At 42.7% G+C, this 110,905-nt stretch overlaps 1 protein-coding gene across 3 annotated transcripts; it reads right to left on the reverse strand.

Moving 5' to 3' along the window:
- Positions 1-7,015: 7,015 nt before the first annotated feature.
- Positions 7,016-106,083, reverse strand: PIK3AP1 (phosphoinositide-3-kinase adaptor protein 1). 3 transcript variants are annotated; one of them, XM_061634636.1, is made up of 17 exons: positions 105,685-106,083; positions 98,107-98,511; positions 64,123-64,274; positions 60,162-60,306; positions 55,792-55,934; positions 54,308-54,437; positions 50,778-50,974; positions 49,384-49,573; positions 30,652-30,732; positions 27,758-27,940; positions 23,890-23,955; positions 19,636-19,841; positions 17,688-17,760; positions 14,016-14,162; positions 12,629-12,699; positions 10,993-11,108; positions 7,016-7,667 (listed from the first exon to the last, which is right to left on the reverse strand). In XM_061634636.1, exons 1-17 carry the CDS (start codon positions 105,704-105,706, stop codon positions 7,598-7,600), a joined length of 2,397 nt encoding a protein of 798 aa, XP_061490620.1. In that variant the 5' UTR covers positions 105,707-106,083; the 3' UTR covers positions 7,016-7,597. The 3 variants fall into 3 exon arrangements, with proteins under 3 accessions (XP_061490620.1, XP_061490619.1, XP_061490621.1); XM_061634635.1 differs by having other exon boundaries at positions 98,107-98,514; positions 105,685-106,082; XM_061634637.1 differs by lacking the exon at positions 98,107-98,511 and having other exon boundaries at positions 105,685-106,074.
- Positions 106,084-110,905: the final 4,822 nt, after the last annotated feature.

The following is a 110,905-nucleotide window of genomic DNA, read 5'->3' on the forward strand; positions in this document are numbered from 1 at the left end:
ATCCTGTTCTTACAGTGGTCAACGAGATGTCCGTGGATCCCATGGAAGCAGAACCTGAGTGCAAAAAGCATTTCTTCCCTCCTTTGGTTTCCACCAACTAGTATTAAAAAGCATAATGCCTCCTACTATAGAGGCAAAGCATAGCCATCATGGCTAGCAGCCATCGATATCCTCCATCCATTTGTCAATCTTTAGTGGCCATCATTGCCTCCTCTGAGAGCAAGTTCCATAGTTTAACTATGTGCTTCATGAAGAAGTGCTTTCTTTTGGTTATCCTGAATCTTCCAGCGTTCAGTTTCATTAGATGTGCATGAGTTCTAGTGTTATGAATGGAGAAAAACTTGTCTCTATCCACTTTCCATGCCATAAATAATTGTATATATTTCTATTATGTCATCTCTTGCTCACCTTTTCTCTAAACTAAAAAGTCTTTTGTTATAGAGGTGTTGCTCCAGCCTCATTTTGGTTGCTCTTTTCTGAACCTTTTCCAGCTCTACAATATCCTTTTTGAGGTGAGATGACCAGAACTGTACACAGTATTCCAAATGTGGTCACACCATATATTTGTATAAAGGCATAATATCAGCATTTCTATTTCAGTTGCTTTCCTAATGATCCCTAACATGGAATTTGCCTTTTTCACAGCTGCCACAGACTGGGTCAACATCTTCATCAAGCTATCCACCACAACCCCAAAGTCTCATTCCATTCTACACTAGGATATGGCTGCTGCTACCCACCATTAACATTGTGTTTTAAGAGCCTGATCCTATGCAGTCAAGTGTGCCTAAGCACATCTGTTTCCAGAGAGTTCCATAATGCCTAACTCTGCATAAGATCAGGTTGTAGATCATGATGGGGAGCATAGGCAGCCGAGGCTCCTTCAAACCTTTCCCTTGTAGTTCTGTTGTCTGCTCTCCTTCATCCACTGGAGTCTGGCTTGCCACAGCAGGTGAGGGAGAGAGCCAGATAACCAAATTGCAGAGAGATGGTCCAGAGGAGCCTCAGCTACGTTTTCTCCCACTTCAACTGTGGCAGGATAAAAGGTGCTGATCCTAGACATCAGATGGGGAAGGCTAAGTTTGGATTTGTTTGAGGAAACACTTTTAGACAGAGGCACCTCCAGGCAATACTGTGTCCTGACTTCTGGATTTCTTCTGTGTCCAGACTACCTCTCCCACCATGCTCTGGGTGAAGATCTCTTGAAGCTACTAACTCTGTCTCTTTGCTAGAGCTGACACTGTATGCTTCTTCCACCTGGCTTACCTCCTCTCACCTCTGTATTTCTGAGAAACACCCAATCAGAAAGCCTTTCCTTGTTGTCTCAACAGGCACCTCACTCACTAATACTGCTGATCATACAGTATTATACAGATCATACAGCAAGCCAATCAATCAGTGACTGGAGCAATATTCTAACACTTCGGAAAGGCAAGGATGACCCATATGCCATCAGAGTATCCCCAGACAGGTGAATCCTGAATAGCTTTGCCCTGGAAGAAATTCCACATCAATAAAATGTGTGGTTGAAGGATGGGTGAACCGAACAGTGTTCAGGCCAGGTAAATATTCTGGGAGACATCCTTTTATTTATATTGGGAGACAGTGGGAGAGTGGTTTCCTGCTTGCCTTCTGACCCTTTACGTTCGTGTTCTGGCCTCTTCTCCCCCTCACTTTTGTGCGTTATTCCTATGCTCAAGGCCAGCACATGGCTAAAATTAACCCTGCCTCCTCCTCTTCAGGCAGTATCTCTGCCCACAGCTATCTAGTACTGTTAGTGACGTTAGATCTGGGCAGACAGTTGCAGGCAAGGGTAGGACCTGCATCTTTTTGCCTCACAGGTTCCCAGGTGGTGGCACTTAAACTCAGTTGTACCAGGCATCCCACTCACCTTTTATCCCCTCCTCCTGCTGTACCTTCAAGGCACACTGATATTGCCATGCACATCTCCTCTTGCTCATATCACTTGTTCCCGTGCCCTCAGAGTTGAGGGAGATGCCCAAATGGAAACCATGGTTTGGAGTTCCAATTCACCTCTGCTGGTTCTGGTGGCAGTTCTTCTAGCACCAGTACTTGGGAGTGGAAGGCTGATGTTCTCCTAATCCCATGCCTGTCATAGAGTGGTCTGGAGTTGTGACCTAGAATGAGTTAGCGGGCTAATAACAGCATGGTGAGGAACTGTTTAAGGTGCCAGTTCCTCTTATCTTCACACTGTATCCATGCACATGTGTATAACAGTCTTTCTATCAGGCGATAGGTAAGGGAGAAAGAGAAATATGGGACTGGGGGCCTCTCCATCAGACCAGTGATTTTTGAATCCTCCTCTCCTTGAAATCTTCTCATTCCAGCTGGTCCTTACAAGAACTTTGTAATGAAGAAATACTGCCTAAGTTTACCTTTTCAGCTTCTCACAATCTTTTTGTGTTGAAACTTTTAGCTTGTAAGTTAAAGGGCAGAGCCTGTCTTACTCTTTTGGTTTGAAGAGTGAGATAAAAATGCTTTAAATAAATAAAGAACAGGGAGAGGAAACATGTCGCCCTCCTGATGATGATGTAACAGAACTCCCACCATCTCTGGCCCTGGCTGGAGTTGATGGACATTGGAATCCAACATCTGGAGGTCTGTAGATTCCCCATCTCTGGTATAGGATTTCAGCTTGTCTCTTCCCCAATGCTAAAAGCACAATAAACTTTGCAGATGGTGCTATACTGCACTTCAGAAGTGTGAGGATATGCCTACAGGTGAGATCCAAGTCATACTCTGAATATACCCATTTAAATCAATTAAGTCCACTGATTTCATTGGACCTGCCCTGAGTATGACTTAGATGAATGCCACCCAAAAATTAAGCAGTTGCTTTTTCAGAGCTTTATCTCTGTAATAAAATGCCAAAGATGTGAACTTTGATCCAGCCAGGTATTTTCACATTTGTATAATGCAAAGTGACTGAAGTTGTATGATGTACTATACTTTAGATTCTCAAGGAATGTGATTGAAAGTCAAACAGCATGTCACTTTAACTGGAACACTCAAAACGCAAGACAGGCTCAATTCATTGCCTTAAGCCAAAGGATTATTAAAAGATGTCCTTGGTGAGAGGTTTAAAATGTCTGGATATTTTGTCAATAACGGAAACCTATTGCTTTGAAAAGTCATAAGAAATAAGAAAGTGGCGAAAGACGTGCTGTGTGGCTGATCAGGCACGAGTAAAACATAACCATGCTTACTGTGTGGTGGTGAGGGCGGCGAAGAAGGCCCACTTCTCTGCCTCCTTCGCATCCTCAAGTAGCCATTCAGTGGAGCTTTTCCATATTGTCACAAGTCTGTTGACATCAACTCCAGGAAATGGAGCTTTAGACCCTTTGGAGGCCCACTGTGAATTGTTTGCAAGGCACTTTGAGGGTAAAGTTGCTCACCTCCGTAGCAGTCTTGATGCTCCATTTACATCTATTGTAGTCCCCAATGAGGTGTCCAGTGCAACGTCTGCTACAACTTCTTGGGAATGGTTTCAGTTGTTGCGGCCTGATGACGTAGACAAGGTGCTTGCAATGATGCAGCCAGCAACGTGTCCTCTCAACCCTTGCCCTTCCTGGCTTATTAAAGCTGCCAAGGGGGTTTGACTGAGTAGATCCAGGCAATGCATCATCGCGGGAGGGAATGGTTCCAGTCACCCTGAAAGAGGCGGTGATCTGGTCACTCCTGAAAAAGCCTACCCAGGACCCATTGGTCTGCAACAATTACCAACCGGTTGCAAATACCTCCTTCTTAGGGAAGGTGATTGAGAGGGTTGTGGCGCCGTGATTGCAAGTACTCTTGGATGATACAGATTATCTTGACCCATTCCAGTCTGGGTTCAGGCCTGGTTATGGGACTGAATCAGCCTTGGTCACCCCAATGGATGACCTTTATCGGGAGAAGGACAGGGGTAGTGTGACCCTGTTACTCTTACTTGATCTCTCAGCAGCTTTTGATACCATTGACCATTGTATCCTTCTGGGCCAACTTGGTGAGATGGGTATTGGAGGCACTGTTTTAGAGTGGTTCAGATCCTATCTTTTTGGTGCCTGTTGAAGACCTTCCTCTTTCAACAAACCTTTTAAGTTGAGGCCTTAGCCCAGACTGCGTCTGTGTTGGAATGGCTTTTTAATATGTTTTTAAACTTTCTTTAAAAAAAACCCAATATGTTTTTAATTTTTTAAGATTTCTTGAAAGCTTTTAAAAATGTTTTTAAAGATGTTTTGTTTTAATGTATTTTAAAGTCTGTTTTTATGATGTTTAAAAGTGTTTTTAGTGCGTTGGTTTGCCTCCCTGGGCTCCTGCTGGGAGGAACGGTGGGATATAAATCAAATAATAAATAATAAATAAATAAGAAGAGCTTGCTGAGTCAGGCCAGTGTCCCATCTAGTCCAACATCCAGTTCTCACAGTTGCCAGCCAGATGCCCATGGGAACCCACAAGCAGGAGTGCAACAGCACCTTCCTCTTCTGCATTTCCCAGTTACTGGTGTTTGGAAGCATACTGCCCCTGACTATGGAGGCAGAGCATAGCAGTATTCAGCAGACCATGCCTTAGCTGCAGAGGAGGAATAGACTACAGGTGGTGGTTTTAAGATGCTGCCTATGGAACTCGTTACATACAGGCTTCACACAGCAAATATGATGCCTCTTTAACCCTTTGACCCCCCTGCTGCAGTCATGATGCAGGCACCTGCAATTTGCACAAGGGGAATCTCTCATTCTTTGCAGTGGTAGAGCTTTCCCCCCACACATATTGCAGCTGTGGAAACCCAAACTAGACAGGACTGCAGTAGGAAGCAAAGGGTTAAAGATCTCCATTTTGGGGTCTCAACTAGGAACCCCACACTGACTTTTTCTGCAGTAAAAATCCTGTATTCGTGGGGAAACCGTGTGATTAACATGTAGTTTGACACTCATTTTGTTCCAAATACTAGAAGCGGCTGCGGCTGCTGCAGCACTGGATAATGTTGAAACAGAACTGGAGTTTTTATAGGGGGGGGAAATCTGTAACCCAGATACTGCCATGAGTTTGGGAGTGGGTCTGAATGACGTCACAGGGGCCACATTCACACCAGATATTTATTCCACTTTAAATGCTCATGGCTTCCTTCCCCCAAAGAATCCTGGGAAGTGTGGTTTGTGAAGAGGGCTGAGAGTTGTTAGGAGGCTCCTATTTTCCTCAGAGCGCTACAACTCCCTGAGTGGTTTAACAGTCAGTCCCTCTTCCCAGGGGACTCTGGGAATTGTAGTTCTGTGAGGGGATTAGGAGTCTCCTAACAATGCTCAGCATCCTTGACAAACTACACTTCCCAAGATTCTTTGGGGGAAGTCATGACTGTTTAAAGTGGAATAATAGTGGAATAAATGTACAATGTGAATGCAGCCAGGATCTGTTCTAACCCAATGACTGACTGTAAAAGATCCAGGATTAGTAAACTGAGAACAAGTTTGATTAACATCTTACCTGGGCATATCCTGGCTTTGGTCACATCTACACCATACATTTAAAGCATATGGTTTCCCCCAAAGAATCCTGGGAACTGTAGTTTGTTAAGGGTGCTCAGAATTATAGCTGTGAAGAGTAAACTACAGTTCCCATGATTTTTTTGGGAAAGCCATATGCTTCAAATGTAGGGAGTGACTGTGACCTTAGCTGATGGGTATCATCAGCATAGCTGCTACCTTTGTGAATGGGGCAACATCCTTTTGTCCTCTGCTTAGTTACAGAGAGAGGGCAAGCTAAGCTTGCAATTTTGGATTCAAGATTGAGTTGGAAAAATCCTATGGTGGTGGTTACCCCCTAGAACCTAATGGGGAAACAGTATCTGCTGGAGTGTTAATGTGAACCTTCACATATGTATAAACAAAATGTTATATCATAAAAATTCGATTAGGCTCCAGTGACCTTCATTCCAAGGAAACTGAGTCCTAGGTAAACACTGCAATCCTGAAACTTCTCACTGCTCAGAAGTGGGGTGTATGTGCTTAACAATACATTTAAAAGCATGCAGGTATTATCTACAAAAATGTCTTAGCCTGTAAAGGGCACTGCTTTTGCACACTGGTTTGAAACCAGCTCCTCTCTTAGGATTCCAGGCATGGTCCCCCAACCTTAAAACAGTAATTCCTCAAACTTTTTCATGTCTGCCCTCTGTCCAAAAGTCACTTTATGCTCACATCCATTCACCATCAACCATGTGTTTGGGTGAGCACAGAGTAATCACACACACAATCATGTGAGTGACACACTACTAAATGCAAGGACCTTTTCTGGATGTGAGGAATTGGGACAATAATACAACACTAACATTAGAAGAGAAGGACATCCATCTCTGCCCCTCTGCTAAAATCAGACTTGAAACAAAGGACAAGCTCTTCCTAGTCTGGGATGATGGGGCATAAACTTCTTCCTATAAATGCAATGGGGTTCTTTTGCTAGGGCCCATTCAGCACCCACCACTCTAACAGCTATACTTCATATCCTCTTCCACTTACATATGTATTTTCCTTCCAGGATATTTGCTCTCAAAGAAATTCCACACACACTTTTTTTTAACTGATCTCAGCAGTTTCCTGTAGGAACATACCCTAGAAGATGGTATCACCTGAGATGGTCACAGGGCTGGCAAAGAATGATATGCCTGCTGCAAAATGCTACTCTTTTCTCATGCTAACTTGATTCTTTTCCTCCCGCTGTCTTTGTGCCTCCCCAGGGGTTTCTACCTACAGTGTAGAATACAGGCCTTACAACCGACTGACTCTCACCTACTTCCCCTTGTCTTCATATGCTCGCTCTAACAAAGAATTCAGACTCTGGTGAACTTTAAGTGATATTCATAAATTATGCAGAACCTGGATTCCTTTACATCTACATCTGCAGTTTACTGGGTGGTATTGGACAGATTACCACAGAAATAATAGATAGCCAAGGCATGGATAAGATTCCACAGAGATCCTGTGTTTGTGACACAGGACTTAAAGTGCAAAACACTGCTAAATGTTTCTGAATTGTTGTATTATCTGAAATGCAGCTTTAGGCATCAATTTAGTAGTCTGACATACAGAACCATCATAACATTAATAACGTTTGGACAGATTTAGAAGAAGTTACTCCAGTGTTTAGTGCACTATGGTCAAGCTCCCCACTGCACCATGGAATCTCCTGTCTGCCTACCTGAAGTACAATGCACATTTGGCTTCATATAGCACAGTTGACTACCTCATTTGCATATAAATAGTGAAAAGGGTCCACTTGTAGTTATTCCGTTTTCAAGTTGAGGGATTGTTGCCTTTGGTCTAATGTACTTCAGGTAGAAGAACCAGACGCTCCCAAAGAAGCTCAGTGTGTACTTTCCTCTGCTGTAATCAGGTTGTTCTGGAAAGCCACTACTATCAGAGGACAGCCAACTTCTTGTTCTTTGCCCCTTGATTTGGTATTCAAAGAAACCTTTGTCAAAGTTATTCATTTGAAGGGGATGAGTGAGGAAAAAACTTATGCTGGATACTTATATTATTACCACCAAAAAGTCAAGAATAAAAACCATGCATTTCCACATTTAAGTATTCATTATCCCAAAGATTTAGCGTGGCATTTCACGACCTCTTGGGGGTACAGGTGGAGGAGGATGGAATTTGTCAGTGCTCAAAGGCCTGCAACAAAACATTTGAAAAGCAGAGAATAAGAAAAGCTTATAATACAATATGTATTGAATTTCAAAAATCAAAAAAATCAATATAAAGTCTTTGTAGTTTTTGTTATGCATCAACTCAAAATTGATGCAGAAAAGCTATTACTGTTAATCTTTCATATATTGTTCTCAATCTACATGGGACTTTAGAGAGCAAGACAGACAAAAGAGACAGGCCCCTGCCCTGAGGTGCTTACAGTGTTGACAATGGGAAATACAACAAAGAGGGGAAGAATCGCAGAGGTAAATATGGGAGAAATATGAGCAAATGCATTTATATATATGTGTAACTTCTTTTCATTTCAAATTCAGATGAAAACTAGAATTAAGCCAAAAGCTTTACAAAAAATATGGTTTAATTATAAAACATATACCTTATTTTGTAGTCAGAATAGCAATGAAAGGGTTAGAAGTACAGAAATAGCACCTGATTATTACCTAACAGCAATTATTTACCAGTTCTTTTTATATATGCGTTAATGTCAGCATGTTACATATTTTTTATTAAAGATACTGAAGAGGTAAAACAATTGGCTTCCATTACCATTTCACAGAAGTCAAACAGCTGTTTATTTCCCTGAAGTTTTGATAGGGTAAATTGGCCAAAGGAAAAGCTAGAGGGTATGTTATGGGTATTTTGGGGCTTCATGTGTGTTCCTGGATCTAGCAGAATCTCCTTGTCCTTAGCGTCAAAACCCTCCATGGCCTTGTCCCCTTTATTTCTCCATTGTTACATTGATGCATTTCTTCCTGTGATCTTTGCTTATCTGGCTATACCACCCTCTGACACGTGATGATCTCCTGATCCCTGAAACAATTCTGCCCTTTTCCATTTTTTCATTTATTTATTTATAAAAATATCTGTAGACCGCTATTTTGTTTAAAACATCAAAGCAGTTTACAACACGGTAAAAAAACAACCACCGTGGAATAAAAACATTAAAAAAACAATAAAAAAACAAAGGTCAACTGTTGGGAAAACGCATCTTCTTAATTGCCTGCATAAGTCTGTGAAACTGAATGGTATTCAGCAGGCACTTAAAAGTTAAAACAGAAGGCCCCTGCTGAATCTGTGTTGGCAGAGCATTCCAGAGAGTTGGGCAGGTGACGCTGAAGACTTGATTTCATGTCAATGTTAAGTGAGCCTCACCAACTCAGGAAATGACCAGAGCCGCTCCTGCAGATGATAGTGATTGACCTGAGATATAAGTCCCTTATGCCTGGAACCACCTCCTATAACACCTTTGTGTGATCATCTCTCTTCCATCCTTCATATCTGTCTTCCAAATCTATCTTTTGTGAGAAGACTTTGGCACAACCTCCTAATTCTAATACTGTATCAGCCTATATTAAGCTTAAGCAGGTATAACTGAAATAATTGCACATTCTCCTGTTTACATCTGCCACCATTCCCCCTCTTTTATTTCCTTGTGCCTGTTTTAGATTGTAAGCCACTCAGGGCAGAGACCTGTTATTTGTAAAGCATCGTCTATACAGATGGCACTAGAAATGATGACTACAATGATATAATAACAACAGCAACCAGGTTCCCCTCTGACGGAGGATCGGAGGGTGGTGACAAGGGAGAGGAACTTTTCCATTGCAGCTCCCCATATGCAGAATACACTCCCCAGTGAGCTCCACCTGGCACCTTTACTGACATATTTTCAGTGCCAGGTAAAGACTTATTTTTCCCCCAGGCATTTGATAGACTAAGATGGTGCTGTTTGTATTAGCGTGCTGCCAAAGCTTTCTGTAGCTGTACGAGGACAGTTTATTTATTTACTTATTATTTGATTTATATCCGGTCCTTCCTCCCAGCAGGAGCCCAGGGTGGCAAACAAAAGCACTATAAACACTTAAAATATAATAAAAACAGACTTTAAAATACATTAAAACAAAACATCTTTAAAAACATTTTTTTAAAAAGCTTTCAAAAGTTTAAAAACATATTAAAAAGCCATTCCAACACAGATGCAGACTGGGACAAATTCTCAACTTAAAAGGCTTGTTGAAAGAGGAAGGTCTTCAACAGGCACCAAAAAGATAACAGAGATGGTACCTATCTAATATTTAAGGGCAGGAAATTCCACAGGGTAGTTGCTGCCACACTAAAGGTCCATTTCCTATCTCAGGTGGAACGGACCTCCTGATAAGATGGAATCTGCAGGAGGCCCTCACCTGCAGAGCGCAGTGATCGGCTGGGTATATAAGGGATAAGACAGTCTTTCAGGTATCCTGGTCCCGAGCTGTATATTTATTTAGTATAGGACTTTGTACACCAAAACTAGAACCTTGAACTTGGCCCGGTAGCAAATGGGCAGCCAGTGCAGTTCTTTCAGCAGTGAGGTGACATGTTGGCGATACCCTGCCCCAGTGAGCAGTTTTGCCGCTGCATTCTGCACCAGCTGCAGTTTCTGGATCAACCTCAAGGGCAGCCCCACATAGAGTGCATTACAGTAATCCAGCCTGGATGTTACCAGTGCATGGCAACAGTGGTCAGACTATCCCGGTCCAGAAATGGCTGCAGCTGTCTTATCAGCCGAAGCTGGTAACAGGCACTCCTAGCCACGGAGGTCACCTGGGCCTCTAGCAACAAAGATGGATCCAGGAGCACCCCCAGACTATGGACCTGCTCTTTCATGGGGAGTACGACCCCATCCCAAGCAGGCAACTGACCAATTATCCAAATTTGGGAACCACCAACCCACAGTGCCTCTGTCTTGCTAGGATTCAGACTGAGTGTACTGGCCCTCATCCAGTCCACCAATGAGTCCAGGCAGCGGTCAAGGGCTTGCACGACCTCTCCTGATTCAGATGTTACAGATAGAGTTGGGTATCATCAGCGTACTGCTGACACCTCACCCCAAATCTCCTGATGACTGTTCCCAAGGGCTTCATACAGATGTTAAACAGCATGGGGGACAAGATGGTACCCTGCGGCACCCAACAGCACAACTGCCAGGGGGCCGAAAGACAGTCACCCAATGCTATTCTCTGAGAGCGACCCTGGAGATAGGATCGGAACCACTTTAAAACAGTACTTCCAATACCCATCTCACCAAGTTGGCCTAGAGGGATACCATGGTCAATGGTATCAAAAGACGCTGAGAGATCAAGTAAGAATAACAGGGTCGCACTCCCCCTGTCCTTCTCCCAGTTGTCATTTTATTATTTTGTTTTATGGTACGATATATTTATTTTGGTTTTTAACAACACTGTTAGTTGCTTGGAGACCTTCAGGTAACACGTGACTAATAAATCTAAATAATAGTAATAATTACCACCTGCTAGCAACTCGTGGAGGTATTCTTGGTGGCCTTCCAAGTGGCATGAAGTGTTGCCTGTCTGCTTGCTTGGTCCCAAAGTTGAAATTTCTCTTCACTTCTGGCATCTCATTATCCTACATAAAGATGTAGATGTGGAAATAAGCGTCACAGCATTCAGTCTACATTTTCTTAGAAACCACATAACCACTTTTTCTAAACCTACAAAAGACTTTTAAAAAACCCTTTGTATTGCCTTGTTAGCATTGTACTAAGTCTGCCTTCAGGTCTTCTGTGTTTGAATGAATCCGTGTGTTATATAGGATCATAGAAAGCTGCCTTATACCTAGTCAAACCATTGGTCCAAGTAGCTGAGTACAGTTGATGCTGACTGGCAGTGGTTTCAGGCAGATGTCTTTCCCAGCCCTACCTGGAGATGATGCTGGGGATTGAACCTGGGACCTTTTGCATGTAAGGCAGATGTTCTACCACTGAGCTAGAGCCCTTCCCCAACTACAGCACTATTATTAGGTAGTTTGGAACTACTGCTTCATCCAACCTCATCTGTTTGATTGAATTTGAATATTTATACCATGCCTTTTGATCAAACGGCCCCCAAAGCAATAATAGATTGCAATCATATAAAACAAAAGAAACAAAAGTGCCACTCCCCCAAACCAGCAGCCCTCAGTCATCTGGTTGATGGCAAAGGCCATAGTGGAGTTCTCTTCAGCTTTGAAGCCCCAGAAATAGAATTATCTTTGAGGCAGCGTAGGGAGTATTGTGGCCCCAGACAAGAATCCTCCTAGAACAGTAGCTCCAAGGAAGAAACGGATCCATGCCCTCATCTTTCCCATATTTATCTGCTGGCACCAGAGCCTTCATTTCCCATTTCCCATGCTATTCTTCCTGAGGGGCAAGGGATTGCAACCTCCCAGTGACCCTTGGTCCCCTGGCCAATGGCAAAGGCCAGAGTGTTCTGTCAGAAAGGTCTTCTTTCTAATTTTCTCTCAAAATCCACAGAAACGACTTTTACAGTCGCCACAGCATCAACCATTCTGCTTGGTACTGCTGCTTCTTGGTACTCTTCCCATTACTACTTGATCAAGGGGAACCTGTGGCCCTCCAGATGTTGCTGAACTCCAGTTCCTATCAGTCCCAGCCAGATTGGCCAATCGTCAAGGACGATGGGAGTTCTAGTCCAACTCCTCATCCCTGCTCTATATTGTCTGCTTGTCTTATATTCTCAGCCCCGCCCCCAGTTCAGAAGCTATAACACCTATACAGAACCATACATCTTTGTTGTCTTAGGCCTCATCTGCACTATACATTTAAAACAGTATCATACCACTTTAAGCAGTTACAGCTTACCACAAAGAATTCTGGGAATTGTAGTTTCTTAAGAGTTCCCTGGGAAGAGGCACCATTTGTTAAAACATTCTGAGAAGTGTAGCTCTGTGAAGGGAATATAGGTCTCCTAACAACTCTCAGCACCTTTCACAAACTACATTTCCCAGGACACTTTAGGGGAAGCCATGTCTGTTTAAAGTGTATAATACTGCTTTAAATGCATAGTGCAGATGGGGTCCAGTGAGGGATGAAGTCAGAGCAGTTGCTCAGGCTTGTTAGAGAGAAATGTTTCAGTGAGAAAAGTTACCTCATTGTCGCCATCCATCCCACTGCTGACACTCAGTATACTTCGTGTACTGGATCGGTTACTTGAACTACCTAATTAGATGAGAAAACAAGCCCAGCTAGGGATGCTCAAGTATTTTATAAACAAGGACCACCCATTCAGTTTTCCTTCTGAAAATATACCTCCCACTCTCATCCTCCAGCCCACCATTCCTCTTATTCCTATAATTATTGATTTAGGGGAAGACGTCCATATAAAGACCTTCCTTTCCAATTCCTTTTTCATTTTGTATCACGTGTCTGTTAGATTGTGAGCCTTATCTTTTAATATATGTCTTAACCTTTTAATATATATATGTATATGTACTTATATAGAAAATTTTAGGTGCTTTATAAATGTGTACCCTACATGTACACCGATCAAAGAGGGAGGGCTTTTTTTCTGCCATTTTCCTCAGGAGTGAGTATGACAGTGTTTCCCCTCAGGAGAGAAACAAGGAGGTATGGAATTCTGTGCCAGAAAATTAAAATCTTGCTATTGGTTGTAACTGTGATGGGAAAAAAAGTGGTAGAGTTTATGTAGGAGGGATGATGATGTAGGCTCCTGATGCATTGTGGGCCGTACAGGCAGGGCTGTGTGAATACTCTGCTCTAAACATGGGGTGGGGGAGAGCAGGAAGCAAAGGGGAAGGATAAAAAGTTTAACATCCAATGCGTTTTGGACCCTCTGACTCTCTCAGATCCTTCATCAGGGAATTTCAAATACAGAAGTTCAATCTTTTGTTATACTGTTTCCAAGTTCCTTCTCTGTACCATACTCCTATCCATATGCTTCCTGCTCCCCCCCCCCTTTACTTGGAGTTTTTTTGCTGCACCAGCTCTAAACATGTAAAATTCTGTGTCAGGGTAATCCAGCTTTAGCCCCAAGAAAAGCTGCTGAATGTCTACATTTATGCAAAACATATCTGTATACATTAAATAATTCCCCTAATTTATTCTGTGTCTGCTAGTAATGAGAGGGGAGGGGATGCAATACCCTTTGGAGGGAAATGGAGGCCTGCCTCCTGACCACTTGAACCCAATTCAGATTCTTCCCTGCTTTCTGAAACATCACCAAGGATTGCCATGTACTTTGGGGCTCATCTTCACAATCTTAACAGCTAAAAATGTGTTTTTATTATTAAAAAAATGGGAGTGAAGATTCTCATGATGCTGTATTCTCTGCCTAATAACAATTGCTGCATTTATAGAACACTGCAGAATACACACAGACTGGGCAATAGATTTCAGCAAGGAATACAGAGCATGGGTTGGGAAGACAACATTTGCTAAATGCCAACTATCCCTAACTATTGGAAATCCAAAGCATCCTCATCCCTTCCTAGATGGATTTCTGGCTACTTGCTTACTTCCAGTGCTTGATGTGCTTTCAGTTTTCCAGTCTCCTCGCTTGATTGGTGGGAAGAGATTTTTCCGGGGACTACTTTCATATATGCTACATTCTGGTTTTGGGGGGGCATTCTGGGAATGCCCAACAGGCACAGAGATTTCCAAATCTAGGAAGAAAAAATTAATTAGTTAGTAGTCATTTACTGGGAATGGCATTTGATTTGTAACCATATGCAAGACAAAACTTTTTTTAAATTGGAAGGTACACCTCACTTCTCATCTAATACATACCTTGGTATCTGCAGCTAAAATTAAGGTTGCCCTGATGGATGACCTTTATCGGGAGAAGGACAGGGAGAGTGCGACCCTGTTATTCTTACTTGATCTCTCAGCAGCTTTTGATACCATTGAACATGGTATTCTTCTGGACCAACTTGGTGAGATGGGTATTGGAGGCACTGTTTTACAGTGGTTCCGATCCTATCTCCAGGGTCGCTCTCAGAGAATAGCATTGGGTGACTGTCTTTTGGGCCCCTGGCAGTTGTGCTATGGGGTGCTGCAGGGTACCATCTTGTCCCCCATGCTGTTTAACAACTATATGAAGCCCTTGGGAGCAGTCATCAGGAGATTTGGGGCGAGGTGTCAGCAGTATGCTGACGATACCCAGTTCTATTTCTCTGTAACATCTCAATCAGGAGAGGTTGTGCAAGCCTTGGACCGTTGCCTGGACTCGGTGGTGGGCTGGATGAGGGCCAATACACTCAGTCTGAATCCTAGCAAGACGGAGACATTGTGGGTTGGTGGTTCCCGAGTTTGGATAATTGGTCAGTTGCCTGTTTTGGATGGGGTCATACTCCCTCTGAAAGAGCAGGTCTGTAGTCTGGGGGTGCTCCTCGATCCATCTTTGTCACTAGAGGCCCAGGTGACCTCCGTGGCTAGGAGTGCCTTTTACCAGCTTCGGCTGGTAAAACAGCTGCGGCCATTTCTGGACCAGGATAGCCTGACCACTGTTGCCATGCGCTGGTAACCTCCAGGTTGGATTACTGTAATGCACTCTATGTGGGGCTGCCCTTGAGGTTGGTCTGGAAGTTGCAGCTGGTGCAAAATGCGGTGGCGAGATTGCTCACTAGGGCAGGGTATTGCCAACATGTCACCCCACTGCTGAAAGAATTGCACTGGTTGCCCATTTGCTACCAGGCTACGTTCAAGGTTCTAGTTTTGGTGTACAAAGCCCTATACTGCTCTGGACCAGGATACCTGAAAGTCTTACCCTTTATATACCCAGTCAATCACTGTGCTCTGCAGGTGAGGGCCTCCTGCAGATACCATCTTATCAGCAGGTTTATTCTGCACAATATAGGAAACAGATCTTTAGTGTGGCAGCACCTACCCTGTGGAATTCCCTCCCCTTGAATATTAGGCAGATGCCATCTCTGCTATCTTTTGAAGATTTTCCTCTTTCAACAAGCCTTTTAAGTTGAGACCTATCCCAGTCTGTATCTGTGTTAGAATTACTTGTTAATATGTTTTTTGTAATAATGTTTTAACCCTTTTTAAAAAGTTTTTTTTTAACTTTTTAAAAATGTTTTTAACGCTGTTTTGTTTTGATGTATTTTATGGTCTGTTTTTATGATGTTTTAAAGTGTTTTTAGCACTTTTGTTTGCCACCCTGGGCTCCTGCCGGGAGGAAGGGTGGCATATAAATCAAATAATAAATAAATAAATAAATAAAATTGTAAGTGGGCAAAGATTTCTGATTCTGCCCCCATACAAAGTACAAATTCTGTGGAAGTATCCTTCAGTAGTACAACTGGAAAAATTGGCATCTAGAGCTTTTGTGGATACAGCACTTTAGTTACAATAGCCACTGCTGCCCCATTGCCCATTCCAAGCCATACTCTTTCCACCTGTGTATTGCTATACATTTCGTACTGATGAGCTACTACACCAGTGAAGCAAAACATAATCTTGACCATAAGATGAAAGCTACTTCCAATTGCTATTTGGGCCGTCTTGATAGGTTTGTGTACAGACAAACCAATATATTTCTGCCCTCCATGTGTCTTGAGTTTGTATGTTGAGTGAGAGTAACTGTATAAGCAAGGTTGTGTTTTGGCTTGAGTCTTCATCATACTCTTCTTATCCATGATTTTGTTTGCATTCCAGGAATTTCACAGAGGTGTATATATCAATTTAGAATTGATGGGGGTTGTTAGCCTAACTAAAAACAGTTATTGAGAAAACTCCTGTCCACCAGTGATGGTGATGGAGGATCCCTCAAGCATCCTGGCCCCAAGCAGTTTAGGCCCTTGAAAGTGATGAAGGAAAAATGGATTTTTATATACTCACACATACAAACTTAGGTTATTATATTAGAAGGTATAGGTTCCTATAATAAAGATCGTAAACAATTAAGCAAAATGGCCTACAGGCCTGTGTATAGAGTAGACCCTAAGATCATTTCATGGGATCCCAGAAATCCTGGCATTAAAAGCAGGCCTGTGTGTGTGTAGGCGCAGAAAAAGCAGGCAATGGTCAGATTCACCTTGCTGTGAACTCCTGTGCTCGTGCCAAGAAACTCGGCCAGTGCATGACTGGCAGATATTAATTAGGTTACTGTTTAAAGCAATGGGCAACTTTGGGCTTTGGCACGCATTCTTGAGATGGCTCGGTGTGTTGTTGTTTTTTACTTTTGATAAGTGGAATGCAGCTTTGCAAGTGGGTACTGTTATTCTTGTTAGGCCTCTGCAGGCCAGTGTTTTGCAGGTAATCCTCTCTTTTACGCTATGTATTTTATAACAGAAAATACAAGAAAATAAGAAAGCCTTATACCAGTGTGGTGTTCATGAACTTCCAGTTACTCTAAGGAAGTCCAAACTTGGCCTTACATCATGATATTACTTAAAGAACATGTTGTAATGTCCTGGGATGTTCCTGGCCAGCTTGGCTGATCAGGAGCCATGATGGAATGGAATGTATGGTACAAACTGGCTTCAAAATGGCCGAAAATCATTAGTAACAAGACAGGAGAATAGTGCTAACCTAGGTCAAATCGACAGTGGAATAGATTAGAGATATCAATCTAAGAAGACAACAAGACAATGGGATGGGAGGTATCTGCAAAATTATGAATATACATGTATTCATTTTAATAAAATTATCTGATTGGTTGGAAATATTGCAAGAGGGAAGAACTGTTATGTTATGTGGGAAGGAACTTATTTGATTGGTAAACTAATGTCACGTGTATTCAATACTGTATAAAAGATCTGTGCAGACTGTGCCTCATTGCAGTCCTCTTCAGACTTTCTGGGAGGCTGACCCTGCATATGCTTGCAAAGAATAAAGGCCTACCTTTTTGCTTTAAGTTTGTGTCATGAATTACTTAAAGGACCCCCAGCAAAGATCCCATAGAGGAGAAAAAGAAATCTCCATCAATTGTTTCATCACTGTTCCCATCTTCAGATTACTGTGGCCTATTTTGCTTTTGCCTAAAAAGTATTTGACTTTACAATCATATTGATTGTGTAGGTTATTGATTGATTGGTACAGAGGTTATGTACCAATTAGGACCAGGTTATTAGAATAGTGAGTACCATAACTCCATTACACTTGGCTACACACCAGAAGGAGTGAGAGGCTTTCAACTGCTGTAGTCTTGAGCATAATCACCAATTAGCCAAGCATTTTACCTGCATGTTTGCCAGCCTTCTGCTTCTCAATTTGCCGTCGAGTGATGCTGTCACGTAATCTTTTCAGGTTTTCCTAGAAATTCAGAGTGATATTTTCAAGGATCTGAACAAACATGTATAACTATCCATAATGGTTTATAAAACTGGCAAGATCTAACTGAATCCAAACTAGACAACTTTTTTTCCCTTTAGAATAGTCACAAAGCAGGATTTAACAAATTATCAGCAACTCCCCTTAAGCTCCAGTCCATGTTCTTTTGATCTTATAGATCGGGGTGGGGAATCTCTAGTCTCTAGGCCAGCCTTTCCCAACCAGTGTGCCTCCAGATGTTGTTGGACCACAACTCCCATCAGCCTCAGCCAGCATTGCCAATGGTCAGGAAAGATGGGAATTGTGGTCCAACAACATCTGGAGGCACACTGGTTGGGAAAGGCTGCTGTAGGCCAATTATGGCCCCCCAGGGGTCAAGTTTGGCCCTTGAGGCCATTTTCCCCAAACTGTGCCTACCTGCCCACCAGATGACATCACAGATGGGCGCCTGATGGGCAAATCAGAGTGCCCCTTCAATCCCTTCCACCCTTCTCCTTCAGACCACAGGGGGGCATTTGAAGGTTTGCTCCAAATCGCCCATCATCTGTGTGTGTGTGTGTGTGTGTGTGTGTGAGTGAGTGAGTGAGTGAGTGAGTGTGTGTGTGTGTGTGTGTGTGTGTGTGAGAGAGAGAGAGAGAGAGAGAGAATGCTCCCATCCTGGGCAGATCAGAGTGTGCCTTCAATCCCCTCTGCATTTGAAAGCCCTGAGGTTGTCTTTGAAGTCCAGAAAATATTAATTTCAAAGAGAAACATCACCTGTTGTCACTATGACATCAGGTGATTGACATGCCCACCTCTGCCCACCTCGCAACTTTGGCCCACCAGAAGATGAAGATCTGGCTCTCCATGGCCCACCCGTTGTAGATCTGGCCCCTGTCCACCTCGTTATAGATCTATTCCCCTGTCCTTGTACTTTTTCATGAGTCCTATGACTCCACAGATATTGAACATGTTTTCCAATTTCAGGAGGGAATCCTAAAAATACTTGTGTAGCTGCTGAAGTCTGCCCAATTTATATCATGTAATCAATAGTTTGTCAGCAATTCGGTATGATTAACTTAGCTTATGTTGTGTACTCTCAGTATTCACTCTTTCCCACCATTTCTGGTTATTCAAAACAATTGCAACATGGACATAGTATTTGTGCTCCTCTGTTAGCCTGTAGCAATTTCCTTTTGTTTGTTTGTTTAAAGGAGACAATCCATCAGAGTGGCTCCAAATACAGGACTATAATTTAGCTATGTGCTGTGGACTTGGTTATACAAAGGGGATGTTAGAAATGGTTATGGATAATAATCTTTTCAAGGGTTTGAAATGCAAACTTCCTCCTCTCAGATAAGGGAGCACAGGTAAGTAAGACCAATGTCCCCTTTGAGCTTGCCCCAACTTGAACTGGGGCACACACTCTGCACCCCACATTTGCCACTGGAGCAGCAGAGGAGAAGTTATGAAGATCTGTCATCCATTTAAGAGGGGAGGGAAATCTACCAGCTGAATTTTACAAGCATTCTTAGCAAACCCTCAAGGTTTTCTAGGTTCCTATGAGGAATGCTTGCAAAACCCAGATTGTTTTTGAGGTGAAGAAGGTTCCCCTACAGAGTGTTGTCATCATCATCTTCTTTTTTAAGACACATTTGGAAATATTGAGGTATCTTAGCTTTGCAGCCCATTCATGCTGAAACCACTGTCCACTTGCATTAAATTTTGAATCTAAATTCTGAATTCTAAAAAGAGAACAACTTGTTACCTTTCCCAGCAATGAAAACAAAAATGATAAATGAAGAATTGTGTGGCATGTAGTAGAGTAGATTTAGTAACTTTACTTTTCCCAAAAAAAGCATATTTTGAATCACACACCTGCTGAAAGCGAAATGATTCTGATCGCCTTTTTTGATTAAGCTGCCACTCCTTGAAACATAGGACAGCTTCATCTACAGTGAGCATCCCCAGTTTTACTTGTTCCTGTAAAGTGATCAGTTGCCTTTGGCCGGGGGTTTTCATCCCAGCAAATGGGTCATATATACTGGTTTGAGGCTGAACCTTTGAACCTCTGTCTGCCGGCTCTAGAAAGGAAACAAAGAAAATACTTCAGCGGGAGGGGGGGATAATTTTTATTTAACACTTCTACACATATAATATGGTTCAGTCACAGGGTTTATTAACCAAAGTTGTCTGTTCTCTAACCCATAGCTTGGAAGAAATTCGTTAGGAAAAATGAATTACTTGTAATTTATTACTTTTTTGAGGAACGAGTGGGTAATTTCTTTACATGTTAGTTGTAATAGAACGAGGAATAATTTATTTACTTTTGAGCTGTAATTGTAATGTTTCCAGCATTACTTTTGGGCATTACTAGGGAGGGGAGCAGGGGAAACTTTCTGCTCCTCTGATTCGTGAATAAAAATCACGTGCTTCTGTGCAGCGTCACTCTTCCCTCATACTCTATGGATGCTTTGGAGACAACGAGGGAGGAGGTGGCGAGCGAGACGGGGATGGAGTGGGGAAAACTTGTTAAAAGATGGACAGTGGTGGTGAAGAACAGCGGGAGAAAAGAACTGGAGGGCAAGGAGGCAACGGCGGAATGGACATGAAGAACTGTGGAGGTGAGAGACAATGACGTGGGGGGGCCCAAAGCTCTGAGTGGTGGCCTCTGCCTCCCTCCCCATCTCCCCTCTCTTACCAGTGGAGAGACAAGAGCCAAAAGCCTTCTCGCAGCCTGCGGCTTCTGGGAGCAAGGGGCAGGCAGATGGTGCAGCCACAAGCAGCCAGGGTCCTAAAGAGCTGCAGCTTTCAGTTTTCTTTCCTGCCCTTCCTTTCTTCCTAACAACCAGGATGCATCTTCATCTTCTGAGGAAGGTATTCCCAGGATGTTCTTTTGTGCAAATTAACCCCCCCCCAATGGCAAATGCAGAGTTCCAAACAGGCACTTGTTAAAAATCATTGTATAGTTAACCTACAGTACAATACAAGTCTAGTCAGAAGTAAGTCTCTTTATGTTTAATGTAACGGAGCTTACTCCCAGGTAAATCAAATTGGCTATAGGATTGCACTAATTAGGCAAGATAAGGACTGGTTGAAGCTTTGAAGCTGTACTAATTTGCGGGGGGGGGGAAGGAATAAAATATGATACTTTATAGTACAAAGATGCATCAATCTGGTTAAGGCAAGTAAAATTTGATGCCTATAATACAAGAACTAACCTGCAATCCAATACATGTCTACTCAGAAGTAAGCTCCATTGAGTTTAATGGGACTTACTCCCAGGCAAGTGTGTATTGGAGTATTGGAGCTTACTTCTGAGTAGACATGTAGTGGATTGCAGACTTAGTTTCCTTTTGCAGCCATTTTAATTCTGCCTTCTGTATCTTCACAACAGCCATGTGAGGTAGGTTAGGCTGAGAGTTAGGGACTGGCCCAAGGCAGTAAAGAAGCAAAAACAATGATGAGTAAAAATTTAAAATGTGAAAATGCTCATGCTCAGAGAAATTTTGTCACTGTTTGCCAAGGCTTTGTGTGTGTGTTTTATGTCTGCTGTCTCATAACTTCTTTTTGCCTGAGAATGTCATATTTCATACTGTTACAGATGTTTTTTTTTTTTTAAAAAGCCCAAATTCTGTGGTTGAGGGTTTTTTTTAGTTCTTTCCATGGTTTAGGGTTGGCACTGCAGGAGATCAGGTTCTTGTGCATTTAACAGCTGTGGAGTGTGGGACAGGTAGAAATTAAATGGAGTAAGCCTTTTCTAGTATGGAAATACAATTATGGGGAAAGCTTCACCTGTTAACGTTTTGTCTGTCAGACATCTTATTACTTGTGTGTGCCCCCCTCCCCAGATTTACTTTTGAATTGTGAATGCCATGACTATTGCCATTCCCTCTCCCTGTTTATCTTTGCAACAACCCTGAGAGGTAACTTAGGCTGAGACAATATATGTACATAAGCAGAAGTTGGTAGTTGCAGTTGGTACAGCATTAATAAAGTATAGCCCCTGAAATGCTAGGATAGCCTGATCACTGTTGTCCACGCACTGGTAACCTCCAGGCTGGATTACTGTAATGCACTCTATGTGGGGCTGCCCTTGAGGTTGGTCCGGAAGTTGCAGCTGGTGCAAAATGCAGCGGCGAGACTGCTCACTAGGGCAGGGTATTGTCAACGTGTCACCTCGCTGCTGAAAGAACTGCACTGGCTGCCCATTTGCTACCGGGCCAAGTTCAAGGTTCTAGTTTTGGTGTACAAAGCCCTATACACTTGGGACCAGGATACCTGAAAGACCGTCTTATATACCCAGTCGATCACAGCGCTCTGCAGGTGAGGGCTTCCTGCAGACACCATCTTATCAGGAGGTTCGTTCTGTACAATATAGGAAATGGACCTTTAGCAGCACCTACCCTGTCGAACGTCCTACCTTTAAATATTGGACAGGTGCCATCTCTGTTATCTTTTTGGCGCCTATTGAAGACCTTCCTCTTTCAACAAGCCTTTTAAGTTGAGACCTATCCCAGTCTGTGTCTGTGTTGGAATTGCTTTTCAATATGTTCTTAAACTTTCTTTTTTAAACTGTTTTTAATCTTAGAAGATGTTTTGAAAGCTTTTTTAAGAAACGTTTTTAAAGATATTTTTGTTTTAATGTGTTTTAAATTTTGTTTTTATGATGTTTAAAGTTTTTAGTACTTTTGTTTGCCACCCTGGGCTCCTGCCCAGAGGAAGGGCAGGATATAAATAAAATAATAAATAAATAAATAAAATTGTCTAATCCTCTTTTTGAGCCATCCAAGTTGGTGCCCATCACTGCTTCTTGTAGCAAATTCCATAGTTTCACTATATACTGTGTAAGACTACATTTTTAATTACAGGAGAAGGGATAACACTTATTCTGGTGGATTACTTTTGATATGTGCATTTTCTGTGTACCTACGTTATGTCTCTTAAGTTCTACTTCTGAAAGTTCAGTCATGCATACATGTCTTCCCAATGAGTTCAATGGGACTTACTCCCAGGTAAGTATGTACAGGTTACCTCTAAGTTATACTGTTGACAAAAAAGAAATGCAAAGGCAACTAGTAAAGTACGAAAGTTTCCATTTTCCTTTGATGATAGGGAATTGCCATATTGATAAAAATGTGTATTAGTTGAAAAGGGTACTGTGGTGTTCTTTGCAGCACAACACAGGCAAGCCTTCAAACGTTGCAACAGAACACCTGTTCAGTACTGGTGGAAATGTAATGTCTGTAAAAAGACATTCCTTCCCTGACGTGCTCTTTGAGCAAAGATGAGACATAACAGAAATGTATTGTAAAAGCCGCATTTCAAGTGTAAAATTTGATTTCGAGTGAAAAAAATATACACGTGTTGGGGTATCACCATTGCTGGGGTGGGGGGTGGTGGATGTGAGATTCTGTTATGCCATTCTGTTAATCTTGTGGATAAAAAAATTATTCTGCTACCCTGTGTGTATTTGTTTATTTTTAATGTTGTTTTAGGGTACTTAGATGTGCAGCAGCCAAGGCCAGCACCTTGTAGGCAACTTCCCCCCCAAGTAACTTAAATGTAATTATAGTGATTACTTTCGAGCAATGGTAAAGTAATTAGTTACTTTCAGAGCAATTGTAATTGTAATGGTAATTTATTACTTGGGGGCATGTAACAGTAATTGTAATTTATTACTTTTTAAAAGTAATCTTCCAAGCTCTGCTCTAACCAAGGATTGGTATGGTGGTGTAGCTCAGACAATGAGCTGGAAGTCCCAGATACAAACCACAGGAAGACCTTTGGTAAGCCATTTTACAGCCTCCACTCTCTTCCTCATAGGAGGATACTAACATGGGCCAACCTTATAGGTTGCTGCATGGACTGCTGAAAATGTACAGTAAGCAGCTAGCATTTAAATAGTACTTTTAGAAAGTATAGTTTAAGGGAACAACCTCAAGCAGTCTGTTGCTTGGGTAATCCAAATGTTTTTGTAATTACCACCCCACTCACTTCTCTTATTTCACCATACCTGTACACACAGTTTATCTATACTTAATATAATAAATGATATTAACCATTAGTGGAAGCCATGCCCAAGAACAAGCCTGTCAGGCAATGGGAAGAGTTGCTGGAACTCTGACTTACCTTTCCTAATATTGCCTGCAGACACATAGAGATTCCCAGGTCTCTCTTGATCTTTTCCTGCAAAAACTAAACACAGACAAGGTATTAATTAAAGGTATGAGACAACCAGGCAGATTCAGAACATTTGTCAGTCCATGCAACCCACTGGAGAACTCCCATTCCAAGCAAAAAAAACCCCTTGAGTTAGCCATGGATCAGTGTAGGGATCAGCAAGCCAGCTTCCTTTGCTCTATGGACCAGAGAGTAAGACAGATGCTCTACTTGTCATTTATTGCCCACACTGACTAAATCAAGAATACTATTGAAGTCTATGAAAATTTAAATGATATAACATATTAAATACTGATATGTTTAAAGGAAAATGAAACTTTGGTGCTAGATCTGGATACCACCTAGGACACCATGCAAAAAATATAGAACTTCTATAATCAGAAAATCTAAATTCAATAACTTCAGATGAGATGTTTATTTCAAACAGCTGTGAGCTATAAGATCTACACAAACTTTTCCTTAGTTTACATAAGATAAAGCACATGTGGGCATCTTCTTGGGAACCAAAGGCACATTAAAAAAATATTCTAGAGAGAGAGCCATTACAGCAAAACAATGGACTCTTGGGGTATCTTAGATACTAACAGATCTTCTGTGGCATAAGCTCTTATCGGCCACAAAAGCTTATGCTACAATAAATTACTAGCCTTAAAGGTAGCCCAAGATTCTTTATTAGAAATATATTGTGATAGAGGGGACTGCAGTTCATTTCCATTCTATATTTGCATATCATTTTCTTAAACTTGAAAAATACCAAAATAAATATTTTCACTAACATTATGCTATAATTCATAATCCCAACCAAAAAAGCATGCCCATGTAGCTACTGTGATTTGCACAACTATGCTGGAATAAAGAAAGCTGCTATGATTGTGCAAAACACAGCAACTGTATGGAGTGGTCATCACACATTTGAGTAGTGCCCAACCATAATTCTCTGGACCTGATACAACATCCCCCCACTCCACCGATCCCTATCCATTTATTGGTATCCTTTAGCTTCCTTTAGTTTGCTCCTGTTTTTGATATCCTGACTTACAATAGCTAGACATGACAGAATGGAATATGTGTAACAATTATACGTATGTACAAGAGCATTTCCAGCACTGTTTCCTATCTGTGGGATCTAGTGTCAGTTCTTCTGTGTGCTCTGGAGACTAGAGCCTCAGTTATCTATTCTGAATCTTGTGAATCTGTCAGCAGTACTGGCTCCCTCCGTCCCTGGGAATTCTGTTCCAATTGTTATCATACTGTCCCTTCCTCTAGCTACCTGTTAGTAGTCATAGCTGTTGCCTCCTCCTGCCTGTGCATAGGAATACTAGCAGGAACTAAGGAACTCTGGGACTTGTGGTTCTTATTTATTTATTTTATTTATTTGTTTCATTTATAGACCGCCCATAGCGAGTGGCTCTCTGGGCGGTGTACAAAAAGGTTAAAATACAAAATATCAACAATAAAATCAGACAACAAACAATAAACACAAGCAGCAACAAAAGAAAAAAATAAAAAATAAAAAATTTAAATTATAACATAAACGCTTAAAATGCCTGGGAGCATAGCCAGGTCTTAACCTGGCGCCGAAAAGATAGAAGCGTAGGCGCCAGGCGTACTTCTTCGGGGAGGCTGTTCCACAGTTCGGGGGCCACTACAGAAAAGGCCCTAGATCGAGTAACTGTCCTCCGGGCTTCTTGATGGGTTGGTACCTGGAGGAGGACCTTAGATGCTGAGCGAAGTGACCGGGTAGGTTCATAGCAGGAGAGGCGTTCCACAAGATATTGCGGTCCCACGCCGTGTAAGGCTTTATAGGTCAAAACCAGCACCTTGAATCTGGCTCGGAAACAAATAGGTAGCCAGTGCAAACGGGCCAGAACAGGTGTTATATGTGCTGACCGGCTGGTCCTCGTCAACAGTCTGGCTGCTGCGTTTTGCACTAGCTGAAGCTTCCAAACTGTCTTCAAGGGCAGCCCTACGTAGAGCGCATTACAGTAATCCAGCCTAGAAGTTACCAGAGCATGAACAACTGAGGCGAGGTCATCCCTGTCCAGATAGGGGCATAGCTGGGCTACCAACCGAAGGTGGTAGAACGCATTCCTTGCCACCAAGGCCACTTGTGCCTCAAGAGACAAGGAAGGATCGAAAAGAACTCCCAGACTACGAACCTGTTCCTTGAGAGAGCAGGTTGCATTGGGAGGGAGGCACAGACTTCTCAGACTACAAGTCCTAGAAGTTCCTGTACAGCCCCCCTCCCAGTGTTCTAAGCATAGACTTGTAATAATTAGACTAATACAGAAGATCAAGTTTTGGTTTCAATACAACTTTTTTCTTTCTCATTGTCAGAGTGAGATGTCACTGTAAAAGGTAATGAAGAAATCAAATGTTTTTAACAGCGGTTGTAACAGGGTAGCAGGCATCCCTCCCAAAACAAAAAGGTAGGAACAAAATGTACACGCCATACATGGGAAGTACATTTCCCCCACCCCTAAGAATCCTGGGAACTGTAGTTTGTTAAGGGTGCTGGGAATTGTAGCTCTGGGAGGATAAACTACTGTTCTCAAGATTCTTAGGACAGGGGGATGTGCTTTAAATGTATGGTATGTGCACTGCCAATATCTCCTGCTCTTTCTAACTTAGGTTGTATTTAATGAGATTTTTTTTTCAGTTATCACATTAAAAAGCACAATACAGTTGTATGAAGGTCAATGGAACACCACACTTCAGAATGAAATTGAACGCTGGGTTGGGTCTAGGAGGGAAATTCAAGGGGCAAATTCAGTGCAATTTGAATAGGCAGGGTGGTCTTCTAGAAACGTTAAAAAAAGTTTCACATGAAATAAGCCAAAATAAACAGAAGAGGAAGTCCCCGTTTTTGCTGCTTGCTGCTTGCCCCTTCTTTGAGGGTGGTGCCCAATCATTGCTATGGAAAAGTCTTGCATTTCTATGGGCAACTCTAACTTCTACCTAGGGGGCATTTTAAAATTTGATTGGAAGGTAATTTTATTTTTAGAATCTTTGTAAGTTGCTCTTATCAGGACTATAAAGCAGGATATACATATTCTGAATTAAAAAATAAAATGGCTTCTCCAGTGAGAGCCCCGAAATGGCTTAAAGAGACAATGAGAAGCTTCTGTTATATCTGTTGCTCTAGAGGAGAGCCTCGGTCAGCACTTCAAATGGTGCTTATCCTGTTCTAATCCTGCTTCTGGTTGGCTCCAGCAAATTCACACCACAAGCTCTAGATACCTCAGATAGATAAAGGGAAATAATTTTACACAACCAAGCAAGCCTAATTTTTTTCCTCATAAAAATGGGTTTGCAGCCTGGGCCATCCCGTCAGGCCCCAAAGTGTACTTATTCATCGCATGCTTGGGCCCTACACATGGAGGTAAACCCAGTTGAGGCCCTGCAAACTCCCAGAAGTGGTTATGCGGTAGTTGTACAGACACTCAGACCCAAAGAGTGGGAACTCACTTCTGTTTCCCCTTTTATTTTCAGTCCTTTGGTGTTTTTAGCAAATATGCCATTGGGACCATGACATTAGATAAAAACTAAAAATTAAAGACAGAATTCTTTGAACTCAATTATAAATATACAAGCTGTGGGTTTTCCTATCCTAGGCTGTATAACCTACAGCAGAGGTGGGGAACCTGTGGCCCTCTTGATGCTGTTCTACAACTTCCACCATCCACAACCATTGGCCATGCTGACTGGGGCTGATGGGAGTTGACATCCAACAACATATGGAGGGACACAGGTTCCCCATCACCTTCCTAAAGGCTTTTGCAAAAGAATAGTCAGATGATTCTGGTTCCTCAGTCACCTTTATAAATGTATGATTCTTTCTCCTGTTGTTTAGTGGATGGATCAGGTCTCGGAACAGGAACAGGTGGCCTGTTCACCATTTCCTGAGGGAAGCTGTCTTGCTCCACAGTGTGGTAAAGTTCTTCATCTTCACAATCGTGGTATATATCCTCTCTCAATTCTGATACATCCACATTAACCCCTAGAAAGCAAAGTCATATTTAGAGGGGGTGGGGGAACTCATGCAGAGCTGAGTAACTGTTTGTATTTCATTTTTATACAACTGGGCATGGGGGATAGCTTTTAAATATTGTATGTTAGCCTGATTATATTTGTTTTCATGGGTGGAGAGTAAAATCAGTGAGATAATATCTAATACTGGACACATTTTAATTTAACATGTTACTACAGCTTTAAAATCGGGGGGGGGAACCATATTTGGTCAAAATGAAGATATTGTGGGCAAAACTGTACATTGGTTCAGGCTTTAGTGAGCCTTCCAAAATGGCTAGGCCTCAATTTGTTTAGAATAAATGCTGAAAATGCTGTGCAAGGAACTAAGGCAAAAGCTGAATGATATAAAGTATCAAAATGCTTGCTTGCTTGGCATATTTTGTCAAGGGAGTCATAAAGGAAATGAGGAGGGGTAAAGAGAGATCTTTGTCTGAAAGGAAGTGAAAAAGTCAACTAGACATTGCATATTTTCTTAGAATTTTAGTTACTTGTTTATGCCAAGTATTGAGAACTCATGCCAAAGTATGAGAATGAGTGACATATTGTTATATGTTATCGTGTGATAATTGTGTAATCATGTAACCTTGAAAAAGTATATAAGCTGGTCTAAAACTCATGTCGGGGGGCTTGTTTTGAGAATTGTATCTCTGGACAACCTCCCAAATAAAGCTATCTGATCAAAGCATCTTGAGAGTATTGGTGGATAGGGCCTCCCAGTAATGAACTAAGCAGGGGTAAGCCCAGTGGGGCTTCTGCGACAATATCCACCACAAAAGGGTATAGAATCAAAGCACTTGTACACTCTGTATGGTATCAGCGATGTGGCTGCTTAATTAGACTTTCAGAAGAGAAGTCTGAGAAGTTCTGGAAGTTGAAAAAAATGTACCTACAAACCATACAGCAATGACACATGCACCATCATTAGTGCATGGTGAGAAGATCCTGTCCCAAACCTGGTGAATGTTATCTGACTACAGTAGTGAGGCCAGCAGTTGTTCTGGGAGGGAATGGCTAAAATGGGCCACCACCACCCCAGGATAGCAGGACAGTTCCAGCAACCTGGTTGTCACCCGTATCCATGTTGCTGCTGGGAGGTGCCATCAGGAGGAGAGCATGCCAGAGAGTGGAGACAGCCAGCTGCAGACCTTCTAGCCCAGTGAGAAGATTCTGCCCCCAAGCCTGAAGACCTGCCCATCTCCATAGATCAGCAAATTAGGCTCTCCTAATGGTCTCTGTGTTGGATAAGATACAAGGTACAGGGCATAGGGAATGGACTTTTAAGTGGTGGCTCCATGTATATGGAACTTCCTCCCCACTGAGGAAATATTACTGAGGTGTATCTTGCCACTTTATTCAATTCTTTTAGATCGGGGTCGCCAACCCGTCACCTGCAGCCGCCAGTGGCACTCCCAGCAGGTAGCCCTAAATCTGATCTTTACCTTGTAGAAAGAAAGTTATAGAGCAAATTGTGCAGGTACCCTTGTAAGTGATTTCTGTGAAATGAGCCAGCCTGGCTGATGTTCCATGTCCGTGTTATTAGCCAATAAGTGAAGTTAGAGCTGTGATTGATGTTGGTTGTTTGGACACCAAACAATAGGAATCCTTAGGGTCCTAAACAGCTGTTGTTTCCCCCTCTCTTTTAGTGCACTTTTGATGCTTCTGTCTTTTATTCTAGTCCTTGGAATCTCCATAGTTTGCCCTTTTCCCCTAGCAACCAGGATGCATGTTTCCTGTGCTAGGTTCGCCTAAGACTACGCAGGACGTAGAAGTTACTTTGCAAAGAGGCTTAAGCATGTCTCCTGCTTTGTAGGAGCTAAAGACCAGGGATTCATGATGAACTCAGTATAGTTCACTTACAGTATAATGGTGTACATGTCTACCCAGAAGTAAGTCTCTTTGTGTTTAATGGGGCTTGTGTTCAGGTAAGTGGGTACAGGATGGTAGCCTAGGCTTTGATTTAGGGTTGGCATTGAGGAAAAGCAGGGTTCTTGTGCCTTTAACAGCTGTATGGCAGGCAGAAATTCAACAGGACAAGCCTTTTCTAGTATGGAAATACAATTATGGAAAAAGTTTCACCATGCCTACTCTAACTTTGTGCTATGTCATGCCCCCATGGCAGCCATTTTGTGACTGGTGCCCCTAGCACTCTCTCAAAATTTGAAATGTGCCCTCTGGTCCAAAAAGGTTGGCAACCCCTGTTTTAGATGATAGCTATAGACCCACCTCTTCCATCAATCTTTTGGAGGTGGTTGGATGAATTTGATTAGTTTCCCACTGTTGTTTTGTTATGTTGCTTTTTTATGTTCTTCTCATTTCAGTTTGGCATGGTTTTTATTAAGTTTTATGTCTGTACAATGCCCTGGGACAGTAAATAAATGCATATAAATAAATAATCTGGTGTTCTGCTTCAGATGACACAATAAGCCAAATTAAGGCTTACTGGGGCCATGCAAATGTGCAGGCTCCTGGAGGGAAACTTGCTTTGCTCCTCCACAGTCTTTTTTAGTCCTGCATCACCCTGAGCTAAGCCAAGGCTTGCCTTAGTGTGTTGTCTCAACCCAGACTCATGTTTAAGCTTTCTCCTCACTAACTACGAGCTGTGGCCAAGAATAAACCTTCACTGCAGCTCGTGGTGAGGACAGAGCTTAACTACAAGCCTTTGTCTTCACATGTGCTCACCTTCTAAGAACTTGCGCATCATATAGGTCTTGGTCGTCTGAGAAAAGGGGTTGCTAGCCTCTGACTGAAGCATTTCTACATCTGGAAAAAAAGAAAAAAAGACACACATAAGTCACTCTATTCTTTTAAAAGCTTCTAAAAGCAACTGAGAGATGACTCCCATTTACAGCTGCCATATGGAGGCTACTGGAAAAGCTTCATGATAGCACTGCCAACTGAGGCTGAAGCAGGTGAAACTAAGTCCACTGCCCATGTGAATGAACCATTCACATGAGGAGTTTCTGTAGTAGCACTGCAGCTCTTGATAGTTGCTGTTTTGGATGGGGGAGGATAGTATTTCCACCTGTAAATAATCAGGTTTGCAATTTATGGGTGCTCCTGCATTCAGCTTTGCACCTGGATGCTCAGGTAGTGGCTGTGATCAAGAGTGCTCTTGCTCAGCTTAAGCTGGTGCACCAGTTGCACTATGCATGTTTCTAAGGTCTGATCTGGCCATGATAGGACACACTTTAGTGACATCCAGATTGGATTACTGCAATGTGCTCTACAGGGAGCTACTTCTGAAACTTCATCTGGTCCAGAATGTGGCAGGAAGGGTGGTAGTCGGCACTTGCCACCCTGGACCGCTTTGGAAGGAAGAGCAGGCTATAAATTTAATAAATAAATAAATATATCAAATTTGCCCATAGGACCTCCATATTATCCCACACTGTAACAGCTGGATTGATTGCTGGTTTGTTTGCAGGCACAATTAAAACTGTGAGTAATCACCTTTAAAACCCTAAATGGCTGGGTCCAGGATATCTCAGGGAACACCTCATCCTGAATCAGCTTGCTCACTCCTTAATTTTTGGTAGAGAGGCCCTTCTCTGCGTCCCACCTTTGATGGAGGTATGAATGGTCAGGATGAGAGAAAGGGCTTTCTCGATGGCTGCACCCAGATTATGGAATGCCTTGCCTCATTAGGTTTATTTGCCGCACTCCTTTGCCACTTTCTGTTGGTTGGTGAAAACTTTATCTCCTGTTCCAGCAGGCTTTTGTCATGCTGGGCAGATGAGGTGTTATATGGTGAATGCTGTTTAAGGCTTTTTATCTGTTGAGCCCGTCTTTATATCATTTTATTATGAAACATGGTACGATGACTGCTGCAAGCCACTCTGAGTAATGCAGACAAATAAATTGTTCAGTGGTAAAATAAGTCAGTCCCTCTTACCTACTAAACAAATGTATGCACAGGCAGTGATCTGAAAATTCAAATGAAGGTGCATTTGCAGCTGAAACCAAATTAGAACATTCTGTATTTTAACTGATGCATAATACCCTGCACATTAGGTATAGCCGGACCCAATTTATTGACTGATCTTTGCACTGCACTTCCTTTCAATCTGAGTGATTTGCCAGCCCAAATAAAGCTATTAATAGACATTGCCTTCGTCCAGATCTTGATCAGGCACAGAACTGTGGGGAGGGAGGTAAGGAGTCTGGGTAAGACATTCATTCTATTTACAGCAGTACATGACAGCCATGACAAACTCCTTAGAAGCCACTCCTTTAAGATTTTAACCTATTTTAATGGATAAGAAGTCTGAATTCAGTTTATTAAGCTCATGTAAATTGGAAGAAATCTGTTCCTGCATAGGAATGGAGTGTTAGACCAAAAGATTTACATGATTTTTGCTGGCGATTCTGAACAATTTGTGGAATACTTAAATTGATCATTACAGATTTGTTGCTGTTAACGTTATAACCAGATTCATTTTCAATATACTCAAGTGCCCTTGAGATGTCAGTGGACTACAACGTTCATCAGCAGCATGGCCAATGGTCAAGGATGATGGGAGTTGTAGTCCAATAACAATGGGAGGACTCCACACTGGCTATCCTTGTTCTAGTTTAGGTTAGTAAGTGGAGCGTATGGAGGGGCAGAGACATCCTCCTGACACTGGTGTCATTGTTGCTTACCCGGATGGGGCTCAGGTGGGGCAGGGCAGTGGTAAATTCAGAGTCAGGTAGGTGCCACCTTGACTTGACTGCCAGGCATCACAGAGAGCTACTTGCTATGGGTGGTTTATAAATGAAACAAATAATATAAATAAATATAAATATGCATCTAACCACATACACTGAAATTGATTCACCAAAAGCTGTGCTCACTTTTGAATCATCCATGAATATATTACGCCTCTGTTCCATATCCCTGCCTAATACCCTTCTGAAGATCAAACCAGAGAGCCTTCTGATTATTGGCAACAACCTTTGTTTTGGGTAAGCTAGTCCCAGTGACTTTGTAAAACCAAGGGGCTCAAATCCCATCATTAACAAGTAGTTTATATACTTTATATTCACTAATAATATGGTGAGTGATGGCAACACCTGCCATCTCCAAAGATGGAGAATTATATTTTTGTATGTTTGTTGGTGTTCTTCTTACTTTGCTTCTTTCCTGTGTTACTAATGTTTCTACAGAGAATCTAAACCAGAAAATTTCCCCCTCCTTATTCATCCTAGAAATCTGTGTCAAATGTATTTTTATTAATTTCAAACCCTTTTTATTGTCATGTGATGGTGAAGACAGCCTTTTGTGCTTTATATTGGAGGTTATGTTCTATTTCTATTTTGGGTGCATTAACAGTTGAATCTGAAACTGCAGTTTAATGTAAAATCAGACTGATTACAATATGCTGCTACTTTAGCAATAATAATAATAATAAATAATAAAATTTTATTTTTGAGTCGCCTATCTGGCCGAATAAACGGCCACTCTAGGCGACGTACAATATCATGATAAAATACAATATAACCAAAAATATAATAATTAAAATTAAACAGCATTAAACAACTCTAAATGACTCTAGTTGTTGGAAAAAAGAGGATGCATGTTTTCAGCCTGCTATGTTTAAACCACTTTATTTAAGGCAAGGTGTTCACGATCAATTAAAAACATAGAGCACATCTAGAATTTTGCTAGAATATATTACACCTTCCACTGTCTTATCTTGTGCAAATTGAGATACTTCTGAGGTCCACTGGAGACTATTTTGAAGAAGTCAGTGCCATTATTCCACAATTATGTTTGGAGTTTTTTTAGTATAAATTTTGCAAAGTGTTGCTGTACTTCACATATTCATAGAAACAAAAGCAAAAGAAAATGATTTACTATAGGAAACTTCACTAAAATTGCAAAGTAAATCAGACATATTTAAAGTGACCATCTCAACTATATCAACTGTCTTAATAATGTTGCTTCCTCCCGGCTAAAACAAGATCAGCACAGGACATATCTTCTTTCTATTATTTGGGCTGATTACAGGTGTTGCCACCACTCACCATATGCTCAGAGGCACATGTTACCAAATTCTTCCAAGCTACGCAGCAAGTGGATTGGACTATGAAAGACCAACCCAAATTGTTTTTGCATTTTGACAACTTTGTAGGGCAGTACAATATCTCAGAGAGGAGTTCAGGTCTCCTGCTCCCCTGGTGCATTCATTATAGCTGCCCAATTTACCTGCTTTTTAAAGTTTGGTAGAAATATCTGTGGGCTATAGGTACATTCTTAAACCGCAAGGTTTTTTGCGTATTAGTGAATTTCCTTGCTTTTTAATCCGGGAGGTAAGAAATGGGATCCTGCGCAAGTTTGCTGAGAATGGATTGATCATTTGCATGCTTATTGAGTTAAGTGGGATTTACACACACACACACACACACACACGGCAATCATGCTTAGGATAGGTGAAACTGACCACAGGGGATGGGGAAGGGAGGAGGGGGAGGAGGGAGGGGTGGAAAGGCAGAGGGGAGGACTGGGATGGGCGCAGGCAGGAGGGGGAGGGGAGAAGGAGGACAGATGCCGTCATTTGCATGTTTGAGTTCAGTGGGATTTACTCCCGTGCAATCATGCTTAGGATAGGTAAAACTGACCGGGGGGGGAGGGACGGAGGGCTGGAGTGGGCAGGGAATGCAGAAGAAGGAAGAGGGGAGGGGAGGAGGCAGGGAAAGGAGAAGGGAAGGAGGGAAAAGGCAGGTCTGATCATTTGGACTGCTGGTTGTCCTATCAGTCAGCCTTCGGATCTCCATGTGCTGTTGTTAAACGCCAGGTCGGTTCACCATAAGATCTCCCTTGTTCATGATTTAATTGTGGAGGAGGCGGCCGACCTGGCGTGCATAACTGAGACCTGGGTGGGCGATCAGGGAGGAGTTGCTCTTTCCCAGCTTTGCCCACCTGGGTATACGGTTCAGCATCATGGTAGAACCGAAGGACAGGGAGGTGGGGTTGCTGTGGTCTATAGGAGTTCTTTCTCACTCACCAAGCACCCTGTCCAGGTGTCGACTGGTTTGGAGTGTCTCCACCTTGTGCTGGGCCAGAGAGACAGACTGGGAATTTTGTTGGTGTACCGCCCACCCTGCTGCACAACAAATTCCCTAACTGAGCTGACAGAGGTAGTCTCGGAGGTATTGCTGCGGTCCCCTAGACTATTGGTACTGGGGGACTTCAACATCCATGCCGAGACTGCTTTATCTGGGGCGGCTCAGGACTTCATGGCCTCCATGACAACCATGGGGCTGTCTCAGGTTGTTACTGGCCCAACGCATGTGTCGGGACATACTCTTGATTTGATCTTCGCTACTGGACATGGAGATGGTGATCTGGTGGTTGGGGGTTTTTCATCTACCCCATTGTCATGGACAGATCACCGCTTGCTGAAGTTTAGGCTCACGGCGACCCTTTCCCTCTGCAAGGGTGGGGGACCTATTAAATTGGTCCGCCCCCGGAGACTAATGGATCCTGAGGGTTTCCAAAGGGCTCTGGGGGATTTCCCGACTGAGAAGACTGGCGCTCCTGTCGAAGCCCTGGTTGGATTGTGGAATACGGAGATGACCCGGGCGGTTGACACAATCGCTCCCATGCGCCCCCTCCTATGTAGAGCTCATACAGCTCCATGGTATACCGTGGAGCTGAGAGTGATGAAGCAAGAGAGGAGGAGGCTTGAGTGCAGATGGAGGCGAACTCCTGACGAATGCAATTATGCCTTGGTGAGTGCCTCTTCTAAGCGGTATGTAGTAGCGGTGAGGGCAGCAAAAAAGAGATATTTTGCTGCCACAATTAAGGCATCTCTCTCCCGCCCGGCGGAGCTCTTTAAAATCGTTCAAGGGCTTTTACATTCTGGCCCTCGGGACATTATAGATTCATCTGTAGCCCGCTGTGATGAGTTCGCGAGGCACTTCCAGGATAAGATCGCATGCATTCGCCGGGACTTAGACTCCAATATTATGGCAGTGGGATCTAATGAAGCATCCAGAACACGGTCTTGTCCTTGTTTATTGGATGAGTTTCAGTCTGTACAGCTTGAGGATGTTGACAAGATCCTTGGACTGGTGCGGGCGACCACATCTGTGCTGGACCCTTGCCCCTCTTGGCTGGTGAAAGCTGGCAGGACCGGAACCGCTGGCTGGGCCAAGGAGATAATAAACGCCTCTCTGAGAGAGGGAGTGGTCCCTGACTGCCTGAAAGAGGCGGTTGTGAGACCGCTCCTGAAGAAACCCTCTTTGGACCCAGATAACCTGAACAACTATAGACCTGTGGCGAATGTTCCGTTCCTGGGCCAGGTGCTAGAACGGGTGGTTGCCGGCCAGCTCCAGGGGCTCTTGGATGACACTGATTATCTTGATCCATTTCAATCCGGTTTCAGGCCCAGTTTTGGCACCGAAACAGCCTTGGTCGCCCTGTATGATGACCTTTGTCGGGAGAGGGACAGGGGGAGTGTGACTCTGTTGATTCTCCTTGATCTCTCAGCTGCTTTTGATACCATCGACCATGGTATCCTTCTGGGAAGACTCACGGAGTTGGGAGTTGGGGGTACTGTTTGGCAGTGGCTCCGCTCCTACTTGGTGGGTCGCCACCAGAAGGTAGTGCTTGGGGAACATTGCTCGATGCCCTGGACTCTCCATTGTGGAGTCCCGCAGGGATCGGTACTGTCCCCCATGCTTTTCAACATCTACATGAAGCCGCTGGGTGCGGTCATCAGGAGTTTTGGGGTGCGTTGCCATCAGTACGCTGATGACACGCAGCTCTATTTCTCCTTTTCATCCTCTTCAGGTGAGGCTGTTAACATGCTAAACCGCTGTCTGGCCGCGATAATGGACTGGATGGGAGCTAACAGACTGAAGCTCAATCCAGACAAGACCGAGACGCTGTTGGTGAGTGCCTTCTCTGCCCAGATGGAGGATGTTCATCCTGTTCTTGATGGGGTTACACTCCCCTTGAGGGAACAGGTGCGTAGCTTGGGGGTTCTTTTTGATCCTTCCTTGTCACTTGAGGCCCAGGTGGCCTCGGTGGCACGGAATGCTTTCTACCATCTTCGCCTGGTAGCCCAGCTACGTCCCTATCTGGACAGTGATGACCTCGCCTCAGTTGTTCATGCTCTGGTAACTTCTAGACTGGACTACTGCAATGCGCTCTACGTTGGGCTGCCCTTGAAGACTGTTCGGAAACTACAACTAGTCCAGAATGCAGCGGCCAGATTGCTGACGCGGACCAGAAGGTCCGCTCATATAACACCTGTTCTGGCCCGTCTGCACTGGCTTCCTGTTTGTTTCCGGGCTAGATTCAAAGTGCTGGTTTTGACCTATAAAGCCCTATACGGCATGGGACCGCAATACCTGGTGGACCGCCTCTCCCAATATGAACCTACCCGGACACTGCGCTCAACATCTAAGGCCCTCGTCCGAGTGCCATCCCATCGAGAAGCTCGGAGGGTGGTGACTAGAAATAGGGCCTTTTCTGTGGTGGCCCCCGAACTGTGGAACAGCCTCCCCGATGTGGTGCGCCTGGCGCCGACGCTACTATCTTTTCGGCGCCAGGTGAAAATCTTTTTATACTCCCAGGCATTTTAAAGTGTGTTTTAATAGCATTTTCATCATTATTTGTATTTTGGATGTTGTTTGGTTCTTTTATTGTTTGTTTGTTTTGTTTTCTTGATTTATTGTATTTATACATTGCTTTTTTTTAATCTTTTTGTACACCGCCCAGAGAGCCTTCGGGCTTAGGGCGGTATATAAATAAAATAAATAAATAAATAAATTCGTATGATTATTGAGTTGAATTGGATTTACTCCTATGCAATCATGATTAGGATAGGTAAAACTGACCAGGCTGGGCCTGCCAACCAAGACGTCTTCTGTATCTTTCACAGTTGGGCAGGGGGGAGAATTCTACCTTGTGGTTTTTCCCATTACAATGTTGCAAGAACACCTGCACTTGGCTGACTTTCTCTTCTCCTAAAGATACAGGATCAGTCTCAGGCCCTGAACCTGGCAACCCTACTTCCCACCCAAATTTAAAACAAAGCTGTCCCTGGCCACATCCACGCCAAGCCTCTATTACACTTTGGACAATCATTATTTATTTATCTATTTATTCAGTGTATTTATATACTGCTCCATAGCAGAAGCTCTCTGGGAGGTTTACAATAACTAAAAACATTAAAAACAAATATACAAATTTAAAAACACATCTTTTAAAAACAATTTAAAAGAATTTATCATGGCTTCTCTCAAAGCCATGGCTCAAAGCCAATCATGGCTTCTCTCAAAGAATCCTGGAAAGTGTAGTTAGTGAAGGGTGCTGAGAGTTGCTAGGAGACGCCCTGTTCCTCTCACAGACCTTCAATCAGAGTGGCTGACTGTTAACCATTCTCTCAGGGGAATAGGAGTCTCCTCTCAGCACCCTTCACAAACTACACTTCCCAGGATTCTTTGAGGGAAGCCATGACGGTCTCAAGTGAAATCAAGTCTGGTGTGGCCCTCTGATTAGCCAAGCCCAGCAGCTGTGAGGCTTTTAGAACACAGTTGGTCCTTACTGAGCATGCCCAGTGTTATAATAGGCTTCCAGCCAAAATTTCTTCCATTAATTAAAAATCAACCAGGCATTTTTTTTAACTTTTAAACTGCGGTAGATGAAGGTCAGAGTATGGGGCAAGGTCAGTATTAGGATTACAGGTACTCTGTGAACATGGCTGATTTTTAATGAATTTCAACAGATTATGAGAACTCTGGCAGAAAAAAGTCCAAAAGGGCTCTGAGGTTTTTCTCTCTCTTTTTAGACTTTGAACTCTTGATTCTCTCTGACTGTTTTGTGTATCGCCATGAAAATTGACAGGGTTGTTAAGCAAGCGTTTCTGAGTAATGTACTAAACCGCTGCCTGGCCGCGATAATGGACTGGATGAGAGCTAACAAACTGAGACTCAATCCTGACAAGACTGAGATGCTGTTGGTGGGAGGGCTCTCTGTCCAGATGGATGATGTCCGACCTGCCCTAGATGGGGTTACACTCCCCCTAAAGGAGCAAGTCCGTAGTTTGGGGGTCTTATTAGATCCGCTCCTGTCAAGTAGCCTCGGTGGCATGGAATGCGTTCTACCAGCTTCGGCTGGTAGCCCAACTACGACCCTATCTGGAGAGGGAGAACCTCGCCACAGTTATCCATGCTCTGGTAACCTCTAGATTGGACTACTGTAATGCACTCTATGTAGGGTTACCTCTGAAGACGGTTCGGAAACTTCAGCTGGTGCAGAACGCTGTGGCCAGAGTCCTTACTGGGACTAAAAAATTTGATCACATAACACCTGTTCTGGCCCAGCTGCACTGGCTACCAATATGTTTCTGGGCCAGATTCAAAGTGTTGGTTCTTACCTATAAAGCCCTTAATGGCATCGGACCGCAATACCTGGCGGAACGCCTCTCCCGCTATGTACCTACCCGGTCGCTGCGCTCGACGTCAAAGGCCCTTCTCCGTGTCCCAACGCATAAGGAGGCACGGAGAATGACAACTAGAGCTAGGGCCTTCTCGGTGGTGGCCCCCGATTTATGGAACGCCCTCCCTGACGAGATACACCTGGCACCTTCTCTGTTATCTTTCCGGCGCCAGGTAAAGACCTACCTCTTTGCCCAGGCATTTTAAAAAAATTAAAATTGAATTTAAATTTGGAAATTTTTAATTATGTTTTATTGTGTACTGTATTGTATTTACATCTGCTTGTATTTTAATCTGTTTTATTATGCTGTACACCGCCCTGGGAGCTTATTGCTATAGGGCGGTCTAAAAATGTAATAAAATAAATAAATAAATAATAAACTATAAGTTTTGTAAGGTTTTGTTTTGAAATGAGCTTATGGGAAGCATCAGAATGGCATGCGGGGGTATTTTCCATTTAACATTGCAGAATGTGAAAAATCCATGCTGGCTATAGTATACAGCCACTCTCGTGGCTGTATAATATTACCATACAGTCATTACTTTGCAATACAATTCTTCACAATACCCTTGCCAGTGAATGTCTAAGCCCCTTGGCCACACAGATGATAGATACATTACTGCTCAGTCAACACCCTGACATAAATCCAGACTAGTCTAGATTGGTGTAATCCTTTATAATCACATTTAACCTCCTTGCCAAGACAACAGTAAAGATTATTGAATACTAGTTGATCAGGGAGAGGGGACTGTAAGATGATGGCAGCGTAAGATCACCACCACTACTTTTTGGAAGGAACATTAAATGAGACTCTGACCATGACCAAAGAATTTTCCCATGTTCCCATAACATTGTTGTATAAGGAAACCAGTCTTAAGAAATACAGTTCTTATAAAGTTCAGCCATAAGCCATTTTATGGAGTTTTGCCCAATTTAACACTTCACTTGTTCATTTACCATATATGTCATCAGGCTATCTTACTATTGTCTATGTTCTCTGGATATTTTAGGAAACTCTAGTTTGTCCGTATGCTGTACATATACATGGCGTTTGTATAAATCTGAGTAATATGCAGCAAATGTCTTATATATCTGTTGAACTGGAAGACAATTGGGAGTTCTGAGTAGCCTTAATCAGCCTATATACTTGAAGCTTTCTCAGTTGCCATGCAAGCAGTCTGCTAGATCTCACATCCTACTAACAATAAATTTGTTTAGTGTACAGTGGTGGTTTTGTCAATAATTCTCAATAATAAAATATCAATAATTTAAGATATGCAGATGATACCATGCTACTAGCAGAAACCAGTAATGATTTGAAACGAATGCTGATGAAAGTTAAACAGGAAAGCACAAAAGCAGGACTACGGCTGAACGTCAAGAAGACTAAAGTAATGACAACAGAAGATTTATGCAACTTTACAGTTGACAATGAGGACATTGAACTTGTCAAGGATTATCAATACCTCGGCACAGTCATTAACCAAAATGGAGACGATAGTCAAGAAATCAGAAGAAGGCTAGGACTGGGGGGGGGGGCAGCTATGAGAGAACTAGAAAAGGTCCTCAAATGCGAACATGTATCACTGAACACTGAAGTCAGGATCATTCAGACCATGGTATTCCTGATCTCTATGTATGGATGTGAAAGTTGGACAGTGAAAAAAGCAGATAAGAGAAAAATCAACTCATTTGAAATGTGGTGTTGGAGGAGAGCTTTGCGCATACCATGGACTGCGAAAAAGACAAATACTTGGGTGAACAAATTAAACCAGAACTGTCACTAGAAGCTAAAATGATGAAACTGAGGTTATCATACTTTGGACACATCATGAGAAGACATGATTCACTAGAAAAGACAATAATGCTGGGAAAAACAGAAGGGAGTAGAAAAAGAGGAAGGCCAAACAAGAGATGGATTGATTCCATAAAGGAAGCCACAGACCCGAACTTACAAGATCTGAACAGGGTGGTTCACGACAGATGCTCTTGGAGATCGCTGATTCATAGGATCGCCATAAGTTGTAATCAACTTGAAGGCACAAAACAGCAACAACAGTGGTTTCGTGCTCCATTAGTTTCTATTAATTATAACTTTTTTCTGGCCTTTGTGAGATGTTAATTTTTTTTATAGCACTTGGTTTTTTATGTGCATGTGAGCTCCAGAATAGCTATTTCTGCAAACAACTCCCTCCTGAATCAATCTCTCCCTCCTTCCTCTCTTCCAATTTTTTTTTAAATGAACCAGACTCTCTCAGCTGTTTTGAAGGCACCCTAAACTTTTAAGTAGACCACATTTAATACCACATTGGCTTGTGGTATTAAAGTTGAATCTTTAAAAAAAAAATGCTGTTCAATTTCCAAGATTTCATATTAGCCTTTCAGTCATGGACTCAGCAACACTCAAACAGTCAGATCATATGTCTGGGAATATAATTGAACCTTGGACATTTGGTATCAGGGAAATGGATGCCAGAATCAGATCACTCCTATGGCAAGTTTTTTGGAAATCACAATAAATGAACAATTACTTGTGTTTTCATAAATGTGTTAATTAAGGCTCTCCAGGTGTCAGTTAAGTCAGTCTGCCGGATACACCTTTTCAGAAACTTCCCTCAGTAGTATCAGGACTGGCCTGAGGCAAAGAACAGGATAGTGTCCTCTCCCCATTCCACATATAGGAAGGAGCCTGTCCCGTTCAGAGTGGGATCCACAAGGCTGAGATGCAGGTGTGACTTCCCGGAAGTGAGTGCTCAGCTGGTGACTGTCTCTGAGAGATCTCTGCCTCAGAGGAAGCTTTTTTCAGGTTAAAAGCCAGTTAAAAGGAAACTTTGACTGGCTTAAATGTTCTCCAAGGTATAGGAGAACCGATCAGATTCTCCACAAGACTTCGTTGAGCTGTCGGCGGCTGGAATTGATCAGGAAATTCCTGAGATAAGAAGGCATGCCGATCGGCTGAAGACGGAGTCAGGACTTCCATGCAAGCTGTACTGGGATAAAGCGAAGCGATTTTTTTCCTTCAAAAAAAAAACGTCCTTAACCAGCGAGCCTACTTCTGTCTAAATCTTATCATTTGGCTTAAATTACTACAATAAAAGGGATTTGTTTACGAATCAGCAACTGAGAAACCTGGGTGAGTCATACTTTTTCTCTTTTAAATATAATTAAGGAAGAAAGAAAATGTAAACAACTTATATATTTTTTTTTACGACAAAAAGCTGGCCTGAATTTGGAGCTTTAAAGTTTAAAAACGGATGAGAGGTAATTATTATTTGATGGAAATATATTTTGGACTATTTTTCTCCTTGGACTATTTTTTTTTGGACGAATCTGCTGTTCATATATGTTACTAATCGCTTGGTGTTGGCTGTATTGGGAACCAGGATTGTTTTGCATTCTTGGACGTAGATAAGAACTGTGTTGTGCTGGCTGGACTATAATAACAGGCCTGGAATATTAACTCTTTTGTTGGTGGAGGAAAAAAAAAAAGAAATAGACTGCCTCTAGGTTTTGGAACAGTGGTTAATATCAGAAATTAAAGGCTTCTTTTGAAAATGACAACTAAAAAAGCAACTAGGGCCCAGGAGCGAAGAGGTTCTATTGACCCACAGGAAGGGGCTATACCCCCAGATATGTTTCAAAAAATAATGGAAGGGATTAATGCTATAAAACAGGAAATGAAAACTGAATTGATAGATATAAAAGACTATATTAAAACACAAGTGGATGAGATTAAAGGGACAATTGGGCAAATAAAGGAGGATGCAAAAAATACTAAAGAAAAGGTACAAATCTTGGAGAATAGAACAGATATATTAAATCTGGAATTAGAAAAAAACTTGGACTATTTGGCTGTGACTGAAATGAGAAATAAAGAGCATTGTTTGAGATTCCGTGCAATCCCTGAGGAAATAGGTGAAGACATCAGAGATAAAATTGTTAATGCTTTAGTAAAATTTCTGGATTTGAATGAAGATCGGATGGAATTTGAAATAGACAAAGTTTATAGAATTAATTCCAGATATGCAACAATGAAAAAAATTCCAAGAGATGTGCTTGTTCATTTTATAAAAAAGACGACCAGAGATATGGTATTACAGCAACACTTTAAAAATACCTTTAAAATTGATGGTAAGGAAATACTGGTGATGAAAGAAATTCCTATTAGACTTCTACGTAAGAGAAAAGAATATGCTTTCCTTACAGAAAAACTTAAGCAATGCAAAATTCAATTTAGATGGGATGTTCCAGAAGGAGTGATCTTTACATTCAGACAACAGAAATATAGATTGAATACTGTTCAAAAAGCAAGGGACTTCTTGAGAAAAGCTTTAAAAGATATGGAAGAAGATAAACTCAAAGATATGGATATAATTCCTGGGAAACAAAGTCAACAAGGATACGCAGAGGAGGGGAAGGAAGATGATGGATTAAAAGGAGCATCAGGCACATTTTAAAATACACGCTTAAAGATGGATTACAAATATCTAACTTGGAATATAAATGGAGCCAACACGGCGCAGAAGAGAAAGAAAGTGTTTCATTATTTGAAAAAATTAAAATTGGATATAATTTGTTTACAAGAAACTCATATTAAGAAGAAAGATTCCAAATATTTGATTTGTAAAAATTTGGGTGAAGAATTTATTTCAGCTGGACCAAAAAAAAAAAAATGGAGTTGTTCTTTACATTAACCCACAATTGCTTCCTAAATTGGTATTACCGGATGATAGTGGTAGATTTGTGGGGGTTGAAATTACTTTACAGGGTACAAACATTTTGATAGTGGGTATTTATGCTCCCAATGAAGATAAAACAAGGTTTTACACAGGACTTATGGAAAAATTGTCAGAGTTTTCATATGATCATTGGTGCGTCATGGGTGATTGGAATGGGGTAATCTCACCAAAAATTGATAGGCTTTCTGAAAAAAATATCAAAGAGACACAGGGTAAATTACCGAAGATTTGCTTTGAACTGATGGAACATTTAGAATTGGTGGATACCTGGAGATATATAAATGATAACGCAAAGGAATTTACTTATTTTTCAGAAAGACACAAAACATTCTCGAGGATTGATATGATTTGGATGTCTAAAATTTTAGCGAAGGATATTTTTAAAATGGATATATTACCAAAAACTTTTTCGGACCACAATCCTGTGATATTAACCTTAAAAAAAAAAATCTTGGATTTAGATGGAGACTAAATGAATCTTTACTTCAGAATGACAAAGTAGTACAAGAATGTAAGAAGAAATTAAAAGAGTTTTTTGAACATAATTTACATAAAGGAACAAGTGAAAACATCGTTTGGGATACAAGTAAGGCATTTATGAGGGGATATTTTATTAAATGTAACTCTGAATTAAAAAAAAAGAAACAACAGAAAATGCAATTAATTTTGGAAGAAATAAAACAAAAAGAGGAAGAATTGAAAAAGAATCCAACTAAAGTTTCTATTGTAAATCAAATTAAAATGTTACAGAAACAAGTGTCAATGTTGACAGTTAGAGAAATTGAAAGGAAACTAAATTTTGCTAAACAAAGGACTTTTGAATTTGCAAATAAACCTGGGAAATGGTTAGCATATAAATTAAGAAAAGAACGTCAAAAAAATATTATTTTAAAGATACAAGAAGGAGATGAGACGCTGACAGATAATGTAAAAATCAAAAAGATTTTTCATCAATATTATTCAACATCGTACAAGTGTCAGGAAATTCCATCTGAAAAAATAGAAGAGTATATATCTAAACAGAATTTGCCTAAAATTACAGATTTTCAGAGACAAGCTATTAATGGCCCTATTACGTCAAGAGAGATATCTGAAGCTATAAACAAAATTAAATTAGGAAAGGTGCCAGGACCAGATGGGTTATCTGCAATGTATTATAAATGTTTGGAGGAAGAACTCTTGCTACCTTTACAGTCTACAATGAATTTTATTCTGCAAGAGGGAAAGATACCGGATAGTTGGAAAAATGCTAATATAACATTAATACCTAAAGAGGAGCAAGATTTAACTAAAACAAAAAATTATCGGCCAATATCTCTATTGAATAATGACTATAAAATTTTTACAATGATCTTGGCAGAAAGATTGAAAATAATATTGCAACAATTTATTCAGGAAGATCAATCAGGGTTTTTACCTAAAAGACAATTACGTGACAACGTCAGGAATGTCTTGAATGTGTTGGAATATTTAGAACAACGAAATGATAAACAAGCAGCTTTGATTTTTTTAGATGCTGAAAAAGCATTTGATAATTTGAATTGGAAATTTATGTTTCAGGTTTTGGAGCAAATGGATTTTGGAGACAATTTTATAAAATGGATTAGATCGATTTATACATCTCAGAAGGCCCAGATAATTGTTAACGGAGATTTAACGGATTCATGTGAAATACAAAAGGGTACAAGACAGGGATGTCCATTATCTCCCCTTTTATTTATTCTGGTCTTAGAAGTGCTGCTTAGGGATATAAGGCAAGATAAAAGGATTTCGGGATTAAAGATAAAAAAAGAAGAATATAAATTGAGAGCATTTGCTGATGATTTGATAATTGTACTAGAAAACCCTTTGGAAGGAATTCATATATTGATGGACAAATTAAAAGAATTTGGACCGTTAGCAGGATTTAAGATCAACAATCAAAAAACAAAGATGTTGGTGAAAAATTTAACTTTAAGGGAACAGAAAGAGTTAATGGACAAGACAGATTTTACAATAGAAAAAAAGTTGAAATATTTGGGTATCATTATGACAAATAAAAACTCAAAGTTGTTTCATAATAATTATGAAAAATTATGGACAGAGATTAAGAAAGACTTGCTAAGATGGGATAAACTACAACTGTCATTAATGGGTAGAATATCTGTGATAAAAATGAATGTATTACCGAGAATGATGTTTTTGTTTCAAACAATACCTGTAATATCCTCTGATTTACCTTTTAAACAATGGCAAAAAGATATCTCTAAATTTGTATGGCAAGGAAAAAAACCAAGAGTTAAATTTAAACTACTACAAGATGCCAAAGAAAGAGGAGGACTGGGATTACCAAATCTGAGACTTTATTTTGCTGCCTGCTGTCTAGTCTGGATAAAGGAATGGATTTTATTGAGGAATAAAAGACTATTGGATTTGGAGGGCCATAATTTGAAGTGGGGATGGCATGGATATCTATGGTATGACAAAGTAAAAGTAAATGTAGACTTTAACAATCATTTTATAAGACGTCCTCTGTTGAAAATATGGAATAGATACAAACCAAGGTTTTATTCGAAAATACCATTATGTGTCTCAAGTCAAGAAGCGTTTTATAGAAGAGAAATGACTGGAAAAGAGAAATGGTTAACTTATCAAGAACTATTAGAAAATGTACATGGAGAATATACAATGAAAGAGAGAGAACAACTGACAAAGGAAGGATATAGTTTTCAATGGTTTGCCTATTTACAATTGTTAGAAAGATATAAAATGGACAAGAAAATGTATGGGTTTGAAATAAGTAAATCTGATTTTGAAATAGGATTGTGTACAAATGATGAAAATATAATTGCGAAAATGTATAAACTCTTATTGAAAATGGATATGGAGGAAGAACAAGTAAAAGAGTGTATGGTAAAGTGGGCAAAAATTTTTGGTCATAACATACAAATGGATCAATGGGAAAATATGTGGAAAAAAGGTTTGAAATTTACACTATGCTATAATCTTAAAGAAAATTTTTATAAAATGATGTACCGTTGGTACATGACTCCAGAAAAGTTGTCAAAAATGTATAGTAATGTTTCTAATGTTTGTTGGAAATGTAAACAAGAAGGATCATTTTATCATATGTGGTGGTTATGTAAAAAGGCAAAATCATTTTGGGCACAGATAGGTAGGAAGATGCAAAAAATTCTAAAGATAAATATTCAGTCAAAACCAGAATTTTTTTTATTGGGTTTTATGGATAAACAAATAGAAAAGAAATATGGAAGAATAATATTATATATGATTACGGCAGCAAGATTATTATATGCACAAAAGTGGAAAATGGAATCAATACCAACAATGGAAGAATGGCTATTGAAATTAATGGATTTAGTAGAAATGGACAAATTGACATGTTTACTTAGAGAAAAATCGACAGATACATTTCTTAAGGAATGGAAGCCTCTCTTGGACTTTTTGTTGAAAGATCAAAATAAAATGATGATACTGGGATTTGACGATTAATTAAGACAGCCTACGGAGAAAAGGGATTCTGTATGTATACATTAAGGGACAGGTTTGATGTATATTATATACTTATAGCTGATCTGCGACAAATCGGAAGTCAACTATTTTATTTTTACTTTTTGTTGATGTATTGCTATGTTTTTTTGACTTTGTTTTGTTTGTCTTTTGAAAAATTTGAATAAAAATTATTAAAAAAAAAAAAAAAAGGCTGAGATGCAGGTGTAATTAATTCTTGTTTTATTAGAGTAATAGATACATCAAAAGCAGTACGTTTCATAGAGACCACTAAACTAACTCACTAGAATTAGCTGCACTCTAGACATGCTCTGCAATGTATAAAGAAAGCTGACTCAGCAGCTCCTCCCCTGGAGCCACAGGTTTAAGTAGGGAAAGTCCTTGATCTTAATCTCTGACTCCTTCTCAAGTCCTGCCTCTGACCCGTCCGTTTCTCATGACGATGAGCGCGGGGTGATGGGGGCGGGCGTCCAATGGCTCGTCCGAAAGGGCCTCGGCAACAGGCTCGATGTCAGGGGGAGGTTGCTCTCCTGGCACTTCCCAAGAACCGCTAGGCAGAGGGGGGGGAGCGCACCCTCCGGAGCAACTTCCAATGGCTCCTCGTCTTGGTCTGGGGTGGGGCACGCTCTTCTTCAGAGAGCGTGCCATCCGTGGGAACTGACCCTGGCTCCAACTCACTCCCACATCCCCTATCCTGCGGAGACTCGACAACTCCTGGATCTACCGCCCCTTCTGACAGCTGGGGACCCTGAAACTCATGCCTTCCCCCTTCCTGGCCCCCGCGGAGGAGCTGAGGCCCAACAGAGCCAATTGGACAAGCAGTTGAATCTTACCTCATCTCTGGCAGGGGTTAGCTTCCTCCACTGCACCTGAGGCTGAAGGCTAGTTTATGAGAGGCATAATAAACTCTGTCTTCCAACAGAAGAGACTGGCTGAGGGACTTAGGAAGAACACCGAGGGGACTGTTGCCATTGTCCCTCAGTGTCTCCCACCTGAGGCACTTGCCTCAATTTGCCTAATAGTAGCACTGGTGTTGAATAACAAGCTTATGTTTTGATGTTCTATCATAGTAGAACTAAAACTATAATAAAGTCCCTTCCTAAACAGCTTCCCCGATCGAAAGGTCTTGAGGTCTTGCAAGATTTTCAACTCTGAGTTTCTTTCCTGGACATTTCCCCCCCTTAATAATGTTATTTGTTATTTAATTTAACCTTTGTAAATTGTATTGCCTTTATTGTTGTATTTTTATATTTGTGTCTATTTTTCTTTGTAAGCCGCCTTGAGAGCCTTTGGCCGAAAGGTGGGGTAGAAGTAAATTTAATAAATAAATAATAAATAAGTTTGAATGTGTTACTAAAATCATAGACACTTCTGTCAGGGCTGGACCATGAGCTGCAGCCTGAGATAAACCAAGAGCTAGGAACCAGAAGCTGTGGGACAAGCCAGTAGTCAGGACTGGGGAAAAAACCAGGACCAAAGGGCAAACCAGGAGGCAGGATCAAAGCACAACCTAGAAGTCAGGACTGAAGAACAGCCAAGGATACAGGAATATGACAAGCTGAGGGAGACCTTGTTAGTCAAGCAAGGCTCAACAACCCCTTGATAGTCTTTTTTGCCCAGAAGGATCAAATGGGGTGGGGAGCATTCTGACTCAGCCCTAGTTTACGCACATTGTCTCTTGTAGTGTAATAGAAATGTGGAATGTAACAGCAGGATGGACGCTATACATACACAAGCCCTCTGTAGCTCCAGAAACCAAGCCAGACATCGATTCGTAGAGCTCCTCGTCACAACCAGGGTTCAGAGAACATTTCATCAACAGGTCAGTGGAGAGATGAGCCATGGACTCGTACACAGAATCATCCTCCTTACCCTGCATCAGCTCCTCCTTTATGTGACTTTTCAGCATATCTGCTGTCTCCTAGAAGGTGAAGAAAGGAAAGCAATGGGCTCCTGAGGCAGTGATGACTGCCTCTGAATCACATACCCGCATAATCAATTCAAAGCATGCTCCTACTACATTTTATCCTTTATGCGCAGAGGTGCTGTTAAACCGTACTTTGGGGCCAAGGTTCAGGGCACCTCACAGCAGAATGAACAGGAGGGCAACCATACAGAGGATACAGATGCTCACACCATTTTGTGAATTCTTTAAAAGGTTAAAGGCACAGCCCATCAAAGTACAGGCATACATCATCTAGCCCATGTTTTAAAAAAACACAAGCAAGATTTCCCCTTCCCTTTGCAAGAATGCACCTCTACACTTAATGGAACTACAGGGGTTTCAAAGCATTATTTTACTATATTTCACTTTCTGCCTTTTCTACCCTTTAGCACTGCTGTGCACATCTGCCCTGATTCGATTAAGCTACAATCCCTTTCTGTGGGTCTCTTTCCCACAGGAAGATTACTCATCCCTTGCTGCCTATTATATGTGGGAAAGGAAAATATCACTAGTGATGCTGGATCAGGTGGGACTTGCTTGGCTATGCCAAGAACAAAATGCAGAGAAGGGGCTGATCACCTGCAAAGGTCTAAACTGTGCATTAACTCTTTAAAATACTGGGCCTCAGAATTCCCAGGAAAGCAGAACAAAAAGGTGTTATCTTCCACCTCTGGCACTGTTCCATAAAGACACTGACCCACCAGTCTCCCATCAACAAACCACAGTGCCCTTGCATGTGCTTTCCCTGTCTACTTGAGGATCTGTCCAACATTGTTCACAGGAGTTATTTCTCTACATGAAAAATGAAGCATTGAAATCCACACCTGATGTCACCAACCCTAATTCTACAGGTAGAATCTAGAATAATTCTGGGTGTGAGTTCTCAGGATCTCTTCTTCACATTATTATTTTACTGTAAGAAAGGAATCATCCAAATGAGCTAGAGACCTTCAGGGAAAATGCATCTTGATCCTCTGGAGACTTGGGGAAAGGGGACACATTCAAATGCTATTAGCATTTTATGAAAGGAATAAGGCTGTAAAAGTGCAGCATTGGCATTTTTGCCCAAGTACTTTCTATGTGAGGCACCATCCTGTGCAGTTAAGCTTCAGGAATCACAATACTGAGGAGTCACCATTACAACATCCTGACAACAGGGAATAGAAGGGAAATATCTTACCACATATTCATCAATGAACTGTCGGAGATCTTTGAAGCCCTCATTCTCTGCAATGTTGTTGGGATAGTAACCATGCTTGTTGGCAACACTGTAGGCCTGAAGGGCTCCAGGGCATGTAAGCAAAAGGGCTGTGAGGTTCTTTAGCCCATATTTTGCAGAAAAGTGCAGCAGAGTTGGCAGTTCTTCATCCCTCTGGCCTAAAAAAAAAAAAGACAATTAAGGTTCCTTTTTTAGCACCAGCTTTGCCAGTGGATGATAAATGCAGTACTGGCAATTCAGTAGCTTTTTACTGTGTGGAAACTGCCGCTGTACAAAAATGTATCCTCCAATTTCTCGAAAGTTTTCTTCCCCTCAAAAGAGGCTTTTATTTTTCTACCTCATTCACAGGATGCATTAGAACAGAGGTGGGGAAACTTCTGGATTGGTGGGCTAGATCTTTATCTCTCCGCCCCTGTGGGACACCCATCTGTAACCATCTGACATCATGATGACTTCAAGTGACTGATAAGTGGGCACCCAACAGTCAAAGTTGACCCATGGGGGTGGGGGGAGGGGTCCCCGCAGAAAATATGCTGGTGAAGCAGAACCCAGCAGAGGGTTCAATCTCTGCAAGGGTCTGAGCAGGATTTAACCCCCCAGTCATTAACTGAAGAGCTGGAGATTATTATCCGGCTGTGTTGGCTGTGTCCTGGTTTCCCTGTGTGGAACTGGTGGGCGCAGCCAATGCAGAATTGAACCTTAGCATTTCCATTGCTGACTTCCTACATGTTGCAAAGGGTTCTGGGCCATTTATTAGAGGGCAGGCACAGTTCACCCAGGTCTCTTTTTGTTTCTCACTAAGAGTGTACTCTAAGGACTTTGCTATATTGTTACTTCTTGGTGCATGTCTAGAAGGAGCCTGACAATGAAAGACTGCAGGTCCATTTATTCTCAGTCGGTGGTATTAGCACCTCTTGGATCTTGCTTTGATGGAAGAACCAGCTCACCAGATTCATTTATCCCAATGTTTTCATTTGACAGTTTCTTTTAGCATAAAATGGCATGGTATCCATTTATTTCCTTTGTGATGCTTCTTCTCAGCAATGTTCTTTATAGCATAAGTCAATTAGGATTGATCATATCACCATGTAACTCGCTGATTAACAAAAGCAGATATTTATCTGCATTAGGGTTGCCAGGTCAGAAGCATCCCAAAACCTGAGATTTTAGGGGCGGGCCCAAGTGATGTCACGGGGTGGGCCCGAGTGACATCACGGGGTGGGCCCGAGTGATGTCATTAAGCATGATACATTAAGCATCAATCACAGTTGCTTGGAGCATACAATTAAAAAAAAATCTGACTGGAAATTAAGCTAGACATCTTAGCTAAAAGATGGAGCCTCGGTAAGGAACATTTAATCTAGCCTACTTGCTTTCGGCAAGAAGGGTTTAAGTGCCTTCAGGCCAGGCCAGTCACCAGAAGGCCACTGTAGGAAGAAAGGAGCCTAGTGTTGTGGAGATGTTAGATGGGAGTATTCGGGAGTAAAGATGGATGCCCTTGAAGGCTGCAATTCTAAACACACGTACTAAGGGACTAAGCCCCCATAGAACTCAACAGGACTTACTTCTGAGTAGATATAGTTTGGACTGTGCTGTTGGTAAAGCTTGACTAGGGATCCTCTGCAAAGACATCCATATCCAAGCAGGGTTGGCAACCCCCTGCCTGGAATGCCCTGCCCAGAATGGCCCTGCCCTTATCTTTTAATGTGGCTGCTCCAAACTTCTTTACAGATTTGACCACTTCAGAAAGAGGTCTGAGAAATGAGTAAGAGTAAGAAGATTATCCTTTCTGTCTGCAAAGATGCCCTCATCCTTCCCCTGCGCCCAGCAGAAGCTCTGGGCCAGGCAGGACGCATTGGCATCTCATAGAGGACACCCTCCCCTTTCATGGGGTGTATGATTTGTCCTGGCCAGAGCAGATGTTGGGGTGGGCACCCCAAATTACTTATTTTTCCTGTATGTTTTTTTCTGCTTTGTTTTTGTATAGATGCCCTCTGCTGTGCCCTGCACCCAACAGAAGCTCTGGGCCAGGCAGGACACAGTGGCATCTCGTAGAGGATACCCTTCCCTTTCCTGGGGTATATGATTTGTGCTGTCCCAGAGCAGACTTTGGGGGGGTACCCCCAGTTACTTATTTTTTTCTATGTGTTTTTGTCCATTTTGATTTTGCATTGATGCACCCGTGCGTGCCCGGTGCCCAGCAAAAGCTCTGGGCTGGACAGGATGCACTGGCATCTCGTAGAGGACACCCTCCCCTTTCCTGGGGTATATGATTTGTCCTGGCCCAGAGCAGATTTTGGGGTGGGCACCCCCAGTTACCTATTTTTTCCTGTATGTTTTGGTCTGCTTTGATTTTGCATAGATGCTCTCCTCCGTGCCCTGCGCCCAGCAGAAGCTCTGGGCCAGGCGGGACACAGTGGCATCTCGTAGAGGACACCCTCCCCTTTCCTGAGGTATATGATTTGTCCTGGCCCAGAGCAGAGTTTGGGGTGGGCACCCCCAGTTACTTATTTTTTATGATTTTATGACATCATTATGTATTTATGATAATATCAGAAACCTGATGATTTTGATTGCATAAATGTATTGTTATTCTTGATGGGGAGAGTCCCCCGATCACAGTGATATATCATACAGGGTACCCCAACATATATTTTGGGGTTCAGAGACACGTTAAGTTTGGTTTGAAGTTGCTGTAGTTGTCAACTCTTCTTTTTTAGTGTTTTGAACTTTCAAGCAAACAAGGTACTGGGAACTAGGAACCAACTTCAGCGTCGTATCAATTAAATAGATTAAACGGTCGTGGGGGGGCGGATGATGTTTTGGTGTATATCTCGGGAACCAGACCACCGAGAAACTTAATTTTTTTTAAATTGAAGCTGAGAGTCCAGAGATTAAGGGGTGCTAGCAGGAGAGCCAGAGGCCCCCCAAAAACCAGAGACTCTGGCTGAAAAACGGAGACCTGGTAACTCTAATCTGCATGCTTCTTTATTTACGTAATTGGAAGTTGATAATACAGTATGCAGTTACATAAGCTTTCTTTTTAGTCGTTGTTGTTTTCTTTGTTGTGGTGTAAAAATTAAAAAATGTGTGAATAAAAATAAAATTACAAAAACGAAAAAGAGCAGCACTGTTTAGGAAAGGCAACAGGGGCTGCAAGACTCCACTGATAGCCCCACTCAGAAATAGTCAATCCACCATACTGTACACTGAGGTAGTTTCAGAGCTGAGCTTCATCCCAAATTAATGTTCAACCCTGCTGGGACTTACCTGTTTCTAGAAGTAGGTACATTGCTCTCTAATGTTTGTGTTTAGCTGAGAACAAGAGGCTTTGACTAGACCCTCAGGCTTGTATTGTGTGGGATGGCCAAGCATGCCAAACTGATATTTCCCCATCTTTTGTTCCTACAATTGTATTGTGCCTTTTCACAGAACCCAACAATTGTCTGATTTCAAGAACATAGGTCTTTTCATACAATCGCCATACTTACTTATAATGTCTTCTTCCTCCAGCTGGTTGATCCCTATGAGATGCAAACCACTTGCAGGGAGGTTCTTTTTCAATGATTCAGTCAGGATTTTGTCTAGAGCTTCTGTGTTGTAAGGTATTATTTTAAACGCCTGAATGCAAGAAGGAACCCATTCATATCAGATTTATTTAAGCCAGACAGTAAATTTTAATATATCAGAAGGAGTTTGTTCATTGCCTTGCCAGCATTCAAATGAGAAAGTTCTTTCCCAGGCACACTTGCTTTAAGCAAGAATGCCACAATATTGATTGTACTGATGTCTATCTAGAGCAGCCTTTGCCAATCTGATGCCCTCCATTGAACGACACCTCTGAGCATGGCCATGCTGGATGAGGCTGATAGCAAATATTACCTTTTTTATATACCAACTTCTCTTATCCATTACCATATTGGAACAGAGAGGCACAGTGACTAAATTTATGTTTGCTCTGTTGTTTGAATTTAGAAAATGTAAATAAGAACTTTTTATACTATGGAGAATAACTTCCATTCAGCAGTTGCTGGGATCAGTGTCGCATGATCTTTTGACAGAGTTCAGGTAACTCCTTTGCTGTCTTTGAGGGTGTCCTGGGGCAACACAGATAATGACACACAGCTGTCTCCAGCTCAAAAACACTTCTTCAAGGAGGGCACACTATGTCTCCTCAGCCAGAAGAAAGACTATTGTCTGCTTCTATGTGAACGTGCAGAATCACTAAAACCTGAACAAACTCCCTTCAGCAACCGCACCCCACTCATTCCAATAATTCTATAATTGTAATCTATAAATCACCTTAAATGATTAGTAAAAAGGTGGCATATAAATGCAGTAAATAAATTATAAATAACATCACCAAAGCAACCACTGTTGGAATCTCTAGCTCACCTCCTCCCCAGAGCTGCTGCTGAGTACCCAGACCTCAGCATGGATTTTGTTGGCCTCTGGACTTCACCCTTCCCACTATCAAGGTGACTAGCCCCCCTTTTTCCTTTTGCCTCTCTGCAGCAATGAGCAACCCCTTCCTTCCATCATTGGGCAATCATCTTCCTCCACTATTTTTCCCAAATAGAAGAGGTGAATGCATAACTTGTGGCACTATGGAGCAAATTATTTAGAGCTGTTACTGTATCAAAAATATCTTCCCAAGTCACCTAGAAGGAAGAATTCCACCTGCCTAAAATAGGGATTCAAATAGGAACTTAAATTTCCATTTGAATTCATAAATATCGCCATTACCAAATCTTACATGAAAAGTGGTATCTCAATTTTTCTTAGACAGCCTCTCCAAATCCATTTTTCTACTGTCACCCTGGATTTTATCACAAAAAGCCTGTCTATCAGCCACAGCCTTGCATCTATCATGAATATGATAATTATGTTAATATGCAGTTAACTATCCTTTGGAAGTTGCTCACTGATTCAAGTTCTCTCCTTTGCCCCATCAGAAGCTACTTTAATATGTTACCTGACACATGAATTCCACTGGATTTGCTGCAGTAGCCAGCAAGTTGCTGATTTCTTCCATGTCAGTGTAATAGCAGATGTTTGCTTCAGCTATCATTAAATCTCCAGAAAACAATCGCAGACATACAGTTCCAGGTAATAAATCTGGAAAACAAGACAAAGATTAATGAGCAACAGGCAATGCACAAAATAAAATTCACTATGCTAGAAGCAGCAATAAACATTTTCAATATATGCGTGTGTGAATGTCTGTAATGTAGGATGATACTTCTTTAAAGCCAGATGTAGCCAAATGTGCAGACCCTGAACAGCTGCAGCCAGACAATGCTTAATTCAGACCCCTGGATTACTGTTGAGAATGAAGCAATAGCTTACTTTCCCCCCCTTAGATTCTTACCTGACATTTTCAGTTAACCTCTGACAGAACATAGAAAGGTGCCTTATACTGTATCAGACCTTGTGACAGTGGCTGTACAGGGTTTCAGGTAGGGGTCTCTCCCAGCCCTTCCTGGAGAAGCCATTAATTTAACATGGGACCTTTTGCATGCAAGCACGTGCTCTGCCACAGAGCTAGGGCCCTTTCCCTAAGAGATTACGTGGATTATAACAATATTAATATTTGGTCACTCTGACAGCTCTCTGCAAGATCAAACTAAGCTCAATCCAGATAAGGGTTCCTCCGCACTGGTGTTTTATTGTGGGTACATTTTGCAGCATGCTTCTAACGTAATCATAGTGCGTTAGTGGTAGATTTATTCTGCATTGTTCTGCAATGGTTCCCTGGTGCTACCACATTATTGCTGTCCAAGGGGGCTACAGCACAACAAAAGCAGGACAAATATAAACCAGAATATCTACAGTATAAAAAGTTACAGGTTTTTAGCGGTAAGGTACCAGATATGTACTGATTAGAAGTGAAGCAGTGTCACCATCCCAAAACTTTTGCAGGCACAAACAGTATTGATAGTGGGATTGCATACAACTGCCCAGAGAGCATCAAGAGCACAAATAATCATAATGTGCAATAAAAAGAATGTCTGGAGGGGCCCTAAGAAAGTGTTGATGACAGGGGGAGAAGCAGACAGATCCAGCATTGCTCTGGATTTCTAGGTTGCAGCTGTGGCCTGAAGTGCCTTTTACCATGTTTGGCCAATATGCAGGCTACACATACTGCTGAAAAATAGAGATGCTTAGGTGTATTCAATATTACAGTACTGTAGCATGCTCAGTGTGGCCTTCCACTGAAATAGTTGGGAAACTTAAGCAATTGAAGAACACAGAGGCTCACTTGTTGATAGGTAAAGATTAGTTTCCTCATACTTCCCTAATCTTGAGACAGCAACACAAACCAATTCATTTCCATTTTCAGTGCAAAGTGCTGCTTTTGACCTTTACATCAATCGTCCCCAATGCCCTACAGTAGCTGTCAGCAACTGCTAATCAAGGAAAGCCATCTGCTGACTTTTCAATCTAGGGCAGGGATGGGGAAACCTATGACCCTCCAGATGTTCCTGTACTCCATCTTCCATCAGCCTCAGCCAACATAGTCAACTGCCAGGGAAGATGCAAGTTGCAGACGGTGATGCCCCTGAAAATGTTGAACAGTAATTATGGTAAGTGACGGTTTTGTAAGGTAAATGTGGTAAGTAGAGTGAGTGAGAGAGGGAAGTACATGGGTTGGAATGTTGAGGAATGCTGAGTTGTGATTGGCTGAGCATCTGGGTGATTGAAGGTATAAATGAGAGAATGACAGTTGGAGAGTGGTTGGTTGGTTGTTGTTGGTTCTGGGGGGTGGATTTGTGTTTAGTCAGGCAGGTTTTAGGACTAAGATAAAGAGAAAACTATTATCTGTAACCACATGCATGTTGACTGAATGAGTGATCCACCACCATGCATACAAACAGTTATATAAATAAGCATCAGGATACCATGCCACCCAAAACCAGTGGTGTGGCTGTTTTAGAAGATGTGATATCACTATGCCTCTTTTACATATATCAGAATGTGTGAAAGAAGATAACATACCAAGAAAAACCGACAGACTTCAGCCGAATAAGTGATTATGTAAATCTAAACTTGTCCATGTGATGCCCCTGTATTTATAATACTGTAAATATGGTAAGTGCGGGTTTATTAGAGTATATATGGTAAGTAGACTGAGTGAGAGGGGGGAGTACAGGGGCTGGAATGCTGGAGAATGTTGTATTGTGATTGGCTAAGCGTTTGAGTGTCTGAAGGTATAAATGAGAGGATGACAGTTGAGAGAGAGTTCAGTTGGTGGGAGTTCTGAGGGAGGTTAGAGTTGGTTTTGTGGGTTGGATTGGATTAGGAGGGTAGTGAGGCAGGTTATTGACGGCTAGAAACATAAAGAGTAACACAACTTATGAAACCACACGCTTGTTGACTATACCTTTAAGTAATCTTGTGTATATAAATAAATATTTCTTGGTTTACCTAACGCCTGATCCTTGGCTGGGTTTACACAGACCAGAAGAGTGGGCAGGGCATATACCAAGGTTGGGAAACAGTATCAATGGTGGCAGCGGTGAAGAGATAGTGTAACATCATCAGGTATCCAGAGCAACCCAGGGCTGTAATCTTTATAGGCACAAAGATACAGGGGGGTTGTGGCCTGCAAGTGCACCCAGACGCAAAGTAGCAATAAGCCAGGAGGAGACTAAGGCACAGTCTCAAGGCAATATTGTTTTACAGGGAGTGTCTGGTGGTGCTGCCTAGCAGTGGGATCTTGAGAGATCTTTGCTAGAGCCGGTGAGAGAACTATTTAAAGACCAGGACCCTGAGGTGGGACCCTGACAAGGTGGTGACCACAGGTGGGATCCTAGCAGGTGGCGCCTGAGGTGGGATCCTGACAGGAAGGGTTGTGACAGTCCAAAAGAACAAAACTGGAAAGTCAGGATAATCACCCAGGAGCACAATCAGTGCTTCCAACTTGCTTTAGCCATGACAATATGATCAAAGCTGAGCACGTATAAAGAATTTTATTCAGAACTCCTGCCTAAATAGAGCCCTTTAATCACTCCTGAATCTTTGCTGTTTTGGGATGGGATGGGGTGGGGTGGGGTGGGGAAAGCACTAGAATAGTTCAACACTGTAGTGGTCAGGGCTGGCACCAGGTATGCCAGGGCCCTTGGGCACCAGCTTGCCCTGGGCCCCGGTGTGCATACATGCACGCACACGCCCCCCACCTACTTGTCTCTCTTGTCTTTTGCGGCTGTGCACACTGGGCTGCCATTAACCAAGATGGCGGCTGAGGTTTCCCTTAGGGGCTGAAGCCTCTGTCGCAATCTTGGTTGATGGCATGCATGTGTGCTATGCGTGCATCTCTGCCATCAACCAAGATGACAGCAAGCACATCAGCAACTTAGGGAAACCTAGCCCACCATCTTGGCTAATGGCAGCCCTGCGCGCACAGCCCACGCAGCCACAATAGACAGGAGAGACAGGTAGGTGGAGCCAGCAAACACGCGGGCTGCTTGCAAGCTCCTTCCCTGCAATCTGCGGCAGCTGTCCTGCCGCGGATCGCGGATGAGGAGCGCTACTCCTCCCCCATCCTATCAAGGGGCCCTGAGGGGCTCTTGTGGTCCCAGGGGCCGTTGACCAGGGCCCAACCTGGCCACCCTTTAGCACTGGCTGGTAGTGGTCCTCTTTGACAAGTGGTTTCAATGAAACCTGCTGTAGTTTACAGCGACAAACTGTATTATGCATGAAAATGAAACATGGTGCATGCCACAGTCCTAAGCACAATAAACTGCATTAGTGTTTTAAAAGTGAGAGAAATTCCTATATAGAGAAAGACCCTTGTTTTCATTAAGGATTTTCATATCAATACTCTTCAGATTATCATTTGAATAACAATTAGCTTTCATAAAACAACCTTTCCTGTTTGAATACCAAAGATAAGTTCCGTTGTGCTTCTAAAATGATCATGCAGGGAAAATTAACAGCAGCTTTGGACATATGGCAGAATGTGGGGGAAACAGGAAGTGCAAATGAGCTTCTTCTTCCTGTGGCGGCAGCTCTCCCCACATCTGGAGCTCAAGTATCAACCAGCCCATTATGATAAGATATGCAAGCTGCCACTTCAGATGCAATGCAGAAGTACACTAACAGGAAGCATGGTCTAATCAGGCGGCTTTCGCTCAATACGTTCTAACAGTTTTCTATTTGTGGCTTTATGTATACAATTTTAGCTTCCAGTGCTTGCTTTGTGGAGCCTTGAGAAGAAGTGGTAGCTGTTTCACTTTCTGCTTACATGTTGGCTAGTGCTAGTTCACCTTTGAAAGAATTCTGCTCATATTTTTGTGCCACAGAGATGCATTTCAGTACAGGGAGGCCACTTTTTGTACCTACCAGGTGGGCAAACTGAGACTGTATACTCATTCTCTATCCTGGCCGGCGCTCGCACTGACTGGCAGCTGTCAGAGGAAAATTCCACTTCCACTTTTACGTGGCTATCCAGTTTACATTTTAGGATTATGTAAACTATAGTCTTCACCTAGAAGCAGAGGATACATTTTAAAAGCACAGTCATATCCAGGAGCTCTTGAGTACTGTACAGTCACTATTTATTTGTTCAGAGACTTAGCAGTCCCATTCTCCATAAAATGTGTCCAAAGGGCCATGAAATATTAAAAGCATTAAAATATAGACAATTACAAAGACAGGAAAACAGTTAACATCCATCTATAAACAGAATACATCAACAACTTCAACATGTATCATTCTAAAAGCATGTATATATTTATTTGTTTAGCTATACAAGCAATCCTGCTGCAGAGCCAGGAGCATGGGATCTTGAGCAGAATCCTCAGAATTTTCTCTTCCTTATTGCAGAGAGAGAGGGGGAAAAGTGATGCTAGTTTTCTTACTGAACTACAATTGAGAAGGACTGTGTGGAGGTTTGTCCAGTGGGTCTGCAAGCTGAGATTTCCCTTGACATGACTTTGAGCCCCTGCCTGCATTCTCTACCAACGGTCTTTTCAGTGAATTTCAACTCTCCACCCCAGTCCTTCATAAACTATTTTAATACAAAACTCCACATTCACATAGAATCCTACACTGAAATTGGGTTGTATCCAGTGTAAAGGTGGGATCCATTGGCTGGTGCTGGTTCAAAGGAATTCCATTGACCTAACATGCCAGTATAGATGCCAGTTAATGGTCCACTAGCCACGGCTTTTACAGATCCGTTTTTTCCCTTGCAAAAATATTGATATTAATATTGATATTTTGAAAGGAATATAAAAATGATATTAATTTCACTATATTGAAAGAAAATATTGATATTTTAAAGGAAATATCAATAAAATTATCATAATATCAGTGTTTTAGAGGTAGTTTTTTTAAAAAAAATCAATTTCAAAAATAGCCACAGAATATCACTACATAAAAATCCAATCCACAACAATAGAGAATAAGCAAATTAATGGAAAATTCAGCACCAAATCCTAATTGGGCAGAATTCCAGCACATCCTTAATCTAATGTTAGTCATATCCATTCATTTCAATGAGCCTACTCTAATATAACTTAGTTGGATACAACCTTGTATTCCAATTATTCAGAAGACCTGCTGTGCGGGCCAATTTGTCTGATTGACTAATGAAACCAGTCAGATTCCAGGGACCTCTAGATGATTTTTCCATCAGATATGGTTGGCTCCTTTGCTGATGAACCTTACCGGCCTCAGTCACAGATGCTCATAGGTGACCTTCCCAACAATTACTTGGCCCAGACCCAATTAGTTTGCACAGAACTTGAGATGGATGAAGCAACTACAGTGGAACAAGAGAACTATGTAAAATCGGATTGGTTCCAACAAGGAACATATTTTTAAATAGGAGTCTCCCCTCCCTTGAATTTGTTCCATTGTAACTGTTAAATACAGTTGGAAGTATCATCTTGAACTTCACCAACCATATTCCACATTTAAATGACAAGTCTGCACATCACTTAAAAAAAATCTTCACGAACTCAGTGCCCCCCAAATTTTTTGGGCTACAAGTCCCATCAGCCTCAATCAGCACAACTTGCTGATGGATGTTGTAGCTCAAAATATCTGGAGGGCCCCAGGCTGATGAAAGCTGGTTTAAACCACAGCGAAACTTAACAGGAAAAGGCAGTGTTCTGGTGCACACAATGAAAAACACAACTGCTTTGCTTCTGCCACACTGCTGGGAGCTAAGCCATGGTTTAGCTCAATGCTCTGTCCAAAGCTAGACTCATGGTTTGTCTCTCTCTATCCAAGCAAACCATGAGCTATTGACAATATTTGTTGGTTTACTGCTCATGCTCTGCTTGGGGGAAACAAGCCATGAGCCCAGGTTCAGATATTCCGCTCCACCTGCCACTAACTGTCCTGTGGTAAGGATCCTCAGGGATTTTTACTATTTTAGGGCTTATCCAGTGTTAGCCCTACTCAGAGTAGACCTATTGAAATTAGTGGACAGGACTAATGCTGTGGGTACACTAGTCACTTCAAAAGCAGTGAGAATGGTTCTTCTGGCTGAATTTGAAGTGACTCTGCCCTCAGGTAGACACACCTCCCTTTCCTGCTGCTGACTTCAGACTTTTCAGGACCACCTATTACACGCGGACCCCGCTTATACAGCAGGTTCCGTTCCGGACTGCTGCCAAAAAGCGGAACCCATTGAAGATAATGGTGTGCGTTGCACGAAAATGACACAAAAATGGTGCGCTACAAGCAAAAACTGCTGTAAAAGTGGAACAAGCGCCTTAAACCGGGGACTTTCCCTAATTGAAAGTCGCCGCATTAGCAGAACACCAAAAGGCAAAGCTCCGTAAAGCGAGGCCCGCCTGTATTGTGTTTGGAGCAAAGCATTGCGCCAGTCACTGTCTCTGCCTCAGACTACAATAAAATGTTTCCATAGGCCACACCTAAAGGGGCAACAGGTTGATCTACCAATCAGTTGCAAAATTTGTCTGAAGCTGAATTATCTCGAAGCAGCCTTAGGCAACTCCAACCTGCTCTTTAATAGACAAATAATGATACTGTTCCATTGTGTTGTAGTAAGGACTGCTAAGGTAATTAATTATACTAAAGTTCTTTCTCCCCACACACCACGGGCATACCACATTCACACCATATATTTATTCCACTTTGAACAGTCATGGCTTCCTCCAAGGAATCCTGGGAAAAGTAGGTTGTTAAGAGTGCTGAGATCTATCAAGAGATCCCTATTCCCCTCAGAGCTACAATCAGAGGGACTGACTATTAAACCACTCTGGTAATTGTAACTCTGTGTGGGGAATAGGGGCCTCCTAACAACTCTCAGCATCCTTCACAAACTACACTTCCCAGGATTCTTTGTGGGAAGCCATGACTGTTTAAAGTGGAATAACACTGGAATAAACATATAATGAGAATGTGGCTTCAGTCTCTCAATGCATCATCCACACACTCCCATAAGCATTATACCACGTGCAGGATTGTATGCTCTATATACCCCCAAGCAGCCCTCCCACATGGAAAGAACTGGACTGAGTGGACTGTTCCCTAAGAATTATTGTTATGTCACAAGATTTGCCACTCAGGCTTCAGAACAAGAGCAGCATGAGTGACTGTGGCAGTACTCAAAACCAAGTCCTGAAAATCTGCATGGATTTCGGGGTTTCACAAGTGGGTAAGGAAAAACACATGTGCATTAGGCTTGAATCAATGTGTGATGTCCAGCTAGGCTAGGTCAGAACGGACCTATAAGTGATGCCAGACACTGAGATGTGTTCCTCATCCTCTCCCTTAAACACATAGTTCCCATCTGCATTACACATTTAAAGCATTTTTATTCCACTTTAAGCAGTCATGGCTTCCCCCAAAGAATCCTGGAAAGTGTAGTTTGTGGACAGTTGGAAAGAGGGGTTGGATTGTTAAACCACTCAGATAATTGTAGTTCTGTGAGGGTAAGGAGTTTCCTAACAACTTTCAGCACCCTTAAACTATCGTTGCCAGGATTATTTGGGGGAAGCCGTGACTGTTTAAAGTGGTATAATACTGCTTTAAATGTATAGTGCAGATTGGGCCACAGTTACAGAAAAGCGCAATGTGATATCATCACACAAACACAGACAAACACCACCACAGACAATAATATGGAGTGGGGAAAGGAAACTGCCCTAGAGGATGGTGTCGCACCACACACTTCTCTAACTGCACACTATGGGGAGAAGGGGGCAAACATCATTGGACACAAACACAACAAACCTGGGATATGGAAAGCCTTGGCATAGCTTAGCTGCATGCACAACCCCCCATATTTTCATATGACCTTTAAAGGAATGGAGACATACTGTACCCCACAGCGTATGCGATCAGGCTGCACTGTATTTAGGCTTCCTAGTCTGGTTACCAAGGTCCCATGCTGTTGGCTCATTGCAATATTGCATGCATCTTGTAAGTTTCTGTCATCCTCCACTTCTGCATCAGTCACTGAATCGCAACCAGAATCTAAGTGAAGCACAAAGGGTAACGTCATTTCTAAAAGTAGTACAGCAAGAAGTTCATTACTTCACTAAGGAAGTCCCTTAAAAGGAAGTTGAACTGTAAGTGTAAGCTGGTGCTTACAAATGGTGTGCATTCTGCACACATAAGGGATGGTATTACATTGGCCTCAATCATGAATTAGTTGGAATTAAAAGAGCCCAATGGACTCATTTTAGTTGCAGATACTATGTAAGAATTATGTATGGCCTGGTTCGGACCCACTAGCATTACTCACACTCAACTGGAAGAACGACACTTTGGGTTTCAAAATGCCCAATATGCCTATGAGGGATACACGCTTGACTTCATCTGAGGGATTAAAAGAGGTCAAGGAGGAACAGGAAGCTTTGGGTTAGCAGTAGGCACTGGCTCCACCTGCAGAGGCGTCCTGGTTGAACTGTAGAAAAGTGTCGTGATATTTCTGGAAAGGTCTCACAGTATGTTCTGTAATTTAATAATAATAATGTAATAATAAAATACTAATTATATTTAAAATGTTTTGGGGTTATGTCAGAGCTGTGATTGATAAGTGAGTTGTTTGGACACCCTGAGGTCTTAAACAGCTGCTGTTTCTCCCTCCCTTTCCTACTTCTGTCTTTTTTTCCCTAGTCCTTGGAATCTCCATAGTTTGCCCTTCTTTTTTCCCTAGCAACCAGGATACATCTTTCCAATTATGGGTTCACCTGAGATCAAGTAGTACCAAGAAGTTATTTTCTGCAAATGCTACTACACAGTAAGTGTGGGTGAATGTTAAAGAATCCCCCTCCCCAAAAAGGCAAATTCAAAAACTTTGCAAAGAGGCTTAGGCATGTTGAGCTAAAGACCAGGTACTCATTAAGATCTCACTATAGTAAACTTACAGTACAATGGTATACATATCTGCTCAGAAGTAAATCTCTTTATGTTTAATGGAGCTTACTTCCAGGTAAGTGGGTACAGGATGGCAGCCTAGGCTTTAGTTTAGGATTGGCACTGGGGGAAAACAGGGTTCTTGTGCCTTTAACAGCTGTATGTCAGGAAGAAATTCAATAGGTCAAGACTTTTTGAGTATGGAAATACAATTATGAGAAATGTTTCACCATGACTGCTCCAATTTTGTGTTACGCCATGTACCCCATGGCATCCATTTTGTAACTGGTGCCCCTAGCACTCTATTAAAATTTGAAATGCGTCCTCTGGTCCAGAAAGGTTGGCACCCCCTGCTTTTGTATAGCTTCAGGAGAATATATTTAACTCCATTTTATTTTTGTACTAGTTATCCTTTCCCCAGTTATCTTATCTGTATATTTACAAGTATTCACAAGTGCCCCTGAAAAAGGTTTGTTTCCCAAAATGCACTGGACTTACAATAAATGCTAATTTTAACTCTTGGGGTTTCCTCCTTCCCTGTTTTTGCCTGCTAGTCATGCTATCACTATATTTTTGTTGCTCGTTATCAACTCTAATTGACCTTCTGGGGTCCATGGGCACTGACATTTGCCCAACTCTGCTGGATGCTGACACCGTATGTGCCAATGGCTGCCAATTTTATCCACATGAAGGCTTGCAATAAATGCAAGAAGTTGTTCTTATTGTGTTATTGACGTCTCCAAATCCAAGCTCTTGGATATGATCAGGAACAACTGACAAGGTGTAACAACCTTAAGGTTGTATAATATACATGCAGACATGTATAATATGCAGACATGTATATTTATTTATTTATTTTTATTTAATTTAATTTATATACTGCCCTAAGCCCAAGGGCTCTCTGGGCGGTGTACATACAATAAAGCAATCAAAATATATAAATACAATAATACAATAAAATCAAACCAACAAAGGTAAACAAAATAATCAAACAGTAGCAAAATACATCAAATACATATACTAATACGCATTAAAATGCCTGGGAATATAAAAAGGTTTTCACCTGGAGCCAAAAAGATAGCAGCGTCGGCGCCAGGCACACCTCATCAGGCAGACCATTCCACAGTTCGGGAGCCACAACCGAAAAGGCCCTATTTCTAGTCACCACCCTCCGAGCTTCTCAATGGGATGGTACTCGGAGGAGGGCCTTAGATGTTGAGCGCAGTGTACGTTTAGTTTTATATTGGGAGAGGCGCTCCACCAGGTATTGCGGTCCCATGCCGTGTAAGGCTTTATAGGTCAAAACCAGCACTTTGAATTTAGCCCGGAAACAAATAGGAAGCCAGTGCAGACGAGCCAGAGCAGGTGTGATATGAGCGGACCTTCTTGTCCGCGTCAACAATCTGGCTGCTGCATTCTGGACTAACTGTAGTAATATACATGCAGACAACCAGCTCACTGATAACTGTTTAAGACCTTGTCCAATATCAAATACAGTGTGTGGCAGGGGGTCCAGTGTTGATGCAAACCAACCAATGTCCAGAAGGAACAGAGGCAGAGAGCATTTTCAAAGACATGCCAATGATCAGGTTGCAGAGCTGGTAGACAAGTGGGGAGGAAGAGGCAAAGTGAGGGAAGGCAGTTCAGCAGTTGCTCCTGACAAGTTCAGATTGAGAAGTTGTCTTGGATGTTAAGGCTTACTGCAGCAATGGGGAACCTGTGGCCCTGCAGATGTGTTTGGACTCCCATCAATCCCAGCTGGCATGACCCATGATCAGGGACCATGGGAATTGTAGTCTAGGAGGACAACATCTGGAGGGGCACTAAGCTCCCTATCCCTGGTTTATAGGCTCTGGTGAGTCCTGATTAGCATGTCAGTTTAACTGACAATATCCAGTTTGTACAACAACTGGCACTATTTGGGCCAATACTGTAGCCTAGTTGGCATTCTTGCACTATTGCACTTACATTTACAGTGGAGGCAGAGCACCACTAGCACAGGAAGTAAGTGCCAAGTCCTGACCACTTTCTACCCATTCTGAGACCTCTTGGGTTCCTTAGAACTGATCCATATATAGTTCAAGAAGAACCGTTTTCTCTACTTGATTTTGTGTTATTTACACTGTTAACCATGCCTCATAGGGCTGAGCTTCATGTTCTGTACAGAGAACATTTAGTTTGAAATCTCTGCAGTGGGAATGGGGAACAGCAGCCCCTGGCAAATTTTGGGCTGGTGGCGAGTAGCTGAAATACTTCCCTGACACTGCCAGAATTTCTCCTGAGACATTACACAGCATCACTCTGACAGGGGCTTCTGCAGAAAATTATGGTTGCCATTTTTTAATAGAAGCCCCTGTAAAAATGATGCAATAGTATCACATAGTATTGCTTTAGGGAGATTTGGGGGCTGGGAATAGCGACAGGGGTAAAAGCTCCAGGGGCGGTGAGTTTCAGCTCCCACAACTACCATTTCACACCCTGAAAAATCACCTCCCCCCCTTTTATAGCCCATGAATGGAGCAGTGAAATGGAAGGTGGCATTTTGGCTCAGCAATAATTCTGCAGAATAGTGTTTGAGATTTGCTTCTAATGCAACCAAATCTGTAGAGTGAAGTTCATAATCATCAAGTAACACTGCCTATGCAGGTATAGTTGGACCAAATATTGAGTTTTATAACACACACACACTTTTTTTCCTTGGTGTCTTCTTCCTCAAAGAAGATAGATCTGGAAATATCAAGAGAACCAGTTTGAAATAACTTTCACAAACACTTGGGATGAACAGAAAATGAAGTTGGTTGAGATTGTGCTTATAGTTGAAGATGTCCGGAATGACATACATTGTGCATGTGAAAAGAAAACCATCAGTGACAGTATCTGTTTAGTTCATATACCAAAGGTCCTTTGGAAATATATGTTTAGATTTCCCTAACTTGATGGGTATTTTACCATAAAGATGCAACTATAAAAATGGACACATCAACACTGCCATTGTTCTCAGTAGAACTTAACTGTTCCATCTGGACTGTTTGAGAAAGTGTTCTCCTGGGTGATTTGCAAATTTCCGTATGCATATAACCTCCAAATGTAATATGCTGCCAGTAGCCAGAACTGACACATTTTTGCAATAAGCTACTGCAATAATAGTAAGAACAACTGAAAGAGATTACCATGACTTTCACACATTTTCAAATCCCACACAGGTTTTTAATGGCCCAGGCAATGTCATCAGTGCAGACGGAGCAAGATGATAAGAAGCGGAATGCTATGTAGTTTTGCCGATGACTTCCGTGGCTTGCACAACAAAAAATTTTACCTCTAAAACATTTCGGTTAAGGTTATTGCCTTTTAAAATTTCTGCCACAAAAGCCACAAATTCTTACAGCAGGTTATTTTTGTGCTTGCAATCCTCTCCTTATGATTAAGGGGTTTTTTTCACAATGAAGAAAGTTTGTCAAATATGTTTAGATCTTCAATCTGACAGACCAATCCTGAACACGTTTGCTTGTTCTCTGGGCATTCCCACTGACAAGCACCACTTTACTCAACTCTTGCTTTACACAGAGCTTTTCCACTAAATATTTTGACAAATCTTCTGGATCAAATTTTACTTTTGTTGTGAGGCTTAGGAATTTGACAAAGCCGTGACATTTTTTGTATAAATCTACAAGCCTGGCTCTCTATCCATAAGTGTTTAGACTGGATGGAGATGATAGCTTAAATACCAATCCAAAGACAGCGGGTTGTAAACGCAACGATTTGAAGGGTACAGGAGACACTGGGAGAGAGAAAGGGATGCACGGCAAAGCTCACAGTATATTAACGGAGGAATCCAATCAGGACAAAAGAGACTTCTGGTGTCTATATACCAACGTGCGGAGCTTGGGAAACAAGCAAGGGGAGCTTGAAGTCTTAGTGCATCAAGGCAAATATGACTTCATAGGGATAACAGAGAGTTGGTGGGATGACTCCCATGATTGGAATATAGCCATTCAAGGATATTACAGAAAGAATAGAAGCAACAGAAAAGGAGGGGGAGTAGCGTTATACGTCAAAGACAAATACACCTCTATGGAAATCCAAGAGAGCGAACAAAGGGGTCCGGTAGAGACCATTTGGGTAAAAATAAATGGAGAAACAAATAAAACCAACATGGTAATAGGTGTCTACTACAGACCCCCTGGCCAAGAAGAGGTGGTAGACGAGGCCTTTCTCAAATAAATCTCTGAAATCTCAAGGAGGCAAGAAGTAGTAGTGATGGGGGACTTCAACTACCCGGATATCTGCTGGGAGACAAACTCTGCGAAGCACAAAGCCTCCAACAAATTCCTGATGAGCCTTGCTGATAATTTCCTCTTTCAAAAAGTAGAAGAAGGAACAAGGGGATCGGCAATCCTGGACCTGATCTTAACTAACAGGGACGAATTGGTCATGGGAATTAAAGCGGTCGGTACCTTGGGGGAAAGTGACCACGTAATGCTGGAATTCATGATTCTGGGGAAAGCCAAAGAAGAATATAGTCAAACATGGACCTTGGATTTCAGGAAAGCCGATTTTAGCAAGCTCAGGGAAATGATGGGTAGGATCCCGTGACTAGATAGACTAAAGAAAAAAGGAGCCCAAGAAGCGTGGGAGTTCATGAAGAACGTATTACAAAAAGCACAATCGCAAACAATTCCAAAGAGGAAGAAAAGGGAAGACATCGGAAAAAGCCAATGTGGCTACACGGAAGACTGGTGGAGGAGGTAAAAGTAAAAAAGAGCATGTATAAAGAATGGAAGGAAGGACGCATCACCAAGGAAGAGTACCGACGAGCGGCTCGGACTTGCAGGAATAGCGTAAGGAAAGCTAAAACCCAGAATGAGCTGAGGCTGGCGAGGGAAGCGAGGAACAACAAAAAGGGGTTTTTCAGATATGTTCGAAGCAAGAGAAAGACCAAGGAAATGGTGGGACTGCTGCTCAATGACGATGGCAAATTGTTGACAGATAACAAGGAAAAGGCAGAACTGCTCAACACCTATTTTGCCTCCGTTTTCTCCCAAAAAGGGAACAGTGTGCAACCTTGCATCGGTAGCAATTTCAGTAAGGGGTCAGGACTGCAGTTCAAGATTGATAAGGAGATAGTCAGGAAATACCTAGTTAACCTAAATGAGTTCAAATCTCCAGGGCCTGATGAACTGCATCCCAGAGTATTGAAGGAACTTGCGGATGTAGTCTCGGAACCTCTTGCCATCATCTTTGAAAAATCCTGGAGAACGGGAGAGGTGCTGGAGGATTGGAGATGGGCAAACGTCGTCCCGCTCTTTAAAAAGGGTAAAAAAGAAGATCCGGGGAATTACAGGCCGGTCAGTCTGACTTCAATACCGGGAAAGATATTAGAACGTATAATAAAAGAGTCCATTGGCAACTATCTAGATGACAATGCTGTGATTAGTAGGAGCCAGCATGGGTTCGTCAAGAAAAAATCCTGTCAAACTAATCTCATCTCTTTTTTTGATCGGGTCACTAGCCTAGTAGATGGTGGAAATGCTGTAGATGTGATCTATCTAGATTTCAGCAAAGCGTTTGACAAAGTCCCCCATGACCTTTTGATTAGCAAACTCGTCAAATGCGGACTACATAGAAATACTGTCAGGTGGATTCACAACTGGTTGGAAAACCGTACTCAAAGAGTGGTCGTCGGTGGCTCTGCTTCGAACTGGAAGGAGGTTTCGAGTGGAGTGCCACAGGGTTCTGTCCTGGGGCCGATACTCTTCAACATTTTTATCAGTTGACTTAGACGATGGGGTGGAGGGAAGCCTTATGAAGTTTGTGGATGATACGAAACTGGGAGGGATAGCTAACACAATGGAAGACAGGAATAAAATCCAAAGGGACCTGGATAGACTAGAAAATTGGGCTGAAATTAATAAAATGACATTCAATAAAGACAAATGCAGGATTCTGCATTTAGGCCACAAAAACAAAATGCACGGGTACAGGATGGGAAATACCCGGCTTAGCAGTAGTGCGTGTGAGAAGGACCTTGGAATTGTAGTGGATCGCAAATTGAACATGACCCAGCAGTGTGATGCTGCGGCAAAAAAGGCAAACGCGGTTGTGGGATGCATAAACAGAGCTATAGTTTCCAGGTCGAGGGAAGTAATAGTCCCACTATATTCTGCATTAGTCAGGCCTCATCTGGAATACTGCGTTCAGTTCTGGGCGCCTCATTTTAAGAAAGATATAGACAAGTTAGAGCGGGTTCAGAAGAGGGCGACGAGGATGATAGCCGGTATGGAGAACAAGTCTTATGAGGAAAGGTTGAAGGAACTTGGCATGTTCAGTCTGGTGAAGAGAAGGCTGAGGGGTGACATGATTGCACTCTTTAAGTACCTGAAGGGCTGTCACATAGAGGAGGGTACAGATTTGTTCTCTGCTGCCCCAGAGGGTAGGACTAGGTCTAATGGTTTTAAGTTGCAGGAGTGTAGATTCAGATTGGACATTAGAAGGAACTTCTTGACAGTAAGGGCAGTTCGGCAATGGAACCGACTGCCTAGGGAGGTGGTGGGATCCCCTTCGCTGGATGTCTTCAAGCAGAGGCTGGACAGCTATCTGCGGGAGATGATCTAGCTGTGGATTTCCTGCTGTGAGCAGGGGGTTGGACTCGATGGCCTACAAGGCCCCTTCCAACTCTAGGATTCTATGATTCTATGAATGCTAAGCTTAGCATCATATAAATAGGAACTAAGTATGCTTAGGCTTGTAGCTACTTAGATGTACATGCTCAGAAAAGAACCTGTGTGTTACTGCAGCCACACCTCAGCAATAATTCCTTAGCAACTGGAGTGCAAGTGGTAGAAATTTCACTTCCAAGCCAGCCAAAGACATATTAGGGCACACAATGATGACTACCGTGGGGCAGTGAGGGCAGCAAAGAAGTCATACTTTGCTGCATCCATGGTGTCCTCAGGAACTTGGCCTGTAGGGTTGTTCTGTGTGGTTGGGAGATTAGTCAACCTGAATTTGGGAGGGTGGGCCTCTGTAGCACAAGGTGTCTAGCTGTGAAGTGTTTGAGATATACTTTGAATACAAAGTCATTTGACTTTATAGCAACTTAGATGCCACTATTACATCAAATCTGGTTGAGGTGTCCAACGCTACATCTGGCCCAGTGTTATGGGATTCTTTCCAATTCATGTGGCCTCATTATGTTGACAGGATACTTGAAGCAATGCATCTGCCCACATCCCCTCTGGACCCCTGTCCTCACTGACTGGTTGAAGTTAGCCAGAGTGGGGTGGTTGCATTCCTACCAGCACAGTCGAGTTCAGAGTAGCATTCGGGGAATTGTTTTTGGCCCTCTGGCACTTGTGGAGTTCTGCAGGGAACTATTTTGACCCCAACACTATTTATCTACATGAAGCTGTTAGAAGCTGTCATTATGAGTTTTGTAGCATGGTGTCATCAACCATGCTACAAAATTGATGACATGCGGCTCTAGTTCTCTTTAACACCTGAGGCTGTGCAAGCCCTGGAGCAGTGTCTGAATATAGTTGTGGACTGGATGAGAACCAATATACTGAGTTTGAGTCCTGGGAAGACAGAGCTTTGCGGATAGGTGATTCCCATGTCTGGAAGATAGGCTAATTGCCTTTCGGGTATACATTCCCTCTGAAGCCTGGGGTACTCCTGGATACATCTTTGTTATTAGAAGCCTAAGTCACCTCTGTGGCTAGGAGTGCCTTTTACCACTTTTGTCTGGTATGTCAGCTATGGCTGTACCTGGATTGGGATGACCTGGCCACTGTAGTAAAGAGATATATGTGGCCACCATATCACTCTCTTTATACTGCTCTTGTAGACTTTAAAGCAGCCTTTGATTCCATCTCACATCCCTTGGCTCTGGCATAAATTGGCCATCCTGAATATGGACTGTGGACTACTAAGTAGAAATTGTGTAATAATTCTAGTATGCATGTCAGAATAACAGCAGGGAGTTGTCTCTTGAAATCTGTCCCTGCCAACCAAGAAGTACACCAAGCCAAGGGTGCTTATTAGTGCCTCTCCTATTTAGCTTAATGATGTAGTTTCTTCCTTAACAGCAGTGGAGTCCCCCCCCCAATCTGAGAGACAAGAGCATTTCCATCTTATTCTATGCAGATGCTGTCATTCTTCTTTCATATACACAGGTGGGGATGTGTAAACTTCTGGGAGCCCTTGGCATATATTGTGTGAAAGAACTCTTAAATGTTAATTATTCCAAAACTAAAATAATGGTGCTGGTAAGAGAAAGCAGAAGTACTGTTGGCAGCTGGACAATCAGCCACTTGAGTAAGTCACCTCTTATAAATACCTGGGGATGACATTCAAAAACTCTGGCTCTTGGTCCACCCACCCCTACTGCCCTAACAGCTAACGTAACAGGCAATGCCATTTTCTGCTTTGCAGCTGGATCAGGCAGTAGGCTAGTGAAGCCCTTCTTTGAGCTTTACATGACTAAGCTCTTGTCTCAACTGCTGTATGGGGCCACTGTTTGGGCATTCTCATGTTGGCATTAGGCCGTACTGCCTAAGGATATTTTCATCAGGTCTGGAAAGTTACAAGCATGTGTTTTGAGAAGCAGTCTTATCTGCCATGTCTGGCCTGAGAGAGCAGACTTGAAGGTCAGACAGGTTGTCATGGTAATGGGAGATAACAGCTGGGAAAGTTGTAACAGAGTCTATGTGAGTTGTTGTTCTTCTGAATTATGCCTCTGAGCTGAGAGGCTGTGTTTTGTGTTTATCTATGGAGAGAGATGTACCAGAAAGGGGATGACTGAAGAATCTCTACATGTATTTACTCTTAAGCCTATGGCCCTAATGTCTTAATAAAGACTCTTAACATGCTCTGAGGATGTTTCTTGCTCAACTTAACTCCAACATAATGTATGCTGTTTCACACAACAACGCACACAAGCCAACAGTGGTAGCAGAGGATGGTTACGCTCCACAGCGCATTACACCGGAGTAAGTTGCTGGTCTGAAAGGCCGACGGAGTTCCAGAGAGGGCAGCTTGATTGATTGAACCAGACGGAGGTGAGCAACATGGCTGTAAACCTGTCTGGGGGAGGCTTGCCGATGGAACGACTTAATGAGAAGAATTTTGCCAGCTGGAAGCCGAGGATGAGGGCTTTGCTGATAACAGAGGATTTATGGGACGTGATTGAAGAAAAACCCCTGGCGGTATTGACCGCGGCCTGGAAGCGTCGAGACCAGAGGGCGCAGGCGTTTATAATCTTGGCTCTATCGGATTCTCTACTGATGTGTGTGAGAGATGAGCTGTCGGCTAAAAAGATGTGGGACGCGTTGCAGGAATTGTCCCAGGAATGGCAGCGGAGGCAGGAGGCACTGAGAGCCCAGCCGGTGGGAGCTGTCAGAAGCAAGGAGGAGAAATATGCCGAACCGGAGCAGGCTGCCGAAAGCAGACAGGAAAACAAGCGGGAGCAGCAGCGACTGAAGTCTTGTTTTGCCTGTGGGGCCCGTGGGCATCTCCGTAAAGAATGTGCAATCAAGTGAAACTCCAGGGACGGAGGCTTGAAGCAAGGCAGTGTGAACTGTGTTTGTAAACAGAAGTCTAAAGACTTGGAACAAATTAACTTTATTGTCGACAGCGGAGCCAGCCATATATTAATTAAAGACAGGAGTCTGTTTTACACGTCTACAGATGAGCAGGACTTTGTTTTACTTGCTGATGGATCACGGAAATCTGTGCAAGCTAAAGGTCTGATTAAATTTGACAAGCTTGGAATTATGTCAAACTGTTTGTTCATTCCGGATTTGGCTCATAATATTTTATCAGTAGGCAAACTGGTGAGTTGTCAATTTTCAGTCTGGTTTGATAAAGGAAAATGTTGGGTGCAAAGAGGAGAAAATGTTGTCTGTCAGGGTTTCATGACACAAGGGCAGTTTAAAATGACCGTGGGTGTGAAGTGTGCTGATGCCTTGAGTTTAATGGGGCGGAAAGGGAATGACCGCCAGAGCTGTAAGAAGACAGCTGTTAAAAGCACACAGCCACAGTATTCATGTAATGCAGTCAGGCTGATGCCTGAAAGAGTGCATCGCAGCCGAGTTTACAAGCCACAGGGTAAGAGAAGTGGCAAACTGGCACCTAGTCCAGAAACACAGCAGTTAATTCTGAGCAGAAGCATTAAAGTCTCAGAGGAGCCTTGGGCTCAGGGGGAGACGGTCCTTCTTACAGGAACAAATGACACACAAACACGAACACAGTTTGGGACAGATGTTGACATTACAGTGGAGGGTGCGCAAATGCCTCTCAGAGATGCTTTGCATGAGCTCATTTCTGGAAAACGCAGATCAAAGAAATGAAAAGCTGAGGAAATGGAATCTCCAGCGCAGGCTGTGCCAAGCACAAGCACAGATGCAGGGGAGCTGAGCAGTCGTAAGTCAACCTCTGGCATAGTTGTGATGTGGCACGGGTCATGCATTGACTGGAGTAGCAAGAAACAAAATGTGGTTGCAACATCAAGTGCAGAAGCCAAGTATGTGGCCCTATCACAGGCCTGTAATGAGCTACAATGGTTCGCAATGCTCATGCAGGAGATAGGCATTGATATGCAATTTCCGATTACTGTATATGAAGACAGTCAGACCTGCATTAAGATAGCCACATCAGAAGCTCATACCAAGAGAACAAAACATATTAGTGTCAGATACTTTCACGTAAGGGATTGTGTGCAGCAGGGGTTTGTTAACCTAAAATTTTGTGACACTAACAACATGGTGGCTGACATAATGACCAAGCCTTTGTGTGAGGAGAAATTTGGCAAACTGGTGACAAGGCTTGGAATGAACCAAAGTTTGATTGAACAACGTTCAATGTACAGAGAGTTTCTGAAATGTACTGCTATGTACTGAGATGTAAGTTTGAACTGTACTAAACTGATGATGCAATGTACTGAAATGTATTGCAAGATGTATTGTAGAAATGTGTTATTGTTGTAATGGATTTACAGACATGATGAAAAAGGGGGACTGTTGGCATTAGGCCATACTGCCTAAGGATATTTTCATCAGGTCTGGAAAGTTACAAGCATGTGTTTTGAGAAGCAGTCTTATCTGCCATGTCTGGCCTGAGAGAGCAGACTTGAAGGTCAGACAGGTTGTCATGGTAACGGGAGATAACAGCTGGGAAAGTTGTAACAGAGTCTATGTGAGTTGTTGTTCTTCTGAATTATGCCTCTGAGCTGAGAGGCTGTGTTTTGTGTTTATCTATGGAGAGAGATGTACCGGAAGGGGGGTGACTGAAGAATCTCTACATGTATTTACTCTTAAGCCTATGGCCCTAATGTCTTAATAAAGACTCTTAACATGCTCTGAGGATGTTTCTTGCTCAACTTAACTCCAACGTAATGTATGCTGTTTCACACAACAACGCACACAAGCCAACATCTCAGACATTGCAACTTTGGACTCGGAACAACGTAAGTTCGTGACATGAGCTTTGAGTGTTCCCTGATCTACTCCTAAGGCAATTGTATGCTTGGAGGCAGCTTATTGTTCAGTAAAAACTTTACCCCAGAAGCAGGTGTTCATTATTGGCTTAAGATAATATTTCAACAGGCCTCCCCACTTGTCCCATGAGGATACAGGATCAGAGTCATGGGTCATCAACATCTTTCAGATTATTTCTATTTCATTGGCCTATTTGATTGCAAGGGGCTACAGTAGTGCCCGTCTGGAAGTCACAAGGTGTTTAACTGATGTTGACCTCCAGACTGCTTCCACATCAGTGTGCCGAAGTGGTTAGAGTGTTGGACTATGACCTGGGAGACCAGGGTTCAAATTCCCACAAGGCCATGAAGCTCATCGGGTGACCTTGGGCCAGTCACTGCCTCTCAGCCTAATCTACCTCACAGGGTTACTGTGAGGATAAAATGGCAAGGGGGAGAAACATGTACCCCACCTTGAGCTCCTTGGAGGAGAGGTGGGATATAAATACAATAATAGATATACACAAATATATTTAAAAAATGTTGTTCTAACATACTGTACAGCCCCTATATATTCATATGGCAAGGGACTTATAACCAATGATCAATACAAGATGAACAGATGTTGCCCTGTTGGGTGTCAAAAGGTAGAGGCTATGGCTTACTTTCTCCTAGAAAGTTGTTTATACTCAGACTTAAGAATTCAGTAACTTATCCCCGCTCCTACTGGTTTCACAGATAACTTTTTAAATAAAATTGTATTTTTATTTACAGGAACAGATTTCTATGTGACATTGGGTTGCTAAATATGTTAAACTAGTCCTAGAAAGGAGGAAAGCTGCTATTCTTTGTGGTCATAATATATGTTCCCAGAATCATTTTAATTAATCTATTAATTTAAATAATTAATCTCTGTACTATTTCCGTATGGCTATATAACCGATATATGTTTTTAAAATCTCTGTTTTAATCTGTTGTTGCACTTTTCTGTATATGCAAAAAGTCTAGCTGGCCATTGCTCAATAAACTGGACTGAAATCTTTCTCGCCAAGTAACCTTTGTGGTAAGGAGTGCCTTTTACTAGCTTAGTCGGGTATGTCACTTACAATAAAGTATGCAATCCATGCTGTACCTGGATTGGAATGGCCTGGCTACTATATTCCATGTACTGGTAACCTTGAGATTGGATTACTGCAATGTGGTGTATGTGGGGCTGTCCTTACACCTGCTCTAGAAGCTCCAGGAAGTGCAGAATGCAGCAGCTAGACTGCTGATATGGCAGATAGCCGACAGCATGTGACACCTCTGCTAAAACATCTGCACTGATTGCTTACCAGGCCATGTTTAAGATTCTTCTATTAATATACAAAGCCTTGAACAACTTGGGTCCAGGATACCTTAAGGACCGTTTGAGCCTCAGTACCCCAGCTCAGTCACTGGGTTCAACCCCCATGCTTCAGAAGTCCAGCCGGCATCAACTAAAAGTTGCTCCCTTGCTATGGCATACTGTTTCAGCAGAGATTTGGCAGGCATCCTTTCTGCTACCTTTCAGACATCTCTTGAAGGCTTTTTTATGCCAACAGGCCCATTCAGTTGCTAATTTTTTCCCCAAGACGAGCCACTTATTTTTATGGTTGTTTTGTATTGTTTTTATGGATCTTGTGTTTTATTGTAATTGTATGTATTTTTGCACACCGTCTTGATATTTTATGTGACTGGACAGCATATAAATATCTTTATAGATAAAATAACATCTACAAAAATGAACACATCCTGTTTCTGAAAATGTTATTCTAATTTACTATGGCTTGCAAACCTACACTGGGAGCTACAAGAAATAGCATTACACTCATGAAAGATTAGAGCAAGATTCAGCAAGCTTGCCAAGGATGTCAAATTCCCACAAAACAAGTTCATAAGAAAAAGGTAATAGTCTTGTCTGTGCAGGGCTGCCGACAGAGGGCAGCCAGGTCGGGCCCTGGCTGAGGAGCCTCTAAAGGGCCCCTCCTTAGGGTGGGTGGGTAGAGCTCCCATTCAGCGATCTGTGGCAGCTTTGGCTCCCAACCCTGCAGCGGATCGCACAGAGGGAGCTCCCAGGCACTCCCCTACAACCATACAGGCCCACAATGTGCGCCTGCACGCCCTGCCTACCTCTCCTGTTGGGGTGAATACTGGCCATGCTGTGCACATGCCTGCCATCAAACAAGATGGCAGCAGAGGCATCAGCCCCTTAGGGAAGCCTCGCCCACCATGTTGGTTGATGGCAGGCATGCATGCGCAGCACGGCCAGCATTTACCACAGTGGGAGAGGTAGGTGCGGGCAGGTGCTGTGGGCCCAGGGCAAGCGGGTGCCCAAGGGTCCAGTCATGCCTGGCGTGGGTCCTGTGTCTGCGTGCATATGCATTTTAAGCAAGTGAATCGGAATGTGGTTCTTATTCATGTTCAAACATCTGTTGCCAACTAGGAAGCAGAACAGAAAAACTTTTAAGTCTCAATATAAAACTGAGCAGCAAGAACATGATTTCAAGATGCAGCTTACCAGAAAACAAATGAGAAGTGGGATATGGATAATATGTATTGTTAACCATAAGCATAACTAGGGGCATGTTAGGAGCATGGTATCATGTAATGGCTGAGAATGTGACGTGTCAACTGCAAAGTCTCCAATTCAAACCTCACCTTAATTATTAACAGTGCAATCATATACATTACTTGGAAGTATGGCTGCATACATTTAAAGCACGTGACTTCCCCCCCCCCTCAAAGAATCCTGGAAACTGTAGTTTATTAAGAATGCTGAGAATTGTAGGTCCATGAGGAGTAAACTACAGTTCCCAGGATTGTTTGGGGAGAGTCATGTGTTTTAAATGTATGGTGTGTACACAGCCTGAATTAGTTTTATGATTATTTAATTGTTTTATTGTTTCTTTTAAGTATGGCTTGTTTTTATCTACACTGCTTAGAAATTCAAATGATTAACTGGTATATAAATGTTTCAAATAAAGAAAGAAAAAAATAAAATCTCACTGTGGCCAGTGAGGCTTATTCCCTAGCAAATGTGTTTTAAGATTGCATCCTAAGTTGCTGATCCAAGCAAGCCATTCTCTCTCACGCCTGCCTTCTGCAATACGAATATAATATTGACCTACTTTTCTTTTTACTCAGATAATTTATGTAAAGTCCTTTATGCACTCTAAGCGCCTTTTTACTTATTTTCTTACATTTATATTGTGCTTTTCTTCCAGCACCCAAGATGGTGCCATGTGATCATCTATCCTGGCATTGACCAGACCTCCTTAGCATCAGCAAGATGGTGGCCTCATGTGCTGTTTGGCCCACCAACAGAATTTTATAATTAAGTATTATTATTCCAAAGGATTAGTTTTGATATCTGTTGTAGCAATAGCAAAAAAGTACATTTTGGCACTTCAAAGACTTATTGTAACATAAAAACTTTAATGGGCGAGAACTCACTTCCATTAGATACATCTAATTATCTAGTCCACAAAATCTTTCAATAAAAATATTAGCCTTTGAGGTGGTACAAGACACAACCATATTTGTTATTAATTTTGTTATTATTTGCCTGCAGCAGACAGACCCTGCTTGATCTTCATAAATATAATTAGCAACAAAAAAATATATTAAAAGGTTGTAATCTTTCCTCATGTGTTCCCAATTCAGGCTGCTGGTGCAAAACAACAACAACGAACAACGCATATCTCTAAGCAGACGCACCAAGAGAAAGGTACAAGGAAGGTTTTGTTGTTATGTGCCTTCAAGTCAATCACAACTTATGGCGACATCAACCTCCAACAGCATCTGTCGTGAACCACCCTGTTCAGATCTTGTAAATTCATGGCTGTGGCTTCCTTTATGAAGGCCATCAGGCAGTCAGATGAGGAAAGCCCTGGGGTGTGGGCTACACTGGAAGCAGAGGTCTTGATGAAGGGCCATGAGGTCTGTGGCACCAAAAACAGAACACCTCATAAGATTTTGTTAGATACAAGATTTGAGTTATCTTTTGGTGAATGTAACCAGCCAGTTGCAGCACCCCCGAATCCTCTGTGAAGTTCAAAGACTCATTTTTTCTTTGTTCTCCAATGCTGGTGGCCCTGATGCTGTATGGGTCCATTTTTAGTAGTGGTTTCCTCTCAATAGTTAATTCCAATTAAAACAGGCTTAAGATATTGTATACGTGCTTTTATTGTAATATTCATGTGAATTTTTAGATATACTTTATAATTGTTATATTCTTTGTTTTGTATATGATTCACTTTGGTTTCATGTTATGTATATTGTTTAGAGATGTATTGCTCAATTATGTTACTTAAAATGTAGATTGTTTTTCTTATTATTAGCAATAATATTGAATGTAAAACTTATATTGATTTTTGTTGAAATGTAAACCACTTTGAGATTTTTTGAAATATAAAGTGGTATACAAGTTAAATAAATAAATAAATAAATAAATAAATCAAACCATCTCCTCTTTGGCCTTCCTCTTTTTCCACTTCCTCCTGTTTTTCCCAGCAATAGTGTCTTTTCTAGTGAGTCATGTCTTCTCGTTATGTGTCCAAAGTATGATAACCTCAGTTTTGTCATTTTAGCTTCTAATGATAGTTCTGGTTTAATTTGTTCTAACATCCAATAATTTGTCTTTTTTGTAGTCCATGGTATGCACAAAGCTCTCCTCCAACACCACATTTCAAATGAGTTGATTTTTCTCTTATCTGCTTTTTTCACTGTCCAGCTTTCACATCCATACATAGAAATTGGGAATACCATGGTCTGCATGATCCTAACATTAGTGTTCAGTTATACATCTTTGCATTTGAGGACCTTTTCTAGTTCTCTCATAGCGGCCCTCCCCAGTGCTAGCCTTCTTCTGATTTCTTGAATATTCTCTCCATTTTGGTTAATGACTGTGGCAAGGTATTGATCCTTGACAAGTTCAATGTCCTTGTTGTCAACTTTAAAGTTACTTCTGTTGTCATTACTTTAGTCTTTTTGATGTTCAGCTGTAGTCCTGCTTTTGTGCTTTTCTCTTGAACTTTCATCGGCATTCGTTTCAAATCATTACTGGTTTCTGCTAGCAGTATGGTATTGTCTGCATATCTTAAATTACTTATATTTCTCCCTCCAATTTTCACACCTCCATCTTGGTCCAATCCCATGTTCCATATGATATGTTCTGCATATAGATTAAACAAATAGGGTGATAAAATACACCCCTGTCTCACTGGGAACCAATCGGTCTCTCCATATTCTGTCCTTAACAGTAGCCTCTTGTCCAGAGTAAAGGCTGCGCATCAGGACAATCAGATACTGTGGCATCCCCATTTCTTTTAAAGCATTCCATAGTTTCTCATGATATACACAATCAAAGGCTTTGCTATAAAGCACAGGGTGATTTCCTTCTGAAATTCCTTGGTCAGTGCCATTATCCAATGTATGTTTGCGATATGATCTCTGGTGCCTCTTCCTTTTCTGAATCTAGCTTGGATATCTGGCATTTCTTGCTCCATATATGGTAAGAGCCATTGTTGTAGAATCTTGAACATTACTTTACTTGCATGGGATATTAAGGCAATTGTTTGATAATTACTGCATTCCCTGTTGGAATAGGCAAATGTTGCATGGTCACTTTAAGGGATATTTGGGGAATATCCCATGTACCTGTTTTACCATGATGTAACTTCCTAATGGGTGGGGGCTACTTACCTGACTTCCTCCTCCTTTGTCCTGGGGGATTTTTGAATATTCTCCATTGCTGATCTTCCTACCTTTGAGAGAGGCTGCATGGCATGATGCTCTCTTTAAGAGCATCATTACAAACACCAAGATGGACTGAGACTTCTATATTTTCCTTTCTTCTAAGCTAGAGCCTATCTTCTTCTGAACATGTGAAGAGGTTGTGAGTAAACATTCTTTTCTTTTACCTAAAGGATTGTGTCTGTTGTTATTTATATAGAGAAAGGTGGGGCTGGTTTATATTCTCATTCTGCTGCTTGTATTTTTACAACTCTGCTAAGAAATAGGACCAACCAAATTAGTTCCTATTTCTGTGTGTATATTTATAATACCGAACATTCCCTGGGATCTCCTTTCTTTGGAATTGGGATATATATTTAATGCTTCCAGTCTGTGGGCCATTGTTTAGTTTTCCATATTTGTTAACAATTTTTTCTCAAAATTTGGATAATTTCAGTCTCAGTAGCTTGTAGCAACTCTATTGGTATGCCATCTGTTCCTGGTTATTTGTTTCTTCCAAATATTTTAAGAGCAGCTTTTACCTCACATTCTAAAATTTCTGGTTCTACATCATCATACAGTTCCTCCATGAATGAATCTGACATCCTTGTATCTCTTTTATTGCTTCCATCTTCCTTTTATTTCATCTCAGTCAGTCAATGTGTTTCCCTGTTGATTATTCAACATCCCTACCCTTGGTTTAAATTTCCCTTTCATTTCTCTAATCTTTTGGAATAGGGCTCTTGTTCTACCCTTTTTGTTGTCCTCTTCTATTTCTATACAATAACTACTGTAATAGTTCTCTTTGTCCCTACATACTAGTCACTGTATTTTGGCATTTAGGGTTCTGACCGTGTTTCTATCTCCTTTTGCTTTTGCTTTCCTTCTCCCTTTAACCATTTGACGAGTTTCTTCAGTCATCCACTGAGGTCTTTCTCTCTTTTTAACTGGAGGTATTGCCTTTTTGCATTCTTCCCTGATAATGTCTCTGACTTCAATCCATAGTTCTTCTGGGTCTCTATCAACTACGTTTAAAGCCTCAAATCTGTTCCTTATTTGATCTTTATATTCCTCTGGGATGTTATTTAAATTGTATTTTGACATTATGATTGCTTTGCTGTTCTTCTTTAGCTTTACTCTGATTTTCTAGATTACCAGTTCACAATCTGTACCACAGTCTGCTCCTGGTCTTGTTTTCGCAGAAAGTATGGAACTTCTCCATCTCCTGCTACCAATTATATAATAAATTTGATTCCTATATTGACCATTTGGCAGAACTTGGAAGATTACTTTTAAAAAGTAATAAATTACAGTTACAATTACTTGGCAAAAAAAGTAGTAATTACAGTTACAATTGCTCTGAAAGTAACTGATTACTTTTTCTCAGAAGTAATCACTACAATTACATTTCAGTTACTTTTTTTAAAAAATGCCTACAAGGTGCTGGCCTTGGCTGCTTCACATCTAAGTAGCCTAAAACAATGTTAAAACTAAACACACACAGGGGGTAGTAGAAGGGTTCAAATCCCCACATAGCCATGAAGCTCACTGGGTGACCTTGGGCCAGTCACTACCTCTCATGAAAACCCTATTCATAGGGTCATCATAAGTCGGAATCAACTCGAAGGCAGTACATTTATTTTTTATTTTGAAGATGATGATTATGATAATGCAGCATTTCAAATTAATTCTGTATGAGAAGCATTCCATGACAAGCTTGGAAAACCAAGGAGGAGGTATCAAATGTAGACAAAAATACTTTTGACAAAATGCCGTTTATCCTTTATATCTATATCTATAATTAACAATACATCTGAATGATGTATGTAAAGTATTTTTTCTCTTTCCCTTTTTTATTAGTATTTTAGTACTACTGCTAAAGTTCTGATGAAAGAATAAAGCATTCATTAGCCAAATTCAAATGATTAGAACACACCACATAAATTCCACTGAAGTTGGAGTTTTTGCCATAGAAAAGGCAAAAAACACATACCCTATGATAGCCCAATAGACAATCAGAACTAATATAAAACCCTATTCCTTCTCATTTGCAAATGTTGCAAGATCTAAGGTAACTCTAGATCATGTGAGTTCAGGTGATGCATGTTATGTAAATTTGTATAGATATTAGCAGAGATTGTCAACAGTCTGAGATGTGTGTGTGCCAATGTGTGCATTTACCTAAGTGGCAGGCTTTTACCCTGCACTGAGATCACTGAGACTTAAGACTTAGTAAAATAAGAAAAGCTATTTTATTTATAGAAATACATAGTAGATAGGAAAGGCATACCTAGTTCTAACTAACTTGGAGGCGCAACACTCAGGTTTGGGAGTTGCCCTCATGGCTCAGGAGGGAGAGAGCAGAGACAAAGGTGTCTCCTCTCTCTTGGATTACTTTATTGCTTAACTGCATTCTTTGTTTGCCTCTGTAATTCTCATTTTTTTTTACCCACTGTTTGAATGTATTTTGGGAATGCCTACTGATGATTTGTTATCATTTTGGGCTGATTACCTTCAGCTATTATCTCACCAAAGTTGCATACTCATGACAGATTTAAAGCACATTTCCACCACCACCCCAAAAAAGAATCCAGGGAACTGCAGTTTGTTACGGGTGCTGGGAATTGTAGCTCTGTGAGGAGTAAACTACAGTCCCCAAGATTCTTGGGGAAAAGCCATGTGCTTACATGTATGGTGTCTACTGGGAAACTCTTACGGATTGATTCTATACTTCCAGAAGTAAATCCTATTTACTGCTATGGGAATTACTTCCAAGTAAGTATGCTTGGAATTGCAGCTTTTAGGTTATGCTTAATAGCCACTTTGTATCAAATTGAACAGTTTCCAATCAGATTTAAATACTAACCACTTAAACTGGTCAGAGTGTCATTCCCTCTATTTCTGAAGCTCAGGCTGGAAGTGTTGTTGTTTATGTAGCCATTGTATCACCATCCATACCACACATAATAAGGAGTATTAGTGGGCAAGAGGGAACCCCAAGTGTTGCAGAATACAAAAAAGTGAGAGAGAAAACAGAAAGGGGATGACTCCCAAAACAGCCCAAATGAGTACTGAGCATGGTCTGTTATGGAATGCCCGGTGGCTGTGTGAGTGAGTGAGTGAGTGAGTGAGTGAGTGAGTGAGAGAGAGAGAGAGAGAGAGAGAGAGAGAGAGAGAGAGAGAGATGTCTCAGCTAACAGAAAATTATAGAACAGTAGAGTTGGAAGGAACCTTTAAGGTCATCGAGTCCACACCCCTGCTCAACGCAGGAATCCAAGCTAAAGCACACCTGACAGGTGGCTGTCCAGCTGCCTCTTGAATGCTTCCAATGTTGGAGAGCCCACCACTTCCCTAGGTAATTGGTTCCATTGTCATACTGCTCTAATGACTGACAGTCCTTTTTTGAGTGTTGAAAGGTGTTTCAAATAAAATTCTAACTTTTATAATAGTCCAGATTTTTTTAATGTCCATATGATTGATGGGCAGGCTGGAAAGAAAAATGACTCACTAAGGTACATCCACACCAGACATTTATTCCACTTTAAACAGTCATGATCTCAGAATCCTGGGAAGTGTAATGTGTGAAGGGTCCTGAGAGTTGTTAGGAGACCCCAATTCCCCCCACAGAACTCCAGTCACAGAATTGTCTGAGAAGAGGGGCTGACTGCGAAACCACTCTGGACATTGGAGCTCTGTTGGGAGAATAGGAGTCTCCTAATAACACTCAGCACCCGTCACAAACTACACTTGCCAGGATTCTTTGGGGGAAGTCATGACTGTTTAAAGTGGCATAAATGTCTGGCGTGGGTGTGGCCAAAAGGTCATCCAGCGAGTTCATGGCTGTGGTAAGATATGAACTCAGAACGTCCCAGCTGCACCCAGCATGGAACTACACTTTCAGCAGCAAATACCAGAAAACCAACTAAATGTGTGCTGTCAATGTGCAAAGCATTTGCTGGGGTGCATTTGGGGAGGTGAAGCAGGAGATAGATGGAAGGGGCTGTTTTCCATGACTGCCACTTTACCATTGCAATGCCCCATATTTTTCCTTATTGACCTCCATCAGCTAGGGGAAAGTGGCCAGGGAAGGGGTTGCAGATAAAACGTTTCAGCAGCAAATTACCCCCTCTCATCACTTCTCCCTAACAAAATGCCCCCCACATCAGTAGCAGACACCAGCAGGGAAGTTCTTTTTGGAGTTGTAGTTCAGTTCTCATTCTGTTAATTCCCAAACTACACCAGTTGTCATTTTGACCTACATGCATAGGGAGAAAGACAGTGTAAAGGGTGTGCACAAGGGGGAGGTGATGACAAAGGATTTAGGACTTAAAGATTTAATATTCCATGAGTAGAAAAAAATACCCTATGCAAATGTCTATATTATTGCAGAAAAGTTCAGTTCTACATATGTTTGCCATCTTTTCCTCAAGCACAACAACTGTTTTTGAGAAAACAGTCTTATTCTCTCTTGCCCTTCACCAAAAAGCCATGTTAGTTGTCCAGTATATGAAATGACTGCAAGCAGGTGCAGCCCAAGACATTTTGCTACTTGAAGCAGAAGAGCAAATGGTGTCCTGCCCCCAAGTCAAGGTCATAGTACCATAGCTTGAAAAGTTATGTTGGCATTTGAGGCAGAAAATCTCACAAGTACCTCTTCCTGACAGTAAATATACAACAACCAAAAATTAAAATAGCTAATAATTTGTTGCATGGTGCCCCAAATTAGTTGCTTGGGGTAGTCATCTCTTGCTGCCTAGTGAGAGTCGCTCTGTGAGAGGCAAATAACTGAAGCAAAACACACAAATTATTATTATTATTTATTAAACTTATATACCGCCCGACTAGCAATAGCTCTCTGGGCGGTGAACATAGGAAATACAATAAATCACAATATGATACAACAAAACATAAAGACAGTCTAAAATCAATTACAGCAAGATTTTAAAATTAAATTAACATTAAATTAAAATGCTTCAGAGAAGAGGAAGGTTTTAACTTGGCGCCGAAAAGAAAACAGTGACGGCGCCAAGCACACTTCCTTGGGGACACTGTTCCATAGTTCGGGGGCCACCACTGAGAAGGCCCTAGATCTTGTCACCACCCTCCGGGCCTCTCTATGAGTTGGAACCTGGAGGAGGGCCTTCGTAGTAGAACGTAGTGTACGGGCCGGTTCATATCGGGAGAGGCGTTCCAACAGGTATCGTGGTCCCGCACCGTATAAGGCTTTATAGGTTAATACCAACACTTTGAATCTAGCCCGGAAGCATATTGGCAGCCAGTGCAAGCAGGCCAGAACAAGTGTTATATGCTCGGACCGCTTAGTTCTTGTTAGCAGTCTGGCTGCCGCATTTTGCACTAGCTGTAGCCAGAGCTTGGAAGTAACTAGTTACAAGGAACAAATTACTTGTAATTCATTACTTTTTTGAGTAACGAGTGGGTAATTCGTTTACATTTTGATTGTAATAGAACTAGGAGTAATTTTACTACTTTTGTGGAGTAATTGTAACGTTTCCAGAATTATTTTTGGGCATTACTTTGGGGGTGAGCAAGGGAAGTCTTCTGCTCCTCCGATTTGTGGATGAAAATCATGTGCCTCAAACTGGGCTTCTGTGCAGTGTCACTCTTTCCTCATGCTCTGTGGATGGGCAGGAGGCGACGAGGGAGGAGGCGGAGAGTGAGACGGGGTGAAGTGGAGAAAACAATTATTTTAAAAAACGGATAGTGGTGGTGAAGAATGGAGTGGAGGGAAAAAGGATCTGGAGGTCAAGAACATGGATAAAGGAGGAGAAGGAGGCAGCAGCAGAATGGAGATAAAGAACTGTGGAGGTGGAAGATGACAGTTTGTGTGTGTGTGTGTGTGTGTGTGTGAATACTGTGTTTGCACTTGGCACACAAAGTGGCCACCACCACCCTCTCTGGCTACTGTGCTGCATTTGCAGTATTTTAACTTTTTTGCATCTTGGGAAAATTTTTGCTTGAGTGAGTGTCCCTTAGTTGGTGGCAGGGCAGGGTCTGGTAGGTGGTTAAATGAGAAAGATTATGCTAGCTAGCTGAGTGGGGAGGGGGGGTTGCACTTGGTTTGACGTGCAAAGATCTGAGTAGTGGCCTCAGCCTCCCTCCCCAACCACCCTTACCAGCAGAGAGACCACCATTGCTATCTTATGAATAAAAATAATTATTCTACTAACTCTGTATATGTTTGTTTATTTTTAATGTTGTTTTAGGCTACTTAGATGTGCAGCAGCCAAGGCCAGTGTTTTTTTTAAGTAACTGAAATGTAATTGTAGTGATTACTTTGGAGGAAAAGTAAAGTAATCAGTTACTTTCAGAGCAAATGTAATTGTGATGGTAATTACTACTTTTTTTGGGCCATGTAACTCTAATTTATTACTTTTTAAAAGTAATCTTCCAAGCTCTGGCTGTAGCTTCCGAACTGTCTTCAAAGGTAGCCCTATGTAGAGCGCATTGCAGTAATCCAAACGCGAGGTTACCAGAGCATGTACCACTGATATAAGGTCCTCTTTACTCAAATAGGGACGTAGCTGGGCTACCAACCAAAGTTGGTAGAACACATTCCTTGCCACCGAGGCTACTTGAGCCTCAAGTGAGAGGGAAGAGTCTAAAAAGACTCCCAGACTATGAACCCGCTCCTTTAGGGGGAGTGTAACCCCATCCCGGACAGGGTATATATCCACCATCCGATCAGAGAAACCATCCACCAACAGCATCTAAGTCTTGTCTGGACTGAGCCTCAGTTTGTTAACTCTCATCCAGTCCATTGTCGTGGCCAGGCAACGGTTCAGCACATCGACAGCCTCACCTGAAGAAGATGAAAAGGAGAAGTAGAGCTGCGTGTCATCAGCATACTGATGACAACGCACTCCAAAACTCCTGATGACCTCCCCCAACGGCTTCATGTAGATATTAAAAAGCATGGGGGACAAAACTGACCCCTGCGGGACTCCATATTGGAGAACCCACGGTGTCGAGCAATGTTCCCCAAGCACTACCTTCTGGAGACGACCCGCCAAGTAGGAGCGGAACCACTGCCAAGCAGTACCACCAACTCCCAACTCCGCGAGCCTCTCCAGAAGGATACCATGGTCGATGGTATCAAAAGCCGCTGAGAGATCAAGGAGGATCAATAGAGTTACACTCCCTCTGTCTCTCTCCCGACATAGGTCATCATACAGGGCGACCAAGGCTGTCTCGGTGCCAAAACCGGGCCTAAAACCTGATTGAAATGGATCTAGATAATCGGTTTCATCCAATAGCGCCTGGAGCTGGCCAGCAACCACTCGTTCCAAGACCTTGCCCAGGAATGGAACATTCGCCACCGGCCTGTAGCTGTTAAAATTGTCTGGGTCCGAGGAAGGCTTTTTCAGAAGTGGTCTCACCACTGCCTCTTTCAGACAGCCAGGGACCACTCCCTCTTGTAAAGAGGCATTTATCACTTCCTTGGCCCAGCTAACTGTTCCATCCCTGCTAGTTTTTATTAGCCAAGAGGGGCAAGGATCCAGTACCGAAGTGGTTGCACGTACCTGTTCAAGCACCTTGTCCACGTCCTCGAGCTGAACTAACTGGAACTCATCCAACAAAACATGACGAGACTGTGCTCCGGACACCTCATTAGGATCAACTGCTATAACTTGAGAGTCTAAGTCCCGGCGGATGCATGAGATCTTATTCTGGAAGTGATCAGCAAACTGATTGCAGCAGGCCACCGATGATTCCACCTTGTCCGGAGGGTTTGAATGAAGAAGCCCCCGGACAACTCGAAAGAGCTCCGCTGGGCGGCAGAGAGATGATTTAATAGTGGCAGCAAAATGTTGTTTTTTCGCTGCCCTCACCGCTCCTACATACAGCTTAGTAGAAGCACTAACCAGTGCATAATTGTATCCGTCGGGAGTTCGCCTCCATTTCCGCTCAAGCCCTCCTATCTTGCTTCATCGCTCTCAGCTCTGGAGTATACCATGGAGCTGTATGAGCTCTACACAGGAGAGGGCGCGCAGGAGCGATCGTGTCAACAGCCCGGGTCATCTCCGTATTCCACAGAGCGACCAGGGCTTCAGCAGGAGCGCCAGTCCTATTAGCCGGAAAATCCCCCAGAGCCCTTTGAAAACCTTCAGGATCCATTAGTCTCCTATTCTCTTGCCAATTCCCAATTTTCACCCTCTCTGGAGGGGTGGAGAGAGGGTGCAAGGACAAGCGGAAGGGATGCAGAGAGGGTGCAAGGACAAGCGGAGGGGATGCAGAGGGGTGCAAGGACAAGCGGAGGGGGTGCAGAGAGGGTGCAAGGACAAGCGGAGGGGGTGCAGAGAGGGTGCAAGGACAAGCGGAGGGGGTGCAGAGAGGGTGCAAGGACAAGCGGAGGGCATGCAGAGGGGTGCAAGGACAAGCGGAGGGCATGCAGAGGGGTGCAAGGACAAGCGGAGGGCATGCAGAGGGGTGCAAGGACAAGCGGAGGGCATGCAGAGAGGGTGCAAGGAGAAGCGGAGGGCATGCAGAGAGGGTGCAAGGAGAAGCAGAGGGCATGCAGAGAGGGTGCAAGGAGAAGCAGAGGGCATGCAGAGAGGGTGGAAGGACAAGCAGAGGGCATGCAGAGAGGGTGGAAGGACAAGCAGAGGGGATGCAGAGAGGGTGGAAGGACAAGCAGAGGGGATGCAGAGAGGGTGCAAGGACAAGCAGAGGGGATGCAGAGAGGGTGCAAGGACAAGCAGAGGGGATGCAGAGGGGTGCAAGGACAAGAGGAGGGCATGCAAAGAGGGTGCAAGGACAAGCGGAGGGGATGCAGAGAGGGCGCAAGGACAAGAGGAGGGCATGCAGAGAAGGTGCAAGGACAAGCGGATGGCATGCAGAGAGGGTGCAAGGAGAAGCGGATGGCATGCAGAGAGGGTGCAAGGACAAGCGGAGGGCATGCAGAGAGGGTGCAAGGACAAGCGGAGGGCATGCAGAGCGGGTGCAAGGAGAAGCGGATGGCATGCAGAGAGGGTGCAAGGAGAAGCGGATGGCATGCAGAGAGGGTGCAAGGAGAAGCGGAGGGCATGCAGAGAGGGTGCAAGGACAAGCGGAGGGCATGCAGAGAGGGTGCAAGGACAAGCGGATGGCATGCAGAGAGGGTGCAAGGACAAGCGGAGGGCATGCAGAGAGGGTGCAAGGACAAGCGGAGGGCATGCAGAGAGGGTGCAAGGACAAGCAGAGGGCATGCAGAGCGGGTGCAAGGACAAGCGGAGGGCATGCAGAGAGGGTGCAAGGACAAGCGGAGGGCATGCAGAGAGGGTGCAAGGACAAGCAGAGGGGATGCAGAGAGGGTGCAAGGACAAGCGGAGGGCATGCAGAGGGGTGCAAGAACAAGCAGAGGGGATGCAGAGAGGGTGCAAGGACAAGCGGAGGGGATGCAGAGAGGGTGCAAGACAAGCGGAGGGGGTGCAGAGAGGGTGCAAGACAAGCGGAGGGGGTGCAGAGGGGGTGCAAGGACAAGCGGAGGGGATGTGAGGACAAGCAGGGGGCGCCAGGATGAGCAGAGGGGGTGGGCAAGCAGGCTGTGGGAGGCAGGACGAGTGGGGGGGCAGGGAGAGTAGGCTGGAAAGGGTAACACATACATTCACCTCCACAACTCTTCACCTCCATTCTGCTGCTTCTGCCTTCTACTCCTCCTTGCCCTCCAGCGCTGTCTGGCTCTCCACTTCCTCCCTCGTGCCTCCATAGAGCACGAGGGAAGAGCTAAACTGCACAGAAGCCCAGTTTGAGGCACATGTCTTTCCTCCACCATTCCACCAATCACAGCAGCAGATGATTTCCCCTGCTTTCCCACCCAGTAACATTCAAATTTAACGCAAAAAAGTTACATTTGCAGCTCAAAAGTAATGAAATTAACACTCGTTCTGTTACAAACAAAATATAACAAAGTTACCCACTCGTTATGCAAAATAGTAACAAATTACAAGTAACTCGTTATTTCTAACGAGTTACTTCCAAGCTCTGCCATTTGGTGATGTCCATGTGTACAGTCGAGAATCCAGGATCTGCTCAACTTCATACTCTTCCTAACCATCAACCACCGGGGTAGAGGCGGGGCTTCCATTGTTTGATGGGAGGTCGGTGGCTGCTCTAGAGTAAGCAGAGAGTGGTGAAAGATGGGATGGACTTTTAAGGAAGGGGGGAGGCAGAGGCAAAATGCCACGGGGTTGATCTGTGCCTCGACCTCAAAGGGTTCCAGTCTTCGAGCCTGCAGTTTCTGACTATGAACTCATGTGGGTAAGTAGCATGTGGACAGCCACACTTTGTCCCCGACCTGTATTTCTGGGCTAGGCTGGCAGTGTTGATCCAGTGAAGCATCCAAACTAGGAAATGTGGTAGTAATGGGTGACTTCAACTACCCGGACATAGACTGGCTGCATATGTGTTCCAGTCATGACAAAGAAGCAAAGTTTCTAGATATTCTAAATGACTATTCCCTAGACCAGTTGGTCATGGAACCGACCAGAGGGACGGCAACCCTGGACTTAATCCTCAGTGGGGACCGGGACCTGGTGCGAGATGTAAGTGTTGTTGAACCGATTGGGAGCAGTGACCACAGTGCTATTAAATTAAACATACATGTAAATGGCCAATTGCCAAGAAAATCCAACACAGTCACATTTGACTTCAAAAGAGGAAACTTCACAAAAATGAGGGGATTGGTAAAAAGAAAGCTGAAAAACAAAGTCCAGAGGGTCACATCACTCGAAAATGCTTGGAAGTTGTTTAAAAACACTATATTAGAAGCTCAACTGGAGTGCATACCGCAGATCAGAAAAGGTACCGCCAGGGCCAAGAAGATGCCAGCATGGTTAACGAGCAAAGTCAAGGAAGCTCTTAGAGGCAAAAAGTCTTCCTTCAGAAAATGGAAGTCTTGTCCGAATGAAGAAAATAAAAAAGAACACAAACTCTGGCAAAAGAAATGCAAGAAGACAATAAGGGATGCTAAAAAAGAATTTGAGGAGCACATTGCTAAGAACATAAAAACCAACAACAAAAAATTCTATAAATACATTCAAAGCAGGAGACCATCTAGGGAGACAATTGGACCCTTGGATGATAAGGGAGTCAAACGTGTACTAAAGAACGATAAGGAGATTGCAGAGAAGCTAAATGAATTCTTTGCATCTGTCTTCACAGTGGAAGATATAGGGCAGATCCCTGAACCTGAACTAACATTTGCAGGAAGGGATTCTGAGGAACTGAGACAAATAGTGGTAACGAGAGAGGAAGTTCTAAGCTTAATGGACAATATAAAAACTGACAAATCACCGGGCCCGGATGACATCCACCCGAGAGTTCTCAAAGAACTCAAAGGTGAAATTGCTGATCTGCTAACTAAAATATGTAACGTCCCTTGGGTCCTCCTCCGTGCCTGAGGACTGGAAAGTGGCAAATGTAACGCTAATCTTCAAAAAGGGATCCAGAGGGGATCCCGGAAATTACAGGCCAGTTAGCTTAACTTCTGTCCCTGGAAAACTGGTAGAAAGTATTATTAAAGCTAGATTAACTAAGCACATAGAAGAACAAGCCTTGCTGAAGCAGAGCCAGCATGGCTTCTGCAAGGGAAAGTCCTGTCTCAGTAACCTATTAGAATTCTTTGAGAGTGTCAACAAGCATATAGATAGAGGTGATCCAGTGGACATAGTGTACTTAGACTTTCAAAAAGCGTTTGACAAGGTACCTCACCAAAGGCTTCTGAGGAAGCTTAGCAGTCATGGAATAAGAGGAGAGGTCCTCTTGTGGATAAGGAATTGGTTAAGAAGCAGAAAGCAGACAGTAGGAATAAACGGACAGTTCTCCCAATGGAGGGCTGTAGAAAGTGGAGTCCCTCAAGGATCGGTATTGGGACCTGTACTTTTCAACTTGTTCATTAATGACCTAGAATTAGGAGTGAGCAGTGAAGTGGCCAAGTTTGCTGATGACACTAAATTGTTCAGGGTTGTTAAAACAAAAAGGGATTGCGAAGAGCTCCAAAAAGACCTCTCCAAACTGAGTGAATGGGCGGAAAAATGGCAAATGCAATTCAATATAAACAAGTGTAAAATTATGCATATTGGAGCAAAAAATCTGAATTTCACATACACGTTCATGGGGTCTGAACTGCCGATGACCGACCAGGAGAGAGACCTCGGGGTTGTAGTGGACAGCACGATGAAAATGTCGACCCAGTGCGGCAGCTGTGAAAAAGGCAAATTCCATGCTAGCGATAATTAGGAAAGGTATTGAAAATAAAACAGCCGATATCATAATGCCGTTGTATAAATCCATGGTGCGGCCGCATTTGGAATACTGTGTACAGTTCTGGTCGCCTCATCTCAAAAAGGATATTATAGAGTTGGAAAAGGTTCAGAAGAGGGCAACCAGAATGATCAAGGGGATGGAGCGACTCCCTTATGAGGAAAGGTTGCAGCATTTGGGGCTTTTTAGTTTAGAGAAAAGGCAGGTCAGAGGAGACATGATAGAAGTGTATAAAATTATGCATGGCATTGAGAAAGTGGATAGAGAAAAGTTCTTCTCCCTCTCTCATAATACTAGAACTCGTGGACATTCAAAGAAGCTGAATGTTGGAAGATTCAGGACAGACAAAAGGAAGTACTTCTTTACTCAGCGCATAGTTAAACTATGGAATTGCTCCCACAAGATGCAGTAATGGCCACCAGCTTGGATGGCTTTAAAAGAAGATTAGACAAATTCATGGAGGACAGGGCTATCAATGGCTACTAGCTGTGATGGCTGTGCTCTGCCACCCTAGTCAGAGGCAGCATGCTTCTGAAAACCAGTTGCTGGAAGCCTCAGGAGGGGAGAGTGTTCTTGCACTCGGGTCCTGCTTGCGGGCTTCCCCCAGGCACCTGGTTGGCCACTGTGAGAACAGGATGCTGGACTAGATGGGCCACTGGCCTGCTCCAGCAGGCTCTTCTTATGTTCTTATGTTCTTATGCTGCTTACAATAGTCCGACTGGAACATCACGGTAGCCTCCTTCCAGGAAATAACAGGATTGTGTTGAGCCAGCCAGGTCATCCCCAACACCAGCAGCCACCCGTCTATGGTTTCCACTGTGAGGGGCGACTCGAGCTCTGTGAGGGGCCTCTGTGCAAAGTCCAAGTCCATGAAATTACTTGATGCTACAGAGTCCACCATGGCAAATACCTGAACCTCCTCCCTTGCAGGCAAGCCTAAGTGGATGGGTAGATGCAGGGCTGATTCTAAAGGGCAGCCAGATGGGACACTGGCCCAACAGCCCCTGGAGCTACAGGGGGCCCCTCAGCCACCCCTCCGCTCCCCTTCTGTGATCCGCGCCCCCATGCCCCTGCACCTACCTGTCTGTTGTCTTTTACCATTGCCCTTAACAAAGATGGCGGCCACAATTTCCCTAAGGTACTGAAGCCCCTGCTGCCATCTTAGTTGATGGCAGAGATGCACGCGAGTAGCACGCACGCGTGCCATCAACAAAAATGGTGGCGGAGGTGTCAGTCATCCCCTTAGGGAAACCGCTGCCACCATCTTCGTTAAGGGCAATGGTAAAAGACAGCAGACAGGTAGGTGGGGGGGCTGCGTGCATGTGCCCACGCATGCACACACACACACCAGGGCCCAGGGCAAGCTGATGCCCAAGGGCCCCGGCATACCTGGAGCCGGCCCTGGGTAGATGTAAGGTGGATCTTGGTGGGAGTGGCTTAATTTGAGGTTGCTGACTTGCAGTCTATCCCAGCTCTTAGACCTCTACAAGAGCTGGGATTTGTAGTTTTCCTGCACTGGCACCTTTTCCGACTTGGTGGGGCAAGACTTGGCTAGATGGCCCACCTTCCCACAATATACATAGCCCCTCCTTTCGCCGCTTCTCCTTCTTTTCCTCTGTCAGGCATGGCCACGCCTCCCATCTGCATGGGCTCCACCCCTGACTGCAGTTAGGTTCCCATGCTGGGTGGATTGTGGATGCCAGGGAGTGGTGTGGGGGGCGGGGACCTAGCCTTCTCAGCCCTGCATTCCTGATGGCGATCTTCAAGCTGGCTGTCAATCTATAAGCATAACTGGACAAGTTCTGGGAAAGTACCCAGATGCGGGGCTCATGCCAACTCATCCAGTACCTCCAAATTGAGCCCCTGGCAGTATAAGTACACCAGTCCAAAGTTGTTGAAGTCTGTCTCTTGAGCCAGGATGCAGAAGGAGTTGGTGTGAGTTCCAATTGAGTTTTTCCCCTGCTTCAGGTGCCCCAGTTGCCTGGACACCTTTTTCCTTGCGCTGGGATTCCCGGAAGGTCTCAGCCATGGCGTTAATGAGGGTGGTATTCTGAGTCAAGACAGGATCGTTTCTGAGCAACAAGGGGGTGGCCCACAGGGCAGCCTCTCCCTCCAGAAGGCTGATGATGAATGCCACCTTCATGTCATCATTGGGGAATTCTGACTGTCGCACTTGAATATACAGTTCACACTGGGCAAGGAACGTGGAGAATTGCTCAACCTTACCCCCATAACAGCTGGCATTCCCACCAGAGGTTTGCTTCAGGGTGCCAACTGGGGCTGGGTGCCTCCCTGCACTTGTTGCACAGGGAGTCCCTGGGTCACCAGCTGAGTCATTTGGAGACGCAAGGCTTGATTCTCGGCTCAAAGAGGCTGGGTTTCAGTTCGAAGGCTCTGAACTTCGGTTAGCAAAGTTTGCATGGCTTGGTGAAGGTCCTCCCCTGGTCCGCAATTTGATTCCATCCTTTCAGTCATGGGTGCATCAGAGGGAGAAGGATGTGGATGAGTCAAACTGTCCTGTCCGAAGCCAAGGAATTCAAGTGCACTCGGTTCTGTGAGTTTTTCTCTTTTTAGTAAAGTTATAGATACATCAAAAGACTCATTCACCTAGCTACACTTCCTAGGAACTAGTGCCCTGTCTGACTAAGCTTGTCTTCACAGCCACAGACGTTGACTCAACAACTCCCCCCTCCTCAGTGCCCACTTAAGTAGGTTTTCCTTTCATGTGTAAACGACAGCTCCTCCTTAACCCCGACAGTTGCTCTTCGCGCCTCTGAAGTCGCTGGAAATGGGGCAAAGGGGGCGAGTGGTGAGGGCTCACAGTCTGTTCAGCTGTGGGAAGCTGCTGGGTGCCCAGCTGGGGATCAGCAAGTTGGCAAGGCAGCACCCCAGGCACAGGCGAGGGAGGGTATCCATAGAAGCAGTCTCTGACAGCTCATGCTGCACTTCTGCGGAGGACTAGGTGACTGGGCACACTGTGAGCCTTCCTCGCTCAACTCGTTGCCCCAGTCCTCAAAGTCAGAGTCCCCCTCCTCGAAGCCCCCTCCCCTGTCCTGGGTCACAACAGTACAATGTATGCTTTACAACAATTGGTCAAGACACACCTTGTGCAGGAATAAATAATGTTTTCTCTCCTCCTGCATAACTGTTTTGCACTGCTGCTTACTTGTTTCACAAGTGATATTTTTGTAACCCATCCTAGGACCATTCAGTGAAGGAAGGGCTATATGTACACATAATAAACCAACAAACAGGAAGAAATATCATCAACATATGAAAGTGCGAAGTTAAAGCTTCCCATAAACATTTTTAATTCAATATTGGCAACATTATTCAGAGGGCTTGTAAGGTACTAATGAGATACTCATGGCAGAGAGGCTGGACCAAGAACAGGAGGTAGATGAGCCAGTAACAGCCACAGTCAGATATTACCAGTTATTTCAACAGATATTACCAGCTTACCTCCTTCTGAAATAGCCTTCATGACAGCTGCGACATAGGCATCAGGATCATCATCATAGGTCAGTTGTTTCCACTGGGACCAGTCTTTGAAGAACTCTTGGTAATTCCCACATTCTGATATTCCACAGAACAGCTTCACCACTTTATGGGGTGGCTGGAGGACATTCTGCAGGCCCTGAAGGATTTCAGGGATATAGAAACACTGCACCAGTCCAGACGACAGTAAAATAAGAATGCACTTGCTGCTCCTTAAGAGGTCCAACTCCTTAGTGGAAATAGTAGTTTCATTCCCTACTTGATAGCTTTGGACTTCTTGGCACAAGTGGAAGAGGCTCTGAAGATACCGACACCATTCACCAGCATCTCTCCCATATATAATCAGCACATTGCACGCACTGGAGTGTTCTTCTGTGCAGGAATAAATAATGTAAACATGTCCTACAAATGGAATCTTATTTATTTGTTACATTTGTATCTCACCTTTCCTCCAGGAAGTTTGAAGTAGGGTACATGATTTCCCCCAACCCATTTTATCCTCACATCAACCCAGCAAGGTAAGTTAGGCTGAGAGACAGTGACTGGCCCAAGGTCACTCAGTGAGCTTCATGGTCTAGTGGGGATTTGAAGCCTGGCCTCCCAGATCCTAGTCCAGCGATTCCCAGCGTGGGCGGTAGCACCCCCCTGGGGGGCGTTACAGCCTTTCAGGGGGGTGTTGGCGTGACTACAAACTTTAGGGGGTGTTTGGGTTCATTAGGGGGGTGTTGACATTTGGCGGTCTGATGCTACAGTTGAAGCATTTAAGTTTAATTTTATTTAATACACAAATCATTAATTTTTAAACTGTTTTGTCCCCAGTTAGAATGTATTTAATAGTCTCAATTCATGGAAATAACACTATAAATAGTGTGTGCTCTTTAGTAAAGAAATTCCAAATAGCAGCCAGTGTCATAACAAGGAATGGGGATATTAGCCACACCCCGGCACTAGGTAATGTTCCAATGCTGTCTCGAGGGATGTTGGAACCAATCACAAGAGAGTGTTTGATAAGATGGGTGTAGTGGTGAAGGGCGCATTCTGCCAACGGATGAGTGCCATGTGCAAACGGGTGACGCAGACAGTCAGTTATTCACTGGTTTTCTTCAGGAATGGGACACACTCGCTACCCATTGTTTCTGTGATGTTTAAATGAACTTGTTTAATGAAACAATGCTGGTAAACTGAATGAGTTTGTTGTTAAGTAACACAGTGTATTCTATTGGTCCATACTGTGTGGACTTAGTTAGGATTTAGTGCAGTGAATCGCATACTAGTGAAGAATCGAAACTGTTTGGATATTGTTAGTCGTGGTGACTTAAGACTATTACTACCCAAGTATACTCCATAATGTGAAGTTAGCCAAAACTCATCAAGCTCAAGGATCACACTAGTATTTTATAATAAATCTCATTTTATTTACTTTTCTATAACTATGTATGTATATTAATAAATCATACTAAGAATTCAATGTGTAATCTAAGTGCAATAAAAACGCATGATAAAAACAATCAGTAATAATAATTGAAAATACCTTTTATGCATTACTCATATTGTAAGGGAAGAATAGGAAGCATTGGCATATACTTAATCTGAGGGGGGCGTTGGGCACAAAAAGATTTTGCAAAGGGGCGTTGGGTCAAAAAAGGTTGGGTAACGCTGTCCTAGTCCAACACTTGAACCACTACACCACACTGGCTCATCTTAACCTGCACTATTTAATTCAACAAGCTTGACAGCAGTGAAAAAGATGCACATGATGAGGGCAACAGTCTGCCAATGATTATAATCCAATCAGTATTTGATAACCATAGAAATTAATCCTGGCGAAAGTAATTTCAAGTATTGGTAAAACCAAACTTCAAGTACTTAGCAGCTTCTGCACTACTTACCTACCACTGCAGTTGTGATACAATCCTACACACCATTTAGGCTGCTTAAACATCCTTGAACTCAACATTTTTATTAACATATCCTACAATTAAAACCACTCTCCTTTCCATCGCAGGCAGTAAATGGTTTAGACATCCACTGCAGAATTTAGCATTCATCTCAGAATATTTTCCCATATATCTTGCGTTTACACTGTGATTAAGTAGGTCAGTTACATGTGATAAATTGCTGTGAACTATATTCATCCTAAGAGAGCCAGTGTGGTGTAGTGGTTAGAGTGTTGGACTACGACCTGGGAGACCAGGATTCAAATCCCCACATAGCCATGAAGCTCACTGGGTGACCTTGGGCCAGTCACTGCCTCTCAGCCTCAGAGGAAAGCAATGGTAAACCACCTCTGAATACTGCTTATCATGCAAACCCTCTTCATAGGGTTGCCATAAGTCGGAATTGACTTGAAGGCAGTCCATTTCCATTTTTCATATTCATCCTAGCTGCAGGCCTGCCCTTAAGTAGTAAATGTGGCAATTCTCTTGCTTATGCAATGAAACGGTAAGCAATATGTGCTCACACAAGACCCATAAACTGATACTATTCTGCTTAAATTGTTGCTGTGCATTACATGTAATCTACATTTCTTCAGAGCACAAAACACTCTAGATGCAATTATTACTCCAAGAAATGTTACACAAAAGCATCCATCAGTGTCTTACAGAGAACTTCAGACTCTCCTTTTGTTAATAATGTATAGGATGTATTCTCTTACCAAGCAATTGCTGAGGGAACTATTTGATAAACAGTGATGAGATCAACCCTACAAAGCAGGAAGTGGTTTCATTTCCCCATTTTTTAAAAGCTGAATTGTTCCTTTATTCCTTTATGCATAGCATCACAGGATTAACATCAAATGTTGATACTCTACAAACTCAATGACACTCTCAATGATTTCTGGGGAAGATACAGCATGCAACACAAATTGAACTTGTAGGTAGTAGCTCCAGTGCCTTCCTACTGATTTGGCATTCAGCTTATTAGATGTGGCTTTCAAGCTATGCCAACCACTCCTAAGATTTAATGAAAGCTTAGCCAGGTACACCTTAGTACAGATGAAGGGAAAGAAAGTCTACAATTTGTCCACTTGGCATGCATAACAAAACATCTTGTAGTGCTAATTGCTCATTGAAATTGTTAACAAAAGCCTCACTGCTTCTTCAGGAAACCACACTTTGGAAAAGACCTTCACACAAGATAGTAAAAAAAACACTGAGCTTGGAAACTCTGTAAGAAATAGCGAGCTGCCTTAAAGGTAATAGGATTAGCCTGCACATCAGTCCAGTGACAAAACTTCATTTACCACTACCTGGCGGCCATATCCGACCTTGCTTTCCAATCCTGGGAGATATGCAGAAAGAAATTTCCCTTCCTACTCAACAGTGTATCTGAAACCACTGTGGGTCACATCCAAACCATACATTTAAAGCACTCTTATACCACCTGAACAGTCATGGCTTCCCCCAAAGAATACTTGGAACTGTAGTTTGTTAAGGGTGCTGACCTCACAGACCTACAGTTTCCAGCACCCTTAACAAACTACAGTTCCCAGGATTCTCCATTGCTGTTAAAGTGGTATAAGGATGCTTTAAATGTATGGTGTAGATGTAACCTACACTAGCAACAGCAAGGTGTGACATGAATAGGATAATTGCCAATACTTGTAAATTCAGTAGCTTGGTTAAAACCATGTCCCTTGTGAAAGGGACCTTAACAGCACAGTTGCATGTGCTTTCCAGCTAGAGATAGCCCTGTGTCTCCTCAAAAATTCCTTGATGGTACATCCAAGTTAGTTAGCAATGGAAGAACTATCAGGAGAACCCACCCGGTAAAGTAAATTGTTTTAAATTGTTTTTAAAGATGTGTTTTTAAATTTGTATATTTGTTTTTAGTTATTGTAAACCACCCAAAGAGCTTTGGCTATGGAGCGGTAAGTAAGTAAGTAAGTAAATGAATAAATAAATGTCTCCCAGACAGAGAGCAATCCCTGCTGTTCCACAGGAGAATCTGCCATACTCCCTGCAGGTGGGAGTGGATACCTACCAAGCCAGGCAAGAAATATGGAAAAGGAGACACCTGTGTAAATCAAAAGTAACTGTTTTGTTTGCATGCTGTACCACTGAAATTACCCAAAAGTAGGGATGTGTAGTTGCTCTACAAAGGATATACAAGAAATATTAGGGGTGGGGGTCCTCACTTGCTAACATGGTAAAGGGATCCTAGCACAAGACAATTATGCTGAAAGCCTGCTGTGTGAAAGACATACCAAGTTAGTTCAATACATTAAATTAACCTCCTACCCATTACATTTTGGGGCTTTTGATACCCCTTAGGGTTGCCAGGTCCTAATGCTGCGGCGGCAGCAGAATCCACAGCTGACCCAATTCCCCATGCAATGGCCTCCTAGACTCAAGCTCAATCAACTCTCCGCTTCCTTGTCTCCTCAGAGCATCCAGCCCCAGACCTCCCTTTGCCTGACTACTTCATTCCTGCCTCCTGTCTCTAGGCCGTACGTGAGAGTTTTGCCATGGTTCTATGTGTTCATTGGCTTCTTCCTTTCTTCCTTTCCATGATTCCCTATGCATTGTTTCCTCAGGTCCCTGCTTTGCAGACAACTCCCTACTTTGTTCCCCATCCTTTATCCATTCTGATTTGCGACCAGCCCCCCTCACCCCCTCCCACCCCTGCCACAGCATGCAGTCTCTCTTGGCCTTGTCAGAGGCCCTCTTTCATCAGCCCCCTTTTATCTCATGCCACCTTCTTCCTCTGGCTCTTCTTTGCCAGTCCATTGCCTACACTGCACTCTTTCTTCAGCTCTGTTGCCTCTGTGCCCTTAACCTCCTCTGACCTCATCATCAGCCTGTTCTACAACCCATCTACTATACCTAAGGCCTGTGAGAGGTTTTGATCCCAGCCAGATTTACCGTTTTCCTATTTTAAAAGACACCACATAAAAAGCAATGCAATAAATCCCTGTAAGCAGAAGTAGCTGGGAGCAAAGTGGCTTTTTAAAAAGATGTTTCAGAAAGAAGAGTGCATGTGGGGGAAGGGCTATCTCCTCCCAGGCTCCTGAACCTGTTTCAGTGTCTCTTTGCTCACTTCTAATTTCGTAGGGATGCAGCACAGAACTGGCCCAGGCCATTTTGCTGCCTAAGGTGAAAACAAGATGGCTCCCCTCTCTATTCCACATACAAAAACCAACTGGCCTGGCAGCTGAATCTTAACACTGGTCTGTCCTCCGACAGAGGGGGAAAAGAAGGAACAGCAAAGGGGCCACAGCCACTGCCTGAAGTGGTTGCTTCACTTTGCTTAATAGTAGGGCCAGCCCTGATGCAGCATGACCTTCATGGTACATTATGTCTAGCCTTCAAAGAGGCTGTCCTGCAATCTTTGACAAGGCAGCAGGGAGTTGCTCATCACAGAAAAGTTCCAGAATATCCCCCCAATTCAACAAATTAGTCAAGTAGATAGCTGCCCTAGTATTTGTAAATGCAGTTCCAGTTGGTGTTCATCAATGAAAGGCTCATATTTATGCTTTAGGCAATGGTGCAAAAGCCCTGTGATGCACAGAGGAATCTAAACATTTTTCTGGTATTCCGTGATAAAAATGCTTCTCCAAATGATTAACAATTCTACAGAGCTGTGAACAGTTTTGCTTTATGGCTTTTTACCTCAAACTATTATAAATGTAATATATGAGCACCACACCATTAAGTTTTGTCTGGAGGATATTGTGGGTTCCTCTGACATAGCATGCAAGCAAGCCCCAAGAAATTCATTTGGAGGGTATGTGTAAATATACTTAATCCTTTCCAGATAGAAAGCCATGTTAGTCTGTTGCAGCTAAAACAACAAAGTATCTTGTAGCACCATGATTAGTCTTCAAGGAATCACAAGACTCTTAGCTGTTTATACATGGTCATGGTTGTCTTGGGGGAAAAACACTGCTCCACAGCCCAGGCAATTCTTCATAATGTATAGGAAGTGTGGCTGCATCTGACAGATTTGTAATCAGATCTTTCAGTATCTTTTATTTGCTTTAAAGAAACACCAAGGGACTGCTAACTTGATCTGGGAAGCAAGTGTTGGCTCACTGTTAACTTTGCAAGAAGTTATTCATCCCCTCCCTACTGTTTTGATACAAAGAAAAAGACATGAAGAGATCCAATCATGAGTCTTCCATCTCGCTTGTAGTTTATCCCTAGATTGCTAGAACACAATCTGATAACACGTAAAAGTCAACAACGTCATATTGTTGTGCTATTTTATTTTGAACGTGAGCTGCCTTGAGGAATGTGGTGCACTGAATGTCAAGACATACACACAAAAATATAAATTAAAAGATTTTAACACTCATCTGGGGCTGGCTTCACATTCCACTGTGTTTCACTTCCTTTGTTTGCACTTGTGGGTAATGTGGGTATGCTCCTCATGTGAAGATAGCTCATGCAGTTCACCATAAACGACATGCACAAGTTCCTTCCTTGCACATTATTCTCACAAAAGCACACAGACAAAAAAGGAAGAGAAACTCATTTGTGCTTTCTGTCTTAGCCTACAATCTTTAACTGACTTGGATGCACTGAAGGCCACTGATGTCAGTGAACTTAGATGTGCCCGCAGAATGCATATTCTATCCTGTTAATGTGTGGAGCTACCCTTGGAGTGATGCTGAGTCCCATGCAAACTATTGTTCTGCTTACATCTGGCTAAAGTACAACAAACCTACTTTTTTCAATAGCAGTCCTTAATTAATCCAAAACTTAGCAGTGAGACCCAAGTAAACACAACACAAGTCATGCTAATAGAGAGACTTGCAAGTGTTGTCAAGCTTGGTTACTGTCTACAAACAATTCTAACCAATGACATTGCCCAATCTGCAAAATCCAAACACTTAAAGGACACTGTACTGGTGATTCATAATTCAAGATTATTCTGAATGAGAGTTTTAGAGGCCAGTGTGGGGGCAGAGTAATTGCAACAGCCCAATCTTTAGTACCCTTACTATATATGGCAGTCCAGATGAAATATCAGGTGGTAAAGCAGAGAGGCATTATTGAATGTGTTAATTTCACTGAACATAGGTACACCTAATTATGCATAGAACAGGGCAGAACAGCTGCAGTCTTATTTATGTGCAGTTAACTGGAAGTAAGCCCCGTTGAATATAGTGGGCTTGCTTCTGAGCAAACATGCGTACGATTGCGTTGCAAAACTACGGTCGTAAACGCAGTAGGGCTTCAAGTCAACGTGAATGAATGGTATTTATATCCGAGTTAGCAAACACTGGATTAGCATATAAAAGTCAATATATTTTTGGGTTGGAAAAGTTTGCAAGCCGTAGCAACCTTTCTACCTATAAAACCGTTTGTAGGACACAGTGGAGGAGGGGAAACTAGTTGTTCCACCACCAGAACAAAACCTAAGGCGAGAGAAGCGAGATTCTAGTTATTCCAACTTTTACAAAACTACTGAAACAAGGAGCGGAACCACCCGTTGCCCGGGAACTCTGGCCAACGGCGGTGGGCAGGAAGGAATTCGGAGAGGCGCCTCCGGCTTCAGCTTGGCAGGACCACAGCGTGTGATCTTCGCCTCACTTACCTAGTGCCGCCGGCGCCGCCATGCCGGACTTTGCCTTGGTGAAATCGAGCTCCCGAGGGCCAGCAGGGGAAAACCGACGGAGCGGTCCCGCCTTTCACGCGGACGCCTGGCCCCGTCGGTGCTGCGGGAGAGAAAGAGAAACGGAAGGACTCCCACCACTGCAACTCCCCTCGGCTGCCGCAGAAAGAGCCCGACCGAGGGCGACGATCAGTTCCTCCCCTTCCACTTTCTCCGTTACGAAAGTGAGCGGTGGGCAACGGCATCGACTCCGACGGGGAAAAGTCAAGCGCTGCACTTGGGGACGTCGGGAGCCAATCTGTTCTGCAGCAGCACCGACAGCCATGGGCAGGCATCCTGATGCGGATGGGGGACCCACAAGCCACTGTGTGACCACTCCAGAGCCACCTCCGAGCCCGCCTGTCGTGTCATAACATGTTGCTAGTTGCTCATAATTGACAGAAGGCTGCGTGTTGTGATATATCTGGTCCTAAGGTGCTCTGTGGTGTTGACTGAGCCACTTGCTATGTTCCAAAGGTATAAAATGGCGGTAGTGGGAATGACTGTAGACCACCCTGACCTCCTCTAAGGAAGGATGGGTTTATTTTGTTGAAAAGGTAATAAACGAGCCAACACAATATAACCCATGGGAAAAATGAGATGGTGAAGAGAATCCTGTCTTCAATTCAGAGAATAGTAATATGCAAAGAGGAACTGACACATCTCGCTTTATATATGTAACTGTTTTATATCTGTTTTAATATGATGTAAAATTGCTTTCGGGTGCTTTGCAGAAATCAATTAATAAATTAAATAATAGCAATAAAAATATCATGTCAGCAGTTATGGAGCTGATCCTGAATTTTCTTCTCTCCCCAAATGTCCAGGTGAGCCAAGGTTTTGTGGTACTGACATAAAACCCTTGGGTCATTTAAGCCATTATTGCCCATACCACCATGGTCAGCCCTTGGTTAAAGTGAAATGAGAACCATGCCCAGTAGCGGTGGTGACCAAACACAAAATGACATAGGTGTGCTTGGTAGAGGATTCACCTGAAATAAGGAAATGTGGTGTTACAGCAACATGGCATGGCCCCCAAGAATGTCACCCCACACCACACACACACTTCAAAATATGGCCAAATATTATTAAGGAACATCCACATCTGTTATGCTACTTTTTTCCTTAAAGCTGTATTTTCCATGCTAGGAAAACAACCCCAGAGGACTTGCTGTGAAAACATGGGCAGATAATAAACGGATGAGGACATCTGGACCTCAGTTAAATGCAGCTTAATTAACTACAGCAGTTCCACAATCAACTCATCCCATGTGATCTTCCTTTGCACACTGTAATTGATGGCAGAAACCAGAATCAGCCCCTTCCCTGCACCTGTAACACTTGAAGCAGGGGTATTATTGGGTCTAGGTAACAGATCTCATTCCCCTTTCTCCCTCTTCTAAGTTTAAAAAATTGTTTTTACTTTTCTTAAAATGCTTTTGGCCACAGTGCCAGAGAAACCCCCATCTTAATTAATTTGTTCAGAGATCTACAATTGCATCTATAGCATATGCAAATTTAATTCAAATTTGTTTAATGGCCCTGTGCCCCCAGTCTTAAGTACCTAGCAATCCCACCAATATGAAACAGCCCTTTGAATTGCAGACAGATCCCTGTTTTAATATACATTATTCTTTCACGGTCCTTGCAGCTGCTGGATGTGGAATACTTGTTTCTGCTCTAAATCCTTTGTCCTGATTTTACTTTTCTTGCTTCCTTCCATGTTGGTCTTGTGTCATTTGTTGACCATGGATTAACTACAGCTTGTGCTGGTGGTTGCTAGCCTAATCTGACCATTGGACATGCAGTGATATGCATTTGGGAATAATGATCCCCTTCTGTAAACATTAATATGCTATGAGCCCCTTTGTTCATTAGAACTAGGCATGCCTTTCCTATCTACTATGTATTTCTATAAATAAAGTAGCTTTTATTATTTTACTACGTCTTAAGTCTCAGTAATTTAAACACAGGGAGAAACCTGCTTTTTAGGTAAATACACACACTGGCACATGCAGCTTAGAAAGCTGAATTACTCTGCATACACATAACAGTTAAAGGGCGCTATATTGTTTGGAAGGAGTTCTAGGCCAAACATACAGAATTGCATTGGCTTCAGTCTATGCCCCAAGTGAAGGGCAACGTGTTTTTTTTGCATAAGGTGTTTTAAGTGGTTAAAATTCTTTGCTTCTAGTGGTCTGGTGGTCTGGTAGTCTGGTGGTAGGGGGCGATATAAATTGGAACAGGGTACTACTTCAGATGACATGTACAGGACTGTTTCTGCAAAGGGGACTAAAGAGAGAACGCATGCACAGAATCATGCCCATTCTTATAATTACTTCAGCTCCTTCAGACCTATGGTATCGGGGATGTTTGGGCAGAACTGCATCTGACATACTATAGCTGCTATTGACCCTACAATGTCTACTCCAGACTGGATGCCATTTTTATTTATTAGATTTATATCCTGCCCTTCCTCCCAGTAGAAGCCTGGCCTGATATGGCACCTTATTTCCTTTATAGCAAGGGATTATGTTAAATAATGGGCACAAGTTGAAGTGACCTTATTTGGTGTCACTGTTCCTGAACAAATATTTTTTCTTCAGCGGGAATTGTACAGCCGGATACATATCCAGCATTTTACTGTCCAACCAACACTGTAGATATGGAAGGGTAGGAAGGAGGGGCTGCTGTCTGATATTTCCCTGTTGATCCCAGTCCATTCTCATCCGGACTTCTGTTTGAAGGAAAGACACTCTAATGTCAAGGTGTTAACTTCCTTTGGGATATATAGGCTTAAGGTTTTTTATTCTAATAATCAATCTCTCCCTAGGACCAACTTTTAAACAGTAAATTAATTGACATAGTCTGATACAGTTTTCCTTGTAAAGAAAGCTTCATATGCAGGACTTTAACCAGCAGCAGTCCTCACTGTTACTGAATTGGAGTTCTAAGACAGCTGCTCAGTAAATCAAGCATTTGATGGAACACAGGGGTTGCTTGGCTGACATGATGTCAAATTGGGGATTTTATCCAGAAGCCACACGTTCAGCATCAGGTTGTACAAGGGCTTTTGCCCTTTGAGTCACTTCTTCCCTCCCTAGAGGAAACTGATTGAGGACTAGTCTTGAAAATGTATGCTCTGTTGCTTAACAAAAATATGAGGTCTGCAGACGGAGTGCAGAAAATGTGGGAACTAGATTGGAAGGTGGTCATGGATAGTGGTGTAGTCATCCAGGGTCTCAGGGGATCTTAGACCTCTTATTTTTTTGTGAGCCGAGTCCTAGCAAGGTCCCTATGTCTCCAGCACCCCATGAGCCAATCAGCATAAAAGGGAGTGTCTTCTAATAGTCTTCTAATTTGCTTCCTTGTCATTGCCTACTGGTTGGAGCCAATCAGAATGAAAGGAATTCCTATTAGTTTCTGCTTCAAAAAGCCAAGTTGCGGAGAGTGAGAATTCTGTAACTGCAAAAGAAGAGACAGTGAATTCTGATGATAGCATCCCATCTACATCATAAATTAGTTTGGTAGCACCATATGATAAATGTGTAGACACTGAATTCAGTAATTAAAGCAATGACAGTGAAACAGGACAGTGAAATGGCAACACTGATAGAGAAGCAGAAAGCCTGGCCATATTGTTCTATAATCTTAGAAGCAGGTGTGGCTGTGAGGGGACATGGCTGTGCCTATTACGAAAGGACCTTGCACTTCTGAATTTGCCATGGATAGACCCTTGTGGGACTAAGCTCCCTTTCTCTTCTACTTTAACTACTCTGAAAGAAGTTATGTTAAAAAAAAAATGATACTTGACCCAACTTTGCTTGCCTTGAATCAACTCCACTTACCCTGCCTGGTGTTGGAGGAGATGTGGAACAATCAGGTCTTTCCAACACATGTGGTAAACATGTGATAAGGTTGCCAAGTTCTGGGATATAGTGTTCTCTTCTATCTGTGAAATAACTGGTCAAAGTATTAGGAAATCCCCAGAGCTGGCTCTTTTTAATCTTTTTAATGGAGAAAATGCAGAAGTTCTGTTCAAGCCTTTAATTATTTTATTTATCTATTTGATTGATTGATATCCTGCCCTTCCTCCCAGCAGGAGCCCAGGGCGGCAAGCAAAAGCACTTTAAAACATAATAAAAACAGACATTAAAATACATTAAAACAAAACAACTTTAAAAATGTTTTTTTTAAAGCTTTGAAGACTTTTTATAAAAAAAGGTTAAAAAACACATTGTTTAAAAAAAAAGGTTTAAAAGCATATTAAAAACCAATTCCAACACAGAAGCAGACTGGGATAAGGTCTCAAAAGTCTTGTTGAAAGATGAAGGCTTTCAATACGTGCCGAAAAGATATCAGAGATGATGCCTGTCTAATATCTAAAGGTAGGGAGTTCCACAGGTAATTCATTACTTGCTGATGGGTGTTTGTCCAGTTGAGGCTCGATTCTGGAAAAAGTTTGAGGGAGCGACTCTTGAAGCTCAGTATAAAGATTTGGCAAATTGCACTCCTTGAAATGAACAAATAACTTGCAAATGGAGATGGGCAAGAAGTGCAAGGACACATTCTCTACAGATTGGTATTGCTTTATTGTATATACAAGTGAGAACAATGGCAACAGGGGGTTCCAGCAGTGTGTCAATCTATATGGCTGTCCTTTTGTATATTTTCTCTTTTTTGATCTGTCTCTGGAACCACAATATCTACAGTTACTTTGTCTTTTTCTGTAGTAGCCAGGTTGCCAGGCTGGGGGAGAGGTGTGTTCTTCTGAGTTTTGTTGTATCTGAAAATTTTTAATAACAATTATTTCCAAAAAAGGAGGGAGGAACTGAATAACTGGAATGTGGGGTGAGGAAGTATGGCTGTGGGCCATACTGCCCTGCAAATTTACATTTGTTTTAAGCTATCAGGGAGTAGTTGTATTTTCTGTTCAACCTTCTCCCTCTAATCTGTCTGAAATTGATTTTGAGAATGATAATTTTGAGAGGAAGGTGCCAAGTATCATCTACAGTCTCTGCAAGATTCTTTGGAATGTCCATTGCTTTAAACCACTTTCACATTTTTTGTTCTGGTCTGTGTAAGAAAGATTGTTTCTGGTGGCAGCCACATCAGGAGCCTTTAATACCCCATGGCACAGGTTTTGCTTTTGGACAACAAAACT

Source organism: Rhineura floridana, chromosome 7, assembly GCF_030035675.1.
Source record: "Rhineura floridana isolate rRhiFlo1 chromosome 7, rRhiFlo1.hap2, whole genome shotgun sequence".
Taxonomy (NCBI): domain Eukaryota; kingdom Metazoa; phylum Chordata; class Lepidosauria; order Squamata; family Rhineuridae; genus Rhineura; species Rhineura floridana.

What these genes read in the sequence shown, in the direction of transcription:
- PIK3AP1 (XM_061634635.1), bottom strand. Translation starts at nt 105,706, where the DNA reads ATGGCGGCGCCGGCGGCACTAG. An exon ending in AGAATCATACATTTATAAAG is followed by an intron (nt 23,956 to 27,757) that starts GTGACTGAGGAA and finishes GTCTGTGTTTAG; the next exon opens with TTTTTGCAGGAAAAGATCAA. An exon ending in AATCATTTCGCTTTCAGCAG is followed by an intron (nt 17,761 to 19,635) that starts GTGTGTGATTCA and finishes CTGAATTTCTAG; the next exon opens with GAAAACCTGAAAAGATTACG.